The sequence below is a fragment of the Molossus molossus genome, unplaced genomic scaffold (genome assembly GCF_014108415.1).
Source record: "Molossus molossus isolate mMolMol1 unplaced genomic scaffold, mMolMol1.p scaffold_m16_p_7, whole genome shotgun sequence".
Lineage (NCBI taxonomy): Eukaryota > Metazoa > Chordata > Mammalia > Chiroptera > Molossidae > Molossus > Molossus molossus.
The window spans coordinates 99,320,975-99,442,870 of record NW_023425401.1 but is presented as its reverse complement, the minus strand read 5'-3'; the positions used below and the strand labels follow the sequence as shown (position 1 = coordinate 99,442,870).

Genomic DNA, 121,896 nt, shown 5'->3' with positions numbered 1-121,896 from the left:
TAATAAAAGATGATAATGTGCATTCCTCCACCATTTATATGGGTAAAATGAGACTAAAGCAAACATTACTTTGCTTCATTGTGTAAATAAAATCACATAAAAGAAACAGGCAACCTGAAGTCTGTGTGCAGAAGGAGAAAGTTCTTTATTCACTGATTTCGGTTGAGGATGGTATGTGGCATGTATATGGAGAGTTTAGTTATGGGGGTAGACTGGAGGTATGGAACCGAATTCCTGATGCCTCTTCTTTTGAAAAAAAAGATTAATTGATTTAAAGCCCTACTTGTAGAGATACGTCTTTGTCCCCACCTGGCACCTCCACGGGACCATTTGTCTACATTGCAGTCAATGTTAGTTACGAGTCCAGAGTCCCTAAGAAGTCCTTGCTACAAATCAACTTCTATGTTTTTGGATTTAGGTATAGTTCTAGGTAAATTTTAAAAATTATAGAAGGCACTTAATAGATATTTTTCAGATTGAATCCAAGAAATGCAACCTTTGATCTCTGGGAAATGGAAATCTAGTTTGCGGTCACTTTTGGGGTACACATCATCAAATGATAAACTGAAAGAAAGTAAAAGGAGCAAGACCATGAATGAGCAAGAACAAACACGTGGTGGAGAATCTCAACATTTAATTTTTGAGAATGTCTGGGGTAAATTTGTTTTTGTAACTTAACCATTTTACACAATACTCTACTCTTGTCTATATCATAAATATTCATCTGTGTTATTCAAACAATCCTAGAGTTATTACCTTAGCATCTTTCATTTGAATAACATAGAAATCCCAGAAAGCGGTGAAGCCCAGCCTCTGAGTTTTACAAACTCAGATTTGGATTTGATCTCCATTGATAAATGCCCGAAATTCTAGGGTGTCAAAGGCGTGCCACTAAATAGGTCACTGAAGGCGCCAAGGAAGCCAAAAAAGGAAAGAACCCCCTAAAGGAAAATGGAATTTAATTGGGAACTCTCAGACATCTGTCACTCTTAGTGACAAGAGCAAAAATCACTTTGCACATATTGAGATGCGCAGGTGGTATGACCCACAGCTGAAGTTGAACGGCGCTGGGTGTAGGCAGGGCCTTTGAGGGTGGGAAGGATTGAGAGGCTGGTTTTGAAGATTGTGCTTTTTCATTCTGAATATCATTAAAAACAAAACAAAACAAAACAACAACAACAAAAACGGGGGTCAAAATTGTAACCTAAACTATCAGTGTTCCACTTCAGATGACCTACTTGATGAACTGGGGTATGCGGCCACCTAAAGAACAGGTAGTGAGTAAAGTTGGGAAAAGAAATATTGAGTGGGTGTCTCGGTTCCAAACAAAGCCGCGTTCCACCTCTGGCTTCTCGGATCAAATTGGTGTGCTTGCTCCTGCGGGGAGGGCCTGCCCCTGGAGGATTCTGCTTTTAATAAGCTTCCCAATCAGCTCGCCAGGGGAAGGCGCGCTCCCTCCCTCACCGGCCTGCGCCCTCCCTACCCGCGCGCGCAGCCCCCTCCCCTTCTCCACTTCCCTTCCGTTCCCTCCCTGTCGGGGCGGAATTTAGTCCAAGGCAGGATCAGGTTCCCCGCCTTCCAGTCCGAAAATCCCGCCAAGGGAGCCGCGGAGCAGAGGAAACCCCAAAGTGAAGCCAGGGAAGAAAGAGACCATCACCAGCCAGGAGGGAGGGAGCAGCAGCCCGCGTCGCCAGCCGCAGCGACCCGGGTACCTGGACCCCGAGCAGCCAACCTCGCCCCTTTCAACAAAGGCAACCTGAGCGCAGACAGCACGTTTGCAACTCAAAGTAAGTGCAAAGGGGTGCGCCATTCTCCCAGGTGTCCCCGGTCGAGTTTCCTTCGCCAGCGGATGACGGTGGAGAGTGGGAGAGAGGCTGCCTTGGTGGCTTTCAGGTGGGGCTGCTTTCGAAACCGATGTGCTCCAGAGGCCAACGGAGGCGTATTTGGGGGGGAGGTAGGTCAGGAGAGTCAGGGGGCCCTGAGGTGAGTGGGAGGCAAGCAGCTTTGTGATGCATTTGGACCGTTCCTGCTACCTGCTAGAGGACGTTGCAGGGTCTTTGCTCTTTGTAAAACCTGCCGAAGTAGGTGTGTCTCTGGCCTCGCAGGGGAGAGAAAGTAAGACACCTGAGCCAGCTGACCTCCTTTCCCATCCTCCCGCTAGTCGCCCCAGGACTTGCCCGCGGATGATTCTTAGCTGGCAGTTCTAGATTCGTCGTCGGGGCTGGCTGGTCCCAGCGCCCGCTGACACCCGGCGTCTCTCCCCGAGCATCTGGCTCTCCTTGTCCTGCCGGCCCGCCCGCCCATGGATGGTTCCAGAAAGGGTTAAGTCCAAAGTTTAAAGGACACCTTTAACCCCATTTTTCATCTGAATGCTAATTTGAATAACTGCCCTGTACTTGAACTTTTTATTTAACCCACCTAAAGCTAGGGTCTATTTATTCCTAATTTGTCAGATTCTCAGTTTCTGCGTTGATGTTTCTAATAAGTTAACAAAGTCATTTTAAAGCGAGGAACGTATTTGACTCCTTCCCTACTTAACACAGAGCGCATAAAACATGCGCGCGCGCACACACACACCTTTGTCCTTAACGCGCACACATACAAACTCAAGAACACACACTGAGTTTATCTACTCTCTATTGTTAACTCACCCCTATCTCTGTTAACACTGCTTTGCAAATTTGAGAACGTATTGTAAAAATAGGAGTGGTCTGTGGGGGGAGGGGTTGCGATGAGAGGAGAGAATGGTCAAAGTTATAGTCTTTGAGCATCTTTTATCTTATCTTAGTATTTTGCACTATAACAGTGTGTGTGTGTGTGTGTGTGTGTGTGTGTGTGTGTGTGTGTTGGATGGAAGGGGCTGGGAGGAGATTCAGGAACTACAAGAAGAGCTTTCAACTAATAACAGCATGAAGCAATTTCATGATCCCAGGCAGATGTGGACTTGATGAAGTAGTGGAGCCCACTTGAGCCCCTTGATCATCAGGGGTGAATTGATATGTGGAAATACTACAAGGTAATGGGAGTGTCTCCCAGCACAGAAAAATCAAGCCTGTGTTCTCCATCTCCATTACGGGTTCTTTTTTAAGTACAGTTTGCATGTTAGAGACCAAATCCTTAGAAAAAACTTTTATAGTCCAGTTAAATTCAAAGGCAATGGGAGCGGATGCGATCTTTTTTCCCTCCTTGGGACATGAGTTATTTCAGAGTGGTGCTATTTGTACATTCTCCTAGAGGATGAGATTTTTAGAAAGTGTTTTATTTAAAAAGAAACGAATGCCCCCCTTCTGTGCTTGAAGAAATTTTGTGCGTTGAGTTCTCCGTGCTTTAAAAGTTTAGAATTTCTGTCCTGCTGTTCCCAGGCCCCCTTTAGGACATTTTTCTCCTCCTTTAGCGAAGACTGCCCACCTGAGGTCGTACATATGGCTCACTGTGCGCTGTGTTCCAGCTGCTCACTTGTGGATACAATTGTATCATATTTGCAAAGCTAGAGCTGTTGATGTATAACTTTTTATTGCCTACCTTTTAAATGCGGTATGATACAGACTAAGAATAACATATAGTTAACAGTGTATATAGTATAACATGCGTATTATATAATAATACTAATTCTAAAATTTCTCAGACCTCTTTCCATGATGTTTGGAGTTATCAATTTACTCATTTATTGAAAGTTTCTATGCACTTTATTTGGTCTTTACATATAGCAATATGTTGCAATTTTTAATTTTTTTTAAGGGGCAATTTTTTTTTTTTTTTTTTACTCCAGTGTGGCCCATGGCCTGGTTTGTGTTTTCACAAAACCCGATTATTGACAATAACCTGAGAGAAATAACATCCCTAAATAGTTTAATTGCTTTGATCAATAAAATCAATCCTAGAAATGAAATATTTTCAGTTTCAATGTTTTTCCCCCCCCACTTTGAAAATACTCTTGCTTTCTCATTTAAATGGTTCTCGCATGCATTCGGAACACATTTCTATTTGCCACGTGGAGTTTCTGTTACTCTTCCTAAATTGTCTCAGGACACTGAGTTTCCTTGGCTTATTCAAAATGGTGCATGTTGAGGGCCCCGCAGTCAGAATTCGGAATAGAAAGTCCAGTTCTCCCAATACTTACGCTTTTTTATATGGTAACATCCTGATAAGGAGAGTTGATCTTGACTTTTCTCGTGAAGGCGATATCCACACTAAGACCACCCAGGGTGATCCGTGTGCAAACATGGTCCACTCCTGAGTGCACCTCGGTCCCCTTCAAGGTGTGGCTTACTCTGGAGCATCTGCAGAGTCAGGGCTCTGCGACCGCCCTTGCTCCATGGCTCGCATGCTCAGTCCCCTCTGGCTGCTATTCTTATGAATAATCAGAAAAACTTCTACCTCCTGTTGGCACACTGCCACGCCATTGTCCTGGAGTAAAATAATATTCCGGTATGGACCTTCTCTTTAGGAGCTTTTCCCCAGCCAGAGTCAATTGGCTGGAGTGGGATTTGGGTCACGGCCTCCCTTTGGAAAGTTGTTCCCTACTTTTGATGTTTCTGGCCAATTCTATTTTCCATCCACAGGGCCGTGTTTTCCATGCGTTTCATCCAGGCTCGCATGTGGTGTCGTTTTCCCAGGTGTCATCCAATCTTTCCAGATTGTCAAATATAACGAGCCTTTGGTTCCTCCCTATTTGAGTATTGGTAAATAAGATGTTAAAATGTCTGTGGTTTAAAAGGGCAGCTGTAATGTAACATCATCTGAGGGCATTGTAATTACAGCAATATAATGGGCTGAGTATAGAAGGGTAGGCAAGGACCCCAGTGACGAGTTCATGCTTGAATTATATGAGAAATAAAACTTAATTTCTCCTACTGGGTTTTAGTTTGGAGTCCTTTCTTCACACTAGGTTTAGATAAAGGGACGTTTCAAAAAAAAAAAAAAAAAAATCATCATAATGAGTTTCCTAAAAGCAGAATCCTTAGATCCTTAAACTTTATACTTAGTCAAAACACAAAAAAACAAAAACAAAAACTCTTGCTATATATTAATCTTGAAGAAGTGAGCCATAGTAACAGACACTGAAGTTCTTAATTCTAGGAATTGCCCTTAGTGAAAACCTAAACATTATTTTAAACCACAAATAGCATGCTGTGTGCGTCTCTAACTTTTTGTTCCCACTTCTTCCAACTCTTGTGCATATCTGTTCCCCCTTCGGGCTCTCATTCCTCCTTTTTCTGGTCCAGTTGCTATCATTTCCCATCCAACAAGCCCCGTGATGACTTGCCTAATTTCTTTTCCGTGATGATGGCATACCTCCATTTATTTATGTTTAAAATATGTTTTAATTTATTTTTTTAGAGAGAGAGGAAGGGAGAGATAGAAACATCGATGGGAGAGAAACATTAATCAGCTGCCTCCCGCACGCCCCCTACTGGGGATCGATCCCTGACCTGGACATGTGCCCTGACCGGAAGGGAACTGGGATCTCGCAGTCCATAGGGATGATGTTCGATCTACTGAGCCACACCAGCCAGGCCATATCTCCATTTATATACCTATGTATCAGGGGTGGGTGCCCATATTTTGGAATGCATGGAAGGTTGGACCTGGCTCATTAGATTGAAGTCAAGGTTGAACCTTAACTCTACTAGATTGTTTTCCTTTTGAACTCAGACCTTGGCTAAGATCAGCTTACACTTTCATCACTACAATAAATGTTGACTTTGTTCTCCTCTCTGCTTCTCAACTACAGTGAAGGGATAGAGCCAGGATTACTCGCCTCCGTCACACTCTTCCAGCTCCTGCTTCAATCATACAATGTTTCTTGCGACAATAGTAGATCAATTTAATAATAAACAAGTTTATTACATAGGCACAGGACGATGTAATATATTTAGGAAATATTTAAATCCTAGTTTCTTTTTCTCTGGGGCTTACAGTTTTACGACTGTGAAATCCTTTATTGGAAATTTATTTAAAAGACATCTCAAAGAAAATCCATTGTACCCCCACCCATGTTTGAAAGAAACACTTTCAAGGTCACATTCATTTCGTTAGACCCACGACTTTTTGCATTTCTTCCTTTTCTCTATCACACAGCCCATTGGCTGCTCATACTGCCTTCTTAGCCTCCTTGACATATTCTTATTATCTTATTTTTTTTTCCAATTCTTTGGTGACTCCTCTCATTTTCTTTGCCCCCACCCCACCCCCTCAACTTCCAAATGTGGACATTTATTTCCAAATATTTTTGTTTTCTCCCTCTCTCTTTCCCTTCCTCTCCCCTTCCCTGCCCCCCCCCCCATGCTTCATTGTTGTTCATGACTCTTCTTTGAATGTCTGAAATCCCTCCATTCTCTATCAGTGTTCGTCTCCCATCTTTCACTGTTTTTTGAATGAATACCGAAGGGAATGGTTTGAGCACAATCCTATTTGGGAAAGGACACTGCAGTAAAGGATCCCTTGTTCTATTCTTCTTGTCCCTGACAGACACCAAAGGTGTTGGCTGCCCCAGTACATGTCAGGCTGTGGGACGTGGATAGGAAGGTCAATCAATACACCTTTAAGCAACTTGCCGTCTCGCAATGTATGTGTGAATTGTAAGATTAAAACACAAATTAAGACAAGTTAGAGTAAAATATGCAAGATTTTTTGTTCTAAGCGATTCCAGTGACAAAGAGATTAAAAAAGAAAACACACACACACACAAATATTTATATGAGAAAAAAGAAAAGAACTCCCAAATGGCTAGATGGAGACAGATAATATTTACTTCTAAAGCATCCCCGACTTCTGGTGCTTTGATGACATTTCGTCTGGGACAGCAATGGGACTCCCCGATCCTCTTGCTTGCATCTCACATTCGCCACATAATGGAGCAGAAAAACAGTGATTGGAAGTGACATCTTCAGAATTCAGTTTGGAGTCATTCAGAATAAACATAATTTTAAAGGCAGGACACCTCACCCTAGATACTCTTTTCAGGGAAATTTATTCCAGACATGAGAAAATATAGACACAGAGGAAAAGAACACAAGTCCCCCAACTTCAGCTGTGGAATTTGGAGGCAAGTGTCAGTGAGCTGGAGATGGAAGGGCCCAGGGAAGCTTTTCCCAGCAAGTACTCCCTGTAGGTGGCGCTCTAATTCTCCTCTTCAGAGCCTCTGTGCACCCCTTCCAGGGACTTCAAAAGCTTTTCCAGCAGCGTTGACATTGGAAGAGCACACCTTTAACCCCCTGTTACCACTGGCTCTGCCCTACGCACACCCAGCACCCCTTGAACGCAGGGACTCTCATTTATCTCAAAAACCCTAGAATAGCTAGTATAAGACCCTTGAAATGCCCTCAAAATGTCTGGCATTTGAATGAAAAAAATAAGTAAATGACTCTAAATACCATTATTTCTGTCCCTTTTGTGCCAATGAGCTTGACTCTTTGTCCTCAATACCCAATCCCCCTAAACATCACCTGGTGCCAACTTCCTGTTTAAACATGAGCAACCCCATTTGCGGCCTCATACCTCTAGAAGAATCCTGTCCATCTCCCTTTTCTTCATTTCCTTCGTTCCAAAGGTCACGCATAGCTGCCGGTTCTCTGGAGTGTCTTCCTAATCAGACGCAACCTCCTTTACCTTAAGCCTCCAAACTTGCATGGTCTCTGACTCATGCTACTTCCAGTCTAGAAGGGGACAACCAGCCTACGTCTTTAACAAACCTTATAATTCAAATCTTACAAGACTGACCGCTTGAAGCATTTTCATCATTGCTCCAACGTGGCTATAAAATATTTGCTTTTCAGAACTCTTCATGTTTATTTTCTCATTACATTTTTGTTCTACTTAGGTAGGCTGTGCAAGACATATATATTTTTTAATTGATAGGGACCTGTAAGCTTAGAAAGGTTAAGGTGAGCCCATTAAATGCCATTCAAACAAAGGTCTTAAAATTCTTGGTTTGGGTATTTTTTTTTTCTTTATAATATAATGCCATCTCTATTTTTTTAGCTAATATTTTTATATTCCAGTTGCTGCTCACATCAAACCTAAACTCCAGTAGGTACAGTAAGAGCCCAAATAAGGGTAGTGGTTCCCTGTCGGCAGCACTTATCAGAATAACTAGTGTCATGTCTTAGCATCCAGACACCTAAGGATGGCCCCAGAGGTTCTGATTTGCGAGGTGGAATCAGGGAACCTGGACATGTAACACCGGGACATAGGGGATGCTTTAGGAACTTTAGCCCTAACACTCCAATAGAAGCTTCCAGATCAAAGAAATCAAGGTATAAACCACAGCTATACTTCTTACAAGCTATGTGACCATCAGCAAATATGGTCTTTCTTTAACTTTCCTATCTCTCACATGAGGTCACTACTATTTACCTTCTGAGCTTGACATGAGTATTCATTTAGAAATATTGACCACAGGGTCTGATTGCTAGGGAGTGAGGATGATCATGGTGACAAAGCACCAGACAAAAGTCCACCTCCATCTCCCTCCCCGACTGCCCCTGTTTCTCATGCCCAGCTGGTTGTCTAACAAACTGAGGGCCAAGGTTTGGCGGCAGGAGCCTGGATTTATTTCATCAGAGTTCTGACTGTTGTTTGGTGGGGGGTGCGGAGTATGTCGCTGAATCTTCTAGAACCTCAGGATTGTCAGCTGTAGGAGAGCCATGATGCTAATGATATCACTTGCTTTGCCTACCTCACAGGTTGACGGTACAGGTAAATTGTCACAATGTAATGTTTATAAACTATAACCTATTATACTAAATGTGACTATTATTAATAAAGTCAGCCGGGTCGGTTCTAGTCTTCTCTTTCCCCAATTCTGCTGCGTGTCATTGTCATTTTCTCAGGACACCAGAGATTGCCTAAGACGCGGGAAGGTAAGTTTGAGTAGGAGGAGAGATGTTTGACAGGTGTGAAGAAAAGGAAATCTGAGTCATGGTGAAGAAACAAGTGAGGAGACAATCCTAGAAAGCTCTTTTCCAACATTTATGTTACAGTTGTTCCTAAGAGCTGTAAAGGATACATTCCAACTTTTTCAGTTGGTTATTTTTACTAAATTTAGGTCTTTACAGTTGATTAGTAGCACTTGGTTTATACTGTAGCTGTGATTCTCACACCTTGGTGTGCCTGTCAGTCACTGGATATCTTGCTAACATGCAGATTCTGATTCAGTAGGTCCCCTGTAGACTATTAAGAGTCTGCGTTTCTAGCCCGGCCAGCATGGCTCACTAGTTGAGCGTCGACCCATGCACCAAGAGGTCGCAGGTTCAATTCCTGGTCAGGGCACATGCCCAGGTTGTGGGCTCCATCCCCAGTAGGGGGCATGCAGGAGGCAGCCAATCAATGTTCTCTGTCATCGATGTTTCTATCTCTCCCTCTCCCTTCTTCTCTCTCTAAATATCAATAAAAAGAGAAAAAAAAAGAGCCTGAATTTTTAGCAAGCTCCCTGGTGATAGTGCTCCTGGCCCGGGGACCTCACTTTGAGTAGCCAGCTACTTCCTGGTGTTTCGTCCAACAAACTCGAGGGAATGGAAGAGAGATCAGAACTCTCCAATCACAAAATCCATAGCTTAATAAAAACAGGGAGAGTCATGGACAAGACCACTTCTCGCTATATGCAAAAGCTGCTCATACCTTTATCTTTGTGTCCGAATAATATTTATAATGTTTGAGTATTTGGTCAAAGAAATTTGCAGTCACCATCTGAATTGCTGTTGACTCAACTGACACCCTTAACAGTAAAAGGCCCCTTCCTTGCAGGACATGGTTTTGTTCAAAATGTCCATGGAGACATTTTGGTCTATGCCAAAATGGTCCTTGATATTTGGTCTTGTCCAAAATGTCCACTCTTAGAAAACATCCTTGGTTCAAATAGCTCATAATGTTTACCAATACTTTTGGTTTGCAAGATTAATGCATAATAAATATTATCATGTTGTAGTGGTCCAATCAATAATTGTGTTGTGGCTGTATGGTCAATGATAACCCTTCTTGCTTAGTAGCCTGGCTGGTAATGGCACGTGTTATGAACCAAGAACCAAGGGCCTTTCAGCATGGACCAGATGTCTCCATGGATGTTTTGGAGAGGACCTAATGTCTGCTAATTAGCTCCTTGGGAGGCAGGGACTCACGCTTCTTTTTTTTTAAATCCTCACCTGTGGACCTGTTTTTATTGATTTTAGAGAGAGTGGAAGGGAGAGGAGAGGGAGAGGGAGAGGGAGAGGGAGGGAGGGGGAGAGAGAGAGAGAGAGAGAGAGAGAGAGAGAGAGAGAGAGAGAGAGAAACATCATGTGAGAGAGAAACATCAATTGATCAGTTGGTTGTCTCCTATACGCACCGCAACCAGGGATCAAACCTGCAATGTGGGTATGTGCCCTGACTGGGAATACAGGGAATCGAACCCACAGCCTTTTGGTGCATGAGACAAAGCTCCAACTAACTAAGCCACCCAGTGAGGGCAGACTCAGGCTTCCTTGCCCATGCTTCCCCTAGAGCCCTTCGCTGGAGGGGGTGTAAGTGACCCAAAGCTGCCTTCTTAATTTGCCTTAAAAGCTAGTGAGAAGTGTTTCAGAAACTTCGTTCTTACTATGACATGAATATAATGTAATAAGTTTACTTCGTGCTAGAGTTTTCTCTTGTTTAGGGTTTGGCCATCTATGACTCCCTTCGACTGTCCCCTTCCGAACTCTAATGGAAACGGAGCAGGTGTCATCTATCTATGCGACTTCCTGGGGGACATCTGGCTGCCTGAGAAGAAGCCAGAGCTTTGTGCTCAAAGTCCAGATCTAATCAAAAAGGAACTTCTCTTGGTGGCAAGCTTAGGTAACAGAAAATCTTTACTTGGGGCTAAACAACTGGAGACCATACAAAACTTTAAGACAATGTTTTCATACTGGCCTTCCGAACTTGCTAATAATAAGGCCCTTTCTAAATCCAGCTATGGGACTGTTGCTCCCAATGGCAGAGAATCATCTCTGAGGTTCGAACACGCAGTGGTCTTCATTTCTGAGCAGAAGAACATCAGAGGGGTTCCACTGGGCGTCTGCCAGCTGGCCAGATGGGGCGTCCCTGATAAGCTAGAAGTTGGATCTTTGGCTTAAAATACACAGTACCCTGCAGCTTTGGATACTCTTATGCAAGGATCCATTTAGTTCTCCAAAAAATATTTTCTACAAAATAAAATGCTGCCTTCTGTGTGCACTATATATTTTAGATACAGTCCCAGGGGTTCAAATGAGGAAACCTGAGCTGCTATAGGAAAGAAGGCAGGTAGCTTATTAAATTATTCTAACAGATGTAGGTACTTAAATTTTGACAGTAAAATAAAACCTCTTTCCCCCATCTTCTATGCTTGATTACAATATACATTTAACTGTTAAATTCAATGTCTCTGGCAATATGCAGAAGTGTCAAATATAGCTCAGTGCACGTCAGACATGTGAAAGGTTAATTTTAGTCATGTAAATAATAATGAAAATGTTTTTCTCATTATTATGTTTATTAGCAACACACAAGCATAAACATATTATTTTATCTCATTCTAAAAATTGTGTTTATGGCACACGATATTCAAATTTTTAAAAATTATAATGTAGGAAACTCATAATCTTGCTCAAAACAGACACCACTATTAACATGATATATGCACAGTTTTACTGATGTAACTTTCAAAAATAGTTGTTTGAAGAAGGTGTCCTACTTTTTGAGTCAACATTGTAATTGATGTATACTATATTTTTAATAGCTGCACACATGTTAACCTGTGCATTTTTTCCTGCTAAATGGGCCAGTTAAGATGGAAAGTCAATTTATTTTGCTTGACATGGGTAGATTTAAATAATTCAAATAGAAGCTTGGTAAATTAATATTATGGACTCATAGAAAAGTTGGAAATGGAAAAAATGCAAAAGAACATAATCACATGCAGCAAACAAAAAGATCTTTGTCCCAGAAAAGGATGCGCTGTTTAGATAGGAAGAGATAATCCAGGGGAACTTCGCGTGTGCCAACTGAAGGTCAAGCTGAGTAAACATCATCATTCATTCTTAGCCTTGAGGACCCTTCCAGATACATATCAGGGGGTAAAAGTCTCCCCAGGGAAGCCACAGCTGCCTGATCCCACCCAGGTCCAATCTAACCCCATTAGCAGGTCCCAGGAGTGGGGGACCCTCTGAGCTGCTCTGGGATAAGAGCAATGAGCCTAATGCACTACAGGTGGACAGACTGGGAGCAATAGACCTCTTTGATTCATGTCCCTCCAGGACTTGGCTCCCTTTGGGGAGTTATTTATTTGCTCTGTTATTATCTGGGATGAACAGTGTACAGATTCATAGAGGAGGGATGAAGAAGTTAAATGCTGTTACCATCTAGGCCAGGAGTATTGGAATCCCCCCCCACCCCAACTTGAGCCTAAATGGTTTTGAGCCTTTCTGAATAGCTGTTTTAGTCTGATGGTTACGGAACAGATTTTGCCCTCTGATATGTGATATCTGGGGATTTGAAGATGCACTTTAAGACTATCACAAAGGAATTTGGTTTGGAGAAACAGATCAAAAGCAATTCAGAAGGAATTAAGTGGATCGAGGTAGATTTCTACCAAATTCTTTCTAACTAGATCCACGTTTTCTAACTGGGGGTTTCTGACAGATGTTCTCTTATAAGAGGTTCCAATGAGAGTGGTCAACTTCAAAGGCAGCAGGACAAAGAAGACAAAAGAAATAGTTGTACACTTGACCTGAGACCTCAGGGAAACATCCCCAAATCTGATAGACAGAAGCCCTGTGCTTGGGGAGGGGAGCTTGGCTCAGGCAGGGTTGAGGTTCCCTTCGCTGTGGCTGTGGGTCCTTTGGGTCCATCTTGCTCTGGTTTGTTAGGCGATGTCTCTGGGGGTAGATTTGTCTTGTTTGCTTCTAGACCTCCTGGGACCTCGATGCCTCTTGGTATATAATGCCATGAAGTCAACCAGCTTTGTGGAGCAACCCTGGCTCCTTCTGCTGCTTCTCAGAGGAAGCCTTTGAAGACAGAGCAGTATCAGTGGTCCAGTGAAGAGTTCCCGCCTCAGAAAAGGAATGCCCTCTAACAGCGGTTCTCAACCTGTGGGTCGCGACCCCTTTGGGGGTCGCACGACCCTTTCACAGGGGTCGCCTCAGACATAACAGTAGCAAAATTACAGTTATGAAGTAGCAACGAAAATAATTTTATGATTGGGGGTCACCACCACATGAACCACTGCAACCCATTGTTTCCATCCATGTCTTCCCCACTCTTGAGGGGCTGGGGAGGTCAGGAAAGGAGATCAAGGAGGAGATCAAGGAGGAGATGGAGGGGCTCCTTTTCAAGGGCTGGAGCACAATAGGATCCCTCCTGGCCCAGGTTTTTGCTCCACAAATGCCATGAGCTTCCTAGATTACTTTTCTACCATGACATTCATTTACCAGCTGCAAAGTATAATATTGCGTATCTTGTTTCACTCATAAAATGTTTAGGTTTGGACATTTCTATTAACAAGTTCAGCGTTATTTTGAAGAACTATTATTTTCTGTCTTCTTCCCATTTCAAATTGACCTCTTGCTTGCCTGCTGTCCAAGTCCACACCACGGTGTAGCCAGGTGTATTATCATCCATTAGAACTTGCCAACAATAGCCAATGAGTACAGAATAGGGGAAGGCGTGACTCCTCTTATTAAGACTATTTAATGTTTCTTTGATGAGGAAGATTAACCTAAGTAATAGAGGCTGTTTCCCTCAAAAGGAAATGGATTTCATTGTTCCTCTAATGTGACATGCTTATCTCTATTCTTGGTGGAATGTAGGCAAAATCACACTTTGTTCCTTGAGAAGATTTATATGCTTGTATGTGTTATGATCCATACTGTTACAGTGAGACCGGAGTGTCCTTTAGACCTGCAGACAAATGTGACAGTGAAGTGTAGACCAATTAGGAAGGAGCAAGTAGCACAGTTCTTCCAGAGATGGAAATGGAGAAACCACGGGGCGGCAGTTCGTCAGATAAATTTGACATTTACTGAAATGAGGATGGGGAAATACCCAGTGAGGAAAACTATGCACCGCTGAGGGACATGAAGGTACATACTAGAAAGGATAAAACGTGGAGATGTGGACTGGTGTTTTCTAAAGCAAGCCTGCAGATATTATAATCAATTCCTCCAGATGACATCTAACAAACATCATTTCCATTGGAAGGTCACCAAATGAAGATGCTTCAGTTGTTAAATCATCTTGGATCATAGGCCCTTTGATCCAAGGAAGTCGCTAGATTCACTGTGAGTTTCAGTGGCCATGCATCGTGTCTTGGATCTCATTGTTCCTACTCTACGGCTAGATCATTGGTTCTAGTTCTTTCGCTTTCCACTGCCCAAATAGCAATTGGCACACAGCGTGTGCTCAATTCGTGTTTGCTGTTGCATAGAATTAGGGTGACCTTTTACCTAGTTTCTGCTCTTTCCCTCACCCTCTACCCTACTTCCCTCCATCCCTGGAAAGATGTAAGATTAACTGGCTCTCTAAGCCAACCATTGCAACATGAGCAATCATTTTCTTTGGCATCTTCAGCTTTTCTTTTCTGCTCTACCATTTATACTCAGGGATCATTTCATTATCAATGATCAGATACCCAGAGTCCTGTCTTCTGCTATTTATTTTTGAAGACATCTTGTATCCAGGCTTCATCTTGGCCATCAGCATTCCTAGCTTCCTTGCTGTTTCCTGGAGACACACGGCAGTAGGTCAGAGTTCAGGGCCTGCCACCATCTCTGATATTCCGAAGTTCCCGGGAACTTCCAGGACCAGAGAAGAGCCTCCCTCTCTGATCATCACCACTTCTAGAAGCTGAAGACTTTGCTTTCTTTTTTATTATTTCCTCTCCTTTTTCTTTTCTGAGCACCATTCATGAACTTAAATAACAATCTCTAATATTTATTGAGTGCTTCCTAAAAACGATGGGTAAAACGCTTCCCAACAACCCCATGAGATAAAGGTGATTTTTATTATTGGTTTAAAAATGAGGAAACTAGGTCTCTAGACTCTAGTCTAACTTGTCAAGAATCACAAGCTAATGAGAGAGAGAACAGGCATCGTAGTCCTAGTATTTCTAACCACAAAGCTCTTAAACATCATACTATTTTGCTTCCATCCCCTTGTCCCAGGACAAGGGCCCAGTGAGTATCTGAAGAAATTTTTGTTCAGTATTCCCTTTTATTCCCTAGCCAGTGTCCAGCAATATACCCTCTCTTGCACAAAGAATCCTATCATTAGACCTCTTTGATTGCATACCATTGTACATTGTTTATTCTCCACTGTGCTCCCAAGCATCGGTTGGCCTGGACTGGTCCTTCGACTGGCCCGTGCTGAAGAAGGGGCCCGGGGAGTGGAGGCAGGAGGGTGTCTGGGAGATGCTCTGTCTGTTCGTCCAGGCTGCTATCACCTGACTAAATTATTTGTTGGGCTGCTGCGTTCCAACCCTGGGGGAAGCCACAATGCCTTGCTTGTTTGTGTAGGAGATCTCTGGCTTTGATCGGCAGCGAGCCCCAGTGCAGCTGAACATACAATAGGACCAAAGGATGGGAAAGAAAGTTCTGCTACAGTTTCCCACTGGAAAAGCATTCACTGTCCAGCGTGGACCTCCAGCCGCAGGGCACCGGGGGCAGAGGCTGGGGAAGGGGAGGCCACGGAGGCTCCATGCCCCACAGATGGCTGTGCGCTGATAACGCCGCTCCTTTACGTGACGCGTTGAGCCTCTGTCCCTCTAGGTGTCTTTTACGATTAAGGTTTAAAACTGACACTGATGTGGTTTGACGAGGGGCATAGGCTGGAGGCTGAAAAGCGTGAAGGAACACCGTGATTACACATCCAGGGTAAACTCCGTGAGAAGGATGCACCGATCTTAAAGGGCCAGTCACACAGTGAAGAAAAGTCATTATTTTGGCTGCACGGAAGAGGTAAAGATAACTAGGACAATAGTTCTGTCAGTCATCAAAGAGTGGGAAGTAGGACGTTTTTATTTCATAACATCAGCCAAGTTAGTGCTTTCATAACATAGACACACTGATCATAGACTTTGTTTCTTCTCATGAAATTAAATCTTTTATGTGTTGTAAGTAGCCCCAGCACCAGTAGCTGAATCATGAGATGTCTGCCTGAAGTGGAGATCCCGCCTATATCCTCAGAGGGGTGCTTAGTACATTGAGAATTTTTAATCAATGAATACTTGTCTGAGACAGAAAGACACCCCCATTATTGTAGCTGGTAGGTACCTGAGCTGGGTCCTCATAAGGGGGATGAAGCAGACTTACAGTTAGAAAACCGTACAATGTAGCATATGATTCATTGGTAAATGAACGGTCCAGTCAAGTTCTAGAGTGGAAGGCAATACAGCACCGAGGGGCAGGATTTTCAAAGACAGAGTGTTTGGGGTGTGGCAGGAAGGCAGGGGGAAGCCCCAGGTGAGGGGTGGAGAAAGAAGAATGCTGCAGAGATGATAAAATCAAGAAATGGGGAGTCAGAGAGCAGATGGGCCTGATTTGTGCAGAGAGTCAATGGCCAGAGACTGCAAGTCAGGATTAAAAAAAAATGTTGTGTCCGGCTGGTGTGGCCCAGTGGTTGAGCGTAGATCCATGCACCAAGAGGTCGTCAGTTTGATTCCTGATTGTGGGCCCGATCCCCGGGGGAGGCAGGCAGGAGGCGGCCAATCAGTGTTCTCTCTCATCGATGTTTCTATCTCTCTCTCCCTCTCCCTTCCTCTCTCTCTAAAATCAATAAAGAAAAAAAAAATGTTTGTTAACATTAGCAAGACCTGTGAGGCATAGGCTGCTCTGCTTGGACTGTATCATTTCAGAAAATAAGAATCACCGAAGGTTCTCCACAAGCAAGGAAGGAAAGAAAAACTTGGTAGATGGTAGAAAAGGTTATTTTTAGAAAAGTAACGGATGAGGAGGGAAGCGGTTAGGTTTTAAGAAGGGATCCCTCTGTGGTCCACCCCTCCTCCCCAAGCCCTTGATCTTTCGAATCCTACAGATTCTGTTTGTGCTTCAGTGTTTTGCTTCAATACCATCTCCTCCTTAAACATTGTCTTGATTCTCCTACTTAAAATGAGTACTTACTGCTTTTTCTGTTCCACAACTTTGTATGATTTTTCTTTGATAACTTTTAAATTTATTTATTCATTCATTCATTCATTCATTCATTCATTCATTCATTCAAAAATAGGCAATGGACACAGTCTGTTGGGCTCTCTGTTAAGTACTAGGACTGTAGAGACGAAGACACAGTCTGTCTCGAACTCTCACAGTCTAGTTGGGGGGCAGGCACATAAAGAGTTACTCAGTACAGAGTCTGTGCAGTGATCTAGATTTGCACTTTTGGACCCTAGGAGAGATACCTAGTTCGGCTGGGAGTGGATTCAGGGCAGGCTTCCAGGAGGAAGTGTCTCCTGACTTGTGTCTAAAGACTGAAGAAGACAAGCAAGGACATGGGAGTTCTGGGTAGGGTCAATGCTGTGAATCCTGACTTTATTCTCATCATGACAGTTACTTTCAGTGACTTTATCTTCCCTACTTAACTAGGGAGTTCTTAGCCCAATACTTTGCATAAGAATGAAGGATGGAAGCAAGGAAGCAAGGAAGCAAAGAAGGAAGGAGGGAAGGAAGGAAGGAAGGAAGGAAGGAAGGAAGGAAGGAAGGAAAGGAGGGAGGGTGGGTTGGTTTCTTCTTCGCAGTCTCTGGTAGGCACCTCCTTCTCGCATCCTACTGGGACACACCGACTCTCTTCCCTTTTGGCATTTTCTTGATCCAGCTCCATGAATCCTCTGCCATAGAGAGGGCAGAGCCTAGGTACATGGATCACTTTTATTTTCCTTCCTTAAAAGTTATTTTTGCAGCTTTGCTAAAAGAAAAGAAAGCTTAGGAAGTCAAAATTGTTTAGTTTCCAATCCCCAATCCAATCGTGAAGCAGCTATGTCCTGGGGACAGAGGTTAGGCAAGATAATTTCTAAGAAAGCCATTGAGCATAGAATATATTGTATTTAATACTCTTCCAGATTATGCACATCCTGGTGCAGGGAATCTGTGGCCTGGAGGGTAAAATCTTACAGTTCACAGAGCTTTTGCCTCCTCTGGTTCCTTTGACCAACCAGTAAGCTTCTGCCAGGATGAGCCTGTGATAGTACAAAGAAGTCTCTTATCTGCAGGTGACCTACTTGATTTGACACAAAATTCATGCTCTGTTGAGGCTTTTCTGTAACAAGCTAACCATTCGTGTCCATGTATTAATTTTAGTTTCACGTTGCTTTTGAATGTTTTATTTTATCCTTAGAATAAATGTATGAGATCAGCTTAATATTCCTGCCCTTCATAAAGACATGGAATAAGAAATGCTCCTTATACATGGAAAATGCTTCCGGGTATATCCAAGAAGAAAGAATGATAATCGCCTATCCACCTCATTGCACCTTTCTGGGGGTTTTCACAGTCTGTGGAAGTATTTCATAAACAAATCAAAGAAAAGTTGGTATTGTGTTTTGCCTGTGTATAGATTCTGTGGCTTAAAGCTTTGGCTTATACAGTTCTTTAGCATTATTTCTTCAAGAACAGTCTACTGGTGTTTGAATCTCATGAGGCTGTTATCTAAAAGTTCCCCATCCTCCACCTATGGAATCAGAGCCTTAGGGTGTGTGTGTGTGTGCGTGTGTGTGTGTGTGTGTAAGATATGTTCAGCATGCATCTAGGGTTTGTGTGTGTGTGTGTGTGTGTGTGTAAGGTATGTTCAGCATGTATCTAGGGTTTGTGTGTGTGTGTGTGTGTGTGTAAGGTATGTTCAGCATGCATCTAGGGTTTGTGTGTGTGTGTGTGTGTGTGTGTAAGGTATGTTCAGCATGCATCTAGGGTTTGTGTGTGTGTGTGTGTGTGTGTGTAAGGTATGTTCAGCATGCATCTAGGGTTTGTGTGTGTGTGTGTGTGTGTAAGGTATGTTCAGCATGCATCTAGGGTTTGTGTGTGTGTATGTGTGTGTAAGATATGTTCAGCATGCATCTAGGGTTTGTGTGTGTGTGTGTGTGTGTGTGTGTAAGGTATGTTCAGCATGCATCTAGGGTTTGTGTGTGTGTGTGTGTGTGTGTAAGGTATGTTCAGCATGCATCTAGGGTTTGTGTGTGTGTGTGTGTGTGTAAGGTATGTTCAGCATGCATCTAGGGTTTGTGTGTGTGTGTGTGTGTGTAAGGTATGTTCAGCATGCATCTAGGGTTTGTGTGTGTGTATGTGTGTGTAAGATATGTTCAGCATGCATCTAGGGTTTATGAGGATGCTGGCTGTCTTCCAGAAATTATTGGAAAATGCTTCTAGGTTCTAGACCAGACTCTAGGACTGGCCAACTTTATATTTTAATTAAATCACTTGTATTTCACAGGCTTCCATCTCTGCAATTGTAAAACAAGAGGCCCAGACTCTAAGATCCCTTGGCTCGGTGTCAATGCCCTCGCCAGGTCGTAGTCTCCTGGTTCTTTCCTTCCTCCGGGTGGAACACCTTTCTGCCTGTGTTTAAGTTAGTGGTTCTCAAACGAGGTTCCTGAATCTGCAGCATCAGCCTCACCTGGCTGCCGCTCAGAAAGGCAAATCCCCAGCTACCACCCGGACCTACCACACCAGAAGAGGGACACTCCCGCGGGTCAAGTTTGACAGCCCCTGATTCAGGCAGTTCTGATCCTGGCAAGTAAATGCAAATATGTAACTATATAATGACAACATTTTATTTCCTAGGCTTATGCTATGGCTAAAAATCTGCTATTTCTCAGGGAAAGGCATTCTAAAAAGTATTATCTCTTTGTTTTTACTACATGGCTTCTGAGGGTAAAAACCCAATTTTTCATATTTCTAAAGTAGCTTCTCTCAAACATAAAGATATTTAAAGGCCATATGAAAGTTTGGCAAAGAAATTAAATTTTAAATTATAGGCAGTTTTTGCTTTGCTTAGTTCCAAAATGCATGAATTTTTTTTTAGATAATTAACACCAGTCTCTCCAACAACATGGTTCACATTTTACATACACATACATACATATATATGCACACACATACTTTTTCAATTACAGTTTACATTCGACATTATTTTGGATCACTTTTAGGTGTACAGCATAGTGATTAGACAATCATATACTTTTCAGAGTGTTTCCCACAATATTTCAAGTACCCACCTGGCACCGTAGTTATTATAATATTATTGACTATATTCCCTACGCTGTACTTTATATCCCCGTGACTGCTTTGTGACTATCAATTTGTACTTCTTCTTCTTTTTTTTAATTTTTTTAAATTGATTTTTAGGGAGAGGAAGGGAGAGGGAGAGAGAGATAGAAACATTATGAGAGAGAACATCGATTGGCCGCCTCCTGCATGCCCCCCACTGGGGATCGGGCCCACAACCTGGGCATGTGCCCTGACCAGGAATTGAACCGGTGACCTCTTTTTGCATGGATTGACACTCAGCCGCTGAGACACACCAGCCAGATCAATTTGTACTTCTTAATTCTTTTTTCACCCAGTCCCCCAACCCTCCTCCCCTCTGGCAACACATTTTAGTATAGTAACCACAAGTAATTGCATAAAATATGATTTTCAATGCTAGCTACTCAGTCCACAAATCATTACATAAATAAAAGATGTGCTTTGTAATCAGTGACCAATCGCATCAGTTCTTTCATAGTCTGTTTGTAATTGGTCACTCTGCATCTGTTATTCATTTTATGCACAGACAGTAAAGCATGTAATTTTGTTACCTTCATGTCTCCCTGTATAAACCCACAGGGAATTTTTCAAAAGTAGATAATTGAAAAAAGAAATTGGCCAACAAAGATGAAAGTACAGGAAAGAAATGAGAAGTGATTTAAAACTGGAGTGAAACTGAAATGAAACATAAATGGAAGTTAGAAGAAATAACTGAAGGTAGAAACATGGACACTGCTACCATTTGAGAGAATCTGTGTATGCAGCCAAAGGTACTTAGTGAAGGCAAACTCGTAGATAAAAATGATGAAGGCAGATGTCCTAAAGGAATTGATGCCGGCAAAAGGGAATTCTTGCCTATATTCTACCACATTGAAAGCATGAAGAATAAACTGTTAGAAGCTAATCTAAACCCAGAATGGTATATGACAAGTGACCAAGACAGAGAAAAGATGGTCACTTTCTACTGTAATTTATACAATGAGAAAAAGAAAGCAAGCTCTTCAGAGTAGTCTTACAAAAAAATGAAACACTTTAAACCTCAATATTTCTAATGTTTTAAAATTATAGTATACTAAATATTAGTTTTGTTGTGATTTCAATGTTTCCTGTACATTTATAACTGATAGTAAGAGTTTTTAATGATTTGGCAAAATTTTAGAAGTTCAAGGAAAAATCATGATTTTCAGTGATTATTAAGGTTGCTTTCCATGGTTTCAGTTTACATGATCATTTTTATGAACCCAAACTACTGTGCAAAGTGAGGACTGCTGGTATATATCTGTGTACACATTAATCCTAAAGACACAACTACATATGATTATATATTTTGTATTTTTAAAATAGAGATGCCACCACTTGAAAATACTCATCTGTTTTTTCTCTTTTGTGTGTGCATGTATGCGTGTGTGATTTTCAGAGGACGTTTATTAAAGCTGGGGACAGTGAAACAAGACAAGGCCCAGGCTAGAGGAGGCCACAGTGGACATCCTGGCTGGGGAAATGAACCTGGGCTGGGCTGCTTCGTTCACTGAGACGTCAGAAGAAAGGGGGCCTTGGGGGCAGGATCAGGGGGTTAGCCTGGAGGAGCTGCCGTTGCACATGACCCCCAGTTGCAAGGCTGCTGGGGTCCCTTAGAGCTTAGAAGATGCCAGCCTGTGGGGGAGGGGTGGGGGAGGGGAAAGGGGACCTGCTCCCAGGAGAGAGCAGTGTGCTCAGACCTTTGTTAGGAGGCCTTTCAAAGGCTGGGAGTTCAGGGAGGTCTTAGGGGAAGGTCAATGGAGTTGTCATCAATTTTTTGCTGATGTGCCAAAATGAGATTTATTCTCTTAAGTCCCTTGGGTGTGATTGGCGTGATATTTTTTCCAATTTTTTTAATTTAAAAATTGTTTTTTGTTTTTTTCTTTTTCTTTTTCAGCACATGAACAATACTAACAATGTGGAAGTTTAAATTCCTATGATAAAACAGTTCTACTCCTCCATGTATCTTTTCCTCACTGGTACTAAAATCAGAGGATGAGTTTAATGGTTCTTTAAAAAAAATTTTTTCAAAATTATTTTTTAAAGAATTTTTTTTTTTTAAAAGAGCAGTTTTTGATTCACAGCACAACTAAGAGGAAGGTACAGAGCTCTCCTAGAGGCCCTGTGCAGGCCTCCCCTGGAATGAGGGAGTTCCTGCTGCTCACATCCTTGTCAGCCTTTGGTGGTGTCATTTTTCTGGATTGGGGGCATGCTAATAGGTGGGCCACCACCCATTTTTTCACTCACCAAATGTTTATAGCACACCCACACACTGTTCCTCTAAGCCCTGCAACACAGGGCTGCGCACATAAAAGGTACTGACTCCCTTTGAGCTGTCACGTTCCGTCAATGAAGAAACAATTTCAGTTGGTGGTAAGGTTATAAGGACGTAAATGGGGACCAGGGGTGGAGAATGTCCCTGTGCGAGGGAAGGAGGGGTCGGGAAAGGCCTGTTGCCTTCCTACGGGGCACGGTGCTCGCCCTGGAAAGGGGAAAACAACTGTTAAATCTTATCTCATACAATTTCAATAAGTCCAGCCTTCTTATTGTGTAACTTGTAATATATTTGCAACAATGAAATAGTTATGAATATTAAACACAGTGTTTTACTAGTCACATATGGCCTACTTTAAGAAAAACAAACAAAAAAACCCTAATAAATTTGTAAATACAATCTGAACTCAAGACTGTGGTAACTTTTTCTTCCATAACTTAAACATGAAATAATATTTTATTTCTACCGATTTCATATATTTCAGCCCAGGCCCATATGTTTGAATTCCAAAGGCTGTGGTCATAGCACAGCTGAGAAACGGACATTAAAGAGTGTTTGGACAAGAGGAAGAAACTGTAAATAAGCTACTCCAGCTTTGTCAATAATGAGCAAAAATAATATTGTTATAGAGAAGTTATAAATCCACATGTAAAATATCTTTTATCACCTATCATCTAAGATTTTGGCATCAATATTTAACACTATTCATGATAAGGGAAACATAGCCACTATTGCATGTAGTTAACATGTTGGCATGAACAAGGATGGAGAAATATGAAGTGTGAATATATATGTGTATATACATATACATGAATAGGAAATGTATATATGTTATAAATATGCTTCCTGCATATAGAATATTTTCATATATATATATAAATCTCTCTTTCTCTCTCAGGTTACAGGTATTAAAGTCATATCTATCTGTCTATATTGAGAGATCTATATAAAAATAATGAGTTTTGGAGTCTAATAGGTCAAGAATACTCATTGCATTGTCCATATCATGTTTATTGTTGGGTCTGTTTATTCTATCAATTAATTAGAGATGTCTGTTAAAATCTACTACCATGACTGGAGATGTGTTTATTGTGGTAGTCCTAAAAATTTTTCTTTTGTCTATTTTGCGACCGTGCTGTTAGATATCCATATATAATTTCTGTATCTTCCTTGAGAATTGGCTTTTTCTGTCTAGTACGTGACTAGCTCTCTCTGTAGAAATTCTTTTTGTCTGACAGCAATAGAAACACATCTGTTTTCTTCTGATTAGTATTTGCGTGATGAACTATTTATGGTTGAAAAACAAACAAACAAACAAAGCACTTGGTTAAAAACGATTTTAAAGCCAAACAGAAACCAGAACCATCTTTGGTTAAAAGAACTGGCTTCTCCAAAGCAAACTTCTGGGTTCTTGGCGGCGCTGTGGGCAGGGATGAAGCCTGCCCCGTGCCAGCTGACAAGTGCTGCTAGCCTTGAGTTTGGAGGAGAGCGCGGGGGACTTGGAGCCTGTCCTTTAGCTGTGCATGTTATAGAATTCACACCTCCTGGGACACGACGCCAGACCGGCCACAGCCAAGGACGTCTGTCAGCCGTCGGGCTGTTGCCTTCACTGTCCATTCACTTGGATGCTCTGAAGGGGACACCGGTGCGTACCGAGGGCATTGATGGAGACTCCTTGTCGAGGCACGGCGGGGCACCCAGCGCGCCCCAGGCTCACTTCGAGTCTGGGCAGAGTAACGCCAGGAGTCAAAGGGCAGAGCGTCCCAGCTTGCCCGGCAAGGTGAGTGAGCCCCGCAGCAGGGCGTCCGGAGAGGAGGGGCCAGGTCTCCGGTGGGGCAGGCCCACAGGAGCTAAGGGCCAGAGCGGACAGCGCTGGCTTCTGGAGGGGCCACTGCCCTTAGGGAGGACACTCCACTGACAAGCTAAAGTCAGAAAATCAAGGGGAAACGGATCGTGACAACTTGAAAAAAATCCCCACAGTGTCGTAAAAGTTGACTTATTTTTCTCTCTTCAGTGCCCAGCATCATGTTTTTTCTATAGTTCCCACCCCCCACCTTGGTCACTTAGCTCTTTTAATCCTCCCTACACATCTTCCAGAGTTTTTTGTTTGTTTGTTTCCTTTTCTTTATTTCTCCCAATGATAGTATCATGTTTTAGATGGAGCAAAAGTGTTCTAGTCTTCATAATAAATAATACTGCTGAATGCGAGGACAGGCAGTAACGTGTAACAGAAAACCAGCACTACCCAATGGCCTGCATGTGTGACATGATCCCGTGTATAAGGGACACAGTGGACGAGCTGGGTGGAAAAGATAGGCCGTATTTTAAGTTGGACACTAACGTGTTGTGCTTTAAAGAAAGATTTTATTCCCCGCACGTGGCCCTTACTCTTTTGACCCGGTGAAGTGAGGAGCAAGTGTGAGCTTAGGAGACGGGGTCGGTGTGAGTGTGCGTGAGGACTGAAAGACAAGGAGGAAAAGAAAAAAATAGACCATTTTGTTCCTCCAGGGCATGAAATAATAACAGCAATGACAATAACAGTGATAACGACAATATAAGAGTCGAGAATGCTCAATGGTTGTCATTTATTTGTTTATTTTATTTTTTATCCTCACCTGAGGACATTTTTGCCTTTATCTTCAGATGGAGTGGGGGGAGAGAGGCGGGAAGAGAGAGAGAAACATGGATGTGAGAGAGACACATCGACTGGTTGCCCCAACCAGGGCTGAGGACAAACTGCAACCGAGGTACGTGCCCTTAGCGGGAACCGAACCCGGGTCTCTCTGGACCGCAGGCTGAATCTAACCACTGAGCCAAACTGGCCAGGGGTCAGTGGTTGTCATTTAAATACAAATGCATATATTGGTTCCCTAAGCCAGCAAGCAAATATTGATTATACATAGTAAGTACAAGGGGATGTTAGAGCCAGAAAGAGGGAGGAACTTGTTTTCTGCCTTTTAGAATGTCCTGGGAACACAGACATGGGGATTCGTAATTAGTGGGATGTGTATTTAGGGGGCATATCAGGAAGGCCGCAGTATTGAGTATGGACTAAGAAAATGTCCTAGACTGTCCTCTCTTTCCGTCTGAACCTTCGATGTCATTTCAGTGTAGAGAAGTGGACCGTCAGTGAGTCCTGGCAAAGCTGAGAGAGGCTGGGACAGGCAGCCTGACGGCCCGGCCTCTGGGGCCCGACGTCTTGGCAGTTTGTCCTGCTCATCTGTGCAGGTTTGAATGCCCTTTGTGGACGCCCAGAGACAGTCTGAGATCTCCGTCAGATTCTGATGAAAAGGAAAAAAAGCCTACAGGGGAGAAAGCCTGGGTTTCCATTTCAGGGGCTGCAGAGGAAGCTGAGAGCCAGAAAAAGCACTGAGCTGTGGGAGGAACCCAGCTGTCTTGCTGAAATGACAAGGACCTGTCTGCTCTCGGTCCCTTTGAGGGTCTGGATTCACTGTCAGGGTTGAAGGAAATTCTCAAACGATAGCTCTCAGGTTAGCGGGGTTAACGTGACCTCCTTGGAGACCGACGCTTCCGGAGAAGGAATGGAAAGGAGGTGGGGGACCTGAGCTTAGTGATTCATATCTGATACATTTTTTTTTTTTTCCCCAACCAGAAACTCTGGTAAATGCTTCATGTATATGACTCCAATTAATCCTCACGATGGAAACGATTGATTTCGTTGTGGAAATCAATTCCATTGATCCCATGTGACAGAGGAAATAGTTGGGGCTGAGTTGGTCAGCAGACCGCGCCTGTTGTTGGCTTAGCCGGTGAGATCTGAAAGCAAGTCGCGCATCCCTAGAGAACGCAGGTCCTGAGCAGTTATGCACATCCGTACAAATACACAGCCTGCGTGTTAGTGGGACAGACTGAGGGGGAAATAGGCAGGGAGGGAAGTAGATGAATCCGAGCACTTCTCCCTTCAGTAATGTAAAAGGGGAGAGACAAATGACATTAGTTATCAAAACAAAAACAAAAACCAAACACCCCAAAACAGGACAAACGAGGAGACCTGGGTGCTGGTGGGGGAGACGTGAATTCTGTGTATTGAGTGCTATGCCTACTGCTTTCGCCTACCTTATTCCACACGAAATGTTGTTGTCCTATTGCGAAAAGAAGGAGACAGGTCTCAGAAAGGTTAAGTAGATTTCACAAGTCATCAGCCACTAATAGAAAAGCCAGCTTTGAGCTCCGATCGCCTGTCTAAAACGCATGCAATCCGCGCTCTGGTTATGACCTCAGGTGGATGGAAGCAAACACATGGGGGCGTCGTAGCACACCCCTCAGAAAAAGCCGATGGCCATTGGTTTATTCACAACACGCACTTGTGTCCGTCAGGTCTCTGAGACGACTGGGAACACAATGAAACTTAGAACCCACCGTTCATCGTCTTAAAATGATACCTAATGAGCCCAAAGGATATAAAAGTTAATATTTCCTGTGGAGCCACAGATGATAAAAGGCTCCATGAAAGAGTGTAGAATTCTACCTGCCTTTCCTCCTCTCTGACGTCTCCGAGATTGCTGGAACTCTCGGGGCCGGCACGGATGACAAGGTGTGGAAATTCTCCATCCATCTCGAGGCTCTGTCTCCAGTGGGCTCTCTGCCGCTAGATCACTTCTTGTGAAGAAAGGTTCAAGGCCATCTTATCGGGGACATCTTTCACCCCCCAGCCAACCTGACCCTGCGCTCCCTGAGCTCCCAGGGGACTTACATGTCCCCTCAGCTTCTCTCCTGATGGCTCTTCTTTCTGCAAAGACGGTGACTATTTCAGGAAGGGATCACGTCTATTTTTTTTTTTTTTTTTAATATAGCACAATAGCCCTGGCTGGAGTGGCTCAGCTGGTTGGGTGTTGTCCTGTACACCAAAAGGTTGCTGGTTCGATTCCCAGTCAGGGCACATGCCTGGGTTGCAGGCTCGATCCCTGGTGGGTGTCATGCAGGAGGCTGCCAATGGATGTTTTTTCTTCTCTCCCCCTCTCCCTTCCTCTCTCTCTAACATTCAGTAAAAATATTTTTTCAATGAAAAAGAAAAAATAGCACAATGCCCTGCAAGGCAGCACTGTTTAGCTATCAAGTGCTCTGCACATAATGATTTCCCTGCGTTTATTAAGGTATTCTCGCAAGAATCCTGTAAAGTCCAGAGACTACAGGGTAAGAAGCTCATGGTTACTCATCACTGCATTTGTTGACTGAGTGACTGGAGTAGCCTAGTTTCTGAACTGGAGAGAAAGGAAGTCAGTAAAGTTCCAAAGTCTATAGGATTTCCCGAAGCTGGGACTTCTGTGAATGTGGACAGGAGTTTTGGGGTGTATGGGTTGCCACACTGGGGACCTCTGGGATCCTGTCATCTTTTTTTTTTTCTTATCCTCACCCGAGGACATTTTTCTATTTTTTGTTCGGATAGAGTAGGAGAGAGAGAGAGAAACATCGACGTGAAAGGGACACATCGAGTGGCTGCCACCCGCACAACCCAACCAGGGCCGGGGACAAACTGCAACCGAGGCACGTGCCCGTAGCAGGAACCGAACCCAGGTCTCTCTGGACCACAGGCTGACGCTCTAACCGCTGAGCCAAACCGGCCAGGGTGTCCTGTCATCCTCTTTATCCACCTCCATGCAGCTCCTGCTCAGTTAGAAAGCTTAAAAAAGAAAGCATGTACCTGGACATTTATGAAATTCTTGATATTCAGATTTAATTCTCAGTAACCGCATGGGAAGAAGCTTAAAATCCATTCTGCTCCTGAACTGAGGACCGAGGACCAGAGCGCTTAGCTGTGGAGACCAGGGCAAGGCAGAGAGGACCAGGGGCCCGAGCCCCTCCCCAGCCCCGGGCTCCCTTTTCATCAAGCCCGACATCCTCAGTGATGGATTCCCTGACCAGCTCCCAAAGGCCCTTGGTGACGGATGTGATTTCTGATGAAAATTGCTCTGCATGTGTGGAAATGAGAAAGAGAGAGTGGGAGAGAGAGAGGGGGACCACCAACCTGAGAGGAACCCCGTGTCCCGGCGAGGCGGGCCTGGTGACGGACAAAGCCGCTAATTGTGAGCAGTTCCACTAAGGGGCCTGGGAAACTCGAGCACAGAGGAGCGGCTGTGACCCATTTGGCACGGGCGCCGCTGGCCTTGCATATTTCCACATCCTCTGTGCTCAAACACCTGGGTCACCTCCTGAGTGCGGCCCTGTTCGCGGAGATTTATGATGTTTACCCAATCTGGCAGCTAGCTAATTTGTAGGAAAGGTGATGCTTTGGGAACCCACTCTGTAACCCAATGCTCCCCAGGAGGGCTTCCGTCCCCCAGCTTATTGTTCCTGCTGAATTGCTGGCCAGTTTTTACAGCAAAGAAAACGCTTTCCACTCTCCTTGGGGCCCTCCTGGTATCTGCCATGGGCCATTTTTTTAAATCAGCCCCCTCCTGTTTGAAAGAGAGGAGGCCCCCTTTCTCACGCGAGGTGACCTTGGCCTGTCTTTCTAAAGATCGCTTCCATCCCATGACGGTGTGTGGAGTTCTGGAAAACGCCTCGCTCTGCATTTCTCAGGAACACGGCTTGTGTGTCCTCCCGGGGGATTTTCCTGTGTGATTTGTGTTCCCTGCCTGTGGAGGGGGCCCTGCAGATGGAAACTGCAGGGCTAGAAATGAGAGCACAGAAAAGCACCTTTTCCAAGGGAGTGAGAAGGCACAGTTGAGCTGAGCTGGTCTGAGCTCAGAGCCTTGAGGATTTTCTACCAGGTCTCCAGGCGCTACAGTGCAGCTGGGCTGAGGACCACACTTGAAGAGCAGGTTACTTTTTCGGTAAGAAGGATCTGAAGAGATTCTTCTGCTGAGAGGTTTACTGACAATATTCAGTTCTGAGGAGGTGCCTGAGGGTCGATGCAGGCAGGGGGAGGTCCCCCATTTCGGTACAAGATAGAATCAGAGCAACTTGTTTTTATCTGTGTTATATATTGGAGTTTTAGACGAGGTTTTATTGGATGAGGTTTTGGCTGCTTAAAACAAAAGTGAAACTACCAGTGTAGTCCAGTATTTTCTTTTCAACATGCAAATGCAGAAAGAAAGACAGAGACTTCAGATCCCAGATCTGCATAACTGGGTCTTTCCGGTACCTCTCACACACTGCAATTCAGCTGCCCACATGTGCCGGGCTCTAGTCTCTCGGCTCCAGCCCCCCACCCCCCCACCCCACCCGCAGTCTACCCTGTGATGCTGGGTTGGGACATGCAGACCACATTTCTGTTTGCCAGTTGGCTCCAGGTTAGGCTGTCAATAATAGTTACTGGAGGAAAACTCAGAGTGTCTCAGAGGTTTGAGAGGCTGGGTTTTGTGTGAGACCAACCAGATTTCCCTTTTCCCAGTTTCACGAACTCGGCTGTCCAAGCATTGGCCTCGCTTGCGCATAGGAGAGCTGGCGACTTCGTCGTCGTTTGTAATTCTGGAGCACACGCTGTCAAATGTTGTGCTTGATTTTCAGGGACATCAGTCCAGAGGTTATAAGAGATAAGAGATTGTTTTTGGCTGTTTTATAACTTCTCTGTGGTTTGTGATAAGGATTTGGGCCTGAGATGGTCACTTCTTTCTGTAATCACTGCGGAGAACTCAGAGGAATGCAGCCCACACCACAATCCTCATGGTCATCAGCACTGCAGTAATTAAAGGTCAAGGGCAGCAGCCATCTGGGCCCTTTCTTCAGTAGGCACTTTATCACAATCAACTACAGGTGTTCGTTTGATTGAATGTCATGCCATTGAATGGCGTAATTATCAGCATCATCTTTTTCATTGGCTTGGAGCCCATCACTGGGTTCAGACCCAAGGATGCAACCAAACCGATCCCTAAATTCCATCTAAGAGGATCTGATTCCTGATCTCATGCCTGCTGTCCATTTCTATGTCAACCGGGACCAGCCAACAGATAAGCCACACCAATTATTTTCCCAGAGAGAATGAATATGAATCCTAGTTAACTATGTATAACGTTATTATGTGTGTAATAAAAATAAAACACTCAGGAATCAAGGAGCATCACAAAGGAGTCTATAGAAGGATGGGTTTGGACCCAAAAGGACTTAAAAATTTTAAAATAGGCACAATGTATACTCTGTGTGTGTGTGTGTGTGTGTGTGTGTGTGTGTGTGTGATTTCCCCTGACTTCTAAGCCTATTTTATGTCCTGAGGCAGAGTCTGCATTCTTACAGCATCTTCCACTTTATTCTATAATGCCAACCTTGCATTGTGCTATGAGTATCTTTATGCGTGTCTGTCTTTGGTTAACGGTGGGACCTCAGTGGTGAAACTTGTCTCTGCCATGTGTCCTAATACATGGAACAAAGTAGGCCAATACATATGAAAAAGAATAACAAATCCTGATACTGCTGAACCTGTTTTAGTCCATGGTGTACTCAAGAGAGACCCTATTCTAGAGAGCCTGTCTTGAGATTCTACCTTTTCGGGTATTACACAGCCTTCTGAAAATTTTGACTATGTTGCATAGCTTAAAGCTACCTTCCAAAGACTCCAAAATACATACCCTTTTCTTCCCTTCTAATGGGATTCCCTAGCTAATTAAGAAGGCTGGATAATAAACCTATGATTAATCCAGTCCAGTGAGATTGTATATGATAAACATCCAATGCTGAGAAGGCTTTATGTTCTAAGAGGGTATAGATACTTGTTGGGTTACTAAGTGGATTAAGCAGCTTCTCATTCCAGCAGGTGGGATATCAGTACTGCACTAGATTTGAAACCTTCCGAGAGAGAGAGAGAGAGAGAGGGGACCTTAACTCAGAAATGTTCAGAATAGTTACTTATGTGTGAATTAAAAATCTTAGTGAGAATTCATTTCATCCTTTGACAGTTATGGAAGGTTGGTTAGGAGAGAGTTAGTTTAGGCCTTCCTTCCTCCCTCCCTCCCTTCCTTTCTAGTTGCGAACAACAAAATACCCCTGGTTACTTAAAGCAGTGAAAAACTGATTAAAGGATAGAGATAGTTCTCCCGATTATTGAGAGAGCTGAAGAAATGGATTCTTGGTTGAGCTTCTTGGAATGACTCTTAAACACACACTGCACAGCTGGGTCACTGTGGGCGTTGCTGTTTTTGCCACAACTGAACACTTAGATGCAGGAAGCCACTCCCACAGCTGTGACACCATTTCCGTCTCTATTGGGAAGGAAGGACACCGGGATCCCTGGCGGACTCACAAGGCAGCTAACAGAGCTGCTCTCTCCAGAGCAAGCCTTCCTGCCACCGTCCTCACCTAGATACCTTACTTTTGTCTCCTGGTGACTTAATTCCCAAAGTCTCTTATGAGTGCATCTGACTGGCAGTTCCTTAAACCTCTTGCAAAACAGCTCTACAATAGGCTGGGAAATACAGTTGTTGTAATTTGTTTTGTTTTGTTATTCTTTCTGTGCTTTGCTTTGCGGCTTCTACTTCCAGGAAGAGGGATGGGGTGGGGGTTGAGCAAGCCAGGCCATGCTATAGAGTGGGAGATGGAGTAGTCGGACGAGCCTCAAAGAAGGGTTTCTTTGGAGACATAAGTAGGCAGTGAGGTCAAGCAGGAGGGCTCTGGGCTTCAACAAGATGAGTGAGGAATGTGAAACCAAGAGAGAAGAAAAGACACATCGACTGAAATACAGCCAAACACCTAGAACCATTTTATGACAAGATCATAGTATAAATAACATGCATCACAATATAAAGTTATTTTATAGTTTTTATTATGTTCCGTTCTTTATCATTTGCTTCTCATAAGAATCTTGTGAAGTTGGTAAAGAGTAGTTGAATTAGTCTTAATATCAGCCAGTTTCTTCCCTCCAAAATTTATGTTGTATACATTTGCTTTATCAGAAATTATTTTACGTTAGGGTAGGACTCTATTTAAAACTCAATACTTTAAAATTGTTATAAAAATATATAGATTTTTCTAGCCCTTTCTTCACCTTACTTTTTTGTCTGCCCTTAGACCAGAAGTTAAAAATCCCTCCAGTGTTAATAACTTCTATTTTTCATTAAATATAGGGGAGGTATGGGAGAGTAGGTAAGAAACAAAAACAAAAACACAACAACAAATTAAATAGCAATAGTTTTTCAAAGGATAGGTGTCTAAACAGAGTTGGAAAGCTGAGATGAAGAGTGTGACTCAGCCTGGCTTTTGTGGCTCAGTAGATTGAGCGATGTCCCATGGACTGAGAGGTCCGGGTTTGATTCCCCGTCAGGGCTCATGCCCGGGTTGTGGGCTCGATCCCCGTTCGGGGGCGTGCAGGAGGCAGCGGATCAATGTTTCTCTCTGTTCCTTCCCCTCTCTCTAAAAAAATCCATTAAAATATATTTACAAAAATAAAAATAAAAAGAGTGTGGTTCAGAAATTGTGAGGTTATAGCTAAGTGGCAGATAAAGGAAGCCAACAGATAGAACAAACCACTCCAAAAAAGGTCAGGCCATGCAAAGTTTTATCTTACATTTCTCATCCCAGTAGGCACCCCGCTGCCTGGTTTCCTGTCTCAGTTACCCTCTCTGTCATCAGGAGCAAAGCAAGTAAAGCACCTTCCAGTAAAACTGTCCGCTGCAGAGACCCACTCCCCAAAGAGAAATAGATGGATTCATTTGGCTGCCTCCTTGCTGCGCACCCTAGTTTATATTCCTTTCCACTGGAGAAGGATTGCAATGGTGGAATTTACAAATTAGCTTTGAAAATGATCGGCCCCCAAAATAGACAATAATTTATATCCTGTCATTCAAATCAGAGCACATCACACTTCTCCCATGTTGGTGATGCCTGGTAGGTTGTATGGATTTCTAAGAGCTTTAGAATTGCCACCTGCATCTTAAAACCAGGTCCATCTATCTTTGTATAACATGGTCATTCGACAATCTAAACCGATTTTCCCAGGCATGCCAATCACCAAATTCACAGGGAAATCATCTCCAGTTCTCACTCTCGACTCTGCTTTAGGATCTATTTCAGTGTCAATTTTGGATACTTTCTCTTTTTGTCCCCACTTTGTAGGATCGTTTGAATGGATAGACTAAGTCAACCTCTCAGGTCTGCAGGTAATTTAATTTCCATTCGAGCCTATTAGGTGGCAAAATATCCGGGTAATCCAGTAAATGTAGGGTTAGCCAATTGATTCAAACCTTCTTGCTCTCCCCTAATCTTTATAATCCCCAGAACATTGTCTTAATTCCAGGAATTTACTGAAAGCCAGTGTGCTGGAGAGAGATGGAGTGGGGGTCAGGAGCATCTTATCTTTGTTCATTCTGCTGGCTACATCGATTTTAATCTTCACCTGTCTTAGGGTATAGACTAATCATGACCAGATCACCCTAATGGAGTCCCTATTGTGGTATCGTTAACAATGCTTTGCCTTACCACGCCATGAAAAGGAAATAGGGCTGATTGCTAATCCCCCCAGTGGTTTCAGTAGGTTTGTTAGCTGGTTTGGGAATGTAATCTCCATTGGTAGGATGTAGCAATGCACATGATGTGTGTCCATTTCTATGAATAATGGTGTGAAATAGAAGAGTTAGTTCTTTACTGATTTTTTCCCCACTGGTAAATAGAATTTCTCTATATCTCTTTTTCTTTGGAGCAGCTAGACATTTCATAAAGTAATCCTCATGAGAAAGTAGTTATAGCAGATCACAGGAAAAGAAAGCAAAATTTATGACTTTTGAGTAGCAGTCAATTTGGGGACCTCCAAAGCCATGGGGACGCTGGGCATAAAAGTTATAACAATAGGGGCCTGGGTGAAAAGGTGACCAGATTGAGCAAAAATCTGACCAACTAACCAACCAACCAACCAAACAAACAAAAAACAGACACAGACAACAGTATGTTGATTGCCAGACCGGGGGAGGTAGGAGTGGGTAAAGGGGGGATAAATGGTGACGGAAGGAGACTTGACTTTGGGGGATGAGCCCCTGATGCCGGATGCAGATGTATTATAGAATTATACACTTGAAACATATATGGTTTTATTAACCAATGCCACCCCAATAAGTTCACTAAAAAAGGAGAATAAAAAGTTGTAACAATGGCCCTGGCCGGTTTGGCTCAGCGGTTAGAGCGTCGGCCTGCGGTCCGGAGAGACCCGGGTTCGGCTCCCGCTAAGGGCATGTACCTCGGTTGCAGTTTGTCCCCGGCCCTGGTTGGTCGTGCGGGTGGTAGCCACTCGATGTGTCCCTTCACATCGATGTTTCTCTCTCTCTCTCTCTTCCTCTCCCTCCCGCTCTATCTGAACAAAAAATGGAAAAATGTCCTCGGGTGAGGATGAAAAAAAAAAATTGTAACAATGAACAATGAATTGGTTCCCTGAGAGATCATTCTTTCTCCCCTGGACTAGATAACAGTTTTACAGGCTGGAGAAAAGCAAGCCAGGGGGAGCGGGGCTGGCAGGATGTAGGTATGTTCCTCAGCAGGCATCTTGTGACTCTGCTCTTTGGGGGACAGAAGATAGAAAATGTAATCCTAGCTGGTTTAGAGATTCCACGAACAGATGAAGCTATTTCTCACTCCCAAAGCACACAGCCGATCTTGGAACGTTCTCTTATTGTAGCCCCTGGCACTTTGCATGAACGAGGGCAAGAATAGAAGTGGCTGTTCTGGAGGGGGTGTGAGGGATTCACCAATGACTTTGGGCAGATTACTCAGCACTCTTTCCTATCGGGCAGTGTTGTTAGTGTTATCGGATGGGATGATGTAGGTTAAAGCGTATGGTGAACTCTAATCTCAGAATTATTAGCCATATTATGCATAGAGAACACCAAACTGAATGAACCAAGTTAAGTGTGTGTGTGTATGTGTGTGTGTGTGTGTGTGTATGTATATACACATATATGTATATATTCATGCTATATATACATTAAAGATATATATACATTTATATATATGCATTAAATGTATGTACAGTACATATTTAAATAAAAACTTATAACAATCAGAATGTGACATGGTAAAAAGGCCATTGACTTGGGTATCCTGAAATATGACTTTTGATGTGTATAATTTTTATGATTTTTACATAAGACATCTCATCTCTCTGAGCCTCTTCCCTCTGAGAAATGGGCTAGACCAGATGGTCTCAGTTGTCTGCTTCATCTCTTCTGTGTCTCTGGGATTCTGACAACTTATGGCTGTATGTTTAGTCTGAGTTCTTTATCAGGCCAAAATAAAGTTTATTACTTGGTCTGGTCAGAAACAAAATAAGAAAGATGGATTATTGAAAAGAAAAATCAGGATGAATAAATCAGCCTGCCATTCAGTTGGAGGCATTCTTGAAAATATTTAAATGGGCCTGGCTGGTGTGGCTCAGTGGTTGAGTGTCGACCCATACATCAAAAGGTCGCCAGTTTGATTCCCGGTCAGGGCACATGCCCAGGTTGAGGGCCAAATCCCCAGTGGGGGGGGGGGGGCATGTGGAAGGCAGCTAATCAATGTTCTCAATGTTTCTATCTCTTTCCCTCTTCCTTCCTCTCTCTCTAAAATCAATAAAGAAAAATTATTTTAAAAAATATATATTTAAATGGCCTTTTCATTTGTAAATTTATATCATGATTTATTCCAGCAAGCATGTGTTGAATGATGTTTAAGCACCTGGTTTGGGAATCCAGGTATCTTTTCATGTCTTTCCCTAAAAAAGGAACTTACGGGGGCAAAGGGGGGAAAATGGGGGACACCTGTAATGCTCTCAACAATAATTTTTTTTAAGGAACTTACGTGGTCAGGAATTAAATAGCTCTCACATGCTATATCTCTGTGGGCCCAACAGGAGGCAGTATCAATGAGTTGGAATAAGAATAGGGATCAACCTTCAAGGAGGCTGAGATGACCCATAGAGAAAATAAGGTGTCAATATCCACTTAAGTCCAAACTTTAAATCTGTTATTCAAAGTAACTGGCATGTACCACTGGTACCTGGATCGAATTGCAGTTGTTTATCTGTGCACCGACTACCTGTGGAGAATTAGTAGCACACACAGATTAAAGGGTGCTAGTTACTAGTGTCCATCAAGCCCAATATTTTCATGAGGGATCTGAGGCCTTGGAAAGTAAGTGACGGCCTGTGATTGTACGATAGTGAGTGCTAGCCAGAATGAAAGGTCTAATCCTGTTTCTTAGTGCTGTTATTATTATTATTTTTTATCCTCACCTGAGGACATTATTGCGTTTATCTTCAGATAGAGCAGGAGGGAGAGAGGGAGGAAGGGAGAGAGAGAAACATCAATGTGAGAGAGACACGTCGACTGGCTGCCACTACACAACCCCAACCGGGGCTGGGGACAAACTGCAACTGAGGTACGTGCCCTTAGCAGGAACCAAACCCAGGACTCTCTGGTCTACAGGCCGATGCTCTAACTGCTGAGCCAAACTGGCCAGGGCTGCTGTGATTTTTTTTTTCCCTCCCTACCATATTTAGCCCTGGCAACCCGAGCAATGGCTATTCCCATGACATCCTCACACAGATGCGATCTTCCCAAAACACCAGTCAGATTTCATTCCGAGGAGGCAGTCAGGTATCTGAACATCTCAGCAGCTGTCATAGTTAGTGATGCAAAGGGAAGATGAGCAGATACCATCAAGGAGGTGAGTAAATTCAGAACACATTTCCAAATCTGCTGGAAGACGAAAAATCAGCTATTTTTGTTATCCTTGGTCCAGATTTTTCTGTTTCTCTAAAAAAAATTGTAAGTTAAGCTGTACGACCGTTGGTTTTGGCATTTTTTCAAAGGGCTTCTTTCATTTTGCAGACCTCATTTATTCCCGGCTCTCCAGTCTCCCAGGGGGTTGGAAACTCGGCCAGGGCATCTGATTTATATAATTAGCCTTTCGTGAGTATGGAGGGCCTCTCACTCCCGCATGAAGTGAAGTGAATTTGAGGAAAAACACTCTTCCTTTATCCTTCTCCTTACCCTCCCTCCCAGTTCCAGTTCTCACTTGTAGCCCGACTGACCAGGGAAGCAATGCTCGCACCATCCAGCGTGGTCTCGCCCTGTCAGAGCCTTCAACGAGGAAGACTTAGAGCCCATCAATTGCATCGTAATGGGTGTATAATGACGGTCCCTTTGGTGCTGCTCTCGCCCAAATCCCCATTTAAAGACTGCGACTGGGAGGACAAAAGCTAGTGTTTCAGGAAGGGCAGATTTCGGGTAGATCAGCCATGGAAATCGGCATTGGCTCACATGTCCGGGACCTAATGAGAATCTGGCAGAGGCCCAAAAGGAGTTGAATCTACTCTGCTTCTGCATTCTAGTCCCTGTGCGGCACTTTCTGTGAGACTCTGTACAGTTGCAAGGGGAGGAGTGATCACAGGAGTGTTTGCTGCAGGTTAATCTCTGTCCTTCTTAGCTCAGTGACAGTAGCTGGAACCCCGGCCTGTTTCTTCCGTGAGGGATTCTCTCACACTCCTCGCTGTGTCCCATTTTGTGACTTTTGGAGACAGTCAAGGGCCTTGACGGTGGCATTTATGCTTTAAGTCCACGAGGTTTCCACTCGATGAGTCGCGCTCATGAGAATTTGCCAATTTTGCTGTTCCTCACTCTCATTTTTTCCACAGTCGCATCACCTCCTTCACGACTATCCTCGTGCATAAGGTCAGACCATCTAGAAAAGGTAGTTTGAACAGTGGCACTCAAGATGAAAAAACATAAAAGGAAAAGTGCAAAAGAAAACTGATGCTAAACTTTCAGGCGCAGTGGTTTTATTTATTTTTAAAAAATTGTTTTCTCTTTATTGATTTTAGAGAGAGAGGAAGGGAGAGGGAGAGAGATAGAAACATTGATGAGAGAGAACATCGATTGGCCGCCTCCTGCACACCCCCCACTGGGGATCGGGCCCACAACCTGGGCATGTGCCCTGACCGGGAATCGAACCGGCGACCTCCTGGTGCATGGGTTGATGCTCATCCACTGAGCCACACCAGCCGGGCCAGACACAGTGGTTTCAGAATTCTGTTTGGAGGTAGCTGGAAAACGTCAGTGAGGAAGTGGGCAGATGGTTTCCTGCAAATGCAGTTTCCCTTCAGCTCTCATGGTGCAGGTGATGTCCTATTGGTGGAAGTGAATGAAAGATGATAGAAACATCTCACCCCAACATTTTTATCTGAAAGCATGTGGCACTTCCTTTGATTCACAGAAAATGAAAACTCTTTGGGGGACTAATCTCAGACATAGCACTCAGAGGAGGAAGAAAAAACAAACAGGTTTTTTTGGGGGAAGGAGAAAGTACAGTGAGGGCTGCAGAGTTACCGTAATTTTTCTAGTTTTGAGATTGATGTGAATTGAATGCTGATTTTTTTTTCACTTAGATTGAGAGGAAATAGTCTTTGTTTGCCGGCCTCTGTGCTGTTACCAAGTTGGTTGACTGTAAGGATGTTGGCCAGTCTGATCTGGGTCACTATGTGATATTGTGGTTTGATTTGGGCACATTAAATTGTTCAGCCCGGCCCTGGCCAGTTTGGCTTAGTGGTTAGAGCATCAGCCCTCAGACCAAAGAGTCTTGGGTTCAATTCCAGTCAAGGGCACATACCTCGGTTGCAGTTCGGTCCCCGGCCCTGGTCGGGGTCACGTGGAAGGCAACCAGTCGATGTGTCCCTTTCACATGGACGTTTCTCTCTCTCTTTTTCTCTCTCCCACTCTATCTGAAGATAAATGGAAAAATGTCCTCAGATGAGGATTAAAAAACACACACAACTTTTCAGCCAAGATTGTGGAAATACAGACTGGCTCTAGGTGTGACCTCTACGTGCTATGACTTACTTTCTGATGTGTTGAAACATTTGCTCTGGATGAGTGCAGGGCTCTATGGGAGCGCTCAGTTCCCGGCTCTCTGCGCGGGGGTCCTCTTTCCACACTTGCCAGCTCCAAAACAGCGCCCTCAGGATGCTTAAAGACGGGGCGATCCAGATCCCAGGGGCTCCACGCCATCACCTCGGACTCCTCTGTAGGTGCACTCTTTTGTTTTAAGAAAGTGTCACAAAAGCAATAGGCATTCGTTTGGAAAGGGTCAACCCCTAACAGGTAACTCAGTTTGGGGACATGTGCCACACTGCTTTTCATCTTCTGCTTTTCACCTTCTGGGTTTTTGGGAGGACTCACCACTCGAGTCCCCGACTCCTCTCCTCGCCGTCTCTGTCCTGGCATTCCCCATCTTCCCCTCCCTGTTTCCTAGCTTGCTTGTCGGCCAATAGTGCTTTCTTTTTCATCTCCTGCTTATTGATGAATGAGTTTCATTCATCTTTCCCTCTCTCTCTTTTCGGAGGGGAGAGGGGCTCGGAGTGGTCTGTGAATAGCTATAGACTATGCCTGCTCCCATTTTTCCCCTTGGCTATTCAGTTCCATGGAGACAGAAAATGGAAGGGAGCAGCAGGGTGGGAGGCGCCAGGGTCAGAGGTCAAGAGTGGCCACCTTTTGAATGAAAGCTTCTGATTTCCACTGGGGATAACATATTGTAACCCAAAGTAACTGTGCAAGTACTTGGCTGTCAGAAGGCTCAAAGCAAAGGGAGGGAGGGGGGGAAAAGGAGAGAAAGATCACAGAGAAAGGGAGGGATGCACACCCTGGGGTCAGTTAACATTATTTGCAGTGTTTTTGAGGACCGTGTTGGTTGACTCCGTAGGTGAATTATTATGCTCTGTCCCACTCTGCGGATTTTCTCAAGGGTTGAACCTGGAGTATATTGTGCAGTCTATACGGAGAAGACTGCAGCCTGCCTACCTTATTGGCGGTTTTATGTAGAGCTATTTAAGTAGGTAGCAAACCATTGTGTAAGATCAAAGCAATTTGGGGGTGGGGAGAGTTATGCTACATGTGAAATTTATTGCCTCGGAGACTTTGCAAGGCCAGTGCTGAAGAGGCTATTTGTATTCCACTGAGCATTATATATGCACTTAAGTTGCTCTGTTTTAGTGTCTTGGTGATTATCTCGCGGCTCAACTGCCAGGAATTCTACCGAAGTAGTGCGGTGAACGAGATGTGCTGGGTTTTTCACGCGGATGTGCTGTTTTAATGCCCCAAATCTATTTTGATGAGGAATGGATTAACATAGAAATCAAATCATAATGATCCCGCTGACTCTTTAAGGGCTCCGTCTTGATGCTCATTGGGTTTCTGCCCACAGCACGGACCTCAGCTGTATCCTATAATTGTGTGTGGAAGGAATGAATGATACGATACCTAAAGGGGGCTTAAGAATTTCTCAGACAGCCCTGGCCGGTTTGGCTCAGCGGTTAGAGCGTCGGCCTGCGGTCCTGAGAGACCCGGGTTCGGTCCCCGCTAAGGGCACGTACCTCGGTTGCAGTTTGTCCCTGGCCCTGGTCGGTTGTGCGGGTGGCAGCCACTCGATGTGTCCCTTCACGTCGATGTTTCTCTCTCTCTGTTCCTCTCTCTCCCTCCCACTCTACCTGAACAAAAAAAAAAAAAGAATTTCTCAGACATCTTTAGCAGTTTTTATGTGCCAGGGTACATCTCGTTTTCGATCAAATGAGCCTAATACAAATGGAGAGTCATATATACTAAGAGCAGATTTTATGAGATTAGGGTTTAGTTTTGTCTGGGGAGAAGCTTGCATTCTAATAATATAATAATAATGTGATAGAATCCCGAAAATACAATGATTCAATCTACCTCTATAATAAAATTTTGAAAGGATGCTCCGCAGAACAGTTATTTCGAGATCTGGCGAATCATCAGTTTCACTTGGGAAAGTCAAACGTTCTCCCTGGGCTCCGTAACAGGATTTTGGTGAGAGATTTGTTCTGTAAGCTGTCATAGCACAGGGCAAGCAAAGAGTAGCAAATAAACTCTCCAAGTCCGAAACAGTCGGATTCAGAGCCATTTATGACAAAATTCCACTTTAACGAAAAGAAATACAAAGCAAGTGTTATAAAACAAAGCCATTTCCATGTCTCCTGCAGCTGGCCCATAGAAACAGTGGCTTATTGATATGATTACAATAATTACCATCCAGGGAGCAAGCATGGACGTCCAATGCTTTCTCTCTGAGGCCATAGAAGTAATAGTCATTGTTTCATGAGGGAACTAAATTGCTTAGTTTACATTGAGAGTAGACGGAACACAGCTCAACTGATAAACTTTTTGTCATATTTTGAGTTATGTAGGCGACAGTGTCCTACCATTAAATGGCATCTGCTATATAGTCCAACTACCTTTCAAGACAATAAAATAATATAATTCAAATGAAAATGCCTTAAAATTATAAAAGTACCAAATAAGTGCAAGCTAGGGTCCACCATTGCCTTGTTCTGAACACAATTTCGTTGCAATTCAATAGCAACAACAACAATATTGGGTACCTCCTGAAATGTTTTATTAAAAGTGTGAATTGGGAGAACACACCCAGAAGTGATCTGAGGGAGAGGGTGTTGATGGTCCTGTGAACTTCTTGTTGGCATCGATTGGCTATAAATTCAGCTCCTTTGCAACTGTTTCTGGTTTCCATTCTTCTTTGCTTTATCCAGTCTATGCTTCTGAATTGTATTTTACTGAATTTCACCTGGTTGCTAGAACTGTTTTTTTTTCATCCTAAAAGCAACCACCTTCTTCCTTTTGCCAGTAGTTACGTATCATGTTACAATACATCGTTCAAGCTGTTTGGTAACCAAGAGCTAGCAGACATGGTAGGTTGCTCCTGCTTTGTTTCTGATTGCTGGGTCAACACCCTTTTTTTAAAAAAATATTTTCACCCAAATATATTTTTCTATTTTTGTTCAGACAGAGTGGGAGGGAGAGAGAGAGAGAGAGAGAGAAACATTGACGTGAGAGAGACACATCGACTGGCTGCCTCCCGCATGACCCGACCATGGCTGGGGACGAACCACAACCAAGGTACCTGCCCTGGACCGGAATTGAACCCACGACTCATTGGTCTGAGGGCTGATGCTCTAACTGCTGAGCCAAACCGGCCAGGGCTGGGTCAACGTCTTTATGACATTCAGCTTCTCTGAGGACCAGGTTTCACTTCTGGAAGATGGGGAAAATAGAAATTGTCCTGCTTGCTTCACAAAATGGTTGAGATCAAATAAGAAAATAGTCAAGTCCTGGCTGGTTTGGCTCAGTGGTTGGAGCATCGGCCTGCGGACCAGAGTCCCGGGTTTGGTTTCCGCAGGGGCACGGATCAAAAAAAAGAAAGGAAAATAGGCAAAACAATCTTTGTAAACCATAAATTACTAACCAAATATAGGAACATATTACTAGGCCTTACGTCATTTATTATATTGACTTCTCTTAAATCTCTGGATACATTTTAGTTACACAGAAATAATTTTTATAATATTTATTTCTAAAAAGTGTGCCTTTAGAATTTATTGTTTGAAACGACAAGCAATAAAAAAAATAATACATTACTAGAACTCTTCAGGGACATATTAATATTGTGATTCTTACCCTGGAGTTTTGACAATCAAGGGTAAGTTTTGGGTTTATCTCTACTTTGTTAGGTCTTGATCTTCAACTGCCTATATTTCTTTGATTATGTCATTAATTAAAAAAAGGACAAAACATGACTGAGTCCATTGAATAAGAAAATGGTTTGCACGTTTGTTTTTGTGTGTTTTGATCTGAATTCCTGGAATCCTGCTTATTGTGCATTTTTCGGGGAGCTTATTGGCACTTTTCCATGAGAATCCAACATTTAAGCTTCTGCCACGCATGGGCTTGTACACCCAGCAGGCTTGCTCTACGTCGTTGTTGACTTTATGTACGTAATTCTCAGACACCCTTGGCATCCCGCAGAGAAACTGTGGACTCCTCTATTTATTACTTACCCACCTGAATTGACTAAGGTGTTCCCCATCCCTGTCTCTTTGTAAACATCCAGTCCAGTCTTACGGAGCTCGTCCACCCACAGCACTGAGGTCTCACACCGCATTGCCCTCTTGGTGGCCCTGGGGGCATTTACAGTGAAGACCTGGGAACAGCCTGCCCACCCCCATCCCAGTGGTCTTTATACCACCAGGGGTCCTCCTCATAACTTGGGGCGCTTCCCTTCCTGCTGTCTCTCCCATGCCTTCTCCAAGCGCAGGAGAGGTTTAGTTTCACATATCAACTCGAGTCCCCAGACTGCCTCGGTTCATTTCTCTCTCTGGCAGATTTTGCAAATCTTCAGGTTACTATTCAGGAAACCAGTTATATGAAGCTGACTGCTGGAGCCACTTTTCCAGCAAATACGGTACAACACCCTTTACCCTGTTTCTCTCCGGAACCCGGGTCCTCTCCTCTGTTATGATCCCAAACAGCCTGTTTGCCCAACAGGAAGAGCTGGGCAGGAGCGAGATTTCAGCTTCAGGTTCGGGTGGAAGGAGACTACTAGGAAAAGGCTATGTCTTTTAGCATGGCAGTAGGGTAGGCAAACTTTGTAACTATGTTTACAGTGTTTAGTTTGAAATGGAATAGCTGGGCCAGGGGGAGCTCAGCAGTTGAAGTGGGGCTCCCTGGAGGTGGAAGCAGGATGAACCCGGAGCAAAGCAGAGCTCAGTGAAGATGGCCCGAGACCCAGGGTCCACCTTCGTGCTCTTACTGCACAGCCTGCCCCAGACCGCAGTCGGGAGGCCCAGGGTGCTAGAGCCCGCCAGGCGCTGAGCCCTCTTTGTCTCTGCCTTTGCTTCAGCTAATATTCATCCCTTCCAGGGTTCACCAGGCTTTACTGTCTCTGCCCCGATTCCCAGGAGAGTCAGGTCCGTTGTCCGTTATTATGTTCGTCAGTTTCCCTGCCAGCCTGTGACTCCACCAGGGCGGGCTTGCTCTGTGTCTGGTCCCTAGCACCACAGCTCAGGCCAACCCAGCACTCGATGCTGTCGAGGAGAATGAATGCATGAGGGCATGGGGGAGATGGTTAGTTCCTTTGAAATAGCTGATGTATATTTAAAACAAATTTTTTGTCTTCTTTATCGATTTTAGAGAAAGGAAGGGAGAGGGAGAGAAAGACAGAGACATCGATGAGAGAGAAAATCGATTGGCCGCCTCTTGCGTGCCCCACCCTGGGGATCGGGCCCACAACCTGGGCATGTGCCCTGACTAGGAATGGAACTGACGACCCCTTGGTGCAGGAACCACTGAACCACACCGGCCAGGCTGATGTGTAGTTTTTGCTCAAATTATACTGCTGGAATCAGTCACCCGTGTTGTAAGCCCAAAGGTCTCTCTGATGATCACAACGTTCTGAGTCAAACGATAAAAGTTAGAAAAGTGTTTAAATGGTGGATTGTAATGCAGTACCAATGTTTGTTCCATCTGTCTGTCTTTTTTCCGTCCATCCATCCATCCATCCATCCATCCAGAAAGAGGATTCAATTTTTAAAGACAAAAAAAGTAACAGTGCTACCTTGGAAGTGTAGTCCTCTCACTTAAGGCCTTTGGCCTAAGACTGTAGGATTTAGGGAGAAGGTATGGGCTTTCCATAAACAGATTTTAAGCTTAGCCCGGCCGGTGTGGCTCAGTGGTCGAGCATCGACCCATGTACCAAGAGGTCGCCTGTCGATTCCCAGTCAGGGCACATGCCCAGGTTGTGGGCCCGATCCCCAGTAGGGGGCATGCAGAAGGCGGCCAATCGATGTTCTCTCTCATCATATTTCTATCTCTTTCTCCCTCTCCCTTCTTCTCTCTTAAATCAATAAAGAAAAAATATTAAAAAAAAAGATTTTAAGCTTAGACCCAATGAAGGGGACTAAGAGGATTTCGCTCCTGGGGGGCTTCTCTGGACTTTTAAAGTAGGGCTGCTTTTAACTTGGCTACCACTGTGATTCTAGGGCCAGGGCAGGGTCTCTGGCCAGAGTCAGAAGATGAGTTCTTTAATGCTGATTCTCAGGCAGAGAAGTTAAAAATACAAGGAAACTGTGTCTCCACATTTGTTCTTTTCACAAGTAAGAATCAGGTAGGAGAAGTCAGGGCAGATTCTCTAAGGTCAAAGATCATGCATTTGATGAAAGTGTGTTTTTCATACCACGGCAGAATTTTCAGTAATAATAACAATTTCTGCCTCTTTGGAGGTAACTGCCCACTGTATTCAGTGATCTGATCAAGAATGCTCCTTTCATTCAGCCGGTGTGGCTCAGTGGTTGAGCATCAATCCAGGCACCAAAGGTCACCGGTTCGATTCCCAGTCAGGGCACATGCCCAGGTTGTGGGCCCGATCCCCAGTGGGGGGTGTGCAGGAGGCGGCCAATCCATGTTCTCTCTCATTGAAGTTTCTCTCTCTCTCTCCTTCTCCCTTTCTCTAAAAAAAAAAAACCAATAAAGAAAAAAAATTTTTTTAAATAAGCAGGCTATTTTCTGTCCTGCACGGTGCTGTTCTGAGGCCCCCCGGGGCCTCCTGGGGGATGTGCCCTGTGGACTTTGCGCCGGCTGGTACAGCACTTGCTGGTCTGGGCCCTCGCTCTGTTCCTTAGGAAACTTGCGCAGTAACTTGACCTTTTTAAAACTCAGCTTTCTCATTTCTAATGGGGTTGACAGTGATAACTAATGGGGTCAGGGTATGGGGAAAAAGGAGATCAGAGCACAGAAACCCTTTAGCATTGTGCCCAGAACCAAAGAGAAAAACATCAGCAAGAGTGGCAACAAACAGCAATCAATGCTAACGATTATACTTAGAAGTCATCCATTTTGGGCATGGGGATGCCTGCAGAATGGGACCTCCGGGGCCACCAAAGGCTGGACGTAAGGCGGGACATATTGCTGATCAGTGGTGTCCTGGCTGTGGATGTCCACTGGTAACCAGCCTGGGCCCCCGAGGACGTACATAGGAAGGCTCAGCACTGGGTAATGCAAACCCAACGGGCAGTGAACAGTCCCTAAGGCATTCCCTAGAGTCCCCAGTCCTTGCTGCCAGGTCCGAGGCTCCCGGGGCTCACTTGGAGCTGACTCCCTGGATGGGTCTGGGGAAGAGCAAGGGCTGTGGCCTTGCCCTGGCCTGCTGCTAGGAACCGGGCCTGAAGCCATCTCGCTTCTCGGCTCCTTGGCTATGTTGCAGATCTCGCTTCAGTGCTCTGCTCCCAAGCTCAGTTCTGGATAAGAAACCAAACAGAGTCAGCTCTTCTGAAATCCCTGGCCGTGAACCCTAACCCCTGCCGAGAGGCGGTGCCGCGAGAAGCGGACTGAAAGAGTTGGCCGCGTCCTGCTATTTTGGGCAGGAAGGCAGGAAACAGTCCTGCTGGACAATGATGATGGGCACCAGGGCCGGGGGAGTGCAGGGCTTCTATGAAAACAATCTGTTCCCGATACGGTGAGTAGAGCCACCAAGAGCGTGCCCAGAATTTTGACTGGGTCTCACCGAGTCTCAGTGGCCGTGTGTTTGTTATCAGGAAATATAAGAGGTTTATAGCTCTAATTGCCAACATCTTTATGTTCAAACCTATCCAAGGATCAGAAAATTTGAAAAGGAAGTTGTAATAAGGAATCCTACTGTATTAAATGGCTGGGATCGTTGTTGTTGTTGTTGTTTTTTTTTTCCTTCTGTTTAATGCCTACTCAGAGACTCAGTAAGCTTTGGTAAATTTCAGATCAGTATCTAGCTAAGTCAGGAAAAAACAGAATCTAAAGCATATTCTCAGAGGAGGGGCACCGGGGGAGAGATGAGACAAACCAAAGGACTTATATGCACGTATGCATAACCAGTGGACATAGACAACAATGCTTGGGGTGGGGGTTAAGGGGGAGAATCGGGAGGAGGGCCCTGGGGGAAAAAGGAGAAACATCTGTAACAAAAATAAATTAATAATAAATAAAAAACGCCAAATGAAACATAAATAAATAAAAATCGAAAGCATATTTACTCAGTTGATAAAATCCAGTTTGAGATTTAGTGCAATCAAACTTTAATCAACATCCGGATTAGCACAAATCTCTGGATTGTGGAAAGCTCAAGATTAGAAACGATAATGTTTTTATATCTCCGCTTCTCATGGTCCTCTTAAAGTGGCCCGCGGACCTCATTCTTGTTTATCCTTGCTCTTCAATCCTTGATCCGAAGTCTGCAGACGGGCTGCTTGTAACAGTTACTTGCTGCCTGTCACATGCGCTACCTCCACCATGTGACAGGTAGTAGGTTCAAAGCCAGTGTGTGTTGGGGGAAGTGGGTACAGACAGGAACAAACATTTCCCCATTCCTGCCCCCTGCAAGAGAGCTTCTAGCCCAATCATACCGTCTTGACCGAACTTACCAGCTCTTTGGCATATATTCTATTTGCCTCTGCAGCTCCCCCTCCAGTCTTCTCAATTCTGCGCTGAGAACCAGAAAGCTAGCTTTTATGGAAAACATCAACAGAATCTTTGCCATCTGGCTTGATTGGCTTTGGCCAATGGAGACACTGTCAAGAGATCACAGAGTGGGAGACCAATGAGTCCAGGCTGTTTATGTCTCTCCCCCTCTCCCTGCTCTTTTTCCTCCCGTGCCCGCGGCTCATGGTCTCCAGGCTGTCCTGTCCCCCTGTTCTAGCTCTGGAGGCTCTCGCGATTATACCCCACTTTTCACCTCGGTAAGACCACCTGGTCGTTGCCCGCCTCGGCATGTTCCAACATCTCCCCTTCATTTTGCTGGACCCTTCTCACCTCGTTCTAAATAATGCCTTCATTAAACTCTCCCCCGTAAATCCACCTGAGTGTGCCCTCTGCTCCTGCCGGGACTCCCCTCTCTCTGCTAAAGGAAACCGTTGCACTCAGAGGGCTTTGCTCACTGTCTTTAGCATCCTCTGTGGCTTTTCTGCCTCCGCGCGTGTGATGTCCCGCCCCCTTTCATATCACAAAGCCACACCTACACCAGATTTAATCCTGCGCACCTGGCGGCCCTTGCAGAGACAAGGGACGGCACAGATTCTTTGGAAAACATGATCATGTGCTATTTGCTAACATACTTGACTTAAAAATATATTAGTCAACATTATTTATCTGTTCACGTCATATGAAAGCTTCCTTGGGTGAAGTCCATTTCTTGCAATTCTATACATTGCCCCGTGATGTCAATCTCTTGGTCATACACCCTGGAAAACGTAGTGGACTGATTTAAATAGGTCTGACTGGGAATACTTTTTAAATCTTTTGTGTATCCCTGGCCGATTTGGCTCAGCAGTAAGACCGTGCGCCCGTGGACCAGAGAGTCCCTGGTTCAGATCCCGCTAAAGGCACTACCTCAGTTGCAGTTTGTCCCCAGCCACGGTTGGGGTCATGTGGGTAGAAACCACTGATGTGTCTCTCTCACGTCGATGTTTCTCTCTCTCTCTTCCTCCCTTTTTCCCTCCTGCTCTATCTGAAGATAAATTCAAAAAATGTCCTCTGGTGAGGAAAAAAAAAACTTTTGTGTAGTCAAGTAAGCAGAAAAACATTTCAATTTTCCACAATGTAGCAAGCGTCCCAGACTACAGCAAGCATGACCACATTAGGACTTCCAAGGCCAGCGGATCTGCCTTGCTTTTCAGGGTTTGATGGAGACCAGGAATGTGGGGATCTGCTCAGATACCCAGAAAAATAATCGTGTCTCTGTGTTTCCCTAGTGTGCAATTATGGGCTCAGAGATGTGGTGCCCAGTATTGCTAAGCCAGAAATTATACAAAGTGCCTCTGTTTCAATAGGCTTTGTCTTAGGCAGTGTGAAATCAGAGCTGTGCCCACCTACCTTCTACTCTGCAGAAATACTCCAACAGTTGATACTATATACATAGGGTGAGTTTTTTATTTTTTCTCCAAAATATGTTTTTATTGATTTTTTTAGAGGGAGAGGGGGAGGGAGAGAGAGATAAAAATATTGATGTGATTGGCTGACTCCTGCACGCCCCCTACTGGGGATTGAGCCGGAAACCTGGGCATGTGCCCTGTTCAGGAATTGAACCAGGGCCTCTCAGTCCATGGGGCGACGCTCAGTCCACTGAGCCACACTGGCCGGGCTAGGGTGAGTTTCTGTAATTAAAAAATATTAGTAGCATATCTAAGAAAATATTCAATGGAAAGGCAAGTGATATCAAAGTGGCCTCTTGGCTTCAGACAATTGATACTTCCGTGAGCTCCCAAACCAAGCAGCCCCTGCTCTGTTATGTGCTTCCACTGGAAGCCCCCTTCCTTGTATTCACCTCTTTCTTCACTACGTAAAAACTAGTGTTTTAATATTTCTGTTTACATTTTCGTTGTCTGTGGAATTTCCCCAGAATTATGATGTTTCCATCTTTTACATCCCCAAAGGTCTCCCGATTGCTCGTAGAAGGATTTATTATGATTATGGTTATATATGATCAGGGCCGTATAGTTTATAGTTTATCCGGTGGCCTCACATGTTTGTCTCACTTACTACAGTTCTCTCTGGAAAGGAGGGAACACGGTGCTGTCATATGTACACCTAAAGGGACGAGATCCTGCAAGAGCTCGTGGTGGGTTCCTGGTCCCTCAGTGAGTGAGAACTCTGGGGCCAAGGGAGCCGAGGGCTTCTGAGTGACAGCTTCTGCCTCCCCACTGCATCATGCTCCCTAGACTTGTGAATCATGTCACTAGTCACTCAAGGTACAAGTGAGCCACAAACAGAAAGGAGGGAGAGACTGAGGCAGCCCATAGTTCCCCGTGATGCTCAAGTTCCTTCAGCAGCGTCTCTCAGCGTCTGGGGGTGGGGGTGGGGGTGGAGCTCCATCTGGTGCAGGGATTTGTGCTGGCAGAGTGGGAAAATCAGTGTGGGGACATGCTGGCCAGTGCAAATACCATGGGAGCCACAAGTGTGGTCTTAATTTCTTATGTTCATTTAAAAATTTTTTTTCTTTATTGATTTTAGAGAGAGAGGAAGGGAGAGGGAGGGAGAAACATCGATGAGAGAGAACATCAATTGACCGCCTCCTGCATGCCCCCCACTGGGGTTTTGGCCCACAACCTGAGCATGTGCCCTGACCAGAAATCGAACCAGCAACCTCTTGGTGCATGAGTCAACCCTCAACCACTGAGTCACAACGGCCGGGCACATTTTTTTCCTTTCATCCTCACCTGATTTTACATTTCTCTTCAGATAGAGTGGGAGGGAGAGGAGAGAGAGAGAAAAACATCGATGCTGGAAAGACACATCGACTGATTGCCTCCCGCACGACCCTGACCAGAGCCAGGGACTGAACCGCAACCGAGGTGCGTGCCCTTGGCTAGAATCGAACCCACAACTCTTTGCTCCACGGGCCGATGCTCTAACCACTGAGCAAAACCGGGAGGGCATTGTGTTCACATTTTAAATAAGTAAAAAGAAACAGATCTAATTGATTTCAATGCTACATTTTATTTACTCCAGTATATACAGATATTATTTCTCCAGGTAGTCTATATAACCTATGAATGAGATACTTCTATCCACTTTCTCATACTGCCTTTGAAATCCAGTGTGTCTTTTACATTTGCTGCACGTCATAATTTGGACCCATCACACTTCAAGTGTTCACCGGGGACGAGCGGCTATTTTATTGAACGATAAACAGTGGCCCTTTTGCCAGGGCGTGGTCGCTAATGTCCTCCTAACACATCTCTGTCTTTGACATTGCATCAGGGCCAGCATGGAGTCAGAGTACTCCTTCAAAAGGCTGGCCACCAAGGGCAGAAACGTTCTCATATCCTCTGCTTTTAGCTCAATGAGAGCCAGGGCTGAGCTCATCTTACTCGTTGCTCTATTTTGAATGACTAGCACAGTACCTGCCCAACTCCTGAGTAAATGAACTATTGATTGAATGGCTGAGGTAACTATATTTGAGATCTTTTTACACTCTTTTTTGTTCATGCTCAGTCTTTCAAATCTGGTGTGTATTTCATGTCTACAACACATTGCAGTTCAGACCACCCACATTTCATGTGCGCGGTAGTCACACGTGGCCAGTGGCCATGGTGTTAGTTAGACAGGATAGGTATAGATTGTTGGAATATACGTCTGACTCACCCTGGTCGGTTTGGCTCAGTGGTTGGAGCATCAGCCTGCGGACCAGAGAGTCCCGGGTTTGGTTCCTGATAGAGGCACGTACCAAAAAAAAAAAAAAACAGTCTGACTCCATCACCAACACAACTCACTAGTTATATGACCAAGGGCACGTTATAGTATTTCTTTTGGTTGGTTGGTAGGTTTGCCAACTTTCTGGAAGGTGAGTTCCAATTTAAAATTCTGAGTCACCTTATAAAAGAGGATTCAGATAGCAGGATACATCTGACAGCCACACCTAGTCTCTTCGCTGACACAGTCGCTGTCAATCCGAATCATTTGGCTAATGGAAGCGGCATGCATTTTTATTCCCCTCATCACCTTCCCTCCGTGTACAAATGTGCGATACCAGAAGGGCACATAACTAGAAGCCCCGAGAGGAGACATTTACGACACAATAGATAATGGGCTTTTCAGTAACTGCAATTTGGCCTGTTTTCCAGGAGACTGGGGTGGATGGCAGAGCGACTTGCTAACAGGCCAGACTCTTGGTGGGCATGAGATGTCCCGGTGGGGAGCAAGTGATCCTAATTTGGCTTCTGACTAGATACTTGACTGCCAAGCAAAGCAGCCAGAGACTAAATAAAAGTAAAAGAAAACTTCGATGTTCAGGACTAAGACTGAGGCACATCTTGCAACAAGATGCAAAATTGTGCCCTGCCCGAGGGCGCCCCACCTCAGGGAAGGGTGGGTGGCCTGCCCTGTGGACCCTGCTGGGTGCTTGCATTCACCTGGAGGAAGGGGCAGGTTGGTCATTAAATTTTGGACAAGGACATGTTATGAATGTCAGCAGCCTGCTTTGGGACCTAAGCAGCCGTATTCAACGCTCAAGCTATGGCCAGAAGGAAGGACTCCTGCTAAGCTGTAAAAAAAAAAATAGCAACAATAACAATAACAAAATGAATTTGTAGCTAAAAGCCTAAAATAGGGAAGCCCATATATACCTGAAATTGGTCTGCAGATGAATAGGTATTATTTCTTTCTAGGAAATAAAATAATTGGAAGCAAAAAGCAACTGTTTAAGTACGTGCATGAAGAACAGACTCGAGAGAGACTTTGTCAGCGTTTTTCGCTTGGGTGGTATGCCAACATTTCTTTAAGTATTTGGAAGCAAACCATAGGCATTTGATTATTTCATCTGAAAATGCCCAGAGAAAAGCTTTTTAAAATTTATAACCATAATATCATTATCACACCTAATAAAAGTAACACTAAGATTCATTGTTCTAGACTCAGACACATGGAACAGACTAATGACTGCCAGAGGGGAGGGAGGTTGGGGGGCTGGGTGAGAAACGTGAAGGGATTAAGAAGTACAAATTGGTAGTTACAAAATAGTCATAGGGATGTAAACTACAGCATAGGAAATAATTCAATAATATTATAATAACTATATATTATATATAGTTCCAGGGAGGTACTGGAAATATCGGAGGGAGCACTTTGTAAAGTATATGATTATCTAACCACTGTGCTATACACCTGAAAGTGATAATGTAAATTGTAATAGAAAAAATTTATTAAAAATTTTAAGACAGATTTATTGTTCTATCCTTTCTCAATAGCACCTTTATTTCCATAATACATCATTTGGCTTAAAAAGTAAAGTCAGGGCATCTACTGGCCATCTGCAGGGTGCTGTGCATGGTAGAATCTTCAAAAGCTCCGCCTCCCAAGATAAACTATTTCCATCTGCCCGCAGCACCCTGCCCAACTAATTCACCCTTATTATCGAGCATTTCAGGTATGCTAGCCCAGGAACATTATCAGTTGTATGATGAATAGCTTGTAAAAGTATTTAGGGGTGCTTACGTTTTGCTTTTTCCCCAGTAAATAGCTACACTGCTTGGGGAGGTGGAAGAATGCCTGCCCCGTATCAGCACAAACCATTTTCAAGGACTTATTTGTAGTCTTATGACTCAGGAAGTAGGGGCTGGTTCCACGCCATCTATTTATGGGTTCTTTTTTCTCTCTTATCTCTTCGGTTTGCCGTGAAGCAGTTTTAGGCTGAAACAACTCTTGTTTAGCTTCATCACAAGATCCAGTTTATGTTAACCCATTCATAGAACCAGGAATTGCTCAAGGAAAGGAAAGCAGCCCTGGGGTAACATGTAGAAGAGCTAGTCTGAAGCCAGGGCTGCGAAACACGGCGTGGCTGCCTGAATATCTTTGCCTAACATGTAGACAAGAATCTTTGTTGTTGCAATTTCGAGCAAAGGGAAGAAACAATCAACACAACAACAGCGGTACATCTGCTTGGTAGCACCAACATCGCCATTAAACACAGAACTCAAGACATAACAGAGAAGCATTAAAGAAAATCATGGCTTGTTCAGTTTTGAGAAAAACAACCAAAATTGTAAATACCATGCATGAAAGTGGGGAAAGTATTGAAGGGTATCAAAAATGAAAACAAGATGGCTCGGATGTTAGGACTAAGGATTTAGTGGTTTTTTCTTTTTCAAATTTTTAAAATATTGTTTTATTTCACATTTCGGGTATTTCTTTTTGCTTTTTTTGAAGAGGATTTCACCAACGTGCCGAAGCTCACCGATGAACCCTAAATGACGTATTTTTCAGTGGTGACAGTGGATATAAACCTACTCAATTCATGTGCATTTTCTTTGGTTCAGGGCCTTTATTAGAATCCTAGTTTTATTCCTCAGCTGTAAAGGGACACGGGGAGGAGTGACATGAGGTCACTAAAGGAGAATGCCAAAGACATAATCCCAATAAAGTGGGTGTTTGAGATGCTGGCCAGGGTACACCTCCTTTTTAAGTGCATCTAAAGAACTCAGTCACTGTCTTTGGCTAGAAACGTATAGGTTTCAGCAACTCTGATAGGAAGTTCATTGTGAAAAGAGTCTGGCAGTGTCATAGCCCAGGAAGGAGAAAGTGAAGGGAGAAAATTCCTTATTGACTTCAGTTGGAGCCTTGGAGAAGTGGAGTCAGGGAGACAAGAGCTCCCTGGCTTATTCTTTTGCTCAGTGTACCTGGCCAGGTCTTGGATGCTATTGGGAGCCTTCACTGGCTCCCGGACAAAAGTCTTCAGTAGGTTTGAGTTCTGATGAGATGGGTTCTCCCATTTCATTACCAAGATTCTCATTTCACCATAACAACCATGCTGGTTGTACTCTTACCAGCCCTAAGAAAACAGGCTTAGAAATGAGATACACAGCGTTCAAGTCTTGTTTCTACTGAGACCTGCATGAGTTGGGAAATATGCTTAACCTGCTTTTGTTTTTCTACCTGTATAGTGGTAATAATATGACCTGTTCTCTTAGGCACTGTGACCCTTGAGTAAGAATATGTGCGTACAGAGCTTTAGTAGAGCTCTTGTATTGATGCGCAAAATAAATAGCAATCTCGATGCTGTTTCAGTGGGGAAGGGAAACAAAGAAAATGCAGATTTATATTATTTTCTTTCCTTGGGCTTTAAAAATTAAATGCACCATCCAGCAAAGGGCTAATTCTAATTCCTCTTCTTCTTCTTCTTCTTCTTCTTCTTCTAATTCTAATTCTAATTCTAATTCTAATTCTAATTCTAATTCTAATTCTTCTTCTTCTTCTTCTTCTTCTTCTTCTTCTTCTTCTTCTTCTTCTTCTTCTTCTTCTTCTTCTTCTTCTTCTTCTTCTTCTTCTTCTTCTTCTTCTTCTTCTTCTTCTTCTTCTTCTTCTTCTTCTTCTTCTTCGTGTTTTTAAAACTGAAAGTTGTATCCCATACGAATTTCATTATTACTGAATATATTATATATATTTTTTGTTTTCTTCAGAAACGCTAGGGCCAGCCTTCCCAAACTCTAAATGAACGTTTCGTTTTCCCCAAATAAATGTTTTCATCTCTATGTGCAAATATATATTTTCAACTTCTGGGTCACAATATGAAATGTAAAAGACTGAAAAATACATTTGCTTTTGATCACATTAAACAAATATATTTGATAATAAATTTATGTGCTATTTTCATTCGAGGCCTCTTGAAAGTGGTCAAATACCTTTTAAAGGATAAACAATGATCACAAATAACATTTAACATATAAATGAACTAGAAAGTGGGGAACCAAATGTAGAATGAAGCCAGGCAGAGCGCCTGAGTTACTCTCATTATTCTAGGAAATGTTTGGCCAGGAAAATTGGGCTGAAAACCAATTCATAACTTTGTTGCTTCATAAAATTCCTGAAAACCAGTGTATCTAAATACATGGTTTACTCATCTGGGCAAATTGCTCTCCTCTTAGAACAATAGATTGCTTAGCTGGGTAAACAGTTGGGTTATGAAACAGCAGTTCACTTATCAAGACTCACTTGAAGACCTTCAGCTCACTCAGCTGTGATATGGAGAACCTCTCTTAATCCTAGTCAAGTCCCTGCCTTGAAAGTTGTAACTTCAACCTCTTGAGACCAGACCCCAAGCCCTACAGATATTCTCCTTGACCTACTCCTTCTGAGACCTTAAGCTACAATACAGTCAAAGTTCTGTTCTTCCTGACTGTAGTAGGTTTAGTAAAATTGGCTTAGCTCAGTCAATAGATATTATCAGTTGATATTATCGTATAGACCTTTTATGATCTGAAAAAAAAACAACCAAAACTTTATTAAAGAAAAGAACGCATCTAACAGATCTTCTTGGCTTCAGGGTGGACTGCACTATAAACATCTGCAGCAGTGCCTGACATACAAGGCTTCGAATCCCACGGGATCGTCGTCGTATTTAGCAAAGGAGATACATTTAAATTTTCATGAAAACCTTCAAGTTTCAGTTTAAGTTCTTTATGGATAAGGGTCACATATTGTATTCATTTCTTATGTCCACAGAGTTTTGTACATAACAGCACTCAATAAATTCGAGTTGATGGATTAGGAGCTGAAGGATCGGTTGAAGTTCACTCCCCCTTCTAAAATTCTCTGGAAAATGTACATTTTGTTTGTTCTTAGATCACATCCTGAATGACCTTAAGCAGAAGGGAACTCTGTCATCCCCAAAAGAGCTAACAAGCTTTAAATCTACGCAGTCATTAGATTTGGTAATTCATAAATCACTCTTTACAAGTCTCCTGTAATTAGAGGTTAACAGTGAATTTGTTCACATATTATACATATGGAATTTTAAGAGACGAGACAGAACAATTTTATTAGCAAATGAGCAAAGATTATACCATTTGGGGAGCAAGCCTCATTTATTCAATGTGCTATTTTGTAGACATACCACCAGAAGGAGATTTCAATCTATGAAATGGGACAGCTGATGACTTCCTAGCATAAAACATAAGACATTACATAATAAATAGAACAATGGATCAAGATTCAAACCAAGTTAACTTCTTATCTGGCTTCACAATTAACTAGCTGTGTTGTTTGGGGTAAATGATACAATCTATCAAATCTTCTATTTCATAGTCTATTAACTGCGGATTAACAATGATGCTATTATTTCTCTCACAGTGATTTTGTGTAATTGAACAAGATAGAATCATACCATTTTGGGATTGAAAAGTAGTTGATGGTTGTTTAGTCTAATTAGTGCTTTAAAACAAGAAGCGCTTTAAGGGAAAAAAAAATCATCATATAGATTTTATTTTAAACATATCAGACAATCCTGATTTTTACCTCATTCTGAAGGTAGTTCTCTAAATATTTGTTTATGTGTCTGTTTCCTTGAAAGAGTAGCTTACATCACCCAGCCGGGGGCCTGGTTTTTAGCACAAAGCTACACCATAAATTTAAGCAGTCTAAATGAATGGTTAAGTGAAAATCACAATCTTTACCTTTGAGAAGTAGACTGATCTCCTGATTTATGTTTTTTTTTTGCTGATTTGGTTTACTCATCCATAACTTGGATATAATGTCCTCATTCTACCACTTGGAGGTGTTATAATTGAGGTGAACACTGGAATGGCTAGAAGCTAGTCACATGAATTTCTATGGAGGTTTTCTAGAAGTGTGATGAAACAGTTTGTCAGGATCCCAGAGGGGGCAAATCACCATGAATAGTGGAGTTTGGAGTTTTTTTTTTAGAAAGCTGAGGATTTATGCCTTTACATACTAAGTGTTTCAACTAATTAACTTTGTAGGTATAGCCTCGAGAAGCTACTGTGCATACTTTCCTATATTGCATAGATTGTGTAATGCCCTTTTTAAAATTTTATTTATTTTTAAAATAACTTTTCTTTATTGATTTAAAAAAAAAATTTTTTTTGGGGGGGGGGGATGTGCCCCTAGTGGGAACCAAACCTGAGACTCTCTGGTCCTCAGGCTGACACTCCAACCACTGAGCCAAACCAGCCAGGGTATCTTTATTGATTTTTTAGAAAGAGGAAGGGAGAGGGAGAGAGAGAGAGAGAGAGAGAAACATCAATGAGAGAGAACATCAATTGGCCGCCTCCTGCATGCTCCCCACTGGGGATCGGGCCCACAACCTGGGCATGTGCCCTGACCAGGAATCAAACCAGCGACCTCCTGGTGCATGGGTCGACACTGAACCACTGAGCCACACCGCCTGGGCTGTAATGCCTTTGAAATATTAGTGTACACTGATGATCTTAGCTGTCTCACAGATATCAATACTGTGAGGTTCGGGAGTGTTCTAATCAGGGAAAACTCAGTCATTAGGAATTGACTCTACCCTAAATAATATATATGTGAATATGCGTTTTTAAAAATATTTTCCCTCATTTTTATGCTGTTACCAGTATATTTGACAATAACATTTATTTTTCTTTCTTTTAATTTACTCTAGACCTGAAAACCAAATAGCCAAGCCTATAGAATTATATGTAACATTCAAAAGATAATGATTAGTATTCTGAGGGCACAACCACATGGCATTGTTTCATTAGGTTTGGCTGGTCAGTCTTCTGAAATTCATTCATTCATTTAGGAAATATTGTCCGAGTGCCCAGGTTCCCTACCCAGCATAGAAGTAGAAACAATCTCACAATTTTTATGATACATGAAGTTGCTGGATGTGTATGCCAATAAAACAAGGTGTTTTAAGGAAATAACCTGATCAAGGCAACTACTTTAAATCTAGTTAAAATTTGCAACTGGGAGGTAATCTTTCATCTATTTGAGTATTGTTTCCTGCTGTCATGGTCACATTAGATATATTATAATCCAAGTGAATTTTGTATCCTATTATCTATGTACAAGTTGTCAGGAATTTAACTTCATTTCTCTCTGAGAAAAAGTAAATGAAATTTACAATGAAAATTACTAGCTCAACATAAGGAAGAATTTTCTAACAATCTGAGCTTCTCAAAATAGAATGTACTGATTTTCTAATTAGCTTTGTTTCTTCACCCATTTTTACCGTCGTATACATTGAACTATGGTCCAGTAAACCCTTCACTGTATCCTGTGAAGAAAGTTGTCTTCTCTTACTTAAGTTATTGATTTAAATATACTCAAATGCAGGATCCAACAGTGATCATTGTTACACTTTAATTAATTTATTTCAAGTCAGTGTTGTGCCGCTGAGAATATAATTAATCTTGATTTTATCATCAACGTAATTTTAGGTTTGTCCCAATTTTAAGTAACCTGTATATTTAACTAGAATTCTTTTGATATTTTTATTTTAAATATCAGTGTCTTTTCTTTTTACAGAACAGAGGTAAAGAGAATCTTCTGTGAATTTCTCATAAGCATCTCTCCAGGTTGACTTTTCCATTGGTCATTTCATAGTATATCCACTTCAGAATGTTATCATCTTACTTGAACTTCACTATCTTATCAGAGGTTTTCTGAAGGTGTCAAAATGTCCTGAAACCAAGATATTCTATGGCCATAAAATCACCATTATTTGCCAGTTTCTCACACAACTAAAGAAGGTTTATTTGGCATGACCGAACCATTTGGGTCTCTTAGTTACTCTTTTATAAATTCCAATAGTAGTTTTAGCCCTCAGGCTAATTCTTCCCAGAAAAGAGGGAGTTCAGTGAGCGGGGCATTTGATGCTCCCAAAGAAAGGAAGAAAGAAAAAAAAAAAAGAAGCAACCTCCTTCTCTGCCATGGAAACCACGCAGAAGAACGTCAGAGGACCTTGTCAGGGACAAGAAGCAATCCACTCTCACGCACGTTAGGAGACTTGCTGCTCCGTCCACATTCGTTTACCAAAACTGCAGACAGAGTTGTGTGAAAGGAGAATGAATAGAACCATGTGTCTGAGAGAGATGGATGGTGGAAATGAGGTCAAAATAACCATGTTAGAAAGAGGAAAGTGTGCTTTTTGAGGTTACATTGAGTGAGGAGAATCACAATCCCTGGTTTTAATCTTGCTAATTTCCAATAAGTCCCATTTTTTTTTTTCCAGCATATTTTTTAGTAGCAAACTCTTCACCATTGCTAAAGGTATGATCAAGAATGCAAAGAATGAGGCCAACAGAATGGATGGGGATGGGGTGTCCCTACCAGACTATAAGGCCACTTGATGTTTTAAACTGGCCTGACGTAATGTTCTGGTTTTAGATGTCACTAGGTCCCTAATGAAGTAGGTTTGCCAAGCTTCTAACAAGATTTTCCTCTTTCCCAAAGCAACACTCTGCATAATCAACTAAGCCTTTCCTTGATTTCTTTTCTTGTCTCTTTTTTCCCCTCGTTCTTCTTTATTTTTTTAGTCAATGAGCTCAGCCCTAAATGAAAGCTGGAGTTGTATGAACTGAATTGGCTGGAAATCGTTGGTGAAAGGCGTGCAAATCAAAGCTGGCAAGTTTCAGCTCTTCCGTTCTTGAGGGAGAGGCGGACTGCCATCCAAATAGCTTCCTGGGAATTGTTTGATTATTCTAGGGTTTTGTTCCCGGTATGGAACCAGGCATTAATAGCCCAGCCTTTGCACGCTAAAGCAAGAAAATACACATCTCATCCTACCTTGCGGTGGTTTAGTACCCATTTGGTCACTTCCCAGGAGTGTGGGAACTGTGTATTTTACATCACTGATGGGATGTGGGATGGTTAGCGGAGGAAGCTCCGGGCTCTGTGATATTTCCTGTCTCACCCTAACCCAGTACGGACAAAGGCGAAACCAGAAGCTCTGAAATCAGCCTGCCCCAGGTCCTTTGGATCCATATTAAAGGCAGGGACTTCGAATATTTTCACATATTTGGGGTGGGGGGTAAACTTATTTGTAATTTTGCTTTTGAACATTCTTTACTTTCCAGTAATTCATTTTTAGATGGTCACTAAATGTATTCAAAAGTAGATGAGTGGATAGAAGAGCAGTGGTAGATTTATACAATGGAATACTACTCGGCTGTAAAAAAAAAAAGAGAGAAAGAGAGAGAAGGAAATCTTACCTTTGTGACAGCACGGATGAACCTGGAGAGTATTATGCTAAGTGAAAGAAGCCAGTCAGAGAAAGACAGATACCATATGATTTCACTTAGATGTAGAATCTATTGAACCAATAGAACTAAGAAACAAAATAGAAACAGACTCATAGATATAGAGAACACAATGATAGCTCTCAGAGGGAAGAGTTTGGGGGGCTGGGTGAAAAAGGTACAGGGAGTAAGCAAAGGAAAAAAAAAAGAACTCATAGACACCAACAAAAATATGGTGATTACCAGAGTAAAAGGGAGGTGGGGTGGGGTATAAATGGTGATGGAAGGAGACTTGACTTGGGGTGGTAAACACACAATACAATGTACAGCTGATGTATTATAGAATTGTACACCTGAAACTTATATAATTTTATTGATCACTGCCACCCCAATACATTTTTTAAAATAAAAAAAATAAATAAGAATTCCTGCAAAATGAGAAAATCTGAAGGTGGTTTTTAAATATAGTACATTTTTAACTCCTGAATATTATACTTTATGAAGTTGACATAATACTTTGTTTTGTAGTCATTATTAAATGCTAATTTACATTTTTTCTATTTTCTTGTTTTAGAGAGATTTTTTTTTTCATGTCTCAAATATTTCCCAAGGCCTCCAAAAGCCAATGGTGTGAGACCCTCTGAATCCAGTGGTCAGTAGGTAAAATGGCCATGACTGAGAGGGATCAATTCCTGACCCTCTATTCTGCTTCGACTACCACTCCCTCCCCACAAGTTTTCTCATTCAAATAATCAATGATCAATCAATCACCCATTTAAAGTTTGTTCAAGACTTTGCTACAGTATTCAAAATTCTTTGGATATACTGTTCATACCTAGTCACTAAGAAACAAGACAAATCTACGATGTACGTTTCAGTTTGTTGAGGTGTTATATACAGTGATAGATTTCCTTCACCATCAGTAACATTATGATAGACAGAGAATTAACCACAGACTCTGTGAATGTTGTTCTTACATCCTGCCTTCACATCAGCTTCTAGAAAGTTTATAAATGTGGGGTAAACCTTAGTAAGTATTTGAGAGTGCATGCCAGGCATTTTGTTCTTTAACCTCACTATTCAATTTTGTGATTATGAACATAGACCTAATTTAATTTTAACCCGTCTAGGTTGAAATCCTACTTCTAATACTTGTGATCTTGGGAAAATTATCTAAATTCTCTGACTGATCTTTTTCCCCACCTAGAAAATTGGAATAATATTGACTGCCTTCCAAAGTTGTGAGGATAAAAGATAAAGCTCATAGCCCAGAGCTTTGATGGCTATTGTCTCTCCATACTTTTACTTGACCTTCGCCTTCTTTATTTTAATTTTGCTAGAATGTATACATCTGTCAAAGCCACCTTAAACTTACAGGAAGAAGTTGGGCTATGCATATATTAAATAAGTAAACAAATAATTAATTTTTTTTACTGCCTTAAAAAAATATGGTTTAGAAGAAGGGTCTATTAAACTTGCTTGTACATAGATGTCCACCTGGGGCTCTTGCCCTTGTTATAATATAAATTCTGGTTCAGAAGGTCTGGGGCAAAGGCTTCAGAGTCTGCTTTTCTAACATGCTCCCAGTTGGGCTGATATAGCTGGTCTTTACAATAGCACTTTGTGCAGAAAGGGATTCGAAAGAGAGACATAGACGCCATCTCTAGAGCTTTATAAAAACACTAACAATCCAGGGCTTAGGACTCCTTGAATCAACCAAGAGCAATGAGATGGTCTCATTTCTCTTATTCTTTTATGAGTCAAAGCTTCCTCTCTCTAGCAACAATTACCTGAGAGCATCCCAAGGGAGTCTCTTTCTGACGAGATCCATCATTGTTAACTCTGTTGGACTCATACCAGCTCCCTCAGCAGGCATTGGTCCCTTGACTCTTGGACAAAGTTTTCTTTTTTTTACATAATACTGTATCAGTTCTCAGAGTCTTTCATTATGTCGCATTGAATATTTAATATGCTCTTCTAACATAATAACTTGGCCAAGTCACACAAGATAGTTACTGGCCAAGAAACAGTCTCTAAACTAATATTAGCTTAATGACTATTTCTGAAACAGCTATTTTGCTTTTTACATTGTACAGTTTTGCTAAAATGAACCTCATTAAGGTTACTATTGACTCCTTATTGCTAATTCCTATGGGCACCTATCTAGAATTTGACTTTGTTCATCATGTTTTACTTATTGAAACTTCCTGATTGATTGTTTTCCATGGTTTAAATTCCTGTGCTTTTCTCTTCATTCTGCTGCTGCTATCCATCATTTATTTATGTGAAGAACTAAAATTCTCACCTCTTACCACCTCTTCAATTCCTACCCTATGTCTTATTTCTCTGTTATCTCCTTGGACAATCTCAAGTCCTCCTACTTATTGGAATAGCATCTGTTGACTCTGCTTTGATTTCTATTTTCTGACCAGAGTTGTTTTCTAAACCCATAACTACTATTAATTACAACAAAAACGTGCTACTGGTACCTCAAACTCCAAAGGTCCAAACAGAACTTTATACCATTTCTTAACCTTAGTTATTTAACTTTAAGCCTTAGTTACTGTACATCTCAAAAGTAGGGATAGTAAAAAAAACAAAACAAACCTAAGCAATCCAATTTTCTGAGAATTAAAAATCACATTTAACTTGTCAGATGCTTAGAACACTGCCCTTAGGATAGATTGTAGTATGTTTGACTTATGATATGGTTTATGAACCCATGTTCTCTATATTGGTACCTACTGTGGACTGAGGATCCGAAGTGGAGAGAGTGCGTAGATTTCTCCTCTCATAGAATATTCCATTAATTTGATAATCCAATAAATGTTATCTCCACATTTCTTTCTCTCTTCTCTCCTCCCACTTTGCAGTGTCATAGATCTCTATAATATCTCACTGAGACCTCTCTAAGCCTTCCTGAGTAGCCTCATTGTCTTCCATGTAGTCTGCTTACAGCTTGCTGAGTCTCCTCTGAGAATCCCACAGGTGATCATGTTCCTCCTACGCTCAGAATTCTTGATAGCTCCCTACCTCTGAAAAAAAGGCATCCCTACATTTCTCATGTGACCCTTAGAGGTGGCAAGCAAGAAACATCATGATTACTCTCTGCTAACTCTCAGTTCCTTTTTTATTTCTCAACCTTTTTTCACTAATGCTTCAGCCATATTTAACTAATTGCCAGATCCTGAAATATAGCAGCACACATACTCAAATCTGCAGGACTGGCTGACTGTTCTTCCTCCCCTCACCCAATCTGTTTTCAGACTGAACTCAAAATGAGTCTCCTGTGGAAGCTTTCTTTAATATTTAGGTAACTTTTTTATGCCCATTACAAAAAACTATTACAGCAGTTTTATTTAATTTTATTAAAAAAATCTTTTTCTTTATTGATTCTAAAGAGAGAAAGGGAGAGGGAGAAAGATAGAAACATCGATGAGAGAGAACATTGATTGGCCGCCTCCTGCATGCCCCCCACTGGGGATCGGGCCCACAACCTGGGCATGTGCCCTGACCAAGAATTGAACCAGCGACCTCTTGGTGCATGGGTGGATGCTCAACCAGTGAGCCACACTGGCTGGGCTATTATTGCAGTTTTATAATTCTAATGCATCACAATTTTTTTTTCAGGAAATAGTGTTGGGTTTGACTCAGTTCTGTTATTGCATATGTTGAGATTGTCCGAAGATTTTTCTGGTATTCTGTTAATGTGCTCAAATACATTGGCATGCAATTGTAAAAACAATTGCATCAAAAATCATAAAGCAGTTATGATTTACTAGTTTTAAAAAAATATTTGTCTTTTTCTCATGTTATTTATTTATTTTTTTGTAACCACTTTGCTGATGTGCTTGACCAAAATGTTAAATAAGGCATTGTAGATGAAAAAAAAAAAAAAGTAAATAATAGAAATATATATATATTTAAAATGGGTCCCTTGTCGATAACATGTGGTTCAGTATTGCTTATTCAGCTAGTTTGACAATCTGTGTTTTTTTTAAAATTAATGTTTAGTTTATTTGCATTACATGCAATTATTCATCTGTTTAGGTTTAAATGTGCTGTTTCTTTTTATCCCAACTGTTCTTTGTTCCTCCTTTTCTGATTATTTTGGTTTAATTAAACCTTATTTTAAGTTTTCAACCTTAATTTTCACATTCCTTTTAACTCTCTCTGAATTATTTCTGTTACAGGTAGCTCTAGGAATTCCCTGTGTATTCTTGATACATAACTTTCTATTATTAAAATGAACATTACACCACTTTATGTAAAAATGCAAAAAAAAATCCATAAAACAATATAATTTCATTTCTCCACATTTTCATTTTATTATTGTCATATATTTTACTTCTACATATGCTATAAAGCCCATAACAATTTATTACTTTTATTTTAAATAATGCGTTATTGATTTAAAAAATAATAAAAAGTTGGCTTTTTATAATGGTGCACATATTTTTCATTTTCTATGCCTTTAATACCATCCTATGGATCTGAATTATGTATACAAATTTTTATATATCACATATATAAAGATATGTTATATATGATACATATTTTAACATCTATAATATATAAAGAAATGTACAGTATAATTCAGGCTTATAATATTCCTTTTAGTCTGTACAACTGCATTTAGAATTTATTGCAAAGAAAATATGCTGGCATCACATTTTTTCAGCTTTTTTTTTTTTTCTGAGACTGTATTTACTTGCCCTCAATTTAGAAATAAATGAATTATAGTTGTGTGTGTGTGTGTGTGTGTGTGTGTTTTTCTTTTGTTTGTCAGATGTTGTTCCACTATTTTTGGCTTCCATTGTTGAAATTGGAAATCATCATCATTTTAATTGTAGTTTCACTGTGTGATGTACCTCTCTCCCTCTGGCTTTTTAAGGTTTTTTGTTTTATTTGTTTTTTATGTTTGGCGCTCAACAGTTTGTATGTGAGTGCCTAGGTGAAGCTTTATAGTTGTCATGCTTGGGCTTTGCTGAGCTTTTTGGTTTTGTGGGTTGATGTTTTCATAAAATTTTAGAAATTTTCAGTGATTATTTCTTTAAATAATTTTGGTGCTACCTTCCTCCCTTTCTCTACTTCTGGAGTTTCTTAATTGGAGTATGAGAGATTGACACTATCCCATAGGATACATAGGCACAGGCCATTTAAAAAAATAATTTATTGCTCCATTTTTAAGTTTAGATAATTTATATTGATCTATTTTCAAGTTCAATGACTTTTCTGATGGATCTAATTTGTTGTGAATTCATCCAGCAAACATTTCATATGTATGTTACAGTTCTAGAATGTGCATTTGATCCTTCATACAATTTCTATTTTTCCACTAAGATTCCCCATTTGTTATCATGGTGTTTCCACTTTCTCTAAGGCATCATTGACAATGTGTATCGTGTCTGCAGTATTCTTGTCAGCTAATTCCAGTCTTCAGGTCATCTTGGGATGTATTTCTATTGTCTACTGCTTCTCTTGATTAAGTCTTGCTTCATAGTTCTTTGATATCTACTATTTTAAAAGCTTTATTTGGTTTAATTGACATACCACAAACTGCAGGTGTTTAATCTGTCCATCTGATGGCTTTTGATTTATGTATTTTCTTGTGAAACTATCACCACAATCAAGACAACGAATACATCTGACACTTCTAAAAATGTCTTCATGCCCCTTTGTAATCTTTCTCTCATGCTCCTCCCAATGCCCCAGATTCCATATCCAACTAATCATTGCTCTGTATTTTGTCACTTTTTGAATTTGTATTTTCTAAAATTGTATATTTAAAAAGTGCAGGGTGTATCATTTTTTAATAACTTCTTTCACACAGCGATGTTATTTTGGAATTTATAAATGTTATTGCATGTATCAATAATTCTTTTTTTTTTTCCTGCTTAGCAGGATAACATATGGATATGCCACAATTTATTTATTAATTTACCTGTTGGTAGAATCTGGATTGTTTTCAGTTTGGGCTCTTCCTAATAAGGCAAGCTACCATAAATATTTGTTTACAAGTTTTGTGTTTCTCTTAAGTTTTCATTTCTCTTGGGAAAATACCTTATTAGTAGAGTAATTGGGGTTGTATAAAAAGTATACGTTCAAATTCTTAAGAAACTGACAAAATGAGTTCCAAAGTGGTTACAACCAGTTGATTATGAGAGTTCAAGTTACTCCACTTCTACGCCAACACTTGGCTATGGCCCGTCTGTAACTTCCAGTCAGCTGAGGAGGTGTGTGGCAGTATCCCACTGAGACTTTCCTAATAATGTCAAACATCTTTTCACGTGCTCATTGGCCATTTGTGTGTCTTCTTTGAAAAGTGTTCAGTTCTTTTGTCCGTCATTTTATTGGGTTTGTTGTTACTGAGTTATAAATGTTCTTTATATGTTCTAGACAAAAAAGCCTTTGAAAGAGACATATTTTGCAAATACTTAGTTCTATAATTGATGTCTGTGTATTGACCTGATATCTTGCACCGGAACTCACTTGTTAGTTCTGGTAGCCTTCTTGGGTAATTCTGTCGAATGGTAAATAGAATCCTGTTTCTTGTAGGTTCTTTGGTAACTCTAGGTATTAAAGTGAGAAGCCTGGCACAACCTCTCAGATACAATCAAGATTTATTGGGTAATGATCTTCTGTGGTTTTGTGTGTGTGTGTGTGTGTGTGTGTGTGTGTGTGTGTGATAACAAGTAATAGTTCCTTTTCTGGTCTAAATTTAATAGTCTGCAATAGACCAACACACAGAATTAGGTCCCTCTTCACAATTCTCACTTCCGAGGTGTTTGACTTTGTGACAAAGGTAGAAGAACTTCTTCTCTGAGTGGCTGCTCAGTGCTGCCTTAAGCCTCTGCCCTACATAACCACACAACACTTATTCTTTACCTCCCTCAAGTACATGATAATGGGGAGCAGTGTTCATTTGCTTAGCAGATTATTAGTGAACATGAAAATCTGCATGCTGTTTTGTTAATTATGTTTTTAATTGAGTCACTTTATCTGAACAAATAAAGGCCCCAGTTATTAGAGATGCCATCTGAACTCAGTAGTTAATAAAGCTCTACTGCGTGGTTTAGAAGAGTATGAAAATGTGTTGGTAATCTTGACAGAAGTACCTTTTATTTGAAGTTGAGATCTGCGCATTTTTTTAATGTGATTTCTCACTGAGCTGGGGGTGAATGAGTATGGATTTGTGTTTTCTGTCAACATGGGGCATTTGTTCATGACTTATTAATGCTATTGACTCTTGCTTTGAGAAATTAATTTAGTTTGCCAATACAGATGCCTTTCTTTTGACTTTTACTGCTAAAAATTAAGAAGTGTCCTTTCAACTTTGCAGAAGAGATTTTGGGAAGAATATTTAACACTCCTATTTTATTATAAATACTGTTAATTTTAGTTATAGCATTTTTATATCTCAACAAAAGTATGGTTTACACCCTCATTGTCTTATTCTCCATCATGGGTTTGTAATCTTGTAGGATTCATGAGGTTAAATATAATTCACACCTGTGTCTTCCTTAGAACCTATCCTATTATGATGCAAATAGTAGGTGGTCACTAATATTCACTGGCAATAATTATGATTTCAAAGTCTTGCCTGCTATGTATCATATCTGCAGTGTTCTATACCACATTTTCCCCTCTTACTAAAAAAAATGGAACTAACACCTTCAAATTGGTCTCTTGATTTCTCATCTGAAACTTTGGCTTATCCAATTCCTTGCATTTGAAAGGATTTCCTTTCCAAATTTACTTATCAAAATTTAAACCACCACCAAAGGTTGTTTTGCCACCCTCTTTATGGAGAAAATTGACTTAAATTTAAAAAATAAGCTCCTTCAAAACCAAGGCTCCTTAGCTGTTTTAAGAAATAATTGAAGTGTATTTTAGTTACTATCACAGAGAAGGTCCAGCGCTCAGTGTATCCCTTGGGATGTCCTTTTATATTTCTGTGTGATTTCCCACCCCCGCTCTGCAACACGATTTCAGTAACCAGAACTTGCTACTGTTCTTCAGAGGCATCCATCTTGGGAGAGAAAATAATTAGCAAATAAAGATAAAGATATAACACATCTAGCATTAATTCGTGCTATTATTTTAAAAGCCGTTGCTAGAACTTCAGCACTTGAGAATATTCTAAATGTCAGCCATTCTAATTGGATCTGCAAAAGTCCATGGCTTGTATTGCTGGTAGCCTTCCTCGCTGAGAATTCACTTCCTGGCTGGTGTTTGGGAACCAGTCGAATAGCTCTGAGGAACCTTCCTTGATTTTTCAGGGTCTGCTTTGCAGGACAGCTTTGTTAGTCTCTGTTTGTTTTGGGTCTTGCAATGCATGGTTTTATTTTTTTAACTGTATTTTTATTGTTGACACCATTGCAGATGTCCCGTTTCCCCCGCCCTTGCCCACCTCCCCTCAGCCCAGCCCCTCCCCTCTCTGGCCATCGCCACTCTGTTTAATTCTGTTAAAGTAACTGCTTGCACTGGTAATGGAAAACCAGACATTGGAGGGTCCTAAAAAAGTGATTGCTACTAAACATAATGTTCTAGAGGACTTGTGGCAATTTTTTTCCGGTTTTATGTTACTGTGTATTGAGTCACCATGTCACTTGGACATTCAGGGGCTGTGAGTGACCGGAGTCTGTGGAACGGGTATGGGACAGTGAGCTCCCGAGATCCAGAGGACGGACAATATTGCATCAGCAAAGGCTTTATGAAGGGTGATGAGCCTTTGCCACACAGAGGGGTTTGGGAAAGTTGCCTGGAGCCGCATGGGATCAGTTGAAGGAAACAATGTGTCTGGGTGTAGAGCACTGTAAACTGAGACAGGACAAAGAAGTGGATTTCTGCGAGCAAGGAAGGTTTTGAGATATTATCCACCCCTTAGCCTTAGAGGAGAATAGGAAGAAGGAAACAGGAGGCGAGTTGAAGATAGCATGATACTCCGTGACAGGGAGAATCGGATTGCCATTTTTGCCCAGTGAAAATCCAGTGTTTCACCTTTCAGGAAAATTCCATCCCAAATGTCAGTTTGTTGTCTTGGTTCAGGTGCAGGGGAAGGGGCAGGGTGCTGCCATGTGAGTTCGGAAAGCAGACTGAGCAAGGTATTGTGGGTCTGCATGTGCCAGGTCTGTGTCACTCACTCGTCACGATCTCTGATCTCAAACCATTGTGGGGTAGACTCGATACTCATGCCAACAGCCAAGGAAAATTACATTGCAGAGAAATTCAACGGATGGCTTCATTACTGGGCAGAGCTGGGATTCTATCTTTGCTCTGACTTATTCAAAAACCTTTGCTTGTTCCTCTCTATATCAAATTACAGCAGTTAGATGTAAAAGGAATGAAAAGGAAACTGCAAAAATTCTAAAATTCTTCAAGTCCTGCTCCAGTTACTTTTGGTTATAACAAAGGAAAGCAAAGGAATAATACAATCAACTCAAGTCCCTCCGAACTCATTTGGCTCCCCAAAATAATTCAATAAACAGACCTTCACGTCACAGTTATATCATAAAGGGAAATCAAATTCATTTCCATTGAATACTTGTGTCACTTGATTTATTTTTCTCTGTCTCGTTCCTGAATGCCTTAGTGTATTTAGAGTTGAATTGGAAGTAGAAAGCAATTTTCAAGCAACCTACCCATTCTTGTAAATATTAATTGGGGGCAGAAATGAAAAGGCTACGTGCTTCTAGTCAAAATGGATTTCCCACACTATTACCAAGTCAGAAAATATAAACAATAGAGCACTCTGGATATCACATTTATTTATTTGGTGTTTGGGTTTTTTTTGTTTGTTTGTTTATTGATTTTAGAGAGAGAGAAAGGGAGGGAAAGACAGATAGAAACATCAATGAGAGAGAACATTGACTGGCTGCCTCTTGCATGCCCCGCCCTGGGGATCAGGCCCACAACCTGGGCATGTGTCCTGACTGGGAATTGAACCGGTGATCCCTTGGTGCATGGTCGATGCTCAACCACTGAGCCACACTGGCCAGGCTGGGATAGCACGTTTAAATGAAATAAACGATTACCATTATTTTTCTGGGGAAAGGTAAACATGTCCTAAAATGATGATTGGTTATTTTTAAATAGGACTTCAGATATTAACACAGACGATAAGCTGGTAAGATTTCAGGTTTGACTGGGCTGTTTGCCAGTGGGCCAATGGGAGTGAGAACGTGTTGGTTGAGGGTCAGACCATAAGTGGATCCAGAAATTGTGGCAGAGGGGTTGATCAGGAGACGCGGAGGGCTAATTATTGAATTTCTGAAAAATTACAAAAGCTCGAGGCAAAAATAAGACCATCTCACCTCAAAAGAGAATGATGAGGAATGGCAAATGATAATTGGGGGCCCTGATGCATATTTAACAGTGAGAGATTGAAATATTTAACAGTGAAAGATTGCATACTTCACTAGCTCTGCCTCAGTTGTAGGGAAGAAACCCTCCATAACCATGCTACACAATAGTTCTCTCTAGTCACTCATCACATCATCTTTTGCATTTTTCACAAAATTTACCACAGTCAGAAATTATCTTATTCATAAATTTATTTACTTGTCCATCTGTTTATGTTATTTTTTTCCTATTGATTTTTTTTTTTTTTGGAGAGAGAGAGAGAGAGAGAGAGAGAGAGAGAGAAACATCGATGGGAGAGAAACATTGACCAGCTGCCTCCTGCACGCCCCCTACTGGGGACTGAGCCCACAATCTTAGCATGTGCCCTGACTGGGAATCTAACCAGAACCTCTCAGTCCATGGGATGATGCTCAATCCACTGAGCCACACCGGCCGGGCTACATGTCATTTTCTAACTTGCCCATTAAATGTAAGCATTTTGGGGTCAGCAATGCTGTCCATTTTGTTCAATTCCTTGTCTCCATCGCCTAGAACAATTTATGCTGCAAAGGATGTAACTCCTACATATACTACGTAGTTTGTGAATAATTGAGTAAATGGACACTCTATTTGTGATAACTCAAATATCAATGAACATGAACATAAATCAATGTTCATAAGGTACTAGAGGCAAGGGCCTGTTTTAAGTAAGTACTAGAAATATGTTCAATGAAATGAAATCTTCCAGACTGTTGAAAGCTGAACAATTTTTCTTAAACTAAGTTAAAATAATTTATGATGAGTAAGAAAAGACAGACATTTGATTCTATGACCAAAATGATCAGAACAAGAGTAATAGGTAATGCTCTGGAACAGAATTTTTAGCTATAGTGGCTTTGTTTGCATTTTAGGGAAATTTAACGCTTGGCCTTAATTTAATCCCTGTCTTAACTTAGTTCCCAATAAAGAAAGGGAAATGCGAAATAGTTGCCCATTTTTTCTATGCCGTGAGATTTTGTTTGTATCAGAGCAGAGTGAACTCTAGTTGGCTATTTGCCAGTGTAAACTTTATTGACCTGTAAGCTTCATGAGAACAAGCAAAAACATCTGTCTTGTCACTTGTCACTGCTGTATCCTGAGAATACAGCTCAATGGCAGCATGAGGCAGGTATCCACCAAATGTTTAATGAAATGATATGCTAATTTGGGGAGGAAGAAAGTGTAAGTATTTTTTTGGGAATCTTCCTGAATCCTCACCTAAAAACAGATAGGTACGCCCAGCTGGTGTGGCTCAGTGCTTGATGGTTGGCCCATGCACCAAGAGGTCACTGATTAAATTCCTAGTCAGGGCACACGCCCAGGTTGTGGGCCTAATTCCCAGTGGAGGGCATGCAGGAGGCGGCCAATTGATGTTCTCTCTCCTCGATGTTTCTCTCTCTCTCCCTCTCCCTTACTCTCTCTCTAAAAATCAATAAAGAATAAAAAAAACAGATGGGCCCTGGCTGGTTTGGCTTAGCAGTTAGAGCATTGGCCCACAGACCAAAGAGTTCAAGGTTCAATTCCAGCCAAGGGCACGTACCTCAGTTGCAGTTTGTCCCCAGCCCTGATTGGGGTTGTGCGGGAGACAACCACTCGATGTGTCTCTCTCACATAGATGTTTCCCTCTCTCTTTCTTTCTCCCTCTCTCCCTTCCACTCTATCTGAAGATAAACAGAAAAATATCCTTGGATGAGGATTAAAAACAAAACAAAACAAAAAACAGATGGGTCAGACAATCATATACTTTACAAAGCGTTTCCCCCATATTTCCAGTACCCAACTGGCACTAGACATGGTTATTGCAATATTATTGACTTTATTCCATATGCTGTCCTTATATCCCTGTGACTGTTTTGTAATCACCAGTCTGTACTTCTCAATCCCTTCATCTCCATCACCCAGCTCCCCGACCCCTCCCCTCTGGCAACCATCCATCAACTGTTTTCTGTATCTACGAGTTTGTTTCTGTTTTGTTTGTTTATAAAGCATATGAACGTCTAACCACTCTATGGTACAGCTGAAACTAATACAAAATAATACTGAATATGAACTGGAATATAAATTTTTGTTGAAGAGGTTTTATGAACAACAACAGCAGCAGCAAACAGATGGGGCAGCTATTGATAGACAGCAAAGCTAAAACTCAAGGGCAAGGTTTCAAAGCAAAACTCGGGACAGATCCTTTCCTTCAGACCTCAAAACAAAGGCGGGTGGGAACAACCCGCCCTCACCAGACCCGTGTGCTGTTGGTGTCTGAACAAAGAAGGCGGAGGGAAGCCCTGGCCGGTTTGGCTCAGCGGTTAGAGTGTCCACCTGCGGTCCGGAGAGACCCGGGTTCGGTTCCCGCTAAGGGCATGTACCTCGGTTGCAGTTTGTCCCCGGCCCTGGTTGGTCGTGCGGGTGGCGGCCACTCGATGTGTCCCTTTCACGTCGATGTTTCCCTCTCTCTCTCTTCCTCTCTCTCCCTCCCACTCTGTCTGTACAAAAAATGGAAAAATGTCCTCGGATGAGGATAAAAAAAAAAAAAAAAAAAAAAGAAAAAAAAAAAAATAAAAATAAAAAAAAAAAGAAGGCGGAGGGAAGACAGGGCATCTGACGGTCTGACAGCGGGAAACCCCCCAACATCCCTCCGCAGCCCCCGGAAATGAGGGTGAGGCGATCGGAGAAGAGAAGCTCACCCCTCATGACTCATTCAGAGCAGGAACCCAGCGTGAGGGTAAAAGGCTGGTGAGAAAATCCAAGGTGATTAGGAGAGCAATCCAAGGTGATTAGGAGAGCAATCCAAGGTGATTAGGAGAGCAACAATAGAAACAGAGAAGGTCCAGCTCAACGTAGGGACAAGACAACAGAACCAGGGAACCTCAGAAAGAGAGCCTTTACCGTTGTATGGGAAGAGCAGAAAAGGGAATTTGTGAAGCCAGATCGGCTGTAAATATGAGGCAGAGGAATGGACTGAGGTCAAAGAGCTCATAAAGAAACGTACTTTAAAGAAAGAAAAGAAAAGAAAAAGTAGAATAATATACCTCAAGGCAGTGAAAGAAACAGAAAAACAAAAACAAAACCCTGTGACATACTATTTCAAGATGAATAAGAAAACAGGAAATGATACAAGATGTAAAAGAACCTCATGAATCCTAATTAGAGAAATGCAAGAATGAGGTGACGGGACTCCTGGGAAAATTATAATTAGAGCCCGGCCGGCGTGGCTCAGTGGTTGAACGTCGACCCATGTACCAGGAGGTCACCGGTTTGATTCCCGGTCAGGACACATGCCCAGGTTGTGGGCCCGATCCCCAGTAGGGGGCATGCGGGAGGCGGCTAATTGATGTTCTCTCTCATCGATGTTTCTATCTCTCTCTCTCTCAAATCAATAAAGAAAACAAAATTTAAAAGAAAAAAGAAAACAAACAAGGCTTTTTGAAAGAGTGCTTGATTTTAGATCTGGGATAGGACATGTGCAGAAAGAGCTGAAACATCTTTTTTTTTAAAATTTTATTTAAAAAAAATTTTTTTATCCTCACCCGAGGACATTTTTCCATTTTTTATTCAGACACAGCGGGAGGGAGAGAGAGAGAGAAACATCGACGTGAAAGGGACACATTGAGTGGCTGCCACCCACACAACCCAACCAGGGCCGGGGACAAACTGCAACCGAGGTACATGCCCTTAGCAGGAACCAAACCCAAGTCTCTCTGGACCGCAGGCCGACGCTCTAACAGCTGAGCCAAACCGGCCAGGGCAAGCTAAAACATCTTAACAGACCAGATAATAGGGACATTAAGAAAGATTACAAGGGTCATATGAAAAGAATTTAGGAGCCAACTTAATGAAGCTAACACTGGTCACAGATGCAAGCTTCAATAAAGATAAAAATGGGATGGCTGAAAATCCATCAAATATGAATAATAAATTTATGAATTTATAGTTGTGCCAAAAAATGGGCCAAATTCTAAGGATAGCAGGGAACAAATTCATGATCTGGAAAATTAGATAAATAAAAGAGTTACGAACAAACCTTACATTTCTTTATGAACTGTGAACAGGATGATGAAATATTAGGTGAGGGAGAAATGTCTCTTTATGAAATTATCTCGAGCAATAAATGAAAATATCACCATTTTGCGACTCCCGTGTCTTGTAAACAACAGAAACTCCTTTCTCCTGTTTCTGGAGTCTGGGAGTCCAAGGTCGGGGTGCCAGGGCTGTCGGGATCTGGTGGAAACCCTGTTCTGGGCGGCAGCTGCCAACTTTTCACTGTATCCTCCCGCGGCAGAGAGCAGGGAGAGAAAGCAGTCTCTCTCGGGACTTTTGTAAGGGCACTGATCCCTTTCAGGAGGGCTCCACCCTCATGACCTCATCAATCCTAATTATCTCCCAAAGGCCCCACTTCCTAAAACGTTAATACCATCACATGGACTGGGGGAGGGGTTCACCATATGAATTTGGAAGGGAGGCACACAAACATTTAGTCCATAATATTCCATCAATAATCATTGAATACCAATGGCTGTTAACATCACACAAGAGCAAAAACCAAATATTATGTAGTCCCCAGTGAAATGACCCCTTAATGCTACTTAAGTCTTCCCAAAGGGGTACCCTTGAGTCTGAATAGATCTCTGCACCCAGCTGCCAATGTGCAGCTGAGCAGAGAGATTGAATCACCGGGAGTTTGCTGCCATCAAAGTCCAGAACAGGGGATACTACTGATGAAATGGCCTGGTTTTTGTAAAAACGGAAAGGCAAGAAAAATAAGAGGATGGGAGAATAACAGCAATTTAAACGAAACCAGTTTTGAAACTAGACACGTCTAGGGAAGTGCACTTGAATCAAACCCTCAAGAAATGTAAAGAAGTAACCACGTTTCTAGTAGAGGGACAGGGCTATCATTGGGATGGGAAGCATATAAAGCCTTCAGAGTGACTGGAAAAATAATTTATTTTGTAATAATTTACTAAAGTATTTCATTATCTTGTGTGGTTTCCTGTATTTGAGATGGGATGATGCTCCAACCCACTGAACCACACTGGCCAGAGCAGGTGTGTTTTATTTTACAATAAAAATATTTAACAATTACTATTCCATTGGAATGTAGGCAGGTCAATCACAACATATCGAGAAAGGTCTAGTGATGTGTAACGTATGACGCAGCAGTATTGCAGGTCATCCACTGAACCCTTGAATGTATGACTCTGCTTGAGAGTCTGATTGTTGTTTCTCGCCCAACATCTTCAGTGAATTTCACATCCTGTGGCGGAGGCAAAGGACTGAGACATCATTTTGGCAGGAATGCTTGATGCCATGTTTTGGTGATTTTTTTTTTTTCTCCACTAGCTAAATTTTACTGAGCAACTGTATGCTGAGACCCTGTCCTAGGTATTTGGAATAGAAGGAGGGAGGTAGAATGGTTTTCCACACAAGGCCATAAAATGTAGTTGCAAAGTGTGATTTTTCTTTTTCATTTTGTACAAGTTAAATTGCATCGACATGTTCCCTAATTCTCAACATGGAGCCTCTTGACTTCAGTGAACTCCAAAGGATGAAGGTCCTTGAGTTTATTTTAGCCTTCCAAGAAGTCAAAGGGCAAAATGAATTTGTGCCCTGAAAAGGCTGGATCGTCTTTAGATGACATTAAATCATCTCTCTCTCTCATTCTTGTCTTGTGTTTTTGTCTTTTGCTTTTGGATATTATTAGAAAACTCAAAGTGCAATGCTTATTATTTCTTACTTCAAAAAGTAATTCCTGCTCTGGCCAGTGTGGTTCAGTGGGTTGGAGCATCATCCCATCTCAAGCACCAAAATGTCACAGGTTCAATTCCCAATCCGGGCACATAACATAGGTTGTAGGTTTAATCCCCAGTCTGGGCACATATGGGAAACAACCAATCGATGTTTCTCTTGCATCGATGTTTCTCTTTCTCTTTCTCTCCCTAAAATCAATATACATATCCTCAGGGAAGGATTTTTTTAAAAGTACTTTCTTATAAATAATAAGAGTGTGAGAATGAATTAACCTTTTTCATTAATAATATACTTCTTAATGTTCTGGTTATATCTATGTCTACATCTTGCATTTTCATGACAGGCTTGTCAAGTAGTTGCTATAATCACTCTCATTTTACAGATGACAAAACAGAGGTTCAGATGATGGTGATTTGCCCAAAGACATTCCAAAAATTAGATGTTGGAGCTGAAGTTTGAGCCAAAGCCTTCAAGTCCCATGTTAGTTCTCCCAAACAGATCACTATGGGACAGATTCTAGTATCTTTGTCCTCTGTTTACACCAGGTATTAATCATCTTTAAAACTTCTAGATCCTATTAAAATGCTAAAGAAAGGGGGAGCTCGCTTTTCCTTCTAATCACCCATTTTTCTGAAGAGATCAGGATTTAGTAAGTGAACCCTTTTCCTCTGAATTGGTTTCTTTATCTTTATTTTTCTTTCATCTTTGAGCTTCAGACTTATTAGTGATTGAGATTTCTCAATAATAATTTCCAGACACCAGCCCCCATCAGTGATTGTCTTCAACTTAACCATTAAACCCTCTGAAATTAAATCTGCCAGGACAAATACAATAAAGATGGCAGTCGGAGGGGGTGAGAATAAGTGAATTATTCAAAAGAACTGAGCTGATTTAGCAAGCATTCTTCTTCCATTGTTTTATTTCCCTCAGTATGAAAAATAAATTATGATCCTGGCCACTTTCTTAAGAACGATGTTCTTGCCTCTGCTCTGTTGGAGAGCAGACAGGGTTAAAAAGATAAAACCAGGTACACAGATGCTATATACAGGGAGAGATTTTCACCTTCATATGATGCTTAAGGACAAATGTTCAACTAAGCAAATACCACGCCCACAGGGACCCATTATCCTCACCCATCCTAATTACTCAAGTCTTTACTACAACAGCCAGGCACCCACGTGTTAATTGGGTATTGTGTGGGCACACTTGAATTTTTTACATAATTTTAATCATCCCTTTTCTAAGACCCTTTACTCTTCTTTTAAATAACCTTTATTTATTTTCTCTACCCAGCAAAATCTAAGCTCTCAGAATATAGGCTCGCCCGGCTGGTATGGCTCAGTGGTTGAGCGTTGACCCATGCACCAAAAGGTTGCTGGTTCAATTCCCAGTAAGAGTACATGCCCAGGTTGTGAGTCTGATCCCCAATCCCCAGTGAGGGGCATGCAGGAGGCACCAATCGATGTTCTCTCACATCGATGTTTCTGTTTCTCTCTCCCTCGCACTTCCTCTCTCTCTAAAATCAATAAAGAAAAAAAAAATCAAAATATAGGCTTAAGCAGGATGACGACAAAACCTAAGGAAGGGGAGAAGAGGTTGAGAAGGAGAAAGGTGTACCTGTTTTTGATCACATCCTTTGCACAGTTGACTCCCTGTATACATGGACAAGTGGGGATTTTTCCTTCAGACTTCTAAAGCTGAAATTCACCATGAACCCACTTCTTAATTTGTGGATTGTTATAAATAAATATCAAGTCCTGCTGGTTTGGCAGAGTGATTAGAGCATTGGCTCATGGCCTGAAGGGTCATGGGTTCGATTCCCAGTCAAGGGCACATACCTGGGTTGCAGGTTGGATACCTGGTCCCCTTTGGGGTCCTTTGGGAGGCAACCGATCAATATGTCTCTCTCACATCGATGTCTCTCTCTCTCTCCTTCACTTCTACTCTATAGATCAATGGAAAAATATCCTCAGGTGAGGATTAACAAAAAAATAAAAATTAAAAAATAATAAATTAGTATCAAAAGCTGATAGAGTGCATTTCCATTCAACTAACCCTTTGACCCTCATCCCAATTTGTACCTCCCCTCCCTTCCTCCTTCCCTCCTCCCCTCCCTCCCTCCCTCCTTCCCTTCCTCCCTCCCTCCCTCCCTCCCTCCCTCCCTTCCTTCCTTCCTTCCTTCCTTCCTTCCTTCCTTCCTTCCTTCCTTCCTTCCTTCCTTCCTCTGGGCTCACACCACAGTTATAATAACTCCTTTAATAGACCGCCTTATGACTCAAAAACAATTTTATAGTTAGGAAATCCTGGCCTAAATGAGATATTTTTTCTTTGAAGTTAAGTGAATTGAATATACTATGAGAAAGCTTCCTAAAAATAATTATAAAATAAAACAAGATATGCTGAGGTTAAAATTAGATAGTAATAGCACCGTTTTGTTAATAACTGTATGTGAGAGATTGTTGTAACTGTATGTGAGAGATTGTTGTTAATCCTCACCTGAGAATATTTTTTCATTGAATATTTTTTTTTTTTTGAGAGAGAGAAAGACATAGACATAGAGACATAGATTCGAGAGAGACATAGTAATTGGTTGCGTCCTGCACAACTCTGACTGGACCCTTTGGTCCTCCAGCTGACACTCTCACTGCTAAGCCAAACTGGCCACGGTGTGTGTGTGTGTGTGTGTGTGTGTGTGTTATTTATAGAAGGAAGAGTTCTGCCACCTGGCTGCTTCTTCAGAGGGCTCTAAGGGAGCCCTGTATGACCTCGCTCTCCGCTGTACCTCACCAGACTCTACAAGGACCGCGTGGTCAGGAGGTTGTCTCCAGAGCTGTGCTTTCTCAGTGGGACTTTCTGTTCCCACAGTAATCTAATCCACACTTGAAACGCTTCAGGTATTCATGGATCATCATTAAACATGAAGGCAAAATTCTAACTGGGCAAGGAGTACATTAAAATATAAAAGTTTTGAATTTAAAAGTTAACTTACCCTTTAAGAAAATTTAAGTGAAAAGTTTCTGCCTCCAGGGTGGTCAGTCACGGAGGTTAGGTTGTCGGAGAGCCTTTGAAAAAAACGGAATCCTCCCCTTTGGTTCACTTCACACCTAACCATTGTCAACGGACTTGGAATGTGTGATTCAAAAGTATGGTAGTACAGCCCGGCGGTGCGGCTCAGTGGTTGTGCGTTGACCTGTGCACCAAGAGGTCACCAGTTTGGTTCCCAGTCAGGGAACATGCCTGGGTTGTGGGCTGGATCCCCAGTGGGGAGCATACAGGAGGCAGCCAATCAATGCTCTCTCTCATCGATGTTTCTCTCTCTCTCTCTCTCTCTCTCCCTCTCCCTTCCTCTCTCTTTAAAATCGATAAAGAAAAAAAAAAAGGTATGGTAGTATAGACATACCAGGGTACTCAGACTTGCCAACCAGTAGGTCTAGACTGGTGTCTCATATCATTCGATGGAAGACGTTGGAAAAGTGTGGAATCACTGGGAATGTTGCAACGTGACTCTCAGTGGTAGAGTTAAACACGTGTAGCCTTAGGAGGAACAACAGAGCTCCCAATGTCACATTTTAGAAACTGATGGAGCTGGCAAGTCACTAATTAGTGTAAAGTCATCTAAAATTATCTATTGCCAGTTTGGGAAAGAAAATCCTCAGAGCTAACAACCATAAGTCATTTTTATTTTTTTAATTTCTTTTTCTTTATTGATTTTAGAGAGAGAGGAAATGAGAGAGAGAGAGAAACATCAATGAGAGAGAACATCGATTGGCTGCCTCCTGCATGCCCCCCACTGGGGATCGGGCCCACAACCTGGGCATGTGTCCTGACTGGGAATCGAACCAACGACCTTTTGGTGCATGGGTCGACGCTCAACCACTGGGCCACACCGGCCGGACCATTGTCATTTTTATATAAAAAACCAAGGATATACCAGATGGGGATAAATAACTGCCAGGTGAAGGTGCAGCCCCTGGGAAGTGGGTGTCCTGGGACTTGGACATAGACATCTCAAGGTGACCGTGTGGACACTCAGCTGTCACAAGTGACATCCTATTCTGAGGGAGTTTTCTAATGTTATTCTGGGATTTTGCTTCATATCAAATGTGGAGAATTTTAAATTATGAGTGAGTGTGAACTCTTCATTATCCTACACTTTTGAGGACATTTAGCACATGTGAGTTCTGTGTGTTTGATAGATATATGTAAAGGGGTGCTGTCCCTACTTCTACTTTGTTCTTCACTCTTCGGTGGACCAATGCATAATAGAACAATGATGATAATAAGATAATTATGATCATGGAAAATGGTCAAAAAATCAGAGATATTGGTCAATACTGGTACATCTAAAGATAACAGCGAACATGCATTTGCACAGATAATCCATTCATTGTGTCCATTCAAATGATCCACATAAACTACAACACCACAGCCATTTCTAGGAATTGTCAAGAGTTGCGAACAGGACTGTGGTTACTGACACTACCAAGTGTCACTCACTGTCAGCAAGACTCACCGAAGGAGTCGCTCCAACACACGCATCGGAAGGCCTTTGCTTCTGTCCTTCTCCAGTCACACGTAGCAAATGGCTGTGTGCAGTCTTCGTGGAGAACTGTTGGATTTCATCAGTGATGCATGACGGTGCTCAAGCGACCTGTCGGAGAGAAAAGAGAGAACTGCCCACGAGATCGTTGACATAAACCTTCCTAAGTCTGATATTCCCGAAATGGAAAATGAAGCCCTTCTTCAGGAAGTCCCGGGAGCCTTCCTGTCTGACTGGGGTTGACACCACCTCCTGTTTCTCTGTTTCCTCCTAGGATGCAGTCCCCACAGGACCGGCTGCAGCGTCGGAAACTTGCAGCTGTCTTCTTGGCCTTCGTGTTCATTCTGGTGGCCGTGGACACCGCTGGAGCTGCGAAGAAGGAGAAGCCAGGTAAGCGCGGGGTGATGAGGGCACCGCTCCGCACTCTTTAACGTCGCAACATCCTGCCTCATTCCCGCCCCTGGAAAATCCTGAAATGCAGATGATGATCATTAGCATAATGATCATATTAGCAGCTGCTCTGCTAATATAACCCTTGACCAGGAGTCAGGTGCTTTACCTGTGTTGCTTCTCTCTTCAAAAAAAGGCCTTCAAGGAACTTGTGTTTTCTTTCCCATTAATAAAGGAGGAACCTGAAGCTCAGAGCACAGAGAGCACCTGTGCACATCACTCCCCTATGTGTCTGAGGAGCTGGGGGTTCGTTCACACCACATTTGTAGTTTGCTAATCTATGAGACGGAGAAAGAAACACCCACTTGCGCTGGAAATGCTAGTTTGACAACTGTTGTTTTTAATAGAATGTTTTCTTATTTTGTAGGCTGAACTGTCTTTTGACTTTCTCCCCTTAGGAGAAATGTTTGCTCCTAAGAGTACAAGTCAGTAGATCACTGAACACACCCCTGGCACATCGTAAGAGTTAAATTAACAGTCGCTCTAGCTCCTTCCTCAGTTTTCTTTCTCCCTGGTCTTGGTCATTCATTGATTCACGCATTCCGTGAACACCTGTGCAGTTTCTGCTATTCGCTGGACACTGGAGCTAGAGGTGAAAAGCAGAGACCCTGGGATGAAGGCGCTCAGGATGGGACTTAGTTATGCATAGGCATTGAAGAGCTTTCAGGATGTTGGCTATTTGTCCTTCCTTCCAGAGAAAAAAGTGAAGAAGTCTGACTGCGGAGCATGGCAGTGGAGTGTGTGTGTGCCCACCAGCGGGGACTGCGGGCTGGGCACCCGGGAGGGCACCCGGAGTGGGGCCGAATGCAAACAAACCATGAAGACCCAGAGATGTAAGATCCCTTGCAACTGGAAAAAGCAATTTGGAGGTGAGCCCCCGCCCCGCTCCGCTGTGGTCCTACTGATTTGATCTTCCATTGCGACATAATTCTGGCATTCTTCCACCAAATATCATGGTGAGGTTGACTACCCTTTATTTTAAATATTTGTATCAGGTACAAAAATGATAAGACCTTTTGCCTAACCCCAGGGTTTCTCAGCTTCAGCATTACAAACATTTTGGACCAGATGGTTTTTGCTGTGGGGGGCTGTTCTGTGCATTGTAAGATATTTAGCACCATCTCTGGCTTCTGCCCACTGGTGTCCACTAGCACTGGTCACCTCAGCAAACTGTGACACTAAAGTGTCTCCGGATGTTGTCTAATATCCTCTGGGGAGAGGGGAGGGTCAATATCGTCCCTTACTGAGAACCACTGCCGTACCCACAGGGACAAAAGAGATACTCTTGGTTCCTCCTAATAATGTTCATTGATCTATTTTCTCCTTCCTTTATTTTCTTCTTCTAAGTTTCTTGTGTCTTTCTTTCCCCTTTTAGCTTTTATTTTTGTTAATCCTCACCAGAGGATAGTTTTTCATTGATTTTTTTAGATAGAATGGAAGGGAGAGAGGGAGAGGAGGAGAAAGAGAGAAACATTCATGTGAGAGAGACACACTGATCGGTTGCCTCCCTCATGAGCCTGACTGAGGCTGGGGATTGAACCTGCAACCCAGGTACGTGCCCTTGACTGGGAATCGAACCCACAAACCTTCAGTCCATAGGCCAGTGCTCTAACTGCTGCGTCAAACCAGCCAGGGCTCTTTCCCTTTTTTTAAATTTATTCTCCCACTTTTCCAGATCTCTCTTACTTTCCGAATCTTACTTTCTGACCCCTCCCTCACCCTCCACACTGGTGCTCAGCTATGGTGTCCCAAATGTTCTCCCTGTCCTACAGAAATGTGCTCTGGCTTATAGGCCACTGGAGAAGGACAATAATATCTTTTTCATTTTCTATAACCTTTAGGGTACTCTTTATGAATGGAGGCAAGTTCTATAAAAGCCGAGTGAAATTCAGAAACATTGGATCTTAAATTATATAGAAGGAACCACAAAGATCCACCTGGAAAATGTGTTTTAAAGTGTGTCTTCGAAAGACTTGTAGGTAGAATATATGATAAACTCTTATAAAGTGGGCAAAAGACATGACCAAACTTTATACCAAAGGGGATATATCGTTAGCAAACACCTGAAATGATGTTCAATGTTTTCCCCCGGTAGGGAAATGGGAGCTAACGAGCTATCACTATATATCGTGCACCTATCAGAGTGGCTACAATAAAAAATAACACCAAATACCAGGGAGAATGTAGGAAAACCAAATCCTTCATACATTGCTGATGGGAATGGAAAACAGTGAAGCCACATTAGAAAGGAATATGGCAAAAAACAAACAAACAAACAAACAAACAAACAAACAAACAGTCCTGGCAAGTTCGGTTCAGCAGTTAGAGCGTCGGCCTGTGGTCTCGAGAGACCCAGGTTCCGTTCCCGCCAAGGTCATGTACCTCGGTTGCAGTTTGTCCCTGGCCCTGGTTGGGTCGTGTGGGTGGCAACCTCTCGATGTGTCCCTTTCACGTCAATGTTTCTCCCTCTCTCTCCCTCCCACTCTATCTGAACAAAAAAATGGAAAAATGTCCTCGATTGAAGATAAAATAAAAAGAAAGGAATATGGCAGGTATTTTAAAAACAAAACCAAACATGTATTTACCATACAATACAGCTATTTCCCTCTTGGACATTGATCCTAGAGAAATGAAAGCGTATATTTCCACAAAAATGTGTATATGAATATATATGGCAGCTTTATCTGTAATAACCAAAAGCAAGAAACCACCCAGATGTCCTTCAGCAGGTGAATGGTTAAGGAAATTGTGGTGCATATACAGGCTGGGGCACAGGTAGGTTTATATGAAGCACAGAGTTGATTCTTGTATCATGATATAGTAATTATTGTCTTGATTTTCCATATAAACAACTGTAAGCCTACTTTTGCCCCACCCTGTACACCGTGGAATATTACTCAGCAATGAAAAGGAACATACTGTTGATACTAAATCCCTCCTGCCCCCACACCCACACCCAAATAAATGCATGTGAAACCTGAACAGGTCCTGTGGAATGTATCCATGTCAGTGTCTTCACTGTGCTATTGGACTACGGCCATGGACAATGTGACAGTTGAGGCATATGTCTCTTATGTCTTACAACCTCCTGTGAGTCTACAGTGACCTACTACAAAGAGTTAAAAACAAAAATGTCTTTATGTTTATGATACCGTCATAGGGTCTTTCAAAGATTTCTGTTTGGTCCTCTCCTGCCTTTAGCGGAGTGCAAATACCAATTCCAGGCCTGGGGAGAATGCGACCTGAACACGGCCTTGAAGACCCGAACCGGAAGTCTGAAGAGAGCCCTCCACAACGCCGACTGCCAGAAGACTGTCACCATCTCCAAGCCCTGTGGCAAGCTGACTAAGCCCAAGCCTCAAGGTAGGTTCCTACTTTCTGACCACAATTTTGAGGACTGGATCAATGGGCTCAGGCGGGATCTTCAGGTAAATTACTTTAAGAAAGGAATTTAAAAAGCTCCATGTATTGCCCAGCCAGTGTGGCTCAGTGGTTGAGCATCGACCCACACTCCAGGAGGTCGCTGGTTCGATTCCTGGTCAGGGCACATGCCCAGGTTGTGGGCTTGATCCCCAGTGGGGGGCATGCAGGAGGCACTCGATCCATGTTCTTTCTCACTGATGTTTCTATCTCTCTCTCTCTACCTTCCTCTCTCTCTAAAATCAATAAAGAAAAAGAAAGCTCCATATATTAGGCTTTATACAAGTGCTTTTCAGGAAGCAGTTGAAGCCCTCCGCACAGATCACAGATAGGGGATTGCAGAAGTCTCCTAGCACAAATAAACAGGTTAGCAAACAGGCCAATTAAGAGGGTTGCTGTATGGTGACTATATATTCCAAGCCCTAAATTGGGACCACATTCTGACAAGTCTGAACAAACTTATAAAGGTCATGAGGCAGAACATTCTAAATCAAGTTTCAGATTCTCAACATACATGGTTTCCATGACATCAGCTAAATGATTTAAAATTTTTCCTTTCAGCACATATCTTGGTAAGTTCTGTAGTGCTCATACTGGTTTCGGAGACTTTATTTCCTTTTTTTGTTTGATTAGCTCACCCACTACATTTTTCATGGAATTTTAAAATGAGGTACGGTTGTCTTTCTATTCGTTCCCAGGAAGTCAAACCATGCTCTCACACTGGAGAAAGTAAATATTAAACCAAAACCAATAATATCATGGCCATGGATTCCTACAGATAGACTCCCAGCTGAGGGAAGACAAAGTCTTTTTTTCTTTATTGATTTTAGAGAGAGAGGAAGGGAGAGGGAGAGAGAGATAGAAACATTGATGAGAGAGAACATCGATTGGCTGCCTCCTGCATGCCCCCCACTGGGGATCGGGCCCACAACCTGGACATGTGTCCTGACTGGTAATCAAACCAGTGACCTCTTGATGCAGGATTTGACGCCAACCACTGAGTCACACCAGCCAGAAGGGGAAGACAAAATTTTTTTACCTCACTGGTGTTATGGGCTGAATTGGGTTCCCCTCCCCCAAATTTAAATATTGACGTCTTAACCCTCACCTAAGTCACATATGGGTATGAGCTGACCTCCATGGGTTTTGTTTTCCTTTGAAATAGAAGGTGAGCTTTGTGAAGCCCAATACTAATATGCAAGATGACTCCCCAAAGACAGAAGACATTTTTCATAATGTTATTTCCAAAACGGTCTAGAAAACATCAGAACAAAGCTTTCAGGAGGACAGGGCCTGGCCTATTTTGTTCTCTACTGTGTCCTTTGGCCTAGAACCATGAGAAGCATTTAGTAGGACTGAATAAATACTTGCACGACAAGTAAGTGCGAAAGCCAAAAAGGTTTCACACACTAAATCCACCAAAGACGCGTAGAGAGTTCATGTAACTAATCTTTTCTCAAAGCTATACAGTTGTAAATTATGTTCTTCCTGTGTTCAGGAAAGAATGTCATCAATACTTTTGCCTATTTTAACTCAGTATGTGAAAAGGATAAACGGAGGTAGGGACTCCGCTCGTTTTGAATGGAGCACCATGATAGACACTCCTCATTTCATTTGAGCTTTATCCTACTTTATATATGAGAAAGCACAGGCTCAGAGAGGTTAGACAACTTCCCTGAGGTTTCACAGCTTATAAATGGTGGAACCAGGATTCAAATTAAAAGACCGACACCAAAGACCTGCTGCTTTTTGAAATAACAGCATGCTGCCCTTGGGTATTCTAACCTCAGAACCGTGTCCATGTTCGATAACTCTCTAGAATTATTCAATAGTAGGGCTTCTGGGGACCTTGCCTATCATCTGATGTTACCCCCATATAACAGAGGAGCACAGAGAAAAATTAGTGATTCCTCCAAATTTATCCTATTGGTTAGTAGCAGAATCAGTTCTAGGTTCTATTGTCTTTTGATATCATTGTCTGCCTTTTTTTCAAATTTGGGAATGACAAGAAAGGGACCTTTTATAGCTGTCAGACTTCCCAAAATAAATAGCATAGGGTATTGTGCTGGAGGAAACTCAGTACCTTGTTGAAAGAGAAGTTTAATTATTGCATATTATAGCCCCTGAGCTTATAGCAAGAAATTATCTTTTTCCCCCCATCATTATCCTTCTCATTGAACATATGATCAGGCTCTGTTTTATTTGTCTGGGTTTTGTTTGTTCATTTTAGAGAACTGTTTTGCTTGGCCTCTCTTATTGGGGGGAAACAGTAGTGGATTATTAAACAAACCACATAGTGTTCAGTGTGAAAACACATGGTTTCAATCCTAGAATGGATCATAAAGATGTGGTTAAGGCTGAGCCTACACAGCATTAACTTGAGGGAAGACCGGAGAGACTGTTGTAACTTGATCACTAATAATAAGATGAAAAGACTTGTGTGGGGAGAGAGGGTGCTTAATACCCAGAATTGCCATCTAAACTGGGAAATTGCTACATGTGCCACATGCTTTGGCTAAAAATTGCCTTAGAATTCCGCACACCCCAAGCTAACAGCATTGCCTCTTGAGGAATAGAAGTGTTCCTTCCTTTGGCTGTCAATATTGTGCAAACTGTAACTCTTGCTTTAGTCCACAATTTCAATGATACTAGATATCAAGTTGGAAACCCTTACCTAGAGATCCCCTTGTGCTGGAGCCCACTTAACTTGAGAAGATGTTTAGTCCTCCACATCGATAGTCTATGTTCAGAAGAGAGTGTCTGGATACTCTTATGTAGACATAAGAACTCAGAAGTGCACAGTTGGAATACAGCTTTCCTGGGGATAGGACAGGATTATTCTGGGGAAGGTCAATGGTTGACTGAAAGAGTGTAACCAGAACTTGCTGAATTGCTGCCAGAAACTAGCCAGGATAAATTACTGAAATGGGTGATTGTGTTGGACACTTGAGATCTTAATTTCTTAAGAAAAGAGATTGTGCCTGGCTGGTGTGGCTCAGTGGTTGAGCATCAACCCATGCACCAAGAGGTCCCACTTTGATTCCGATCAGGGCATATGCCCAGGTTGTGGGCCAAATCCCCAGTGGGGGGCATGCAGGAGGTGGCCAATGGATGTGCTCTGTCATTGATCTTTCTATCTCCCTCTTCCTCTCCCTCTAAAGTCAATAAAGAAAAAATATATTAAAAAAAAGAGAGAGATTGAGAATATTAAGATTATTAATTAAGAAAACCCTGTATCTTCCAGGGATTCTTTTGCAGCAAGATTTACTCTAGCTAGATAAGTAGAAAAGGTTTATGTACTCAAGGGTATAACATAGCTCATAGAATCTCCAGGAGGGCCAGAGGATCTCCCTGAATATTGCATTTTCCAGGAATAACACAGCAAAAGGCAACAGGCCCAAAAGAAATGTCTAATCACACCACCCATGGCTGACATAGCAGAAACCCTCCTGCTGAAATCACCCACTGCTCGGCACACACAGTGCTGAGAATCACACACTGGAAACTGCATCATTTGTGCTGTCCTCAATCACAAAACCAGACATTCTCATCTCCTTTCTTGCTGTAATTTCCAATCTCTCTAAATTTGGCCCCTTTTTTTCCTAGGTACTCACTTCTACCTCTAAGACTCTTTTAAGTGTGCCTGGTTGATGGAAACTTGTTCCCATATAAAATGCTGCTGCAAGGGAGTCGAGGAAACGTGCCTTGAGCTTTGCAAACTCTACCTGTAAATATGAGAGGAGAAGCTGACAGGGTCTTGAGTTGGTATTTAGTGAGCAGTCTGCCAGGGGCTATGTAGGGGTGTTGAACTGTGCTGGCGTATAGTATCACACCTCACCCTCTCTCCCATTGGGATCGATGAGACATTGACATCATTACGTGGAGAAAAAGTTGCTGAGCGTTATCTCTCACTGGGGCCAGTTGAGTACTCCAGTGTGGAGAGAGTAAGGTCTCTCCTCATTGGAGCCATTAGTAATGTTGTTTTCCAGTCTTCAGGGATAGTTGGGCTATAGCAAGAGGAGAAGATGGCAGCGTGGGTCCATCTGCACTGAGAGCCCTGTATGTGTCAGAGTAGGGAACCCTTCAAAGGGCAAATAACTCTTCTAAGTCACAGGTGTTTCTCAGCGGCCCCCTTGGAGGATGAGCTCACTGTGGAATTAGAAGTTGGCCAAGCCAGACAGGGCTGTCAGGATGAGGAGCCATGGTCCTAACCTACAGGCAGCCCTGTCTGTGGTCTGTGAGAGCAGAGCAGTCTAGCAGATCGGGCTTCTGGTTACTACCACTGGAGTTGGAGTCTAAGCTGAGGCTGAGTCAGGGCTTGTGCAGAAAGAAGGCCCTGGATGAGCTGAGATGTTCTCAGGTGCCACAGGCGTCATGGCCTAATAAGATACATCAATAAGGGGTGTTGTGAAGCTCCTTTTGATACCAACAGGGCAGCATGGCATGAGGTCAGCCTTCGAGTCTGCCTGGACCAAGGGTCTTCTCAATGGTTTCTGTTACCGTCAGAAGCAGAAGCACATGGATGGATGCCTGTTACAGGTGCTCCAGGCAACGGTGTCTGTCCCTCCTGCCGTCCTGTGTGCCAATTCACACTCTGCTGTTACCAGACCCCTGTTAAATTCCCCTGCTCACCATAACCCCAATTCCTTTGATATCTTCCCAGCTCTTTCTAAAAGCTTTGCCGTCTCGCTGCTCTCTTTTTGGACAGTTGCCTGGCCCTCTCTTGGGTTTGACGATTCATCTTTAAAGATCAAAAGAATGGCAACTGCTGGAGTGCAAGACTCGGCTGCGTGCGGGACACAGCTTTTGGCAGCTGATTATTACATGGGGAAAAAGGGGTCAGGAAAGTGATAGTCCCAGCATTCTCAGTTCTCTCCCTGCTAAATAGCTTCTTTTGTTAGTTCTTTTCGAGATAAAAGAAGTTCCCCAATATTTTTCTTTTTTCTATTTTCTGGGCTCTGACATCCCTTAGGAATGAGCATGGCAATGATCTGTGGATGAGCTTTGCTAGGCTGGTGCCTTCTAACTGTGTTGAGACGGGTGAAGGGGCAGAATCCCACCACAGACTAGCCTGGGATGGGCGCCCTCCCCCCCTGAGACCCTGGACCACAAGGAGGGGGTTTGGATGGCTGCCGCCCGTGCATCTGACCAGAAAGAGGTAGCCTGGGGTGCCTTGTGAGAATTTTGTCCTTGATCAGAAGAAAACGCTCTTCTTCAGTTTGGTCTCAAGGTTTTGATTTCTTTTTTATCCTGCTTGTGAAAATCATTGAACATCTGCATTTTATTTTATTTTTTTAAGTCTTTAATCCATGTAGAGTTCATTCACAGATAGGGTGTAAGAAAGTGATCCAGTTTTATTATTTTGCATGTGTCTGTACAGTTTGCCTAACACCATTTATCAAAGAGAGTGCCTTTACCCTATTGCATAGTCTTGCCTTCTTTTTCATAGATGAATTGACTAGGTATATGTGGGTTTATTTGGGGGCTCTCTCTTCTGTTTTATTGCTCTCTATGGGTAGCTGTATCTTTACTTCCTATTCATGCTACTGGACGTGAAGTAAGAAGATCTAATTCTGTTCTTTTCTTACTAGAATGGCATCTGTTTTGTCTTCTGTAAACTGGAATCTACAGTGAATACCTCCTAATGCTCGATACATTTTCAGTGTTTTCCTAAGACAATTTCCTTCCTTTCAAATGAACTTCTTGAGGTCGGTGTTTCCCTCAGCACCTTTTAAAGCAAAAAATTTGTAGAGATTATAGTAATAGTAATTTTAATTAATATTTATTGAGAGCATAGTATTTTTTTTAAATCCTCACCCAAGGACATGTGGACATTCTGAGAAAGAGAGAGAGAGAGATGGAGAGATATATGTGAGAGAGAAACATCGATCAACTGCCTTCCTTATGTGCCCTGCTGGGACCAAACCTGCAACCCAGGTATGTGCCTTGACCAGGAATTGAACCAGCAACCTTCTCGTGCATGGTTTAATGCTCCAAGCAACTGAGCCTCTCCGGCTGGGCAAGAGCATAGTATGTTTTGATTATTGTTTAATACATTGCTCATAACATTGTGTCATTGAACACTCACAAAAATTCTGTGAAATAGTTACTAGTATGACCTCCAATTTTACACGTGAGGAAGATGAGGCTTCGGGAAATTAGATGCTGAGCACACGATTCTGCAGCTGGTCAGCGGAAGCCAGGACTGAATTACAAGGCAGACTGAGCCTAGATCTCTGCCTTCATGCACAGCCCCTTTCTCTGACTCGATTCAACATAGTGATCTCACATTCTTAGGGAAGACACGTAATAAATGTCGGACCCCTCATTCTTTCCTAAAATCCCTCTTTGATCAGGGTTTTCCATCAGCAACCATCAGATCCTGACTCCTTAGCAAGCAGGGCGGGCTGCTCGGGCATCACCTGGTTTGGCTCGTGTCTGGTCCCTGCTCCAGACATTCCCCGTGTCCTGGGCCCCAGCCACACCAAACTCCCGGGATGGCCTCACGGGCTGTGATTTCTTAGACGCCCATTTCTCTGTACCTGTGGTTCTAGAAACCTGGATCCTGTTCTTCTGCAGTTTATATATTTCATTCTGTAAAACCTAACCTGTTCACTCAGTACATTTATTGATGGGTACTGTCTTCTAGAGTTAGCACCAGGGACAAATTAATGACCTGTCTGGACCTACTGCGGAACAACAGTCCAAATCCCAAGGTACTGCACAGAATGACAAACGCTATGAAAGTCCTCAGGCATTGCTGCCAGTTCATTTATTCGTAAAATCTCCTGAGAGCCTTCGATGGAGCAGGCAGTGCGGTAGGAGCTAGTGATACTACACAAGTTTCCTTTCCTCTCCCTACTCTGTTCTGGCGATGGTGGGGGGTAGATAATAATAGTGAGGCATATAAAGACGTACTCATTACACTGATAACTATATACTGGAGTACGTGGCCTTGAGAACTGAAGAGTCAAGTGTTAGTGACTGGGGGGGAGGGGCGCTAAATTAGAATAACCAGGGAAAGCTTCTTTGAGAGGTAACTTGAACTTGGGGGAGGAGCTAGCCAAACTGGTATTCTAAGTGAAACAAGAAGTTCAAAGTCTCTGAGGCCACAAAGAGCTTGTTTTGTTCAAAGACTAGAAAAGAGATCAGTGTTCAAACTTGCCAGACTTTCCTTGCCAAGCGTCCAGTTGCTGGGAGGGCTCACTCTTCGATAAGACATTCATTCACTCCTCTGTAGCCAGCGCAGAGCTGCGGTGCACCCGGTGAACATCCTGAGGCTGGGAGCCACAGCTCACTCGCCTTTGGACGTTACTACATGTCATGGTTTCCAGTCAGTGAGAGGAACTCAATGAATAACACTGACTGGAATGAATGAATGATGTGTCCAGCTAAACTGTCCTAGCCTGGTTCGCCAGGATACATCATTCATTCATTCATTCATTGGCTGCACAAATGCACAGAGAAATCCCTGTTGAAGTACAATGTACTCACCTGGAAGAAGACTCATCTGGGTGTTTTACTCCCATCCTTATTACAGAACTTTTCTTCTTCTTTTGTTGTTGTTAATCCACATTCAAGGATATTTTTCCATTGATTTTTAGATAGAGTGAAAGGGAGGGAGGGAGAGAGAGATGGAGAGAGAGAGAAACATCAATATGAGAGGGACACATCCATTGGTTGCCTCCTGCACAACCCCAACCAGGACCAGGGATCAAACCTGCAACCAGGTATGTGCCCTTGACCTGGAATTGAATGAAGGACCCTTTGGTTCTCAGGCCGATGCTCTAACCGCTGAGCTAAACTGGCCACCATGAGAATTTTTATTCTTAATTGCTGGGACAGATGTGAGAACTAGGAACTATAAACATTTGTAGGGTTTACTGCACAACTGTGTGTCTGCTTCCATGTCCCTTGGTAAATTCCATGCTCAGAGGCTCATTAACTGTGCTCATCCAAAACAGCTATATAATAATTAGTATCGAGGAAGGCTGTTTCATAGAACAGTGTTCACACTAATTAGTTGCTGGGTTGAGGGACCGTTTCTGTTTTGTGACCCCTGAAAATTTTGTGTTTCCTCCTATAACTTCTACTGAATTGAGAATTTCCGTTTCTTGTTTTAAGTTGTAGCTATTGTCATTACAATATATTGAGTGCTCTAAAATCCCTTCCTATTTATTATTTATGATGTGACAGATATTATGCAAACTTTTTTTAATCATCTTTTTAAAAAAATTTATTTTCTTTACTTTTAGAGGAAGGGAGAGGGAGAGAGAAATAGAAACATCGATGAGAGAGAACATCGATTGGCCGCCTCCTGCATGTCCCCTAATGGGGATCGAGCCCACAACCTGGGCATGTGCCCTGACCAGGAATTGAACCAGCAACCTCTTGGTGCATGGGTCGACATTCAACCACTGAGCCACACCAGTTGGGCTATGTAAACTCTTTCAATGATAATCATGCTTGAGGTAATTTATAATGGAGTCATGTCAGATACCTTTTGGCTCAAACTTGTCTGTGTGATAATTGCATTGAAGCAAATAATAATGGCTAAATAGTGCTGTGTTTCTGAAGCTGGGGTCCTTCAAAGAGGCTACATTTCTTGAGAGTAAGTCACAGCAGTGCAATGCACCTGTGACACCCAGCCAGAAGGCTGGCTGGTGCTGGGTGCACAGAGGCAGGGAAACATATTCCTGGTGTCCTCCCGCACACAGGGGACAGGGCCCAGAGCTGTGGACCGAAGGTTAACATATTTTTTTCCTCCAATTTTTGATTTATTATTGTTACAAATGTTTCTCCTCCCCCCCCGAGACCCCGTCCCCCACATCCCACCCCCCACCCCCATAGCACTGTTGTCTGTGTCCATTGGTTACGCATACATGCACATAAATTCTTTGGTTCATCTCATCCATTCCCCCCAACCCCTCCTCTGAGGTCTGTCAGTCTGAACCATACTCCTTTCTATGTCTCTGGGTCTATTTTGTTCATCATTATCCTAAGCGAAATAAGCCAATCAGAGAAAGACAAATACCCCACGATCTCACTTATCTGTGGACTATAAAGAACGAAGAGGGCTGATGAACGAAGGTCAACATATTAACAGCACTCGCTCTAGTGGGGCTTTCTGAAATTACTTTCATTCAACAGGAAAGAGAAAACCATGATTTTTTCAAATCTTCACTCGATGCACAAGTCTAATCAATTAAGCTGCATGAGGGCTGCTCTCTAAAGCAATGCAGAGAAGCCCCGGGGAGTTTCTTCAGGTCTAACCTTTGCTGCTCCTAGAGGGAGCCTTGGGTGCACGGGAGTCCGCGAAATCGCCGTGTGGCCGGGGAACATGGATCCCCTGCTTGAAATCTGGAGGACCAGAGTGGAGACGGGGAAAATGAGCAGCACAGTGAGCATGTGCGAAACCGTTAATGAGCATAAAGTCCCATAGTTAAGTGATGTATGTGCCAAGTTCTCGAGGACACATGAAAAAACAAACTCGCGTGCATTTTATACTTCTACCACTAAGCAGGGTGCCCTGAAGGATACAAAAATGAAAGAGTGTGAATTTAATTCAGGGATGCATTAGTTCACTAGCGCTGTTGTAACAATGTATCACACACAGGGTGGCGTAAACAGCAGAAATTCAATTTCTCAGGGTTCTGGAGGCTAGAAGGCTGAGAACAACATTTCTGCAGGGCTGATTTCTTCTGAAGTCCACCAGGGGAGGATCTGTTCAGGCCTCTTTCCCTGGCTCATAGATGTCTGTCTTCTCCGTGTGTCTTCACATTGTCCTCCCTCTGTGGGTGTCTGTGCTCCAGTCGCCTCCTCTTATGAGGACACAAGTTATATTAGATTAGGGCCCAGCCTTGTGATCTCATTTTAACTCAGTCACCTCTTAAAAGACCCCATCTCCAAATATGTTCACATCCTGAGGTAGGGGGTTTAGGAACTCAACATGAAATTTTGAGGGGAACGTAAGTCAACATATAACAATGGAAAAGAAAAATCTGGGAGCAAATAAACCACGATTTATGGGGCTGTACCTGCTGAAATTTTAAATATCCTAGAATGCATGCTTTCCTCCCTGTTCATAAATCATCATTTAATTTTTCAGTAGTTGCAGTAATAGAAGATTAAACATCAGATATGATCATAGAAACTAATGAGATGCCAAGTGGGAGCTAATTATCATTGTTTATAATAATACATCTCCATTTTGTACTTAGGCTACCAATATAATTTATAAAATTCTGTAAGATTGCTATGTCTTCATCATTGCAGAAACAAAGCTTTTAAACATTTAATATCATGTCAGAAGTAAGTGTTCTTTGTTCCTGTTTGCGGGGTGAAAGAAGTCAGTGCATCTGTGTGTAGGGAGGTCGCTGTCGAGAATGTGAGGTCTTAAGAGTGGTCTACACATTGAGAAAGAGGCAGGTGCTTTTGCTGAACAGAGGAAACCCAAACATTAGTTCCCTCCTCCATGGCTCGCTATCTCTCTCTCTCTCTCTCTCTCTCTCTCTCTCTCTTACTGTGCATGAGCGCACAAGCATTTAGGTATGCTACACTATTCTACCTAACTCCACTCCACTGAGTTCTTCAAAGTAACTTTGGAGGAAATGGAAATGTAGTTAGGGCCACCAGTAAGTACCACCAGGTGTGACAGCACATAGCAACTGTCAACCCCCCCCCCCCCACACACACACATGCACACACTGAGTCTCTGACATTGCTATCAGAAATGCATGCTACTGCACCAGCACATTCTCAGACATCATTATGCTCACATTCTCAAAGCCACCTATATAAAAGTGTACATTCTTTGCAGAATTTCCCTTGCTTTAACTGTATTTGCTTTTCTTCAGTTTTATTTTGTACCTAAAAACAATGTTTGCCAAAGGTGGAAAAGATAAAATTTAGCAGCTCATTATTGAACACACACACACACACACACACACACACTCACGCACGCGCAGCTTTGGTCTTTTTCGGTAACAAGGGAGAGAGTCCCGGATTGAAAGAATTACAGATAGAGAGCCTCTCATTCTCATCTTCACTACTCTTCTCTCTGATCCTTAAAGGAAAAATTCACAAAAACTTTCAGCTTTATGTCTTATACTTAATGTTTGTACATTCCCAACTGAATGACTAGGTTTAGCTAATACATAGGGTGATGTGGGTGTGTTGAGCTAAAAATAGGGGTTTAGCTGGGCGAGAGTCCACCTGGTCTGTGCATGCATGTAGGTCAGATCTGGCACTGACTCCAGCATGCTCCCGACTCACGTACAAAGAACTGCATCCTACAGGTGGCGTCTTTCCTGATAGGCTGGAGAAGTGAGTAGGCACCTGCATTGTTCCCCCTAGAGAAAGGGAAATGGCGAGACAGGGAGAAGAGGCTGAGAAAGCCATGGACAGGAGCGTCAGGTGGAGGGAGACGGGCTTAGTCTACCCACCCTGGGTGAGTTGCTTTGGAAGGTAACCGACATGTTTAAGGACTTTCATTAAGCTTGTTCTGCGTGATTGATGAAATAATTTCCTCGTCTCCTCGACCACACCTTCAGTTAAACCTACATTACTCAGCAGGCTTTCATGGCTGACATTTCTACTTGGAGGAGAGGCAGCGAAGTGCTGAGTCACCTTAAAAGCAAATGGGGACAAAACAGAGGTTCCTTAATAGGTCCGCACTTGTTTAGTTTGTGGATAGACACAGATGCACGGTCGCTTTGAGTTACTTCCACTTGCTGTCAGAGAGCAAACATGTGGAAAGGCAGGTCGTTGAGAGGGAGGAGTAGGTATTTTTGTGAAGTAGAGAGCTGATGAGCAAAAAAGAAGGTGGACAGAGAGGTAAGGAACCTGTGGGCAGCCCCGAGGAGCAGTCATGTGTCTGTATGAATGTATGCATGTACGTCTTCCATTCACAATCCTAATTATATGTACGCATGTATTCCATGCATAATGTTAGAAGTAAATGCATCAAGTCCACCAAAGAAGAAATGAAGTGAGTGGTATTACAAAATAAGAAATCAAAGAAGAAACAGCAAAATAGACATTAGATGAAACTGAGAAAGATATGTTAAGAAAACTTTATTTTTTTAAATTTCTTTTTTAAATTATTTTTATTAATTTATTCTTGTTACGGAGGTTTTCCTTTTTCCCCCCTAGACACTCTCTTCCCTACCCCACCCCCCGCATTGTTGTCTATGTCCATTGGTTATGCATAAATACATATAAATTCTTTGGTTTATCTCATCCCTCCCCCCCAAAACCCTCCTCTTAGGTTTGTCAGCCTGAACTGTACTCCTTTCTATGTCTCTGGGGCTATTTTGTTCATCACCTTGTTTAGTTCATTATATTCCACAAATAAGTGAGATCATGTGGTATTTGTCTTTCTCTGATTGGCTTATTTCACTTAGCATAATACTCTCCAGGTCCCTCCATGTCGTCTCAAATAATAAGAGATCTTTCTTTCTTGTTCTATTGTCTATATGTACCACAGAAAACTTTTTTAAAGATTATACTTTTGATTTTTAAATAAAAACTTCTTTGGGTCTTGTGGCATTTAACGTATGCTACCCGATTTAAACGAAAAGATTGGGAAGGTTAATGAATGGCGCCATGCCAGGGCCCTAACCTGGACTCGAGGGGGATCTCTGCGTTGTCCCTTCACGATTCTGAAAGCTTATTTATCAGGTCTGAGCACAGCAGTTAGGGTGCAAGAGACGAGGGGACGGCACAGATCATTCTCAAGCATAGACAAGTTCTTTGAAATGGATTCACAAAGCTTTAAAAGGACCTTGGTACTATCCAGGATTTGGGGCATATTTCCATGGTTACAGTACTGTGTGACTGTGACATGGTCCCTTTCCTCCCTCAGTTCTCATGATTTATTGAATGAGTCCCCACAGGTGAGCATTAGCGGTCCTTCAGGCATGCCGCCAGCTGTCCCTGTCACTGGCATTCAAACTCTGAATCCAGTGTCCATTTCTGGGTGTCCGAAGCTTCCCCCCATATGAATTCTACTTCTTAGAAGGTGCAAATCTCTTCTTATTCTAGTGAATAATTCTTCCCAATGTTTAATAGTCCATAGCCACCTTATGTAAATCAGTAGCAAATAGAGGTTGACTCACTTTAAAACCTGGGCTCTTCTTACTCAATCTCTTAATTAAAAAAAAAAAACTGTTTTCTGTATACACAGCAGGCCATCTGAAAAAATGAAAGGTGGGTGCGGATTGGAATGAGAAGCTTATTCTAGCATCCTCAAGCCTTCTACTTCTTGGAATAACACCCCCCCCCCAATATCTTTGAAAAACCTCGAAATTGACATCTTTCTTTCAACGCCTACTCACAACCGTATTTCTCAGATTTTCCTAATATTGAACGTGGGAGTGGTGTTCTGCGTACCAACTGCATGGCAACCCTTTTCCCGAAAAGGCCTGTGAAGAGATGGAAAAGAAATGATGCTGTTCGATTACTTATTTGTCCTTTGAGAACAACTTTGCGGACAGGCTCATATATAAGTTGCTGATAAAAATTTGAATTAGTACTTCCTTTCAGAAAGAGATTTACTGATACATACAGAAAGCTTTAAAATATCCTGGCCTTTGATCCAGGAGAACCTCTTCTAACATATACTAAGGAAAACATAAACAGATGATGAGTTGTCTGCAAAAAAACACATTGCATCATTATTTATAATAACAAAAACTGAGAATATGCTGAGTGATCAACAAAAGGAGAAAGGTTATAAAAACTAGGGCCAGCCCTGGCTGGTTTTGCTCAGTGGTTAGAGCACTGGCCCACAGACCAATGAGTCACAGGTTTGATTCCAGTCAAGGGCACGCACCTCTGTTACAATTTGTCCCTGACTCTGGTTGGGGTCATGCGGGAGGCAACCAGTCGATGTATCTCTCTCTCTCTCCCTCTCCCTCCCACTCTATCTGAAGATAAATGGAAAAATATCCTTGGGTGAGGGTAAAAAAAAAAAAACCCAAAAACTAAGAGTTGGAATGTCATTAAGGAACATGCCTCGGTCATGTTTCAAAGTATATGCAATGCATGGAAAATAATACAGTAGAATTTTAAGTATAGTATACTTTATCAACTGTCAATGTGTTCCTAGCTAAAGTATATATTGCATATTCATAGAAAGGAAACATAGATAGAACTCACTGTTAAATCTCTATATTGTGAAGCTATGAGTAATTTGTTAACATATATATGTTTTTAAATTTTTTCTGTACAAGCCTATATTGCTTTTAAAACTGGAAAATTAATTAATATGTTTTTAAGAAGAATGAAATAGCCCTCTCTTCCATTCAGGCTAATTCTACTCAAGACATATCTTTTTCTCCCTAGTAATTCATTCTCCCTGTGGATACTTTTACATTATGTGTATGTGCAAGGTCATAGTAAGCCGCGGCGAGGGCAATAGTCATTCAAGCCTTTCCGATAGCTACCACACACCTACAGTCTTGAACTTCAATACGCTGAGAGTACTCGACAACGTTAAAAGATCCTCCCACAGAGCAATCTTGGAAACGGCACTTGTCACAGAAGCTCTGTGGGAGCAGAATGTAGTCTTATTTGCTATCAGATCCCAGCATCTAGAACAGCACCTGATAGACACTGGATCTGGGGTGTGTATTTGCTACATAAGTTTTTTGTTAGTAGTAGTAAAATGGGATCTTAGAGGTCGTAATCTCACATGATGTTCCTGAAGGTCCTGTGATGAGGACATGCTAGGTTTCATTATCCCCAGTTTACAGGAAACAGATGCAGAATGATTGATTTGCCCAAGATCCCAGAGCTGGTAAATGGACAACATCAATTAATAGCATTACCTCCCAGCTGGTGCGGCTCAGTGGTTGAGCACCAACCCATGCACCAAGAGGTCACCGGTTTGATTCCTGGTCAGGGCACATGCCCATGTTGGGGGCTTGATCCCCAGTGGGGGGTATGCAGGAGGCTGCCACTCAATGTTTCTCTCTCTCACTCCCTTTCTCTCTGAAATCAATTAAGAAAAATATTTAATAAATAAATAAAAGCAATTCTGTGGGTGAAGACTTGGGTCTCGGGGAGATCCTGGTGGAAGTGTTCCCTCATTGCCTTACTAAACAAAAGGCCACAGAGCCCCTCATTACTTCTGTGCATCGGGATCTTACTTTGTATTCAGAATAAAATATGGTGCGGGCTCAGCGTGTACTGTCGTTGGCTCCTGTGCCGCCTTCCCCCACCTCTCCTCTTTCTGTCTTAGTCGCTGTGCGTTGTTTCTCTCTTACATCAATGTTTCTTTTTTTCTCTCTCTCTAAAAATCAATTAAAAAAGATGTCGTCAAGTGAGGATCAACAAAAAAAAAAAAAGAAGCCCTGGCCGGTTTGGCTCAGCGGTTGGAGCGTCCGCCTGCGGTCCGGAGAGACCCGGGTTCGGTTCTCGCTAAGGGCATGTACCTCGGTTGCAGTTTGTCCCCGACCCTGGTTGGTCGTGCGGGTGGCAGCCACTCGATGTGTCCCTTTCACATTGATGTTTCCCTCTCTCTCTCTTCCTCTCTCTCCCTCCCACTCTATCTGTACAAAAAATGGAAAAATGTCCTCGGGTGAGGATAAAAAAAAAAGAAAACCTGTTTCTATTAAAATAATAAATTTTTATAATATGTTTTTATTGATTTTTTTAAAATTTTATTTTATTTTATTTTTTTTTATCCTCACCCGAGGACATTTTTCGATATTTTGTTCAGATAGAGTGGGAGGGAGAGAGAGAGAGAGAGAAACATCGACGTGAAAGCGACACATCGAGTGGTTGCCACCCACACGACCCAACCAGGGCCGGGGACAAACTGCAACCAAGGTACGTGCCCTTAGCGGGAACCGAACCCGGGTCTCTCCGGACCGCAGGCCGACGCTCTAACCGCTGAGCCAAACCGGCCAGGGCTGATTTTTTTTTTTAGAGAGAGGGCGAGGGAGATAGAGAAAGAAACATCGATCGACTGCCTCTTGCACATCCCCCCCCCCACACACACTAGGGATTGAGCCTGCAACCCGGGCATGTGCCCTGACTCAGAATCCAACCAGGACCTCAGTCCATGGGGTGATGCTCAATCTACTGAGCCACATTGGCAAGTGAAATAATAACAGTTTTTACATACCTTCCATGAGAGAGAGAGATGAGTACTGTTCTTCAGCAACTCAAAAACTGTTCCCCGAAAGGATACAAGCTTGTAAACCCAGGAAGTTAAAACACACCAAGGGCACCACTGGGTGTTTCCAGTGCACTGAGGTGCTGGAGGGGATCATCCGAAGGAACAAGGACAAGTCCCTTCTCAGGTAGGTGTTCTTTCCTCTCACATTCGACAGTGGCTCTTGTCCTGTTGGCATCTATCCAGGTGGGGAAGAGAGACATGTAGCCGGGGTGTGAGCTGATGTGTAGCTTGTATGTACTTCCTTCCGCTGACTTGACTCCTTTCTGTGTGAACTAAGGTGCCCGACTGTGTCACATCAGGATGGTGATCACATTGGCTCTGAAAACCTTTGAGAGTAGCCGCCCTTGGACTCAATACAAAGCACTTGGCTTGACCCAGATAGAGTCCCGCTCCGGGCCAGTTCATGACCCTCAAGCTCATAGTAAAGATTTCTTCCACAGTAACCTTGAAAGGCTGCTAAAATGGGACATTGCTTTTACTATAGAGTTATTCAGGCTTCTACTTCAAAGACACAAAGGAAAAAAGCATTGAGAAATTTTGCATGTATATGTCATTTCATTCATTATAAATTATTTTTGTTTGAAGACCCAAAATAGTGCAAAATTCTGATCAAATGAACACTCCTTACTTTCCTTGGTATACGAGTGGATGGGCTTGTTCTATTTCCTTTCAAGTGTCCATTTCTTCATTCTGTGGTATTCTTCAAGCGGTATTTCCAGAGCCAGTATAGTGGACCCGGCACTGAAGACAGATGCCTAAGATAGATAAGGTCTCTCCCCTCATACGGCAGGGGAAATGCATATTAAATAATTCGATACAAATTAGTGATTCAGTTCTAGCTTTGGTAAGAGCTAGGAGCGTCGCGTGCGAGTATCCAGCTATAGGGGAACCTGTGTCTTCTGGGAGTGGTACCCTGCAGTGCCAATCCCCAGGGGAGGGCTCTGAGACACTGGCTTCCCCATCTCCTAATAACTTAGGGGTAGGCCAGCCTTTAATCTCCGGCCACCTGGCTCCAGCCTGAACCTCACACATGCGTCTTCACCACTACTGTGGACAAATGGGAGAAGGACCTTAGAAGCATTTAGCAATGTCCTTTCACTGGCCGGCCCTGTGGTTCTGACCAGTCCCATCTTTGGAGCCACAGTTGACATGTCCTATGCTCTTATGCTTACGAAAAGAGAGATGGCAGATGACTGAATGGAAAAGGAAGGAGTCTTTGGACTTACATTCTTATCATGTTATTTACCTGGTTTGGCCCAGGTTGGCGCATTCCATTCGCATCACCCAAGACTAGGAGTTCTTACAGGGTCAAAGCTCCATGTGGTTCCCAGACGGTCCTTCATACATGAATAGCTGGCCACATCTATGAGCAGAGGGCAAACCAGGACTGGCGGCACTCTGAAATTGCTCATTAGAACAGATGCTCATCAGCAGTATCAAGAGAAGGGAACGTGGGAAGTGGGGTAAGCAAACTCTTGCCGTGATCCAAGGAGCAGTGCCCTGGCTCCTCCTTTCAGAGATGAATGTTGTGTTTCTGTTTTTTAACTAGGACCCCCAGATAGTATTTCATATATACATATATATATATTTTTTCTTTATTGGTTTTAGAGAGAGAAGGAGGGAGAGTGATAGGGGGAGAGAGAGAGAGAGCAAAACATTGATTGGCCGCCTCCTGCATGCCCCCTGCTGGGGATTTGGCCCACAACCTGGGCATGAGCCCTGACCGGGAGTAGAACCGGTGACCTCTTGGTGCATGGGTCGACGCTCAACCACTGAGCCACACTGGCCAGGCAGTATTTCATACATCAAGTGGGGCAACCAATCAGATCACAGGCGTTTTCTAGGTGTTCACATGCTGGGAGATATTCCTCCTGCCTATTCTCATAGGCACTCTGCGGGCGAAAGCAGTGTGCACGGCCTGGGCACACGCCCACACACATGCACCGCGTCTCCCCATCGAATCACTTCGTTCCTGGCCGATTCTCAGGAAAGTGGCTTCCCCCGTAGCTTGCTCACGGGATGCTTTTCTTCCTCTTTTTATCTTTCATTGCAGCAGAATCGAAGAAGAAGAAAAAGGAAGGCAAGAAACAAGAGAAGATGCTGGACTGAAAGAGGCCACCTCCCTGGAACGTGGAACGGACGTCAGCCACCAGGAGCAGTTAACCGTCGCATTTATACCCACCGCAGGCTTTTTATTCCGAAGTTATCGATAGCTTAAGTGTACACACAATAGGCAGAAACAAAAAGAAAAGAACATGTTTGTAGTAGCATTTTTAAATGTATACCATAGTGCCACTAGGGGCTTATAATGAAGGACTGTAATCCTGTTTAGAAAGTTGACCTATAGTATGTGAAAAATGATAGAAAATGGAGGTAAGTTTTTTTTGAAGTTATGTGATATTTGCCATTTAAAATCTTTCTTTTTTTTTTACATTTTTTTTTCTTTGGCAGCGATTTTAAATGTTATGGCCAGGTAAACTACTTCTCTTGTTAGGTCATTTTTTCACCTAGACTTTTTTTTCTCAATGGAAAAAAAGTATATACTAAACAAGGCAGCAATAAAATACAATCATCCTATTTGAGGAAAATACCTTGATTTCTGCCAATGGATTTAAGAACCTTTTAGTCAGTAAAATAGGGGGAGGGGCAGAGCATGCACTTGTTGAATGTTGACTTTTTTTTTTTAAAGAAATCATTAAAACATGAAATTCTTTCACTTTGGCAGAAACATTTGTTTTCCTGATGAAACTATTTTCTCATCTGAGGGGAAAAAAAGACTAGGAAAATAAATCAAGGTGATGCTAAAAAAAAAGAAAAAAGTACTCTTGTGTGCAATACTTTGGTATTGTCCTCGTCTTCATTTGTCACCTGCACGCTCCCAGTCAACCTGTTAGCGGGGAGACGTGATCATACAAACTAATCAAATCACTTCTGGGCACAAACGTTATAGAGGGTTTATCTGGATGTACATACAGTTAATGTATACTTTGATATAGATGTCCATATGCCTGCATCTCTACATTTGGAACTTTCTATCACTATTCACTGGGTAAAACTGAAAAGTCCCAAAGTAATCTAGTAGTTAGAAAAATGCTTTTTTTTTTTTTTTTTAATCCTCACCCGAGGACATTTTTGCATTTATCTTCAGATAGAGCGGGAGGGAGAGAGGGAGAAAGAGAGAGACAGAGAAACATCGATATGAGAGAGACACATCAACTGGGTGCCACCCATATGACCCCAACCAGGGCTGGGGACTAAATGCAACCGAGGTACGTGCCCGCAGCGGGAACCGAACCCGGGACTCTCTGGTCCGTGGGCTGATGCTCTAACCGCTGAGCCAAACCGGCCAGGGCAGAAAATGCTCCTTCTATTGAGCAAATCGGGGCTCACACAGCCCAAATCAGGATCAGAGTAACACAATGCAAAATGGTACTTTGTGCTCGGTTTCCAGAAACCAAGAATTCCTACTCTAGTATCTACCATGTAAGTGCCAAAGACTCTCCATGTGACTCCTGTTATCCACTGGACTCTAAGCACGAATCTTTTTTTATTCCTCACAGGAGGACATGCTTAGAGAGAGATAACCGACATGAGAGAGAAACATCAATTGGTTGCTTTCCAACTGGGGACCCAACCTGCAACCCAGGCATGTCCCCTGACCAGGAATTGAACCTGCAACCTTTCCGTCACAGGATGATGCTCAACAAACTGAGCTACTCTGGCCGGGCTCTAAGCAACAATCTTTAGGTGAACAGGTCTCTGTTTCTATTATTCAGAGAAATAGTCTCAGAAATCAGTTGGAATTGGCTTCAAAGCATTTCTCCCGAAAGAACCCCCTCTCATTTTAAAGTGACAAGACATGATAAACATACACTTACCTGCTTAGATAACTGTAAGTCCATTTCCAAAGTGATGGTTTCAGCATGCCTTGGGCTAGCCATAGAATAATGACAAACTGGTTTGAGGATGCAGCGAAGGTATCTTCAAAGCTAGTCGAAGAGTCTGCTTGAGCAAAGAATATTGAAGGGGGTCCATATCTCCCCACTAAATCCCAGCCAGCTGCCCATGGGGAGTGGGGATGAGGTGGGCTTCTGGCCACACACACTGCCCATATGGACTGGTGCTTAATCAATCAAAGCCCGGCCTTGTCAAGTACGAATGGCAAACCTGAACGGTGATCGCAGGCCTTTCGCAAGCGGACTTTCACAGGGAAAGAAGCCCTCAGGAGGATGGATGGAAGAGAGGCATTGTCTTCAGTGGCACTTTTGACAGCTACGTCCCCTAAGGATAGGGATGATGGAAGAGTTCGCAGCGACTGTCCTTAGTCTCTCGCCTAATATTGCTTCTCCTGCAGCATTTAGCGAAAACAGCAGCCCATGAATCAGGAATGAACTAAGGTGAACTCGAACAAAATCTCCCAAAGGAAACAATCCTGTAAATAATCGTGGCACCCCTCTTTAGTCACAGGGCATGGCAGGAAGCCAGGGAGCCTTTGCTGCATCGATGATGGACCCTAACAAATCACATAGTAACAACTCCCCGAGTGTGTGTGAAAGCAAGGGGTTGGAATGCTAATCTCCATTGCACAGGGCATGACATTGGACTTCCTCCGAGTATGGAGAAGTAGTCTACCCCAGTCCTAGCTTTAGACATCTTGCTAAATCTCCCTGGCCTATGGAAACCTACATACAAAAGCACAAGCTTCAAAAGTCACGGCCTCTCACAAACAGGAACAGAAAAGGACATCATCAGGCATTTCTTAGAGTTTTCCAGAAAACACCCTCTTCCCAAATGTTCTGAGTTGTATGTAGTTCATCAAACCTCAAGGAAGGGAGGGAAATGTGAAAAGTCAGCTTGTTTTCTTCATTGGTCTTACAGTGAGGTAAGTTTCTTTCCAATAATTAGGAGGGCACAAGGCAGACTCGCCCAAATCCTAGCCAAACGATCCTCAGTGACCGGAAAGTGTCCTTGTTGAGCTCAGTGGCTTAATCTGCCACACTGTACTCTGGTAGACTTGCTGATTTATCCTGAGTGCCTGGATGCTGCCACACTCATTACACACAGTCATCAGGAAGAGGATGTGGGGAAGGACATTTCGACTTCACATAGTCCTGGAGTGACACCTTAATGTTTTGTTAATTCTGTAGGGGAGGAACTCCGAACAGAATTCACCACTCTGAATATTTATTAAGTAAAGTTCTATTAAACAGTATGGGTGAGAATTATTGAGTTTAAAAATTAAACTATTTAATTATAAAATTAAATAATGTCAGTGGCTTGTCCTGCAATGGAAGGGGTCTCATTTAAGGAAAGAAAGGCTATAATCCTTTTTCCATTGAGAATGTAGATAATTTCTTTAGGAGTAAGATATACACATTTTTCCCTTTAACACTTGGCTTCATAATTCAGAAATTGTTTTATACCTTTTAAAAGTGAAAAACAGAAGTAAATATGCTTTAAGAGGCACTGAATGAAGCAATGGAAAAATATCACTTTCACAAATTAGATTATTTTGACATAGTTCCCTAACATAATCAGAACTTGATCAACCTTTAGTTATGGGATTTCCTGATGGAGTCAAGCAAAGGGATTTCTTCCAATTAATCTTCTCCCAAAATAAGATAGACATCCTTGAAAGTGGAATATCAAAGCAGTCAGTCTTCTTTCATTTTTCCTGGCTTGCTTTTAATTTAATAAGTTTTAACCCTTACGCTTTCAAAAGTGGAGACCATCAGAAGGCGAAGGTGTAGGGGAATAATTTTCCAACGCTTCTCACCTAAACTCTAATTTTAGATTCTTCTTTGGGGTAAAACAGACTCTTCCCTGTCTACAAGGTTATTTCTAGGTTGCAAAAATTCTCTCCCCATTTTTCTCTATTACCATGGTTTTCTCCTACGTTCCCCCATCTGATAGATAGAAAGTGAGAAAATACTTTTTTCTTGCCTCTGGAAACCTTAGCAGAAGGTCTGTCAAATAGATGCCTTTTCAACCTACTTTTCAAAGAAGAACCAGAGTCTTGGAACATGTGAACACAAGGAGAAAGGAACATCATGTTATGCTGAGCAGCCTGCAAATCATGCCTACGTCAAACTTGCAGGGACTCCAATTCCCTGGAAATAAAAGGTGCGGACCATTTCGATCAGAGAAAAACATATCCATCTTAGAAATCTGCCCCATCCCCCACCCCTACTTTTTCTGTTCTTTCCAATCCTTTACTTTTCGAGCAAGGCACCAAAGCAGAGTAAAATGCTCAATCCCGTTTGGGTCTCATGTAAAATAATATACTCCAATAATATCACAAGAAAGAGGAATACAGATTTACGTGTGTTTGTTTAATTCAAAAATAAAGGTATATCACCCTGGCTGGTTTGGCTCAGCAGTTAGAGCATTGGCCTGCGGTCCACAGAGACCTGAGTTCGGTTCCCACTAAGAGCACGTACCTCAGTTGCAGTTTGTCCCCGGCTCTGGTTGGGTCGTGTGGGTGGCAGCCACTGGATGTGTCCCTTTCACGTCGATGTTTCTCTCTCTCTCTCCCCCTCCCACTCTATCTGAACAAAAAAAAAAAAAAAAAAAGAAAGAAAAGAAAAGTATACACCAATGAGCTCTCAATATCCAATTTCTGTAAAGTGATATTTAAAAAAAAAATAAGGACGAAAATCTTAACAGGCAGAACATTGCTTGATGTATTTCTGATGCATCTATTCATTACAACTACTGTTTTAAGTTACTCATGGGGTTAGCTAAGGATGTTATGTATCTAGATTATTGCCACATATTTTTTCTTGTTCTTCGAAAATGTGTGTGGAAGCCACAGACTTGACATTAAAAAACGATAGCATGAAAAATCCTGACATATCCATAAACTCCTGGGAAGGGAGGGGTGCCTTAGAGACTTAGATGTAGTAATTGTATCCATATACTCAACTTGCTCTTAGTAGAGATGCAAATGTTCCATACAATGAACTAATCACAGAGAATCATTTTTACCCTCGGTCTTTGATGACCAGATTTATCAAACCCAGGATAAAAATAAATCTTCAAGTATCATACTTGATGAGATTCTTGGAGAACTACATGAATACCTCAGTTAATATAAATGACCACAGGTTAAGTCCAAAAGTTGTGTGCTTTTGCCTGCTGGTTTGGTTCAGCAGTTAGAGCGCCGGCCCACGGACCAGAGAGTCCTGGGTTCGGATCCCACTAAGGGCATGTACCTCGGTTGCAGTTTGTCCCCAGCCCCAGGGTGGCAGCCACTCGATGTGTCTCTCTCACATCGATATTTCTCTCTCTCTCTTCCTCCCTCTCTCCCTCCACTCTATCTGAAGTTAAATGCAAAAATGTCCTTGGGTGAGGATAAAAACAACAACAAAAGTTGTGTGCTTTTAAGGTAGTTATAACTAATAATTAAATTTCTTACCAATTTGTTTAGAGATTTACCACTCTGTTGTCTTGTAGCCATGATGAAGGGAGAGATATCAGAGATTTATTCTGCAATCTGGAGAAAAAAGGTGTAGGAAGATGAGGATATTACTCTAATCAGGCATTTTTTTTTCTCAAGAAAAAAAATGTTTTTATTGATTTTAGAAGAAGGGAGAGAGGGAGAAACACTGATTGGTTGCCTCCCACACACACCTCAACCTGGGATGAAACCAGTAACCTGGGTGTGTGTCCTGACTGGGAATCAAACCGGTGACCCTTCGGTGCTTGGGATGATGCTGAACCAATGGAGCCACACCAACCAGGGCCCATACATTTTTGAAATCTCTGAATTCCTTCCCTCTCCATTGAGCTAAAAGCTTTCTGGCCATCTAAGGTCATTTTCACTGAGCAGCATTTGGTTTAGGTCTGTATAATGGAACTAGGAAACTTAGCTAGTGCTGGAGAACTGTGTTGCAACTTCCTGGCGAATGCATCCTTATCACGAAATGTAACTGTATCCAAAATGAGATTGCATTCTACAGCGTCTGAAGTCTGTTTGAACAAATACCATTCTATGTGAATGATATAGATTAATTAATTCCTAAAAATCCCTTCAGGTATATTTCCCCTTCCAAATTCTGATTATACATTAAAACCCCAGCGGCCATGACTAGTTTAAATTCATTATCTAATTTATGCCCTTCATTGAACATGTTTATCAAGTGCTCAGCACATTGTAGGTGCTAGGGATGCAGCAAAGAACAACATGGGCAAAGACAAAAACAAACACAGAGAACCCAAAACAACTGTTTTCATGGAATTTTCACTCCTCCTGGTAACACAGGCCATGAACACAATGAATGATGTTTGGTTATATATCACTGCATGTAACACACTACCTACTGACTGCAAACAACAATTGTTTTATTATTTCATGACTCCCATGGTGGGTTGCCTGGACTCATCTGGGTGGTTCTTTTGCTCCAGGTGGTGTTAGCTTGATGGTCTGGGATGTCACACACATCTGATTTCTTAGTAGAGATATCTGAAAAATTGGACTCAAGTGGGCTTCTGAATTTCTCCATGGGGTCTCAAAGCCTCACTCTTTCTACTGGGCACGCACTCTCTCTACAAGGATAGCCGACAAAGCAACGCCGTGCCTTTCATATGGCAACACCCAACTCTGCAAAGCACAAAGCTGGAAGCCACCAAGCCTACCTAAGGCTTAGGCAGGCACTGGTCCTGCCTCATGTCTGCCATATCCTAATGCTTACAAGGAGTCCCAGGGCCAGCCCAGATTCTGGAGCAGGGGACTACAGTCGGGAGTGATCCCGGGAGGCATGGTTCACGGGGGGCCACGTTTGAAGACAAAGCACACAAAAAAATAAAACCTGTATTAGATGGTGGTAAGTGCACTAGAGAAAGAGAAAACAGTAAAGGACAATGTATGGTGTTGGGCAAATGTTGCCATTTTAAATACAGCAACTGGAAAAGGCTTCCTGGTACAGGTGACATTCAAGCTAGCAACAGCCTGAAGAAGGTGAGGGAGCAAGTCACAAGGCGAGCTAAGGGGGAGAAGGTTACCGGCAGAGGGAGCAGTAAAGGCAGTGAGTGCCAAAGCTCTGAGACGGGAGTTTCTAGAATATTCCAGGAATAACAGGGAGTCTGTGGCTGAAGTAATCACAGGGAAAAGGAATAAAAGGCCATTGGAGTCATGGGGAATGAGGTTGAAGTTTGTGTGCCAGAGGGATCATTTATGTTCTTGGTGAGAGTCACTGCATCCCCCATCAAGAGAGTCCAAGCAGAAAAATCGGCAAGAGCTTTGGTGGGTCACGGGTCTTCAGGTCCTTCAAATCCTTACTCATAAAACTGCCAGACAGCTCATCTCCATTAATGTCTTCAAGATGTATGTAAGGCATGTGGCAAAATTCTCCACTGGCCTGATTTAATTCAACAAGCTGAAGGATCCATCTTGGTCCCTTACTCTGACAACTAGTACAAAGAGGTTGGGGGCGGGGTGACGAGAAGACTGGATTTTAGACCATGCCTCAACGTGAAAATTTCAACATCTGAGCTCATAACTCCCTCAGAGTAATTTATCCAGGTCCATTGTCAAAACACCACTTCCTAAAAGTTTACCCTCAGTGCCCCAGGCAGCCCGGTCAATGACTTAGTTACCACCTCTCCACTCAATATTGTAGACTTACATTTTTATCCTCACCCGAGGACATTTTTTTTTAATATTTATCTTCAGATAGAGTAGAAGAGAGAGAGGTAGGAAGAAAGAGAGAGAAACATTGATGTGAGAGAGACATGTTGACTGGTTGCCACCCACACAACCCCAACCAGGGCCGGGGACAAACTGCAACCGAGGTACATGCCCTTAGCGGGAACCGAACCTGGGTCTCTCTTGTCTGCGGGCCGACACTCTAACCGCTGAGCCAAACCGGCCAGGGCTAGACTCTTAATTTCCTATGTTAGAATATTTATGCCAGTTTTATTGATTACCATGCCATTTTAGCTTGATAAGTAATTCCACTTACTCCATAACCTTTGGGGGGTCTATGCCCTACTCTCCCCAAAGCCCTCTCTTATGCTTTTATACTCGTTTCTACACCATTTTGTGTTCTTTGGTTGCAAGCAATAGAAACTTCTGTTCTTAAATTGAACTGTATGTGAACATGAGCAAAATAATATTTTGAAAAGATAATTAATAGTTCAAATAATTGCCCTGGCTGGTTTGGCTCAGAGGTTAGAGTGTTGGCCTGCGGACCAAAGGGTCATGGGTTCAATTTCTGGTCAAGGGAATGTACCTGGGTTGCAGGTTCAATCCCTCGCCCCAAGCTGGGTCATGGGGGAGGCAATCTATCAATGTGTCTCTCTCACATTAGTGTTTCTCTCTACTCCCTCCCTCCCTTCCACTCTATCTAAAAATTAATGAAAAAATATCCTTGGGTGGGGATTAACAACAACAATTGAACAGAAGAGCCTAGAGAAGGATTGAGGATCAGAGGTACATTAAGGGAGATATAAGACACAAATATTCTGGGTATTGGAGCCTCCCAAGAGTACCTAATGTGACTCAGTTTGAATCACATTTGGTCCTTCTATGTCCTGGCATTCCTGGGACATCTCGATGGGGAAAGGAACCCTCGTAAGCCTAACTCGGGGCACATGACATCCCTGCTGTCAAAAGCCCATGATTTCAGATTGGCAGCCTGTCAGAATCACCAGAATCATGCATAAATGAGGTAGTGCAATTCTTCAAGGAAGGGCACACATGTCACAAATAAAAAGGAAATATCAAAGGTGAAATGGTAGAGTATTAACTATTTGAATTAATCGCTTTAATTATGTTTAATGTTGAGCTATTATAAATAAGAAATACTAGGAAATAAGCATTAACATGGGCTGGGACCGTGTTGTACAAACATTTGAATGCGAAGGAAAGGCACACACGTGTTAGGCAGCGAAGTGCCGTTGGCATTTTTTAGCAGAAGACGGAGGTGAGCAACAGTGGTTACACTTGAAGGATGTAAGTCTGTCACCTGGAAGTGGTTTATAAGATACATCAGAATAACGAAGCCCTTAAGGTGGGGAGGCAATTTAGGAACTTACTGGAATTTTCCAACTGCAAGATAATGAAGGCCGTTTGCGTCCATCCTACATTTTGCCTCTGGTCACCATCATTTTCTCTCTAGACTGTTTCTCTTACTCTTCTCCCATCACTGTTGCCTGATTATTTTCTTTGCGATCCAAGGAAAGCTGACTTGATGACACATTGTGCTTCATGCTTGGGGAGGGTAATGTCATACACAGTAGGTATTGCTCCCAGGACGAAGCTGACCTGGAGCTGACCATGTGTCGTGAACTTCCTAGTTCTCTGCCTTCGTAACCCTCCCTCACCATTAGCATCAATCAGGTCACTTTGGCTCTGGGCTCTGTGAACGACCCTCTCCTAATTATTTAAGAGGATCTGATTCAATAACAGGAGATTTGGCATCAACCGGAGCTTCCCTCGGGCTCACATGGTGTCCCCGGTGTAAGAATTAGCATCAGGTCTTACACCTGAGATAAAGCCTCCAACTTACTACCCTTTGCAAAGCTTTCCTTAATTAACTTCCTTGTAGTCATCCCAGTATTCTAGCTCTCATAAGACTGGGCCCTGTTACTCCCTCTCAGTTCCTCTCCCCATCACACCATCACCGTCCAGGCGCAGCTGTGCATTGACTCTCTTACTACATCCGAACCATTGTCTTAGGTAAGTCAATTCTCCAGTCCCCGTTTTGCCTCATCTTCGCGTATCTGCTGCTGTAGTCCTTGGGCCACATTCCAGCAAACATTTTTACTTTCCTTCTGGGCTTCCCTGAGTCTAGGCCCTGGCGAACGGGTGGCCTACCCTCACATGCCCAGGGGTAGAGTGCTGGGTTCTGCCTGCTGGGCTGGCCTTTCCTCCTGCCATCTGCAACTTCGTCTCCATCCGGCTTCCCTTCCTTTCCTGGCTTTTGGCAGCTCCCCTCAGGTGTGAAGGAAGATCTCTGCTTCCAGAGCTGAGCCCTTCTGAAGCTTCCTGCCTGTTTGAAGCTGTCCCCTCCCTCTGCAGGCATGTGCTGCGACAGAGGAGCTCACTGCAACGCGATGGAAATGGGCAGAGGGGAGAGGAAGGAAGACAGTGAGTAAGGGGGCGTCAACACACTCACCCCCACAGAAGAGGATGGCAGCTGTCCTGGATATCAGCTATGGAAAGAGCCCTGCAGAGTGAGTGGCTGGTGCCGTTGACCTGGAGACTGCTGAAGAACCAATGTGAGAGGGAAGGGTTGAGGAAAGCTAAATCCAAAGTGCTAATTCTCAATGGAGGGATTCTTAACACGGTTTGTTCCGTGAACTCCTTTGGCAGCCTGGAGAGGTGTGTGCACCCCTTCCCAGAAGAGGGGTTTTAAATGCTTAAATTATATTGGATTATGAATTATTCCAATTATATTGAAATAAGGTGGTCATACTAAGGAAATCAAAGTTTGATATGGAAATCTCTTGCTTTACTATTTACACATTAAATAATAAGATCTAGAGTAAAGTCTAATAACTGTTAAAAGTGGTGATACATATAAATGATATTTGTAGATATTGCCAACGACTGTAATATGGTGAGACTACCTGTGATTTTTATCCATGACCAAGTCACAGATACTGCTAATACTGTTGTGGTTTATTGCCCACATTTGCAATGGAAGAAAATATTAAATTTTGGTTCAGTTAGAGATGAGTGAAAATAAACATAATTAAAAATATATATTTCTATTTACAATAGCTAAGATCTGGAAACAGCCCAAGTCTCCATCAGTAGATGAATAGATAAAAAAGCTGTGGTACATATACACAATGGAATACTATGCAGCTGTAAGAAAGAAAGATCTCTTATCCTTTGAGATGACATAGAGGGACCTGGAAAGTATCATTCTAAGCGAAACAAGCCAAGTAGAAAAAGACAAATACCACATGATCTCACTTATTTGTGGAATATAATGAACATAACAGCCTGAGGAATAGGATAGACCCAGAGACGTGGAAGTAGGGTACAGACTGACAACCCTCAGAAGAGGGGGTGGTGGGGGGAGGGAAGAGATAAACCACAGAACTTATATGCATGTACGCATAACCAATGGACATGGACCACAAAGCTGGGGATGGAGTAGGGGAGATGTAGGAGAGGGTGTCAATAGGGTAAAAAAGGAGAAACATCTGTAACAAAAACAAAATAAATAAATATAAAAAAATATGTTTCTATTGATTTTAGAGAGGGAGAGAGAGAAAGAAACATCCATGTGAGAGAGAAACATTGATTGGATGCCTCCTGCACTCCCCCTACTGGGGATCAAGCCAGCGATCAGGCATGTGCCCTGACAGGGAATTGAACTGGCGACCCTTTGGTGCATGGGGTGATGCTCAAACAACTGAGCTACACTATTTAAGTAATGAACCCCAAATTTACTTTGGGTATTTATTAGTTAAGAACCCTATTCTAATAGACCCAGTAACAAAAATAAATTAATAATAATAATAAAAAAGAACCTATTCCAGTGGCGGTCACAATCATAGGCAAGACTAGAGGGTTGTAACAGATCTGTGTCAGTTGCAGCCCTTAGTGGACTCATCACAGATTCATTCAGTGGGGATCTGCCTTTCTTCCTAAACACTCGGCTGTCCTTTCTGCCAAGCTGCAAACACATACTTCCTTTTCTCCCAGTTTCTGCTGTTTCCCTTGTTTAGCACGCCAGTCTTCTTTGCATTAATGGAACCGCAGTGTGGGTGCTTAAAGGCCAGCGGCCAGGAGGCTCTAATTACCTTCATGACCAGCAAGGTCTGTGGGGAGCCATTTCCACGTAGCCTTCAAGGGGCTCTGGAGATGATGAACGGAGTCCCGTGTTTCGAGGGTAAGGCAAGGCATTCAACAAGGGTGGCACTGAAGCTCCAGAACCAGGAAAAGCTACAAACAGAAGACAGGAGGTGGAAGATGCTTGCCCCCAGAGTAGTGATGATTCCTTGTTAAGTTACTAAATCCGAGCTAACTTTTATATTTATAACCCAATGACTGAAAGGACGTTCAGGTCTCGAGAAGGAAAACCTGCAACACGAGAGCAAGAAAACGCTATGGTTCCTCTGGTCCTTCCCTAGATGCGTCTACGGACACTCAGAAGGGTGACTACACGGGGCAAAGGAGAATACACACCTAGACACTTCAGGAGACACGGACCGAGTGTCTGTCTTGGGATGGACACCCGGAGGTGTGGGTCGTCATTCTTCCCACCCCCACCCTGGCTTGGGTGGGGGCTTCAGAGAACAAGTCAAATGGTGCACGGTGGGGCTGCTCCAATCGAAGACTCACCAGGGGTCATTTTTCCTGTCCCAGAATGGATCACTGGAAGTGATATTTTAGCAATGGGAGTAAACCCCACATTGGATAATTGATCTTGAGTAATGATGTCATAGAAAACCTCTGAAATGTCCCTCGTACTGCAGCCAATAGTTTACTCAATAACAATATGACATCCTCGGGTGGATAGTAGAGCGCCATTGTTATAAAATAAGGGATGTAGGGGGTGCGGTCCTGACCTATCTCTCTTAAATCTGACGAGAGGCTGGTGTAGGCTACTGCAAGTAACCCAAGTGGAAGCGGCTGTGCCAGGGCTCGGATCACGCTGGAGCAGACTGATGCCTCGGGTACACTGCAGGCAGCCACTGATTGTGCCAACACGTCTGTTTTGATCCCAATGAGAAAAGAGATTTAGACACAGTTTGAATTTGTGGAACAGACACTCTTCATTATAGTTTTGCCTGAGGTCTGTGTTAACACTCCCATGCTCTGTGGTCATCGAGTCTGAAGAGATCTGGGCCACCTGGACATCAGACAAATCCACTATGCCCATGATGTCATGCACATTAGGCAGGATGACAACCGGTGGGTCACATGTGGGAGACCTTGGTAAGACTCCTGGGCTTCAAAGAGTGAAAAACAAGCCCTGTGAGAACGCAGGGGACTTACACGTCGGTGAAGTTGTTAGGGGTCCAATGGTAAGGGGACATCTACATTTCCAGGACACCCGCCACTCTGAAGGAAACAACACATGCTCTGCATCTTGCATGGCCCACAAAGGAAGCACCGGGCCTGGGTGGCTCCTTCCGGTGATGGAGTTAATACATTTCACACCTAGCAATCACTGCGCTGGCCCCCACACACAGGGGACACAGAGCTGTCAGCATTGAACAGGACCTTAGTTAGGAAGGGGCTTAGTGACAGGTCCAGGCTGTGGTACAAGCAGCCCTGGAGCTTGGGCAATATGATTTAGCAGATACCATGGCCATGGCGATGTATGTTCGTCCAGGGGAAAGACGTGGTAGGCAGCTGTGCAAACCCCGGGGGAGCGTTTCCACACAGGCCCTTGGGGTTCTGGAGCAAGCAGATGCTCATGGATTTGTTGAACGAAACCTCCGCCCGCTCTGGTCGTGTGGGAATTTGCACTGCTCCCCCCCTTTGTCAGTGCTTGGTGTTGTTGAACGTCTCCGTTTTCTTAAGAAATCCATATAAACATGACTGATTTTTATACCATTTCATACTCTATATGGAAAAAATAGAAAGTCCACTGATTTTTTTCAAGCATCTTTGCCTGTTTTCAATGGCAGGTATTTTGTTTGTTTTTGTTTTTAAAGGTAGAGGCAAAGTAGCTGAGATCCAAAGGTTCTTCCACTCAAAATAATAATTTCTATAACATTTAGGGGAAATGGAGGGTGTTGGGAGGTGAGGAGATGGAGAAAGAAAAGAGAAAGAACTCATGGACACAGAGTTGTGACTGTAGGGGGCTGTGGGTGGGGGGGAAGAGGGTATATGGGGAATAGATGGTGATGAAAAAATAAATAAAATAAAGGGGAAAAGAATTAGGGAACATAAGTCTTTGTAACATGGAAGGAAGGAAACTGCAGGTGTTTTCATAACCTTTTCACCAATTAATACATTATAATTATTTTTTTCTATGTTGTTGATTACTCCTACCTCAGAGTCCTCAAAATCTATGGTATACCCAATTCTCGAAAGCAGGCCTATAAATAGTGAAATTGGAAAAAAAGAAAGACAGACAAAGATATAGAACTAAATACATACATACATACTTAATAAATGTATGTAACTGATTTTGACATATTCAGGATTATTTAATAGTATTTGCCCCAACCTGCTATGTTTGGCTGTATCTATGAGATATTGAAGTCTTCCCAGAGGATACGGGAACATCTGAGAAAAAATTAAAATTTCATTCAAATTGTAAATGGGATCATAAATGAACGATCGTATTTTCAGTTTTCTTCCCGGTGCCTGTTTTTATATTTAACATCCATTTTCTGTGGCTGAGATTCTCCGACTTAGCAGGAATCTTTCTTCTCTGAAATACTGTTCCTAGACACCCCTAGAGTTCCACTGGCCACGTTGTCTACGAGTTTAAGGAGCCCACAGCGACTGTCCATGTGATGGATAGGGCGAGTTTAGTCTGAAGAAATAGACATTAATCTCTACATAAGAGAGAAAATTAATTCCATGTCAAAATGAATATTCCCGTCTGAGATGCCATTACTTTTCTTATTATAAATTGACGCTAGGGTGGGGAAAATTGTTGTAATATGGGTTTTCGCTTTTTATAATCTACCGTCTTTTGTTTAGTGTTGGTAATGAATGTGTGGTACTCCGAAGGAAGTCACGTGACTTCCAAGAATCATAAAGATGTTTTTTTTCTGACATCTGCCTTGAACTCAGCTTCTTTACTGACCACCTGCCATGAAGTCTGCTTCATAATTCCTAATTATGCTTCTCTCTTCAGACTTGTATTGTCACATTTTAATTTCTAATCAATTATGTATAATTATTTTTACCTTTTTTCTGTTGTTGGAGTCTACAGAGAGTCAGACTCCAACAATTTGAAAATATACTTTAACAAAGAAGTGAATGACTGCCCTGGCTGGCTGGCTCAGTTGGCTGGAGTGTTGTCCTGTGCATCAAAAGGTTTGGGGTTTAATTCCCGGTCAGGGCACATAACTGGGTTGTGGGTTCGATCCCCGGTCTGGGTGTGTACAGGAGGCAACCAATCGATGTTTCTCTCTCTTCCTCTCTAAAATCATTAAAATATATCCTCAGGTGAAGATTTTTAAAAAAGAAAGAAATGAATTCCCATTCGAAAGTGAAATATGAAATCAACATTTAATAGGTCACATGCCAAGGCAACCTAAAAGGAATTGAGTGGTGTGAAATTAATGGTGTCGACGGGGTTATCAAACAGAGACGTGTGGATCAGAGCTAGGAGATGGGAGGGTGGGGGAAGGGATGGGGGTCAGCACAGGGAAGGGGAGCTACATAACCCATATTGCAGAGCCATCATGAGCATCTTGGGGAAGGGAGAAGCTTAAGCAAAGATGTCTGCCATATCCACACACCCAGACTTGACAGAACTTTCTCATTGGGAAAAAACAAACAAATATATATATATATATATAGATAGATAGATAGATAGATAGATAGATATAGATATAGATATAGATATAGATATATTTGTATACTATTTATGTCTACAGACAGAAAGAAAATCATTGTCATGCCAAAGTGAGCATTGTAGCTTGAGATATAACCATTTTCATCGCTATAAATTAATACACGGAGATTATGATATGTATCTAATATTGGTGTGATGACAATTCAATCTTGAGTCAGTTGGGGTCAGCTCTTGAACCATGAAACACTAGTCAATGTAACGCTGTCCCATGGGATAATTTCCCGTGTGCAGCTTGCTTTTTCCAAGCAATAATTCTGTCTCATGTAACTGTTTTTGGAATTTCTATGGTGGCTACAGGTCATTAAAATTACTCAAGTAGAAAGTGGTCTGTATTAAATTATTTAAAATATCCACTTCCTAGTAATACAATATATATTCACAGTAGTATATACTTCTTTCCTCTGGTATCTGTTGGGAAGAACAGAATTAAAGCCGTTAGGAAACACATCAAAATTAAATTACCAGGAAATTTCATTCTTAACCAGTGGACTGCAGAACAAACGTTAATAACCTTCTGAAAGAAGGCTCTTCTCACATTCTATGACCGAAGAGCGACGCCAAGATAATAAGTAGGGAGAGTACAGTTCTTATGTATCAAGAAAATCTTCAAGACTGCGTGGACACTTCCTGGTATCTATACGGGCCGTACACAGGCTCATTGAACACGTGTGTAGACTGTGCCATGATCAACGTGTCTGCCCATGTTCTGACCAGAGGTCAACTCAAGGAGGGACATTTGATGGGGTAGAGATGAATAGCATGTAGAAGGGAGATGTCTTTCTCTCATCCTGTTGTATCATGGGCTCATGTTTGGTGATGCTCCAATATCCACTAAGCACACTAAGTATTATTAAGGAATAAAAGGTCTTGACAATGTGGAAAACACATAAAAAGTGTAGTCTTTCTATCAATATCTTGGTTAATTAAATAAAAATACAAGAAAGTAAATTTGCCTTTTGGGATTTCTGGAAAAATCTCTCACATATTTTTCCTGTCTAGGAACTGAAACAAAACGGTCCTCTCTTCAATGTATTTAAATTATTGTTTGTTTGTTTGTTTATTTATTTATTTATTTATTTATTTATTTATTTATTTATTTTTATCCTCATCCGAGGACATTTTTCCATTTTTTGTACAGATAGAGTGGGAGGGAGAGAGAGGAAGAGAGAGAGAGGGAAACATCGATGTGAAAGGGACACATCGAGTGGCTGCCACCCGCACGACCAACCAGGGCCGGGGACAAACTGCAACCGAGGTACATGCCCTTAGCGGGAACCGAACCCGGGTCTCTCCGGACCGCAGGCGGACGCTCTAACCTCTGAGCCAAACTGGCCAGAGCTAAATTATTGTTTATTTAAATAAATACATTAATATATGCCGAACAAATGCGCATGTGCACATGCCCCCTCCCGAACCCCACATTGGGCTGTTGCTGGGACTGTCTGCTTGGGCTGCTATGACAAACTTCATAAATCAAGAGGCTTAAACAATACATATTCATTGCTCACAGTTCCAGAGGCTAGGAAGTCTGAGATCAAGGTGCCAGTAGATCTAGTGTATGATGAGGGCACTGTTTCTGGTTTGCAGAGAGCCATCTTCTTACTATATCCTGATGTGGCAGAGAGAGAGAGAGAAGGGAAGGGAAGAGAAGGGAAGGGAGAGGAGAAGAGGAGGGGAGGGGAGGGGAGGGGAGGGGAGGAGGAGGTGAGAGTTCAGACTCTAGTCCCTTTCTCTTCTTATGAGGACACCAGTCTCATCATAGGGCTCCACCCTCATGACCACATGTGAACATAATTACCTTTCCAAGGCCCCACCTCCTAATACCATTTCATTGGACATAAGAATTTCAACATCTGTGTACATTTGGGGGGGGGAGTGCACAGACATGCAGTCTGTAACAGCTGCTACAGATGAATTTCTGCCTGATGGTAACTCCATGTGTGGTACTTTTTATATCACGTCAAAGCAGCCCATGGCAGTGCCAACCAGAAATCAGATCCTTAATACATACTCAATACCGAGAAAAACCCTAACGGCCTCGCTGATGAACTTTTAAGTCAATGGTCATGGAGTTATTTTCAAATAATTACAGGAGGATAGGATTATTCTCATGACAGCTTTTATGAGACATGGAAATAAAAGAAAAATAAAGACTTATTAGGATATAGGGAAATCTCAGTAGAGTTGGACCTCACCAACGCTAGAACTGAAAAATGTTCATTTGTTGGCAGCTTTGAAAAGCAGCAGGTCATAGAACTTTTTGTTTCTTTGTTTGTTCTTTTTATCCTCACCTGAGGACATTTTTTCATTTTTTGTTCAGATAGAGTGGGAGGGGGAGAGAGAGAGAGAGAGAGAGAGAGAGAGAGAGAGAGAGAGGGAGAGAAACATCAACGTGAAAGGGACACATTGAGTGGCTGCCACCCACACGACCCAACCAGGACCGGGGACAAACTGCGAGCGAGGTACGCGCCCTTAGCGGGAACCGAACCCAGATCTCTCTGGACCGCGGGCCAACGTTCTAACCGCTGAGCCAAACCGGCCAGGGCAGGTCATGGAACTTTAATGTTCCACAGTGAATGCCAAATCAGGCAGGCTCTGTCTGCTTATCCTGCTGCGCTCAATTCTGTTTGCTCAATATTCTATTTCTATCGTCCATATCACATCAGCAGGACTTGGTCGGTCTGCAGTACCCAGGACATTACTGAGTGCACAGGCTCAGCATGACACGTAATATCTGCAACCCCAAATTATAACCTTGAAACATGATTTGTTCACCAGGGCGGGGTTTTGCTATATCACTAATATCTCCCTTCTACAACTGTGTGTTATTTTCAGTTACAGGTTGTTTTGAACTCCAAGATATTGCTAGGGGAGGTACTCCCTAACCCGCGGCCGCTGGGGATGTTCCTCCCGCATGGCC

At 42.7% G+C, this 121,896-nt stretch overlaps 1 protein-coding gene across 2 annotated transcripts; it reads left to right on the top strand.

Annotated features, from left to right (window-relative positions):
- The first annotated feature begins 1,523 nt into the window (after positions 1 to 1,523).
- On the top strand, positions 1,524 to 104,238 carry PTN (pleiotrophin). 2 transcript variants are annotated; one of them, XM_036247066.1, is made up of 5 exons: positions 1,524 to 1,787; positions 81,688 to 81,803; positions 82,559 to 82,732; positions 85,065 to 85,226; positions 103,523 to 104,238. In XM_036247066.1, the coding sequence occupies exons 2-5, from the start codon at positions 81,689 to 81,691 to the stop codon at positions 103,576 to 103,578; spliced, it is 507 nt and encodes a 168-aa protein (XP_036102959.1). In that variant the 5' UTR covers positions 1,524 to 1,787; position 81,688; the 3' UTR covers positions 103,579 to 104,238. The 2 variants fall into 2 exon arrangements, with proteins under 2 accessions (XP_036102959.1, XP_036102960.1); XM_036247067.1 differs by having other exon boundaries at positions 103,526 to 103,601.
- Positions 104,239 to 121,896: the final 17,658 nt, after the last annotated feature.

Bases quoted from the DNA above. Each gene is read 5' to 3' on its own strand.
- PTN (XM_036247066.1), top strand. From the start codon at position 81,689: ATGCAGTCCCCACAGGACCGGCTGCAGCGTCGGAAACTTGCAGCTGTC. The intron at 81,804-82,558 runs GTAAGCGCGGGG...CCTTCCTTCCAG, and splicing joins TGCGAAGAAGGAGAAGCCAG to AGAAAAAAGTGAAGAAGTCT. The intron at 85,227-103,522 runs GTAGGTTCCTAC...CTTTCATTGCAG, and splicing joins GACTAAGCCCAAGCCTCAAG to CAGAATCGAAGAAGAAGAAA.